This window comes from Peromyscus eremicus, chromosome 3, assembly GCF_949786415.1.
Source record: "Peromyscus eremicus chromosome 3, PerEre_H2_v1, whole genome shotgun sequence".
Taxonomy (NCBI): Eukaryota; Metazoa; Chordata; class Mammalia; order Rodentia; family Cricetidae; genus Peromyscus; species Peromyscus eremicus.
The window spans coordinates 48001036-48145214 of record NC_081418.1 but is presented as its reverse complement, the minus strand read 5'-3'; the positions used below and the strand labels follow the sequence as shown (position 1 = coordinate 48145214).

The 144179-nt window shown below is 40.5% G+C and overlaps 1 protein-coding gene across 1 annotated transcript; it reads left to right on the top strand.

The window, feature by feature from the left end:
• Positions 1–43411: 43411 nt before the first annotated feature.
• Positions 43412–132106, top strand: Ptn (pleiotrophin). The gene is made up of 5 exons (XM_059256554.1): positions 43412–43727; positions 110621–110737; positions 111648–111821; positions 114478–114639; positions 131414–132106. The coding sequence occupies exons 2-5, from the start codon at positions 110623–110625 to the stop codon at positions 131467–131469; spliced, it is 507 nt and encodes a 168-aa protein (XP_059112537.1). The 5' UTR covers positions 43412–43727; positions 110621–110622; the 3' UTR covers positions 131470–132106.
• The last annotated feature ends 12073 nt before the right edge of the window (positions 132107–144179 follow it).

The window sequence follows — 144179 nt, the reverse complement described above, 5'->3', positions numbered from 1 at the left end:
TACCCAGTCAGATTTGTCTGGGTACTGAGATGCTCAACAGGGCGTTTCTTTCTACTGGGACCTAGTAGAGATTCCTTTGCCTAATAGATCTCTGAAATGTATTTGATAGAGTCCCTAGGATATTTATGTCTAAGAAAATGAGAGGTGGTGGTTTCATTTAATCACATGGCAATTATATGAACATACATTTTAGTTATGGAAGTAGCACATGCATTGAATAAAAGTTCTAACTCCATGGGAAGTACCACATGCAGCAGAAAGGCATCCTCTGTGCTGGTGTGTCTCAGTACCCAGCAAGAAACACTGTCAATGTGGACAAACATGATTGCTTGTATGTTATGTCAGAAATATATTGCTCATATACACACATCCCTGTACATGTACACACATATCCATCCATCCACAAATAGAAATGTATTTATTTGTATACATATGGACATATATGCCATATACATATATTACATATGTTTAGAAGAAAAGACATTTTAAAAGCATGCAAACCGTCTTTATGTGTATAGTTAACACTACTAGGTGATGATCAGTACAGTAACAGAATTTTCATCTAATTGTTATTTCATCCATCGCTGCCCTTACTTCTATCCCTGCATCACTGTAGCTGCACACAGCATTGGTGATTGTCAGAATCATAAATTCCATGACCAATGAGTCTTCTGATTATTTATATGTTGCCTTCCATGATGCATGAAACCAACATTAGCCCTGTGGCTTGTCTGCTTTTGGAAATCAAGGGAGTAAAGGAGAATTCTTTCTTCTCTGATCCCCTCCCTGCTTAAGCTGAGTTGATAAGATCAACACCCAGACTTTCTGATGCTGTTTAACTAGGGCAAGCTATTGTCAGGAAGGGGTAGATACTTGGGTGTGGTCTGGGGGTTGGAGCAGCTTGTCTTCCAGTAGGAGAAGCTAATTAAATCATTGAGCACAGCATGGTGTTTTATTCAGTTATGCTCTTGAAAAGTAAAAATAGATCTTTGTTAAAATGGCTCATCATAACCACCAACTAAGACTGCTAATTGTTCTATGCAACTAAATTATGTACGTGTTAGGAAAAGAAAGACCATGTATTAAATTAGCTATCTGAACACACTGTAATATGTATTTAGTATAAATTCCCTTCTGCCCACATCTCAAAAACACTGCCTTTCAATCTCTTGGTGCTTCTCAGCACTGAGCTCCACAATCAGCAGATACAATGTTCTTTTTCTATGCTCCAGCCATCGCCCATTTTCTGTCCCCCGGTTCTCTGGCTGTGCCAACATTTCTGGCACTATTGTCTATCACTTTGTTTCAGAGCTGCCTAAATTTTCCCCAGATGTTGTGATTGAAATATATCAACATAAAATTTCCCTCTGGGGCATGTTGCCCAAAGGAACGTATATGCCTAGTGACCTCAGCCGTCTTATAGAATTATGACAAGTTGATTCTTAGAAGCAGTCTTTGAGGTTTAGTTTATTTTTTGTTCTAGTCACTTGAGAGGTCACAATTATAGATATTTCTTCCATTTCAAATGGTGTAAGTGACATGTACTTTTAACATCACCCAAAGAACAAGATGATATATGGGTTATACTCTTGAGGGCTGTTTTTTTTGTTGTTGTTTTTGTTTTTGTTTTTTAGGCTGTTAATGCAGCTTAATGAGAAACCTAAAAACAGAAATAAGCAAAGGTACCACACTGGATAATCGACTCACCCAGAACATTGAAATTCATTATTCTGGTCCCAAAGAGGAAACAGAATAATCATAAAGCTATTAAAACAATTACTTGACAGTAGAAATTTAGATATTGGTTGATGTGTTCCTCCAGGAAGTAATATATACACACACACTCAATCAGCCTCATCCAATAATATATTCAAAAACCCATTGTATTTGCAAGTATTTCAACATTTCTTTCAAAATATCTATCACTCACTGTGATACAGACACCTCAGTAAGAATATGATTGCAAAGGATATGAAGCTATCTATGATTGCAAAGGATAAATGATTTCAAGGAAGTGGCAGACAAGGAACCAGAGACAAGCTTGAGTAGTTGACGTTATGTAAATTGCATATGTTTGGACTTGAGGGAACCTCAGCATGCCCTGAAAGTTCAGCAGGATCTTTGTTATTTTTATTACTCTTTGGCTAGCACATTTTAGTTCTGTGCAAGCAAATGCAATAGTATTATTTTGTATTTCCATTTCCCTGGAATCTTGGTAATGTTCTTAAAAATATATTTGAAACTTTGGCTTTAAGATGAAACTTAGAAACCCTACTTAAGTAAAGGCTAAGATTTATTTATACCAGCCCTCAAGAGCTGAACCAGGAATAATAAGCAGAATTTTCAGTGGGTTTTGATTAAATATAAAGAAGATGAAGTATGAGTTGCCAAATAGTTCAGTGGGCATCTGTACAGAGTTACAAACTTTCAACATCTGGAAACACTTAAATGAAGGGTATTTGACCATCTTTAGGCATGTCACAAGCAGGGATTTGTGATCTGAAGGGGCTGGAAATTAGATTGTTATTTTCTTTACATCACTTTGAAGATGGCTTTGTCTGATGGCAACATTTGATCTTAAAAATTAATGAGGACCTTGATTTCTTAATTAAAACATTTTATACATGAGGAACTTTAAAACCTTGGAGGGGATGGTCTTTAGTTCTCATTTTTAAAAAAATTAAAAATTAAAACTAACTGAGCACAGATACAAGAACTCAAAAAAAAAAAGGAGATAAAAATTCAAAATTCTTCTGAAAACATCTTAGGTGTTGATTAATATTTTTGGACATTCTCAAGTAAAGCCTTATTGGAAATCTGCCATTCTTCCAATATAAGAAAGCACTGTGATTTGAGATTCGTAGAGTTAACTGTAACCTAATCAGAAGGGAATTCTGCCCCAGGGACATTTAGGAGCTAAGTAAATGTACATGAAAGGCATCATGGAGAATCCCTTGGCCTCTGGTACCAACCTGGTAATTGCAAGGGAGGAAATACAGAACAAAATGGTGGGACAGGTTTTCTCTCTGCTTCCAGTGTTCCAGTATCTGGAGGCCAATGGTGTCTAAGTTGTCTGCCTTTGGTAGTGCAAACAACTGGGACTCTCTTGTTTCTCAGCTCTTTACTGAGACACACATGTGGTTTACAGTATAAAGTAATTTAAACAACAATTCAAATATTGTTTACTAACAACTTCCATAAGATTTTTTTAAGTCAATGCTTTGATAGTTGATGCATTTTGACACTTCTGAGCTTTGGTATCTAATACAATTCTATGAGGAAGATAATGCAGGTAAGATGTTCTAAACTAGGTTCCAGCATAGTAATCCACCTGCACACAGTGACAGGGTTCCCACCAGATAAGGGATCTGTTGAACTTACATACCAACATACCCTAAATAGATGCTTTTTAAGAAAATAGTTTTGCACCATTGCCTTCAGTGGAGTTTTACATCTGTTGTTCAGATTTCCGTGATACAAAGGTTTGTCCATTGAAAAAGAAAAAATTCTACCTAAGATTCTACAGCCAAGTTGAATAGAACCAAGAAAGATCTTGAAATTAGAATTCTAGAGTTTTTGTTATCAAGAGGCATGCAAATGTGGACATATTTCAAACATAAAAGATTTGGAAACTGTGGTAAACCATGCAAAGAAGCTAGAGGTGAGGGTTGATGACTTATTGATTTGTGATTCTCATTCTCTCTGTCTTTACTATTTCTGTCTCTGTCTCTGTGTGTGTGTGCCTGTGTGTAAATGAAAGTGCTATTTTACCTCCTTTGAAGGCTGATATTGTTTCAGAATGCTGTACCAAAAGGTGTTGAAATGGCTCTATCATTCAAGGCATAATTGATCTGTTTATGGGAGGGTGTAGGTGCAAAATTCATCCTACACAACCACATCTATAGACATTCTGACACATATGGGAAACTATGCTGTGCTTGAACTGGAAAGAATAGATAATGTTCTCCCATTCTGATCTCATATTCTCCAAGGATTGCCTATGGGCAGACTGGTGAATTTGTAGTAGGGTATTTGATCCAAAAAAAAAAAGGCAATGTTAGGTTAGGGGAAAAAAATGTCCAAAGGAGACTAGTTGCTTGGTGATATCAGATCCAAGTTCTAAGGGACAAACATTGTGTAGACTCTAAACCAAGTACAGAACAGATCAAAAAAGGCATGAAGCACTGGTAGCTGTATGATGTAAGGCTTTTCATTTCTAAACATTGCATCTAGAAAAATCAGTTGGGCTTCCTCGAGAAACAATGTGTTTTTCAACTGTTTCTTCTAGTACTTATGTGAAGACTAAAAGTCAGCTTAGGGATCATAGGAAAGTCAATTCTTAATTGTGAGGGAACTTGGAGAAAAAGAACATGTAATATTTCCCAGGCTTAGTTTCTGTTATTTTAGGCTGAAGTAAAACTTAGAGCCCATTTGCTCCAAGGTTCCTGACAATTAGATGGCAACTTCTTAGGGGAATCAAAGGCATTATTGAAAAATATGACAGATATAGCCCAAATCCATTAGAAGCAGAAATTTTGTGACTTTAAATATTTGTACAATCTCTCTCTCTCTCTCTCTCTCTCTCTCTCTCTCTCTCTCTCTCTCTCTCTCTCTCTCTCTCACACACACACACACACACACACACACACATATATGTGTACACACACACATATATGTTTGTATATATGTTTTTTTTTCTCCTTGCCCTTTTATTTGGGACTGGGGCTTTGAGAAAGGGCTGAAGATGCCTGTGTGTTTCTGGCCATAAAGAGACAGGGAAGCTTTTCTATACCTCTCTGTGACCAAATAAGACATATACTCACATCAATAGGCTAGTATTTCCATACTGTTTTTATTGAAGGAGATTATAGTCTTGATTGACCATCTTCCCTTTGCCCATAAAGTTAATGCCTGAGTCCTAGCTTCCGGGTTTTCTGGCTGGGGTAGGGTGGGATGTCAGTGCTCAGATAATTAGGGGATGTATAGTATCCAGAGTTCTCTGAAGGAGCTTATACAACCCCATTCTCTCTTCTCTCCTGCCCCACTCCTTGTCCTTGGGAAGGAAAAACAAGAGCAGAGTTATAAGAAGAGACAAAAATAATTTTGAAACAGATTCCCAGGTATAGCACAATAAGATGACGCTGGTATTAGTACAGGCTCTCCTGGCAACTCACAGGTAACATACATACTCAACAAATATTATCCTCATGAAAACCAGTGTAGAAACAAACTTGTACAGAGTGGCTTCAAGGAGTCTTAGCTGGGAGTTTCAGTTCATGCAACTCAGTAGAATTGAATTGAATGTGGCATTTAGTGAGGAAATGGGGAAAGCTAATGGAAGATCTTTGTAGTAGAACTCCCAAAGGAATGGATATTGTTTAAGACTTGACTTCAACTGCCCATAGTTTAGACTCCTTCACAGATGTGTGTTGGCCCATAATAAAAGTTGAGAAGAAAGAGATCAGCCTGAAGAATTTCATCCACAAACTTAAATGTACTTTCATCTTAACTACTCAGATAGTAGACCTTGTTATTTGGGGATATAAACCTAGCCTTTTTCTCTTAAAAATGAAAGATATGAGCTGTTTACAAGTAATCTCCTCTTAAATGAAAGCAAAACAAAATTGCAAAACCCAAAGATATGACAGCCCTACATTGACTTGGTCTTTTGTTTAAACTCATGAGCAATTTTCACAAATGTATTCTTCACATTTATAGTGTTTAAAACATTTTATCATCTGATACATGCTGTACCTTGTATAATGCATCCACTTGCCTCCTACCTTTGGGTTTTATTAGTTACCAGTGACATTTTTCCTTCCCCACCCTGCCCCCACACTTCTCACTTGTTGGACTGAGGCATTAACCCATGCACATATCTGCCCCCACACTTCTCACTGGTTTGACTGAGGCATTAACCCATGCACATATATGCTGAATTTGTGGTGCAGCTAGGGTTGCTGACATCCTGATTGTGAGTTGGGGAAGAGTGAGCTTCCGCCCCAGGGAATGAATCTAGGGGCTTTTAAAAGCCAAATGTTACAATGAAGTAGGATATTCTGAGAACCATTTATTGAAAAGATAGGGTCCAAATCAGCTACATATTTGTTAGCTCAGCTGTATTTTTCAAATTGCCGATGGTTAAGTGGACAACCAGGAGTGCTCTGTGGCCCAAGGCTGTTTGAAAGTGAGGAAGTGATTCTGTGAAGCATTAAGTGGCTAATATTGCCAGCAGAGTGGAAGTGTTTGATGGAACTTGATTTTCTGGAGTGACAAGGCTCCTTGGGCATGCTGAGGAGCATCCTGGCTGTGGGTGGGTCACTCACAGAGGCTACATGTATTATGAAGAGTTGCAATCATGTTATAAAGGGCTCGTTCATGCTTTCTGATTCCGTCTGATTACATCCCAGAGCCATGCCACTGCGAAGCTGGCAGCTGCAGGGTGGGATCCCCCCGGTAGTAGCAGCTATGGCAGTAGAGGAGGAAATTTTATTTCCAGGTCAAGTGGGATCCAGATACTATGAAGTGGAGGGAGGGTGGGAGGGAAGGGTGGGTTGGGGAGAGGGAAGAATGGAGTTTTTTTGTAATAAAGTCATAAAGTATTTTTCCCTAATTTTCTCGCATTTCCTATTTATATAAAGAATCTTGATCACTGTGTTGCTCTACAGAGATTTTCAATGGAATTAATTTGGGAGACGAATTAATCTCTGAAAAAGAAATTGACTAGTTATACTTACTTTTTGGACACTTTTTCTGTATTGTGAATTGTGTGGAAATGTACAGAATAAAAAATGAAATATAACTGATTTGTTTCTTTTCTTTCTAGTGCGCAATACAACAGATGAGAATAGTAACTTTAACTTTAGTTTAATCAGATTTTTTTTTAGCTCAAAGGGTAAATGAAGAGTTGGCAAAAAGGATCCTAAATAAGGCAGAAATATTTTGACAAATTAAACTTCTGCTTTTACAATGAACTAATGTCAGGTTTACCTTCCAGCCTCAATAAAAACGTATTATAGAAGAATCATTGTTAAAATGTTGAACCCCAGCTATTGATGACATGGGTCCCTGAAAGATGAGAACCAAATGACACAGTTTCTAATCACCCCCACCTTACACACTGAAGTAATTCAGAGAGCACAGCTCTGGCACAGCCTGGCGGGCTGCAGAGACCGGGATGAGAGTTCAGAATATAAAGGAAGCCAGATCTTGGATAGAGGAGTTTTCGAAAAGAAAGAATACGACAGAGAGCTCCATAGACCTGCAGAAGCTCCCCTTTAAGTTTCCCTAGAGGGCTGCGGTACATATGTGTGTGAGGAACCTGCCTAAGCTTGAGAAATCTGAGAGGATTCAAAGAAATTGTCAGCAGTCTTCACATTAGACCGAGAGTATGCCAGTTGTCACTAGTCATGGTGGCAAATCTGACAACTCTAGGAACGGGGGAGATAGCTCATCAGGTAAAAGTGCTTGTTGAACAAGCTTGAAGTCTGAGTTCAAATCCCCTGTATCTAAAAAAACAACTCCTCCCATACCCCACACCCCCCCAAAAAAAACCCTGGTGCGGTGCCCGGTCCCGCGGGCCAGGTTATTTGATGAGACCCGAGGAGGCACCTCCTGAAAGATCAATGGGGGTGAGAGAGAAAGGAGACCAGGCGCGTAAAGGAAGACAAAGTCAGTCTGAGTTGCGTCGAGGTCTCCGTTTATTGACTGGGTGTTGAAGCTTATAAACAGGGCTTCAGGCAGGGAGGGGGAACAGGGGAAGCACGGAGAGAAGGATGGAAAATTCCTAAGGGAGGGTGAGGTCACTTTGGTCCCAGGCCCCTGCAGCTGGCTGATTAGCAGGTACTCCAGGAAGTTGTACAGCCCGCGGTTAGGCCAGGAACTTCCTGCTTTTGTAAGGTTTGATAAAGTAAGGACACTGCTGTCCGGAATCGGTCCCCAACAGTTCCCCCTCTTTTCTCAAAAATGGACCAAGTCCATGTGATCGGGGTGGTCCGAGAGAGTCCCTGTCTTAGGCTACACAGGGGGCTTCCCACGCTCGGCAGCATGCCGTGTTGAGCCGGTCTCGGGTGACCTCTGTATGCTGTTGTCTCCGGCGTGGGCCCTGTACTATTCCCGTCATTGAGTACCCTCTAGCAGGACCGTGGGGACGTTAGGGCCTTAGGACACTGAATCTGAGTCCTTGATGGGGCTCCTGGCTGGCCTCCTCGGAATCTACTCTGTGATAATGAATCGAGATGTGTTGTGGTAAGGCCGAATCAATCTGATTTTTGATAAACTGAGTCAACCGCTGAAAGACCCAGGGACCAAAGGTCAAACTACCCGTGCTGATTTTCAAACTCCCTTTTTCTTTGAGCCAGCCTTTCCCTTAATTTTTCCATCGATTCCCTGACAATACCAGTATGGTCGGCATAAAAGCAGCATTATCCCTTCAAGGCTGCACTTAATCCCCCCTCCTTTAAAAATAGTAAATCCAGACCTCTTATGAGCGAGGTTAAAGATTTCTCCAGAGCAGAAATGGATCTTTCTATGGCCTCTAGGTCAGTAGTCATAGCCATTTGTGACTGCATAAGGTGGTTGCTCTGCAGGAGAGCAGTAGTTCCTGTACCAATTCCTGCGGTGATGCCCCAATACCTAACAAGAGGGCAATAGTCATAGACACAGGTTCTCGAGTGTATCTGCCTCTCTGCTCAAAGAATTCCATATCAGAGACTAATTGGACCAGAACATAAGAGTTTTCCCATTATCAATGGCAAAGCGAGCTTCCCCTTATTTAGTTTTTGCCATCTGCAAGTGTGTCATGGGTTCAGAGGTGGATATTGGAATTCTAGCATCCTCAGTTTAGTGGTACCCAGACATGAATCATCATTTAGTTAAGACATCAGTGATATAAGAGCCAACAGTAATTAGCAGAAGCACAAGGCCAAAAGCCTTGTGATGGCTGACAGAGTTCCTTATCCTCAAGCAACTTGGAACTTTATCTCAGGTTCCCTATGACAAGAAATTCCCTTTTGATCTAACATTCTGGGGTGGGGGGGAAACAGGGGCGATGTTTTCTCTCTTCTATAATTACTTCCTGCTGACATTGGGACGTTGTTGTCAAGGCCCTGGAAAGCCAGAATGTTAGTCAAAGACAAGAGGGAATGTTTTATTGACCAGCTGAAGAGATGGTATGCATATCGGCTGAATTGGTCCATATCAGCTTTCAGCAAGTTCAGGGCTCATAGTCATTTGCAGTAGGTTGTCACCAGCAAATGATGCTTGGATGTATCTGTCAGCCAAGTGGAAACCTGTTGAGACAGATATAAACTAGGAACAGGAGTTAAAACTTATGAACTTATTTGGAACTTTTAGACCCATAGTCTTAGTAATCGTAGTATTATCAATTTGCCCTGAAATCCATAGTGTCTTTTTTATCTAGAGAACCAAGTATAGATTGGACTGAAATTTCCTTGGCCCAATGAAAAGCATCTGTAAGTCTATATTTAAAATCTGTTTATCTTTTTTAAAGAGACTTATTAGCTTTAATTAATTAATTCATTGATCAATCAATTACTAAGCTGAGAAAGCTATAGCTAGTCCAGTCATCAATGTCATCAAAGATCTGAGAAGGATAAACTTTACCTGAGTGCAGACTTTTAAGTCTATTTAAAAAACAACATAGACTATCCATTACCCAGACTGCCATCATCCCAGGCTCCTATAGTCTTCATAGTGTTGGCAGGACAGGTGTCAGGACAGCATTGTCCACAATTCAGGTGGCATCTTCTTGTCGTTGTTCCATATCTTTTTTGGAGACCTTGGGAGTCATTGCTAGGAGCTGGGGAGCTCAGAGTCTCTGTTTGCTATAGTAAGCTTTTTATCAAATAATGTAAATGCCATATTCATCAGATCTTTCACAGGTTTGAGGACCATTATCTATTAAATGTATCTGAGCCAAACAAATCTAGGCCTAATCTTGAAAATGTCTCTAAGTTTGGTAACAATAACCAGGGCAATTTGTTCTCCTATAGATATATTAGTCAAATATACCTCTCAGTTTTTTTTATATTAAAATAAAACAGTTTATGCTTTAAACTAGTATCTGAATAGCCAGATGACTAGTATTAACTTGCATTTCTTAACACAAAGGACATGCAAACTCAGACATTCAAAACCAAACATACATGTGGCCACATTTTTCATTCATACCTGTAGAGTAGACAGACATTTTACAACTATGACCCTTTGGAGTCTCAATGTAACAGCAGAATAGCAAGACAAAGAAATCTGAAACATGTTTTTTTATATATATATATATATCTCAAGTCATTTTTTATAAAAACATTATATTTTATCTTAACCAACAATAATTTGAAACCAAGTCTCTTAAATGATGGCAAGTATTTGTAACCCACTGAACTCAAATGACCAAAACCCATGTAAATTTTTATTTTTCCTGTGGAAACAAAAGCATAATTTTCCCAGTATCTTGAACTGGTAATTTAACATTTCTTTTTAAGCAATATCAGGACAGAGAAGGGTTAACAAGAGAAGCTGCTGGCCAGCAGAAGAGACCTTGAAGTTATCACAGTAAAGGAAGGGAGGGTCAGATTCTCTCTTTAGTGTTCACACAGTTTTTGTCAGTTGCAGGCAGTCCCCATTGCCCTGTCCAGAGCTCCCGTCTTTGCCCACCTGTATGGAGAGCACGCACCCCCACCCTCGTGAGAGCAGCCAGCTGGCTGCAGTCCTGATAGCAAGAGAGCTAGGGAGGGACGGAGGTGGCCTTTGTTATGCCTCTCTCTCCTCCTCTTCCTCTAGGAAAATAAGGGAGGTTAGTAGACAGAAACAAGTAACATTTACACAGACAATCCAAGAACCGGAACATCAGCACTGAGACGACGGCCTCATTCACAGCTAGTGAGCCCCTCCTGCAGTATGCAAGCCCCACCTGGCAGGAGCTACCTGTTTATCTCAGTTCAATCAGGGAGTGGGGCTGGGGAACCCAGTTCCCTCTATTGTGGCTCACACATCCTTCCAGTGGGCTAGGCAAAGATCTAGTAGAGAAGAAGGGAACTGTCCCAGCGTCCGTCACAGTCAAGTCAGCAATGAGAGCAATTAATACATTACACACAAGACCAAGGGCACACAAAAAAACTTTGCCCCAACAAGACAACCAACAAAGCTCCAAGAACAATGACAGCCTGACGTGCTCTGGGGGGGGGGGGTAACCCTCCAGGCTCAATCACATCAAAAACAATCCAGACTCGAGGATCTCTGTCTTTGATCAAACAGACATCAGGGGCTTCCACATCCCTGTCAGTCAGACATGCACCTTTTTTTTGTTGTTGTTGTTTTGTTTTGTTCATACACTTTATTATTCTGTGACAGTTCTCTCTCTACATAGCTTCTATTCTGCTCTCATGTCTAGCTCCTTTCTTGACTGATTTCTCTATATTTATCTACCTCTAGATCTACCTCTAGGTTCTATCTTAATTCCTTCATATAGTTCTGACCCTTCTAGGTTCTCATCTATCTAGTTCTTTCCCCTCTCAGCTCCTCTCCCGTCTCCTTCTCTCTCATCTGGCTCTTCCTCATCTTGTTCTTCTCCATCTGGCTCTTCCTCATCTCCCATCTCGTTCCTCTAGTCCTCTCTTCTAGCCCTTCAATCTAGTTCTTCCCCATCTCAGTTTGTTCCTCTCAAGTTCTTACCCATCTAGTTCTTCCATTCTCTTTTTTCTTTTCCTTTCTGTGCCCTGGAAGTCCCGGTATATAAAAGGGAGGGTCCAAGCTAAACTGTGTAAAGCTATTACTTAACATCCACCTCTCCTAGGCGGTGTCTCCTTGTGGAATTTACCTTAAGTCAGGAGACTTGTATGTGGGCTCTTATCACTGTTAGTCCTCGGAAATTGGGTGACCACCTGGGTGGTGTTTCCTTGTGTCCTTGAAAATGGCTAGGGGAGATATCTGATTCCAGAGAAAGCCTTTCCTGGGGCTGTTCTCCAAATGCCTGGAATGTGTATGTCTAGAGAGTCATCAGTGCACATTGTTAGCCCTTCTTAGGGAAAAATCAATTGGGAAATCTATGAAGGCACACATGATTTTTATAACAGAATACAGCTGATATATAACAAGCCAAGTAACACCAAAAACTCCTTAGGATTTGGCTTCCTCTGGAGGAATTCCCTGATTCCTCCAGGTAGTGACTTTGCCATAACCAGCTGAGTTTTTAAGATATATTCCTGCGGCCTGCAGCAGTTCCCCTTTTTTCGTTTAGTTAAACAATTTTTTTTTTCTTTGAAGAGAAGGAGAGAGTAAAGTAACAATGATCACAACAAAACATATAAAAAAACCCACAAAATGGCTCTGACAAATTCCCGGGACAAAATACAAAGTGGCACTTCCTCCCATTGTGGGGGAAGATACCCAAAGATGCTCCTAAACCAAATCGTCACCTCTGAGGTGGCCTTAGGGCTCTGGGACGTCTCCCTTCGCCGCCAGGTTCACTGTCTGGACACGTCTGCCCCAGTGAGAGCCTGCAAAGTACAAATCGATCGATCGACCGGTACAAAACAAAAGTCCATAAAAACTAAAAAAGGCATCGGGGACATTTTCCCCATCTCTGATTAATTTGTTAATATCTTTTTCAACCTTGTTCCAAGTCAGAGGGTGAATTCCTGGTCCATTAATCACTAACCAGGGACATTTCTCCTCCACATATTGGAAGAATTTTATCAAATCCTTTTTCTTAACTCTTATTCCTCTCTCCCTAAGATTACCTTTTCATCTCCTTTAGAAAAACAGCCTCTTTAGATAAATTTTTGCCCATGATCGATGGGACGACATACTTACCTCAAGACTCTCCCGCGTTGCACGAGTGATGCAGTCCGGGCGTCTCTACCCTGATCCTCTCCGGGGCCCCTTCCGTTGTCCGTCGTCCGGCAGGTCACCGTGCCTCGAGCCCCACGTTCGGGCGCCACTTGACCCGGTCCCGCGGGCCAGGTTATTTGATGAGACCCGAGGAGGCACCTCCTGAAAGATCAATGGGGGTGAGAGAGAAAGGAGACCAGGCGCGTAAAGGAAGACAAAGTCAGTCTGAGTTGCGTCGAGGTCTCCGTTTATTGACTGGGTGTTGAAGCTTATAAACAGGGCTTCAGGCAGGGAGGGGGAACAGGGGAAGCACGGAGAGAAGGATGGAAAATTCCTAAGGGAGGGTGAGGTCACTTTGGTCCCAGGCCCCTGCAGCTGGCTGATTAGCAGGTACTCCAGGAAGTTGTACAGCCCGCGGTTAGGCCAGGAACTTCCTGCTTTTGTAAGGTTTGATAAAGTAAGGACACTGCTGTCCGGAATCGGTCCCCAACAGTGCGGCTATACATAAACGTATGTTCTCTGCTATGTGGGGTAGGAGACTTACTGGAGCTTGCTGGCCACCAGCCTAGCTCCAGGTTTAGTGAGAGACCCTATCTCCAGAGAAGGAGGCAGGAAGTGATAGAGCAGAATGCCCAGCAGCCTCCTCTAGCCTTCACATGTACATGTAGGAGCATGCACTCTGCTCCAACACTTGCACATGTACCCTTACAGCATTTTCATATTGTTTTCCGGTAACTAAAATTTGCACCAGTTTGGAGATGGTTACAATTAGGCACTTATTTCACTCTTCAATGTCATGTTTTCCTGCTTCTGGCAACCTGTGTTTTAGATGCTAGATGTATGTTAGATTTTCTTCCACGATAATGAAGTTCAATCATTCAAAACAAGTTTTTCATCTTTTTAGATGTTGTTTTCATGACAGATTAAGCAGTGTTAAAACAATGGAAAGTCTAAGATACTTTCTTAAGGTGTAAAGCAAATAAAACAAACAGGACAATATTCAAATCCTCATGAATTTTGATATTTCTCTAAATTTAACAAATGTTCGCAGGAATGCTATGCAGCCACCTTAAGGTTTTCTTTTCTTGCCAGTTTAACTCTCTCTTTTTCTTAGTTTTTGGTTTTCTAGAGTCTACCCACAAATTCCTTTCTTAAACTAAGGTCTAGTGATATGGTTTGTCTTCTTATATGTCTAAAAATGTCTGCTCTCTCCTTTCCTTGGGGTTTATCTGTCTTTGAAATTCTGGATCCGGCATCATTTATGACTGAGATGTCCAGAGAACTGGACTAAGGAAAAGAAGGTCCTGTGTGCTTTGTGAAAAGTTGAAGCTAATGGAAAAACATAACAGACCGAAATTAGAGTCTGCTAACACCCCAGGCCAAACAACTTCATGTTTACAGAAAACTGTGCTACAGAGTTTAAAATGTTCTCAAGATGACACATGTACCAAGTGACAGGAAGATGTCCCCAAAGCCCAGGGAATCACCAGCAATTGCATCACAATGCCAGGCACACAGGCATTGGATTCCCCTGCAGGAACCGCAAGAGGAAACCGGAAGGGATGTATGGCAGGCAGGGTAGGTTGTTCTAGTGCAGAGCAGCCTGGAGACCAGCCTCCATGCAAAGGACCCAGGATTGCTCATTGCTTTCCACATCTGCAGAGAAAGACTATAGGGGTGTGAGACAGTCTCAGGAACCCTGCTCAAAGGGCATCTCTGAACATGATGATTTAGATGAAGATAGGATTCAAAATGCTTACACTGAAAGCCCTCGGTTTGGAAGTCTCTACTAACCCCATCTAAAGTACACTTTGTGAGTGGTATATGTATATAGTGTTCATAATTGGTTGGTGTTTTTTAAAATACTAATGCCATTTGAACAAGATGTCTATGGAATGAAGCCATGAAGCCTGGCTTTTTGTTGACTGCAAAATCCTTGAGGGTTTTTTTTTTTTTTTTTAAATGTGTGCTCATTTCCAGGGCCAAATGTTGCTGGGTTATTGGCACTACAAGCTATCAGTTCAAAGGCATGAAGATAATTTGCTTCGGCATATACAGATGGAAAGGACCGGAACTTACATAGAGCACAGATGTTCAATGGCTGTTATGTCTCACAACTACATTAAGGATATGATAATGATACAAGGAAGGATGTTTCTCCTTCAAGGATCAATCTAATTACATAGTGGGGTTTCTTCTCAGCTTGGCATTGAATGAATCAATATGGACAGCTCTGGGGTTAGCCCTTATGTTGCTGACTGCAAACTGAGTGAACTTTGGCACACAACTCTGCTTTCTGAGCCTCAGTTTCCTTGTTTGGAAGTAGGGAAAAAATCAATTAAATTAAGTTGGTGTGCTCATTACATGATATTGGGTGAAAGAAAAATTAGAATATAGTTTTGCCTTAACTCTGTGTAGGGTAACTCTAATTAAACCACATATATATGTAGTATATATACACATATAGTATGTGTGTGTGTGTGTGTGTGTGTGTGTGTGTTTATAAAAACAGGTTTCCATATGGCTTTTCAAACATTCTCACTTTTGGTCACCCCCTTACCTCCTCATCCTACCCTACCCTTAAGCCCCTGATCCATTATTCACCTTTCCTTTTTCATATTATCAGTGTCCTACTATTATAGGTTGCCAAATTAAAAACAAACAACAACAACAAAACAGTGCCCTGTTCGGGATATGTCCCCTTAAGTTGTTCATGAGAAGTGTTCTGGTGATCCTCCAAATAATACATACTATGCCAGTGTTCTTTACTGCCAACCAGGGCTTGATGGTAAGACCCTATTGCTGAAGACACCACACACATCCGTCACAGGACATGGACATGGGAAAATCAAGTCTGTACTGACTAGGAAGTTTCCTCCTTACTGGTTAGTTCTCACAGTGCTAGAAGTTACTATGTAGGTTCCGGGGGTGTTGAGGAGGGAATTATCAACAGTTTTACCCAGCTCCGAACATTGTGATTTATGATAATAGCTGGCTTGGCAAGATATGCCCATGGGTGGCACATAATGACACGAATGTCACATAATGACACAAATGTTAGGTGGTAACCCGCTACTTTCTGATTGGATTTTAATGCATGCTTTGCCAGAAGAAAAGCATGCCTAATACTGTAAATCTGACCAAGAAGTGCTACTTGGGGGGCTCATGGACATCTAACTGTCCTCTAAATTCATACCCATAAGTGATGAAGCTCTCGGACCTCATCAGAGAAGTTTCTCTGTGAAGTAGACTGTAGTTAATGTGGAAAATCACAACTGGTCGAAGTGCAGAGAGTAAGTATATGTGAAATGCTCAGCCATAAATATCTAAATCATACCCCTTTTCCCTCAAGGCTCAGGGACCACTTTAGAAAAGGGAGTAGAAAAATTATAAGAGCCAGAAGTCAAAGATGACTGCGGCCAAACAGTGTCTTCTGGACTTGACAGGAGCCCTGCACTCATGAACTCCCTGCAGCTGTGGTTGCATGCACAAGACCTGTATATCTAAGCCAGTCAACATCCCAGGATGGAGGTAGAGCAGGCTCATGAGTCCCCATCCCTGGGTGAGGAGCTCTTGACAGTTGGTGGCCTCTGGGGGAAGGAAGAGTTAATTTTCTTTTCAGAGTATGATCCCTGGTAGGTTGCCATACTCTAGTGGATATTCCCACAACACTGAGTATCTGAGATGCAGAAACTGGATTTGATGAGAGAGAGAGACAGAGACAGAGGTAGAGACATGGAGATGAGAGAGAGACAGAGAGAGAGGACATGAAATTGAGAGGGCTGGGCATGGTGATGAATATGTGAAGAGTTAGGAGAAGGAACAGGAGGTGCAAACTTTGGCAGCACCAAATAAGGTTACAGTTCAGAAGATAGTGAGAGAAAATGTGGAATACACATCCTCCTAGTTTTGAAAAGTAAATGGAAAATTATTAGCTCCTTCCAAATCTATGTTCCTATGACATCAGTATGTGGGCACAGTGAATTTGAAGGGAAACCACTCTGTGCTAGCTTCTGGGGAATGAACACACACACAAAGTGCACATTAGCAATTTAAAGTCTCTGGATATGTTTATTTTAAAGTCCTCTTTTGTTAAAACTATGGCCATATTTCTAACTTCAAAGAACATCAAGCTAAAGTTGCCACGCTTCTCTCACAGTGTTGAAGTGCCTATCCTTGCTGGAGTGACACTCACCACTGGTCCTGCTGGTCCTGCTCAGTGCTGGTTCAGGTCCCTGCCTTGTCCTGTTGTACAAATTCTCTCTTCCCACATGCTTAGCTCAGAGTGACTCTGAGTGAGGTCTGACTCCTCTGGATTTACAATTTTGTGTGCTTTTACAGAAATAGTGGGAAAAGAGCTCCTTCAACTCAAATCTAAGGTTTACCATGAGGACCATGGTATACCTATATGAAGTAAGTCCTTTGGATGCCACCACTGCTTGGTCTGAAAAACAGCTCATGGCTGGTTTCAATTATCTTCATAGCAGTTTGTTCTGGCTCAGCAAGCTGTTGGCTCACTATGGGGAGAGGTGTCAGCCATTCTTTCTTCCAATGATATACTTTCCTCTGACACAGGCAATCAGGATAGAGGGCTGTAGCAACTCTCAGTACCGCTGGTAAGAACTACATACTTAATCATCAAATGCAAAATGCCCATTTAAGTCACCAGCAGAATAGTAATACTGGAAGAATGGAATTTTCTAACTTTGACCCAAGTTAGACTCATATTTTCCATTCTGTTTTTCTTATCCAAAAAGAAGTAGAGAGTAAATGCTGAATGAACAATTAATTATCATCTGTGAGTGTCTCAGTAGAAGAGTGTATTAGTCATTTGATTTAATAGGTACACTCAAGGAAAGGGATTTCTCAGGAATTTATTCTGTATCCTATAGTTTTGTCTGTATTCAAAAGAAGCAGTTGCTGTAGAAGTCTATCGTATAAACTGGAGGAGGGTAGGTACTTACTGGCACAACAGGAGTCTTCAATTCCACATGAGTGTTTCTGGTTGATGGTAGTTTTGTGTTTCTGTTGCATGACTTTCCTGGGAAGATGTTAAAAAAAATCTATCCACCTCTAACAGGGCACCAATGGCAAAGCAAAGGATTCCACTCAAGTGCAGCTTTATGAACAATGGATTGACTGGAGTTACTTATAGGAGTATGGGCACAGCCTTACTTAGAGGACCATGGGTGTCTTAGTCTCTTTTCCTGGTGCTGTGATAAAATATTCTGACAAAAGCAAGTTAAGGGCAAGAGTGGGAAGGCAAAGCATCTGTTCAAATTGCATCAAGAGCCTTGGATGTCCAAAGTGCTCACTGCTCACCTCCTTCTCTTCACTCACATAGTCCGGAACGGCATTATCCACAGTGGGTAGCTCTTCTCTCCTCAACTGCGATCAAGACAATTCCCAACAGGTATGTCCAGAGTCCTATCTCCAAGATGATTCTAGATTCTATCAAGTTGACAACACTAAATATCATGGTGGGTGACTCCATCACCTTCAAAGTCCCATCCTGGCAGAGGTGACCGCCTCACAAAAGCTCAAAAATGGGAGTTCTATTGTTGCGTAACCTTCTACCTCCCATATACTCTAGCATCTTCTAAGACTACATGCAGGATGGGGCAAGAGGAATCAATAGCTGGAATTCTCTGTGAGATTTAAGTGACTCTCTCCTGTTCTACAAGGCAGTATTAACAGCCCCACTTACCATTATCATTGATTTAACTAGAACTGCAGTTTGGAACTTGAGCTGGTATAAAGCTACTGATGAATCCTTTTGATATCATCCATTTTGGAGCCCAGTGTCACTGGGAGAAAGTTTAAGCCAGCCTCATAGAGAGATGCAGAGAAAGATGCCTGGCCAGCCTGTGTGTATTCTTGCCATCCTAGCTTCAATCACATGAGTGATTGAAGACGCCATATGGACTGTTCAGGTTCTATCATACAGCAGCATGGAGTAGTTTTCAATGAGCCTTGTTCACGATGCACAATCACAAATAGATCATTTTTTTTCTCTTTTCACACTCTTGCTATTTGAAACAAGGCGTCACTGTGTAGTCTAGGTTGGCCTTAAAGTCATTATCCTTCTACTCTAGCCTCCTGGGTGATGGATTACCATGATTCCTGATTTGTAAAGCCATCAAGTTAGTCATCTAGCAATAGTTAATGGATCAGCACCTCAGTGTCTGAAAGGAGATAGTCCAACTGAGTTGACAATTTGTGATTCATTCCTTTATGTTAATGTTAAAGGTGTATTGCATTCTTTAACTCCACCAATAATTTAGTCTGTGGTGTTGGAGGGGCTCCAACGATGCTGTGTAGTCATAGAATGACTGAACTGGAAAGTCCTTACACAGCACTTATTCTGATTTCAAACTCCCTAGTTTGAAAAGTGAGGAGAAACAAAACGATCTCCTAAAACCCCTTAAATTCTAGAAAGGCAAACGTAGGTACATGAGTCACGTTCTGTGGGTCTCTCCAGTACCCGCCATGTTGACGTTAGTGGTTTTTAGCACTGCTATGGAGGAAGATCACTCTTAGCAACATGTGGACTATAGAGCCTCCTAAATCAACATGAATTGGTTGGACTCTTTCTACCAACGTTAATCTAAACTTCTAGATCTGTAGTTCTTGTTCTGATAACCAAGGTTTTGAGAGGAAAGGGGTGAAGTGAAGGGGGATTTTTCAATAGCATATATATTTTCTCTCCTCATCAAAGTAGTAGCTATGTTGGTAGTTGCTTCCCAGAACTTCAGCAATCTCTAATTTGAAGGCTCTGTTAATGTCATGGCGATATAGAGAACTGCTCTTAAGTTTTTCAGAGAACTCTCTCTCTCTCTCTCTCTCTCTCTCTCTCTCTCTCTCTCTCTCTCTCTCTCTGTCTTCTCTGTCTCTGTCTGTCTGTCTGTCTCTCTCTCTCTCTCTCTGTGTGTGTGTGTGTGTGTGTGTGTCTGTATCTGTCTTTTTTCATATTTCCCCTCTATTTCCTTCCCTCTCTCACCTAGGACCACTTCTATGATATACTGTTGAAGTTTAAAAATGCAGTTTAATGTATGTTTCATCAAAATGACTACAAACTTGAGGCAATCGGCCAGTAATACTGTAAGGCAACATTATACAAGTCCATGTATTCGCAAACAGGCATAGAAGTCAGAAGGAAAGTTGCCATGGCACAGAACCATCCATATTTTAATATATCACTAATCCAATTAGTTTCCATCCAGACCACTTCCTGTCTCTGACACTACCATCTGTCTTCACTCTCTCATCCAGGTCTGTTGGCCAGTCCATCACAGCTATTTTTTCAGTGTGCTATTATCCTACCAATGTTATGTAATATGAGGAAACTAAATTATGGAAATAAATTACAGACTTTTTAAAGACAGAGGATCATGACAAGATACTCTCTGTGATGAGAATGATTTTAATAACAATGACTAAGAAATACGTTTGAAATTTGACTAGTGGTTCATGTATTGTAAATATAACGATGCAGAATCAAAATGTGAGATGGGGCATATTATCTTTTCTTATAAAATTTTGTGGACTGAACTAAAAGTAAAATGTAAAATATAGATTCACATTTAATTTTCATTTAGGTTAATAATCAGGATATATTTGCAATTAAAATCTAAATTTATTTAGCAACATAAAATATTTTAGTTTTATCCTCCAATATAAATACCACCATTTGCTATGAAAGCTTAATTTCCTTTACAAATATGTTTAGGAATATTTTGCGGGGCGGGGGTGTTGAGACAAGGTTTCTCTGAAAAGCCTTCGCTGTCCTGGAACTCACTCTGTATACCAGACTGGTCTTGAACTCACAGAGATCTAGCTGCCCCTACCTCCCGAGTGAGTGCTGGGATTAAAGATGTGCACCATCACCACCCAGCTTATTTTTTAGTTCTATTTATCCTTAGACGATGAAACCTTCCTCTTCATATTAGTTGCATTATGTCTTACATTTAGATCTTTGTACAAAAGACAGAAAGAGGAAGCCACTTACCGGACATCCTTTAAATCCTATGTTTTTGACTAGGTATACATTATGTTTATTTAATTTAATTAATTTACTATTTATTTATTTCTCTCTGTGTGTACCTGTTCATATGTGTCATCACATGTATGTCATAGGAGGTCAGAGGACAATCTTGGGGGCCTGTTCTTGCCTTCCACATCGATGGGATCTCTTGTTTGCTGCTGCGTATGTCAGACTGGCTGGTCCATGAGCTTCTGATAATTCTGGCTCTGCCTGCTGTCTCACTGTAGGAGGGCAGGGCTCACAGATATGAACTACTGTGCCTGAATTTACATGGGTTCTGGTGGTCTGAACTCAAGTCCTCAAACTTGTGTGGCAAACAGTTTACCAATGAGCCTTCACCCTTGCACCTGTTTATTTTCTTATTATAAATTCTCTTCACAATGTTCTAAATGGTTGTCAGTAGTTTCTTGGTATGTAAGATGAAGCCACTAAAAGTTAAGTAACTTGGATGAAGTCAGTCAGCTATTGTGTAGAAGAGAAGGGATTATAATCCTAAATTGTTTATTGATGAGGTTTGAGCATAACCTAGGGAATAATCTATCACTTTTTACCCCAATTTTCAGCTGATTAAAAAGTTAAAGTTTATAACCAGGGCTCACAGGGGCTCACAGAGACTGAACCGACAACCAGGGAGCCTGCATGGGACCTACCTCTGTTGTCACAGCTGCTTACTAAGTCTCTTGAAGTTAAAAGAAATAAAAAATGTAGCTAAGCATTTTTGAGCTCAGCATTAGAAAGAATAAACCTTAGGTAGAGAAAATTTGTTTGGTCTTTGAGAAGAGATTGCATAATTAGCACACAGTCATAGTTTTGCAGGGGAAAGCACACATGTGTCATGCACCAGTTGTAGCAGATGTAGAGTTTGGGCCACATCAAAGCCTTTAGCACACATGTCATCTGCCCACTTTTCATTACAGAGACTTCAAAAATTCATCTTTAATGTACTCAGTATCCTTGAAGGCAAGAACACATATAATCCTGTTGTTGCTGTATACCACACATGGATGGATCTTCCAGAAAGTTCTAGAAAGATTCCTTCTTTTATCTTGAAAGGGGGACCTTGAAGGATAAACCTTCCACCCTTGCCCCTGCCCCAGACATCTCACAACTACACAGAATAACAAACACGTCCTTGAGAAAAAGAAACCAATGTGAGAAACCCCTTGTTATATGAGGCATTGTTAGTCAGGTTATGCCAGACATTATAGAGCTAAAGCATTTCTAAATATCTGTAAAAATGGAAGCCATACTTGGGGTATGCATCTATCATCTAAAGTCCATCATGGTTTTTTTTTTTTAAGGTATCAATCATTGTGTTTTTATCCAAACCACTCTGTTGCTCCTCCCATCCAGTTACCCAAATGCGCCTCACTGAGTCTTCCTCTCAATTTCACGTCTTCTTTATTTTAAACCACTGACTCTAACTGGTGCTGCTGATAGGTGTATGGGTACAGGCCTCTCCACCACTGGAGCATAGGTTACATGTTCAGGGCTATCTCCCCGAAGAAAGCAGAAGCTCCCTCTCTATCAGCCTTCAACTGCCAATCACTCCTCAGCTAGGAAGATTCACTGGCTTGGTCTTCTGCAGGTCTCATGTATGCAGGCACAGCTACTATGAATTCATATGTACATTGGCTCTGTTATGTCTGGAAGATCATTTTCCGGCCTTCTTCTACTGCTCTGGCTCTTACAGTCTTTCCGCTTCCTCTTCTAAATTGATCCCTGAGCCTTGAGGGGCGTGGGTGTGATAAAGATGTCCCATTTAGAGCTGAGCATCCCTCAGTCTCTTATTCTCTGCACATTGGCCAGCTATGGGTCTCTAGATTAAGCCACCTCCTTAAAAAAAAAAAAAAAAAAAAAAAAAAAAGCTACTTTGATGAGGACTGAGAGACGAAGTAATCTATGGGTATAAAGATAAGCATTTGGAGAGAACGTTGCTATTATGTCCGTTTATCAACAAAAGAGTAGTAGTTTCTTCCCTAGTAGGTGATCTTTATGATCAAAATGTTACATGCAAAATGTTACATGGCAAGGCAAAAATGTAATGAAAAATTTGAGAACGAATACATAAAAGGGGCCAAAGTGCTTTCTTGATCAAGTCTGGTTCAGATCCCAATTTGACCTCTTGGAGGTTTGAGACTCAATCTAAAAACCTAGGTCTATAAGGTCATTTACTTTGTAGGCCTGTTGTGAAGGTAGCATGAGGCATATGTAAATTGGCTCCTCAGTTCCTGAACAATTAGGATAATTTCAACTTTTTGTTATTTATATCCTTGAGCTTATTTATAAAAATAAACATTCAATTTTAGAGTAATCTTGACATTAAGTTGCAGTTTCAAGTTTTTCTGGATGTTTTTTAGATTTATTTATTTTATTTTATTTGTATGAGTGGTTTTGCATTTGTGCATGTGTGTGTGTGTGTTTGTGTGTGTGCACGTGTGGTATGACCAGTAAGGCCAAAAGCGGGGCACCAGATCTCTTAAAGGTGGAATTAATGATTGCGAGCTTCCGTGGGTGTTGGGAACAGAACCTATCTCCTCTTGAAGAGTAGCTAGTGTTCTTAATCACTGAGCCATCTCTGTAGCTCTAACTTTCAAATGTTTCAACAGACTTTGCTTGCATTTGCCTTACAGATACATGAATCTGTTCCTTTTTTTAGCATAACTTTGATTGGTGCTTTTTTTCTGACTTCTTATTTAAATTAGGCAGAGAATATGTCCAAATTCTCATTATACTATTCTCTGAAGATGAAATAAAAATTAGTACACACAAGGAAATTTGGGGGCAAAGGCTACAGGATGGGAGTGTAAAATTAGAGGCAGATACCCAGTGATCCACATGTAAAAACAACGCCAGAATAATTGCAAATCACTGGAGGTAGAGGATCAATTAAGATGCTACTGACCCTCTGTTGCTGTGAAGACACACCATGATCACAGCGACTCTTATAAAAGAAATCATTTAATTGGGATTTGCTATGGTTTCAGAGGTTTAGTCCAGTTTCATCAAGGTAGGAAGCATGATGGCACACAAACAGACATGGTGCTGGAGAGGTAACTGAGAATTCTACAGCTGGATCTGCAGGCCAGAGACAAGAAAGAGACTCTGGGTCTAGCTTGGGCTTTTGAAACCCCAAAGCCCATCCCTCTGTGGCACACTTCCTTCGACAAGGCTACACCTACTCCAACAAGGCCATACCTCCTAATTCCTCTCTAGTAGGACCACTTCTTAATGACCAAGCAGTCAAATATGTGAGCTTATGGGGGCCATTCCTGCTCAAACCACCACGCCTTCTTACCCATATAAACAGAGAGCCAAACTCAAGCAAGAACAGGAAAGAATATTGCCAATGGATTAAAACAAAACCCCAGCAAAATTAAAGACATCAAAACTCCAGCTCTTGAACATAGAAACACATCTCTCTGAAAGTCCCTGTTTATGATAAATATTATTAAAAGAAGTACATGTGCAATGAGAGAGAGAATGCAGGGCAATTAGTATGAAAACCAAAGGGAATCTATCAACTCAACGTTGAGCCTGAACTAGAAGATAACCAAAATAATTTGGTGAACACACACATGGTTTCTCTCTCTCTTTTTTTTTTCCAGTTCACTTAGATATGAAGGATCACCAAAGAATAGCTACCTCCTTAAGTTGGTGTGCTGGCTAGTTTTTTGTTCTTTTGTTTTTTGTTTTTGTTTTTGTTTTTTGTTAATTTGATGGAAGCTAGAATCATTTGGGAAGATGGAACCTTGACTGAGAAAATACCACCATCATTTTGACCTGTAAGCCAGGCTGTGGGGCATTTTTTTGATTAATGATTGATGTGGGTGGTGCTACCCCTGGGCTGGTGGTCCTGGGTTGTATAAGAAAGCAGGCTGATCAAGCCACGGGGAGCAACCAGCAAGCAGTGTTCCTCTGTGGCTTCTGTATCCGTTCCTCCGCCAGGATTCCCGCCCCGATTTCCCTTCATGATTGACAACAAACCATAAGCTGACATAAATCCTTTCCTGCCTTGAGTTGCTTTTGGTCAGTCTTATTTCACAGCAGCAGAAAGTCAACTAGGACAATGGAGAGGTAATTAAAAGTCAGCCCTTAGCAAAGTTTATTTTTACTCCATTTAAAAGAGTGAACAGCAGTTTGAAGATGTTTTTATTACACTGTTGAGAACTTCTCACAGCAGCTGATTTAGAAACATTGCGAGTGGACTACTAATTGGCTCATAGTTTTTGAAGCATTCAGTTAATTTATGTGTAAAGTGGAGTTTTTAGTTGCCAATTTGTGCTGTGGTATATAGTTCTGCTAACTGTTGCTGAACAATACATTCTCCACCACGGGGATCTTTCACAGACCTCCAAACTGAAGGGTGGGCTTGTTTCTAATAGTCCACTTCTGCTCCTTAACTCAAAGACCAGTGTTCTCATCTATGAAGCTTGAGAGTTATGGGCTATTCTTGATCGTTTTTTCACTTTTCCAGTCATAGCAAACTGACCATTGCTACTAATAAGTTCTGTGGTCCCCAATCTGCTGTCCCTTAGCTCTTGTTTACTTATTTAGACTGCCATTATTTCCCACAGGAATTATCTCAACTGGTACATACTGCATCTTTTATTGTAAGCACAGCACAAGAGTAGGGCTTTTTAAAATGTTGGTGTGTGCACATGCAGCAGTGATTAGAGGACAATATGCTGATTAGAGGACAGCTTGATGGAGTTCTTTCTTTCCTTTCACCGTGTGGGTCCCTGATGGGGAACTCAGGTCATGCGTCTTGGCAGCATGTTTCTTTACCCCTCGAGCCACCTTACTAGCTCAGGGTGGAAGTTTTTAAAAAAGAAAATCTGGGGCCTGGAGAGGTGGCTCAGCAGTTAAGAGCACTGGCTGCTCTTTCAGAGGACCCTGGTTCAATTCCCAGCACCCACATGGTAGCTCACAACTGTCTGTAACTCCAGTTACCTTCACATGAGTGTGCACAAAATAAAAAGGTTTGTAGTTGGAAGTGTTTTCTGGGTCCCACCAAGCCCCCACAGTCCCTCGGCCTACTTATAAAATAATCACTCAGAAACTTGTATTAATTATAACTTCTCAGCCATTGGCTCAGGCTTATTAATAACTAGCTTTTACACTTAAATTAACCCATAATTCTTATCTATGTTTAGCCACATGGCTTGGTACCTTTTCTCAGTTCTGTATTGTCGTCTTGCTTCCTCTGTGTCTGGTTGGTGACTCCTGACTCAGCCTTCCTCTTCCTAGAATTTTCCTTCTCGGCTTATCCCACCTATACTTCCTGCCTGGCTACTGGCCAATCAGCATTTTATTTATCAACCAATCAGAGCAACCCACATTCACAGCATACAGAATGGTATTCCACAGCACTTCCCCTTTTCTGTCTAATCAAAAAGGAAGGCTTTAACTTTAACATAGTAAAATTAAATAGAACATTTATAAAGCAAGAGTTACAGTTACAATAGCTAGTCTATTTGTATTTGGCAAAATTAAAGAAAATATTCTATCTATACTAAATTTTTGAGTCTAAAGTTTCATATCTAATTTATCTTTTATCATAACCAAGGAAAATTATAACTATCTAGTCTTCAACTATATCAAAGACCCCAGAAGGATATATTATTACCTAAGTAAACAGGAAGGCATTGTAAGCAACTTCCAAAAATCTAGAATGACAGAGACAGCTGGCTGCCTGGACAGTCATCTAAAGTTTCTCTGCAATGTTGGGGCATCCGTCTTTATCCTATAGACCTAGAGTCTCTCAATAGCTTCTCTCTGTGTCCTGTAGAATTCTGGCAGTTTTTTTCTGTGAAGCAGGTACCTGAAGGACCATCTTGCCTTGTAAAGTTCAGTGGATGCCTTCCTATGGGTCCTGCATGTCCAGTTTATACAACATTTTGTTAAGCAGTACAAGCAAGAACAGTTTCTTGCCCATATGGCTATTTTTGCCAAGAAGATAAACCCCATATGGAGTGTCTTCGATGCCCACCTTCCTCTTTGAACTAAATCAGTGCTGCCAGGAGCAGATGTGTCTCATTGTTCAGTAAAGTCTAAATTTTTAAAATATTTTAAATGCCATATTCTGTGGGTCTTTGAAGTGTTTGAAGATTACCTACCTAATTGAAATATATGTATGTAACCTAGAAAACTTAAGAAACAAGACCATAAGTTTGATTATCACAGATGACTAATTATTAATCTGTATTTCTCAACTACATACTACAATTTCAAATGAGTTGCACAAACAGAATACTTTAGGAAGAGTAGAAATATACATACAGTATAACAAAATTAACTTTAAATTTGAATCAATAAACTTCTTTAAAATTATAATTGCCAGCATTTTTTATCAACCAATCAGAGCAGCACACATTCACAGCATACACAATGACATTCCGCAGCAAAAATTAAATAATTACACTTTTAAAAAAAGAAGAAAATCTGATATATGGTACTTCATAGCTTAAAACTTGTCATGACTATAACCATACAGTAGAGACTAGGTTCCTCAATGATGGTGGCAAGGGCACAGATCTGACCCGTGTTCATCTATTCAAATCCACCCCCTACAATATCTTTTTAAGAATGCTATGCAAATAATGGAACATCTGTACAGATAGGCCTGGTGCATTTTTTCAGTTTTGATTTATCTTTTGCATCTATGCTGAGGAAGAAAAAGATCTATTTAGACATTATATGTACACACACACACACACACACACACACACACACACACACACATATTCCTTCATCCCAACCTGTTTTTTTTATTTTTTTATTATTTATTTCATGTTTTCAAAGTATTATATAATTGCATCATTTCCCCCTTCCTTTTCCTCTCTCCAGTCCTTCCCATATACCAGCTCCCCTGGTTCCCTCTTAAAATCATGGCCTATTTTTCTTTCTTTCTTTGTTTTGTTTTCTGAGACAGGGTTTCTCTGTGTAACAGCCCTGGCTGTCCTAGAACTCACTCTATAGACCAGGCTGACCTCAGACTCACAGAGAGCCAACTGTTGGGACTAAAGGCATGTGCTACCACCACCCAGCTTCTTTAGTTGCATACACACACATACTTAATGTTACTTAATGTATAAATATAACATGCTCAGTCTATTTAGTGTCATTTATATGTATATGATTTCAGGCGTGACCACTTGGTATTAAAAAACCAATTAGGAGGACTCATCCCTGGGGAAGACTTTTTCTCCTGCTCTGTTCACAGCATTCCTTAGTTGAGTTCTTTATGCGTGTGTGAGGACCCTTGAGATTTCCATGTTAGCATATCTTTTGATTGATTTCTTCAGGTCTTATTTAGATAGTTATACTGTTCAGCTATCATGGGTGAAGCTTCCCAGTCATTTCTAGAAGACACACTCTCACAGCAAATTTTCTGGTTCTGTGGCTTTTGAAATCTTTCTCCCCACTTCTTCTAATGATGTTCCCCGAGTCTCAGGTACTGGATTTGTGCTTGAGATGGATTGGTTGGGATTGAGTACTCTGCAATCACTTCTTCTCTGCATTTTGACCAGTTATGGTTTTCTCTAATGGTCTCCATCTGTTGCAAAGAGAAGTTTGCTCGATGAGAGGTGAGAGCTATACATGCTTGTGTGTGTGTGTGTGTGTGTGTGTGTGTGTGTGTGTGTGTGTGTGAGTGTGTGTGTAAGGATAAATATTTATAGTGCAGTTAGGAATTTGTAACATGAAGTTTTAAAGGTCTTGTTAGATTAAAAAATATAGAGCCAAATATAGGGGTGAAAGCCTTAGATCAGGGAAATAGGGAAAGCCACCAGCCAACCTTATCTCACCAACTCTGCAGCTTCCAAATGTGGGCTACTTCCTGTCTACCCAGGCTTTATATGACTTGCTTTTCTGCCCTCTCATTGGCTCTCTTAGCCCAGCTACCTCACTTCCTCTTCCTACACAGCTCTGTCACTTTCTGTCTGTCTATACAGACCTCCAGATATGGTTGGTACTGGGATTAAAAGTGTGTGTCACCATGCGTGGCTCTGTTCCCTTGTGTGGCCTTGAGCACACAGAGACCTCCTGCCTGACCTGCCTGCAAAGGAATTAAGGGCGTGTGCTGCCTGACTTTTGTGTTTACAATAGTGGCTGACTTTCCTCCAATCTCCAGGCAATCTTTATTTTATTAAAGCACAAATAAAATATCACCACATTTCAGCACAAATAAAACATCACCACAGGAGTTACGCTTGTTTAGTAAAGTGTTGGCTGTAGCTTCTCTAAGATCCATGACCTCACTAGTCCTGGGTAGCTGTCTAGGTTTCTAGTACTAGGCAGGATTTCTCTCCTGTTGAGCTGGTCTTAAGACCAATTAGGGAGCTGATATGAGTGCCACTATTGTACCTTAGAGCTCTTGGGCCATGCCGTTTGTCATTGTAGTTCATAGGTATTACAACTGGGTAGGACTACTGGTTGCTTCCCTGCCTTGGAAGCTTGCCTAGCACCTCCTTGTATGATGAAAAGTGAAAGGTCTGGTACTATGAAAACTAATCTTCAAGAAGGAGGCTTCATCTTGAGTCAAAAGTACCTATTTCTTCAGAAATAGGCATTGACCTTCCATCTCTGGGAGGCAACCAGGAGCAATAGTAATAGCCTACATTGTTTGTGGAGTTTCTTGGTTATGGGGTTTTTGTTAGATTGTCTTTGACTCTTGGTGCAGCAATGTCAGCCTGAGTGTCATAACTCCATTTAATCTGTATATGTTTATACACACACATATTATATATAATACAATTAAGTTATATACTACTTAATTTTAAGTAAATAATGAATCCTTGGGCTTCTCTAGACATCCATAGTTTTATTTTACCCTCCTTCATCTCCTGCTGCACTCATCTCCCTTCTCCCTCCCCAATTAAAACCCCCCATTTTACCCATTTCCCCCTGCAAATCACTTGTACCCTGCTATTTCCCTGTCTAGTGCTCCCCCTCAAGATCCCCCGGTTTACTTCTCTGATTTCTGTTGCATGTAGAGTTGTAATGACTCTGATCCACAATGACAGCCAACACAGCACAAGAGCAGTAAGGAACAACAGTGGCACTCACCCATACCAGCTCTCTGATTGGTCTAAAGGCCAGCTCAACAAGAGAGGAATTGTGCCTCTACCAGGTTGGGTACTCACACCTGACGATTCAGAGTGAGAAAAAGGACATGGTCTGGGCTACCTCACTCAGTATAATATTCCACTATAGTTACCTTCAGCGTTAGTCAAAGACTGGTATACTAGTTCATTAGCAAACTGACAGAAGTGTTAGAAATCTGAGTTCTAAAAGTGATTAATATCCATTCATAGTTTTAAAGAAGCAAAATCCGAAAACCATTTGCCAGATTACATCATGACAAGATCTGAAATCAAAGAAGGTTGTGATTAGATGAGTCCCTCACAGTTCTTTAATTTTCAGTACTCTAAGGTTGTGTGCTGTATCCAACCTAATTCTTGGAAAGTAAGCCCCTCTCCAAACTCTTCTAAACCAAAGTTAACAACTTATAAGTTATGTCTGCTCTGTTTTAAGAGAAGAATCTGAATGGACACAAGAAGCAACCATTCAGCAGATAGCTGATCTGGGCTCTTGTTCCTACTAAATAATTCAGTGTCTCTAATGGAAGTCAGATCCAATGTCTTCCCAGTGGATGAGCATTACCCAATATTCAGCTAGCTGCTCAAGGCTTGTAGAAAACAACAGAAAAGCATAAGGTTAAAAAAATTAATGGTGTTCATATTCTCCTGGGTGCCTTCTTGACATGAAGTTTGTAGCTTCCTGGGCATCTGTCCCCATTGTGAAGGGATAGGGAGAATGAGAGGACAAATGAAAATCAATATTTAAATGTGAAGTAGCCAGAAAGCTCCACAAGGGCCACCAGTATTAACAGGTTTGTGTATGTGTTTAGCCTTTCAAAAGTCCCTGGTCTTAAGAGGACAGAAGATGTCTTAAGTAAACAACTCATTAGGAATCAAACAGCCAGGTTTGCCGAGCTCAAAGGGAGCTCACTCAATCTAAGGAAAGAATATTCATGTGAGACCGTGTCTAGAGATTTCGGCAGTAGAATGAACTGTTGCATAAAGTGGAGTGCTGTTCTCTCCCATTCTCTCTTTCATTCAAAACAGGAAGAGAATATTGATTTCCTAGTCTTGGCCACCAGCCCCACCTCTTCTCACTATAAGTACTGAGATGAATGAGATTGAGTCTCTCAAAGCACTAAGCAGTCTTCAAGAGAGTACCGCTTTATAAATTACAAAGGAAAAAAAGAAAGAAAGAAAAGCTGTATTATTATGGGGTAGAAATGTTAGAGAGAAAGTTGGAGCTCTTATCAAAGGCTGTTGGTGCCCCAACATTTGCTGTCAGCTCTGAAAAGGTGGCTGTGAAACTCATTGTATCCAGTCCTGGTTGGCTGGGGGCCCAGCATACAGTGGGATTTCTGGCCAATGGCCCCGTACAGTGGAAAGGCTGGCGCCCGGCCCAGGGATTAGAGAACTTTCATTTCTTTGTCTCATTGATATTAGTCACAGAATCTCCCTTTTCATGCACTACCCAAACCCATGTCGGGTGGGGGATAGAAGTAGAAATTGCTGCAAACTCTGAGCTCTTGAGCTCCCTGGGACTAAGGAAATTGTCCATTTCTAACTCACTTATACAACATCTGTATCTATTTTGTTATGAACATTTGTCAGGAAATGGATAGTATGAGGTGTCCTTGAAAAAAAATTGTTTTATAGATATAAGAAACTATAAGTTATCCTTGAATGAACAAAGAAGTCAATATATTTGGCCTTCTCCACACCCCTTTCCAATTTCCTTTCCTTCTTTAATGAATTAATAACTATCCTGAAATTTCATCTCAAAGAATAATTTGGTGAACATAATTTGTGGGCATATTTCCTTCAGTCCCTGTGCATGCATGTGTGTGTGTGTGCGCGCGCGCGTGTTTGCAGCTTTTTCAAAAGGCCACATGTAATACATTTGTTGAGAGAGTTCTTGATTCCTTGTATTGCAGAATCCACCCATGTAATAATATCCTAGAGCCATATTCTGGTCAAATCTTGGAGAATGCTGTGCTGAGTATTATAGGCTACAGTTTGGTTTCAAATAATAATATGGTCTTAAATAATCATATCTAGTAGAAATTGGAAATTGTATCCAAAATCAAACTGGGACAATGAATCACTAGCCAGCAACTGATTTGAAAAACCACAGAGTGCTAGCATGCTATAACCAAAGGACTAAGCTTTTCATTTCTTTGTCTGATTCTCTTAAACATGTTTGGGTACAAGAAAAAAGATTAATTACTTAAAGAAGATCAAAGTTCAGTACATATCATATTTTTTCCTGTTTTTATTATGTTGCAAAATTGCCATTAGTGTGTAAAATCCATTAATTCAGGGCATGACATTTTCTGGCACCAGTGGAGAGAGAGAGGAAGTCAAATAAGAACCCACAGATAAAAATCAGTTGTCTCAATGGTAAGCTACCACTTGTCCTCATTAGAAGATTCCACCTCAGCTTCCTTTGAAGTGGGAACAATGATGACCATCCTCATAGGAGTCATGATGTGTTCTATGCTAAATAACACATATATGGGGCAAGCTTTTCAGATTCACATGATTCTGGTAAACAGTGTTGCTGCTACACTTGATCTGACATGTAAGGGGTGACAATAAAAGGAAAATGTGGTGGTATTGTGTTCCCCAAAATATTGTGCACACTAATAAACTTATCTGGGGTCAGAGAACAGGACAGCCACAATATTAAACATAGAGGATAGGCAGTGGTAGCACACACCTTTAATCCTAGCATTCCAGAGGCAGAAATCCCTCTGGATCTCTGTGAGTTCAAGGCCACATTGGAAACAGCCAGGCATGGTGACACACGCCTTTAATCTCAAGAAGTGAGCCTTTATTCCCAGGGAGTGATGACAGAAGGCAGAAAGATATATAAGGCGTGAAGACCAGAAACTAGAAGCTTTTAGCTGTTAAGCTTTCAGGCTTTGGAGCAGCACAGTTCAGCTGAGTTTCACTCTGGATGAGGACTCAGAGGTTTCCAATCTGAGGAAACAGGATCAGCTGAGGAATCGGCAAGGTGAGGTAGCTGTGGCTTGTTCTGCTTCTCTGATCTTCCAGCATTCACCTGAATAACTGGCCTCAGGTTTGATTTTTATTAATAAGACCTTCTAAGATTCCTGCTAAAGGAAAATGTATTCTTGTGGATACATCTTCTTTAAAGACTTCTAAATCCCTACAGTTATGAAATCTCCAAGCCCCATATTCAGAAGAAAGGTAAAGATTGCTAGTCTCACATGTCAGATAAAAATGAAGGCCAAGAACCATTGGTTTTCTACCCAGTGCTGGAATGTGTTACAGCTGTAGAGCAAGGGGACTTTCCTGCTCGTGTTTGACCCCTTATGACCCCTTATTTCCCTGTCTGCACTCCTTCCAACTGACAGCTGTTTGTTTGAGTCAACAAATGCTGATCTCGAGGAGAAGCGGTACTGGTACTGAGGCAGCTCTCTGGGGCTGGGTCATCCTAGAAACTTGCCATGGTGAGTGAGGAACTTGTCTGAAGGCAACGTTTAGGTAAATGTAGGTCCAGAAAGACCTATGACTGTAGAAAACAGCAAGAACCTGGGAGGCCTGAAAAAGCCTGCTGTGTTCCCAGGCACAGGGAAGTGTTACCAGCTTTGACAGAAAGAATATACGAGGGGCTGGAAAGAAATACGTACGTTAGGAAGGACCAAAGTTTAGATGATGCTTTCTGAGTACATTTTCTTGATGCTACTGAAGTTTAGATTCACAAACGGAAGTCTGACAGGATAGCGGCCACTTCTTGCATTTTCATCCTTTTAGGCTGCCTCCATGTTTTATACATATGACAAATCTGCCTTTCTAAATATGATTTGCATTAAGTCAATCTGGAGTTTGGAGTACTCCTAGGTCTTTATGGTATCAATTTTAGGACCCACTGCAAAGTGGGCTCCATGATAACCCGAGTCTGCACCTCCATCTGCACTCTTTGTTTAGGTGAAACAAGTCTCCTTTCGTTTTTCCTAAGCTCCCATGTGGATGGTTTGTTTCCCCCCTTAACTGATAAAGCATTCTTTTGCTTAAACTCATAAGCATTTGTTAGTAATGCTACTTGTATAATCTTGTAGCAAACAGGGCCTGTCACTCAGGATAAGCTGGTCCTGGGACACGGTCTTAGAAGTCTGACACAGTCAGATACCTGTACCCTTGATATCTGTGCCAATTGCTTTTATGTCAAGCCAACTTAAGTCAGGACCATTTTGGAGGGGAAGACTTCCATTGAGAAAAGGCCTCCATCTGATTGGCCTGTGGCAATTCTGTCGAGCATTTTCTTGATTAATGGTTGATGTGAGCGTGCTCAGCCCACTGCAGTCATTGCTACCCCTGGGTAGGTGGTGGTAAGCAGTGTAAGAATGCAGATTGGGTAAGCTGCGTTCCTCTATGGCCTCTGGTTCACGGTCAAGCATTCCTCTGCTTCAGTTCCTGACTCCTTCAGTTCCTGTGTGGCTTCCCTCAGTGAAGGACTATATTACATACACTGAAACAAACCCTTTCCTCCTCCAAGTTGATTTTGGTAAGCATTTTATCACAGAAACAAACAACAAACAAGGGTAACATTCTTCCTGCTTGACTATCAATTCACTAGCTGTTAATGTTAGACGTTAAAATATAGTTTCTGAAAGGAATAAATAAAAGTGAATTGTTAGCTACTTCTGAAAGTCATAGAACATAGTTTTTAGAAAGGAAAATGTATGTCCCTAAAATGATTTAACCTCAAAGCATAAAGAATGAAAGAACTCCAACACTTAGCACATGCAATGTGACATGAATGTTTGCTTGGGCCTGCCAGCTGGGACTGAGGAGAAATGATTCAGAATTAGCAAAAAGTCCATTAAAGTGGTGGCTACATAGGACATTTGTCAAAAGTCATCAAGCTGTGAAGTTGAAATAGAATCATTTGAATCTTAAAGGACGTGTTACTTGATAATGTGTATCTTTTTTTCTACATGCAGTCCCCGCTTAATACAATGTTTGGTCAGGAATTTAATGTGCTAATTGAAAAGCAAAACAAACAAAAAAACAAAAAAAGAAAAGAAAAACAACTGCTCCATTATACTCAACCATGTACAATCAAATGAATCTATTTTAACTTTTCAGCTTGAAGACATTTTGACAAATGTCCTATGTAGCCACCACATCAATAGACTATTTGCTATTCTGATCATTTCTTCTCCGTTCCAATTGCCAGGCCCAAGCAAACACTTATGTCTCTTTTAGCCACATGGGTTGGAATTTCTTTGTAGACTATCAGACATTAGGGTCACATTGCACATGTTAAGTGTTGAAATTCTTTCAACCGTTGTGTTCTTAAAATTAATTCATTTTGTTGCACGTGACAGCTGTTTATTGTGGAGTAATATTTAATGGATCTACTACATTTTAATGATACATTCATCAGCTTCTTGTTTTGAGCTCTGATGAATAAAGATGCTATGGACATTTATACACAAATCTTTCCATGGGACATATTTTTCTCTTGAGCAGCTACCTAACAACGTAAAGTCTAATGTGTCTAGAAAAGCCTGATTACATGCTAGATTCATGCTTAATTTATGAGAAGCTGCTACACCGTCTCTCAGAGTTGGTTATGCTGTCTTCCATTCCCATCAACTCTGAGGGTTGACAGTCTTTTAAATTTTAGCTCTTTGCTGGTGAGGTTTTAGTTTGCATTTCTGAAACAGATCAAATAAAATTAAGATTTGGGGGGGCACTTGTGGGCATTCATCTATTTTCCTTTTAAAAGTGCCCAAATCTTTTGCTCAGTTTTTATAGCATTGAATGGCTTATGGCTATCAAGTTTTATGAGATATTTTTAAAATCTCAGGTTATAATTGTTGTCACACAACAATTTTAAGATTTTACATATACTTCCAGCATTGCTTTGTTATTTTTAATGGCAGTTTTTAATGTGTAAGGATGTTTGGCCTGTATGTATATCCATGCATTACATACAGGTGTGATGCCTTTGATGTCAGAAGACATCAGATCCACTGGAATTGGAGTTAGAGATGGGTCTGAGCTACCATGTAGGTGCTGGGAAGTGAACCTGGGTCCTCTGAAAGAGCAGCATGTGCTATTAACCACTCAGCCCTCTCCCTAGCACTCCTCATGGTCTATTTTGAACAAATTTTTCTCTCTGGTATCAAATCATCCTTCTTCCAAGATGTGTATCCAGTTTTTTGCAACAATTTGTTGCAAATATTCTCCCTTTGCCATCAAACTGATTATATTTGTGCATTGATTATTTTTTCTTCATTGATCTACTCTTATACTAATGATTATTTCAACTTTGCAGCAAGACCAAGGAGTGTGAGTCTTTCAATCTTGTTTTAATTAAAAAAAATGTTTATTCTATATTCTTTGTCCTTCCATGTACATTTTGGTATTAGGTTATCATTTTCTATTAAAACATACATGGGGGAGCTAAGAACATAGCTCAGTTGGAGAAGTGATTTCCACACAAGTATGAAGACTTAAGTTCGGTTTCTAGTACCCATATGGAAGCTAGTCATGGTGGCTAGCACTTGTCATCCCAGCGCTCAGGAGGTAGAAGTAGGAGAACTTCTGTATTCATTGGCCAAGCTGTTTAGCTGAACTGAAAAGCCCTAAGTCTCAGTGAAAGATCCTGTCTCCAGAACCACAGTGGATGGCTATTGAGGAACAGCATCTGAGGTTGACTTCTGGCTTCCACCATTATGTATATACATGCGCCTGCACACAAACACAAACACAAACCACACACACATAATACATTTGAATTTTGTTTTGATTGTCTTGAATCTAAGTATGGAAAGATTTTATATTTATATTTTTGCAATCCTAACTTTTTATTTCTAAGCATGGGGAATCTCTTTTTTCTTTAGATGTGCTAAAACTTTTCTTGTAAGTTTTGGGCCTTTGTGGTGTATAAGATTTGGGTATATTTCACTAAATTTAGTCCTAAGTATTTAATAGTTTTGTTGCACATATTTAAATACTTTCTATATGATATAGAAGAAAATTAGTTTTGTGTTATCTTTTTATTTTTTTAGTCGTACAGTAGATCAAGCCCAGGGCATCATACATACTATGGCAAGCAAGATGACATGGAGCTGTGACTCCCACCACATCACACACACTATTATTCTTTACCTTTTTCTTTTAAAATTTGTTTTTGTTATTGAGAATTTCATACATGCATACAATGGACAATCATATATACTCTCCATTTACCCCATCCAATTTCTCCCATATCCCTTCCAACACATTCCCCTATCAATTTCATATGTATATATATGTATATATATGTATATATATATATATGCGGATATGTATCTATCTGTCTATCTATCTGTTTGTCTGTCTGTCTGTCTAATCCACTAATTCCAGTTGGTGCTATCCAAATGTGCATGGATATGGAGTCATCCACCCGAGCATGGAATCCAATCGGCAGCCACATCCTTTAAAGAAGACTGATGCTTTCTTTCCCAGGAACTACCAATTGCTACTAGTTTCTCAGAGATTATCCACCCCACCTGTGTCAGAATTTTGCCTGGTTTGGTCCTGTGCAGATAATCATAGCTTCTGTGAGTTTGGGAGCAATGGCCACGCTGTGTCCAGAAGACAGCATTCCACAGCACTCTTACCCATTTTCCTCCTCTTACATCTTACTGCACCTCCTCTTCCACGATGTTACTTGAACTTTGGTTGGGTATTTGATACAGATGTCTTGTTTAGGGCTGATTACCCAGTCCAGTGTTCTCAGCACTTTGACTATGTCTCTTTGTTGATTGCTGCCCACTGCAAAAAGATGCTTCTCTGGCCAAGGCTCAGAGCAGCCCAGGTCTGTGGGTATCCAAATGTTTAGATGGGATTTTGACAGTATCGTCTATCAAAATAACAGCAGCAGGTTCTACCTTACAGTCTATGACCTCTGAAGCTATGGATTTTTGACTAGGTTTAATTACCAGGCATGAAATTCCCTACTGTGTATCAGGCCACAAAACCAATCAGAAGACAGTTAGTGATCCTATAATAAATAGTTCTACTGTTATTGCACCTGTGGGCATAACTTGCCTGATAGGCTGATATGACATATGTATGATCCCGAACTGTGTAAGATCCTTGATGTATTTTCTCCTCCAGTAACTTGCATAGCACTTCTGGGCACTATGAAAGCTAGTCAGTGGGGAGGAAGTTTCCTGGTTGTTTTAAGGCTGGTTTCTCTAAGTCCTGTAGCCAGAGCATGGGACATCTTCAGCAATGGTGTTTTACTGTGTAGCCATGGTGGGTAACCAAAGGTAAAGGCAATAGCTTTGATTGTTTTAGAGATCTCTGGGGCCTTGCTGACCAATAACTCCTAGAGAGGTGTTCCATGTCTTGGATGACACCGCATCAGTAGAAAATGCTGCACCCTGAACATTTTCTGCTTCTGCCTACCATGAAATGTGGTGACAGATGTCTTACATTCCTGGTGACACAGACTGAACCGCTCTGCCATGCCTTCCCTGCCATGATGGACTAAAGTCCCCAGAGCCATAGGCCAGATGGACTTCTCCTCCCTCACTTCAGTTGCCTCTGTCAAGTGCTCTGCCTCGCTGATAAGAAAGGTCAGTGCTCCAGCTCACTTAGTCTGTGGGGTTAGACTCTCTGTGCACTCCTGATAGACTTCATACACACCCCCAGTCTGAGATCAAAGCAAGTCTACTTCCTTTAATCCTTTTTGTTCTTTATAAGGCTTCGTTGGTAGAGTTATTAGTACAACATTATATGAAAATAGTTAAAAGTGGTTTTCTCCTCAATTTTAGATGGAAAACACCCACTTTCACTATTAATAAACATTGCATTTGTTGGGAGGTTTCTATAGCTTAGCAATATAAGCATATTAGTTTATATTCTAAAGTTATTGAGACTTGCACATTGAATGAGTGTTGAATTTTGTCATATTTGTCCAACATGTAATTATCTATTCATTTTCTTGTTGATCTTTTAATATGGCAAATTGTATTTGAATTTACATAAAATCAAATTTTGATATATATTTTTATATGCTTTATAAATTGTTGACATTGATCTGATGATATTTATTTTGACCGTCATGTCCATGTTCATGAGGGATGTTGCTCTGTGGATTTTGTTGTCTTACAATGTGGGCTCTGGGGCCTGGAGAGGTGACCTGTTTGGTAAAGTGCCTTCCTCAAAAGCACAAGGATGTTAGCTTGAACCCCTCAGAACCCACAGGGAAGCTGAGAGTGGTAGCGCATTCCTAAAGCCCACACTGGATGAGAAGATGAGGAAAGTTGAATCTGTGGTGCTCATTGGCCAGAGAACCTAGCTGAACTGACGGACTTCAGGTCCGATGGGAGACCTTGTTTCTAAAAGTAAAGGTAGAACACAAGCAAGAACAGACACCAGCAGTGACCTCGGACCCTTACAGAAAAGCACATCACATTCCTATGTACATACCCCACTGACAAGAACGTACACCACTCACACATACACGCACATGTGTGCATGTGCATGCACGCACATGTATACACACATAAACACACACATACACACACACACACACACACACACACACACACACACACATGCTCATGCACACACTGGGTATTTGGGGCCTGATTTTTTTTCTATATGTCTGAGTGTTGCCCCTGACAACATCCTGTCCTTCTATGTTGCTTTGACAATCTGGAACCTTGTGTTCACAGTTTTTGTCAAGAAGGACAGGCTGGAGGGGCATGAACTCAAGCTACTTAGATTCAGCAGAGACTTGTATGCTTTAAATATATGAAATAGAGACTAAATCTAATCTTTCTTTTTCTTTTTCTCTCTCTTTTCTTCTTATCTTCCTCCTCTTTTCTCTCTCTGTCTCTCTCTCTGTCTCTCTCTCTGTCTCTGTCTCTCTGTCTCTCTCTCTCTTTCTCAAGTAGTTAGTCCCAGATATTCTGTCACAGGGCAAAACTCTGATCCATACAATCTACTTACCTGGTCATCTAGCCACATGGACAATGCCAGCGAAAAGAAGAGGCAGAATTTGGGAAGGAACTAACCATACTGTCTCGAATATAATTTTCTAGATGTGTTACTGGGATTGCCTCCCAGCTGTGATAGCTTGATGAATTGTTCTTTGCATTCCTGGGAGATGGGAAAACTGGAGAGTGGTGACCAAGAATCCAGACACCCTGCCAAGTAGACAGTAGGAGATGGGTTGCCCAATTTTTCATCTGCTTCCTTCACATTATCAAAGATCCTGCTGGTGATCCACCGCTTTGGATTTGTCACCACGGAATCAGTGGCCTCATTTTCAAAATGGCTGTAGACCATGTTATAGTTTCCCTGATTTCAAATCATCTTGCATCAATTACATATTAGCCTTGTAACATACATGCCAGGGGTCGTTAATTTCATCTGGAGAGGCTGAACAGGGGCAGAGAAATCCCTGATAGCAACTGCTGACGGGAGCTTTCGAGAGCAGAAGCATTTGGAGTTAGTTATTCTCCTAGCAATGAGGGCGGGAGGTCGGGGAGCAGACATTCAGTCAGTGAGTAATTGCAGAACCTTTTACTGGGGACTCTGGGTCTACTCCTGCTTTCCTGTGGTGGCTGCACCTCAGCTGAGGGACCTTGTGAAACCAGTCAGGGTTTGTCATTCTCGGTGGTCCATGTGTAGTTTGGAGTAAACTGTGGTTGCTTGTGGTGGACATAGGCTGCCATGAGCTGATCCGAATACCCAAGCCCCTTGCTGGGAGTTCCTACCACTCAGCCCCCATCTTACTGTTTAAGCTCCAGCCAGCTCAGAGGGTGCCCTTTCTGCGTTTGCTTCAGGTCCTTCTCTTCAGTGTTCACATGACAGTTTCCTTCATTGTCCTTTAGGTCATCATTGCTCCAATTGTAATCTCTGAAGTTTTCTTCCCAAATCAGCATATTTTTTTCATGTCACTAGTCTAATCATTCTCCCCCCATTTTAATTTGTTAATTAAGAACAAATATATAAGCTTTCTGGATGCCAAAGTTTTAACATTTTTGTTTAGGATCCTATCCAGTCAAATACTTAAAGGCTCACCAATGATAGTAAACTGAGTAAAATGACTAGAAATCTGGGGTCAATCTGCCTATGACATGTGGATTTGAGGTCGGGCATCTCAGATGCATTAATAGTGTTTTACTTCGGTTTTAGTAAAAATATTGGTTGAATTAAAATATAACTTATTGCATTTTTATAGATTGTCACTTCTAGAAAAAGGCATAGTCTTTACTCTTTTACATTTTCAAAATATCATGGTAAATAATGTCATTAGCATTTCTCAGTTTTGACCCTATTTTCATTTTGGGTCAACTAATTTGTGTGTATATATGTGTGTGTGTGTGTGTGTGTGTGTGTTGTTCATATGTTAACACATGCTTACGTGTGTGTAAACCCACACATACGCCAGTATGCATGCATATGTGTGTGTATGCTTGCGGGGGCTTCACTCAACTCCCCATTTTATTTACTAAGACAGGGTGTCTTGCTGAACCCAGAGCTTACTGATTTGGCTAGTCTAGCTAATCACTTTGTTCCAAGACTCCCCTGTTTCTGCTTCCCAAGTGCTGGGATTATAGGCTACAAATGGGCCAACGACTTTTATGTGGGTACTAGGGATTCAAACTCCAGACCTGTATTTGCACAGAGAGCACTCTTTTCACTAGGCCATGGAGACAGGCCCGTAGGATGTTTAAGTAGCATTCCTGACCTCTACTCAGTAGAGGACAGATGGAATACGTCATATCTTCCCCCAAGTTGTGATAACTGAAAATGTCTCCAGACATCACCAAGTGTCTCCTAGAGGATAAAATTGCTCCGGTTTGAGAACCACAGATGTAACCAATTTTCTCATGGACCTCTCTAATACAAGGTTCTATTTTGAAGTGGTAAATGAAATAGAGTTGACATCATGGGAATCTCATGGTTGCTTGACCAATGCCATCAACAAGCACTGTAATTAATCCAGCATGGTCCACTGAACAGACAGCAGCATATGCTAAATATAAAAATAAAATCGAGAGGCAATAAGGAGAGGGTCTATCTTCCCGCAATATTCTTAGAACTCCATCACTCTAGAACAGCAGGAAGTGTTGAGGTGTTTCTTATGGTAAAGGGGCTGGCAAGAACAAACCTTCTGAGTAGTGAAGATACAGGTGAAGCCCGGCGAAAGCAGATTGACTGTTCCATGGTGAAAAGGAAGGTTAGAAAAGGAAACTGAGTCACGTGGAGTCTGACTTGAGGGAGATGTGGGTAGTTTGCAAAGGTAGTTGGAGAATAGTCTGCTAGGGAGACAGGCTTAGGTGTGCAAATGAACTTCTGTTGCTTCCTCCTCTGGAAAAAAAAAAAAAAAAAACAAGGCTTATGCACTAAAAGCTCTGCTCCTGCAGGGTCACCTCTTCTGTCCCCAGGTGACTCTCGGGCATGGGTACAGTGACAGTCAACAGAAGAGCCCCAGTCCTTAAAACAACTTGCCATAAACAAATGGCTCTAATTTTAGGCCAGGAGTGGTCCTAAGACATGAGGGTTCAAAGGTCATGGGAATCCGTAAGACTTACTAATTGAGTTGGGCTGAAGAGGTGTGATGTCAGAATGGTGAGGAAAGAGGAGTCCATTTTATAATTTGAGCATGTTTGGGTAAATTCGAGTTCTACTCCTTCATCGTTTTGCATTAAGCTTCTATGCGAGACTCAACACTGGTCTGTCGCTTTATCCTCTTCGTGGTTAAAAGAGCCGGAGATCTCAGAAAGCTGGGATGTCCACCCTCAGAGTATTACAACCCCAGAGTTTGAGCCACACTGGTTATTCCCCCATGTTCTCGCCAAAAGCGTGTCACGGAATAGGTCTCTAGAGGCACCAAAGAAGCCAAAAAAAGGGAAAATCTCCTAAAGGAAAATGACATTTAATTGGGAATTTTCAGAGATCTGTCACTCCCAGTGACAACCCAGGAAAAGTGCTTCGCAGGTTTGTGACTGCAGGTGGGCTGCCACTAGCATCTGAAGTTAGCTGGACTCCCTGCAGGGAAGGCCTTTGGGGACGGAGAGCAAGGGGCAGCTGCATTTGCACACAGCTCCCCCTACCCTCCGAATATCACATTAAAAAGAAAAAAAAAAAAAAAAAAAAAAAAGCGTCGGCCCCAAACTGTAGTCTAAAATGCCATCAGTTTTCCAATTAAGATATCTGACTTGATAAGCCGAGGTATGGACTCATGCGAGGAAAAAATGATGGTGCTTGGGAGTTTGTGAAAGAAATACTGTGCTGGGTGGATGCTAAGAACAAACAGTTTTATATCCCCTCGTCTTTCCGTGCAAATCCGTTTGGGGAAAGACTGCCCCCAGAGTAGCCTGCTTTTCATAAGCTTCCCAATCAGATTTCGGGGGCAAAGCACTCCCCCTCCCTCGCACAGCCTGCTTCTTCTCCCTGCCTGCTCCTCTCAACCCTCCCATTCTCCATTTCCCTCCCTGGCAGGGTGTAATTGAGTCAGGGCAGGATCAGGTTCCCCGCCTTCCCGTCCAAAAATCCCGCCAAGGAAGCCCCAGAGCATAAGAAAATACAAAGTAGAGAGAGGAGGAGAAAGAAAGCACCGAGTCATCCATCCAGAAGGGGGGAGAGCGCAGCCGCCCAGGCAGAAGCAGCATCCAGCAGTACCTGGAGTCCGCTGCAGAAACCTCGCCCGCACCGTGCAACAAAGGCAGCCTGCTACTCAGCGAGGACCTCGGCAAGCCAAAGTAAGTGCAAAGCACCCCGTGGACTTCTCCAATGGGTCTCTGGTGAAGTGTGCCTACCCCTAGGCCACTTTCCTGGCAGTCTGCGGTCTATGCGGGTTGGAGCAGGAGAGAAGCTGCCTGGAGTCAGCTAGTAGGGCTGATTTTCAAAACGGACTTGCTCCCGAAGGCAAACCAACCCAGGGAAAATTGGGGGGACGAGTTCGGGTCAGTTAGGGTGTGCTCGGATGAGAAGAAGGGAGGCAGCTTTTGTTTTGTGGAGAGTGCATGGGGACGGCATTCCTGCTACCTGCTGGAGCATGCAAAGCGCGGGAGAGGACACATTTGTGCTCTTTGTAAAACCAGGAGCTCTGGTGGGTGTGTCTGGCCCAGCAGGCAAGAGAGAGAGAGAGAGAGAGAGAGAGAGAGAGAGAGAGAGAGAGAGAGAGAGAGAGAGAGAGAGAGAGAGAGAGAGAGAGAGAGAGAGAGAGAGAGGCTGCAGCATCATGCAGGTCTCATTTTCCTACCTCCACTTCTCAGGTGGCCCCAGAGCTTGCCAACTGCCAGCTGCTGCAGCTCTAGGTGTGGTACATGCTTAGCGGCCTGCCCCTCCTGCCTGCCTGTAGAAAAGCTTCTCTCCAGGATATACTCCCTATCCTGCCTGCCAGCTCAGGAATGGTTCTAGGCACAGTTCCTGCCAAAGTTTCAAAGACATGCTTTGAATTTTACCTTTTCTTGGGGAGCCAATTATTCTAACGGACTGGCACATAAGCACTTACATTTTCAATTTCATCCAAATAAACCAGGGATGTGGTAAAGACTAATTTGGCAAATACCCAGAATTTCTGAGGTGATACTTCAATTAAGTTATCATAATATGTTTTGAGAAGAATGTATTCACTTCCTTTGTGCACAAAACACGGCCTTTCCTCTCCTCTTACACACGCGTGTGTGTGCGCACACACTTCTAGGGACTCTGATGTGGCACGTAAATTTAAGGGCACACTTTTGGTTTACATAGAGAGCTAACTCATTCCTGTCTCCCCTTTTACAGGGACTTTAGAGGTGTCTGGGCAGAGTGAGGCTGTGGAAACAGAGTGGGTGGTTCCTGAAAGCAGGCGGTGCACACTTTGGGGGAGAAGGAAGTAAGAAAGTTCTCGCTTTGTTCAGCATCTTTTCTCCTGGGACTGCCAGAAGTTTTCTTTCTCCAGTAGTTTAAGAAAGTGTGTGCATGTGCGTGTGTGTGTGTGTGTGTGTGTGTGTGTGTGTGTGTGTGTGCAAGCACGCGCACGCGTTGGAGGAAAGGGAAGGGCCTGGGAGGCACTTCAGGAACTACCAAAGAAAAGCTTTTGAACTAACAACATAATGGAGCAATTTCATGATCCCAGGCAAATGTGGGACTGATGAAACAGCGGAGCCTGCTTAGCCCTTTCATCGTCTGGGAATGAATTGTTCTGTGGGAATATTAAAAGGTAATGAGAATGAAACAGAAGAGAAGTCGGCCAACACAGAACAGAAGGCTGGTGCTTTCCGGATTCATTACGTCCCCTTTAAAGTAAATTATGTGCCTTCCAGGCCAAGTCATTAGAAACACTTACAGTCCGGTTAAACTCAGGGAAGTCAGGGTGAGTATTGTCCCCCGCTCCTCTTTGAGTTGTTTCAGACTGGCAACAGTGGTTGTTTGCCATGGAAATTAGAGGATGAGATTTTCAAATCGTTTTCTTTTAAAACCACAACACCATTCTTTTGAACTATAAGAAACTTCAAAATTTAAATTTTCTGACTAGAATTGAAGTCTTTAGAAGAAGACAATCTTTCTCCAGTTGCTCACACACCCAGGTCAAGACAGCTTTCTCAGTTGGTGAACTGCCTGTATACACACACACACACACACACACACACACACACACACACACACACACTTTTCTTGCCCCCACCCCTCCCGTATACAAACTGTAGCCCCTCTAGGTTCTGGATTCTAGCTGTTTGTGGCTCAAACACTTTATGCCCTCAAAGGCAGAGTTGTGAGAGAGACAGACCTACTGTTTACATGATGTTTTAACCCTCTGACTCCTAGGTGATATCCCATAGGGATGAGAATAGAATATATTTGACTGCATATTATATTGTGTTGTGTATACTATATAATATAAAACTGTCTTCCTGGACCACTTTCTGTAACACCAGGAACCAAAAACAAACTCATTTAGTCAAAGTTTTAATTTTCATGGTTTTTTTTTCCTTCTCTCTCTCTCTCTCTCTCTCTTTTTTTTTTTTTTTTTTTTTGAGACAAGGTTTCTCTGTATAGCCTTCACTATCCTGGAACTTGCTCTGTAGAGGTCTCAAACTTACAGAGGTCTATCAGCCTGCCTCTGCCTCAGAGGGCTAGGATTAAAGGCATGGACTACCACTGCCTGGCAGTTTTCATGTTTCTTGTTTGGTCTTTACAAACAGCAATATGTAACAATATCTGATTTTTTTCCTTAAAAGTTTTTTTTTTTTCAATGCAATGATTTGGTTTGCATTTTCACAAAACCTGGTCACTGAAAATAACACAAGACCCCTGAATAATTTGCAAAGTTAATCTCTTAGAGATGAAATATTTTAGGTTTAAAGTTTCTATTTTTTTTTCTTGGAAATGCTCTTGATTCCTCATTTTAGTGGCATTCCCGCTCAGCATTTGTGGTGTGGGGACTTTATAATTCCTCAATGTGTTCCCTGGAACACACTGATTTTTTTTTGCCTGATTTGTATGAAATGGTGTGATGTTAACAGTCGTTGAAGCCAGAATTATGGTTATAAATGGCAGTTTACAAACGCTTATGTTCTTAATATGGCAGCATGGTAACAAGGGACTTGTCCTTGACCCTTATACTGATGACAAGGCCCAGTTGAGACTACTCAGAACAGTGGGCCCACGAGTGTGCTCCACGCCCGAGTTCCCCTGACTTACCTTGAAGCCTGGTTTACACTGGATCATCCAACATGGCAGAGCCCTGTGCTGCTTCTAACCCAGGCCTTGTAGGTAAAGCTGAGCTGGATGAGGAATGTTTTCTCCTCTGAGGTCTGTCTAAGGAACAAATGGAAGAGCTTTTGTGTCCTCTGGCACAGGCCACACTTTCTTCCTGGGAGGGAGGGTGAAGGAACACGTCAATATGGGCCTTTTCTTTGGGAGCTGCGCCTGATTTTTCCATCCAGGGAAAATTAAGGAGAATTTGGGCCTTGGCTTTTCGTTGGCAAGTCTTTCCATTCTTGGTGTTTATGGCCTGTCCAAGTTACCATTTGCTGGGCCTTTTTTTTTTCTAGGTGCTGCAAGCCAGACTTATAGATAGTAGTCTGCATGCTGTTGTTACGATCTTTCTAAACCAATAACTATAACACGCCTTTTATGACAATGTAAGTACTTTTGGTTAAAAGGGTAGCTGTGAACAAGCACTATTCGAGGAGATTGAGATTATGGTAGTACTTGTGGATTTGATCGTGCAGCGCACACTCACTATAATTCCCCAAGGATTAAGTATAGGTAGGAATAATGTAACATAGTCAATAGTTCATGCCTGAGACATTTTGAGTAATAGAATTTAATTTTTCTTAGTGTTCTTTGTGTTTAAAGTCATTTTATTATAGGAAACTTAAATAAAGTCCCATCTCAAATAGAAAAAGAAAATACAGGTTTTCTAAGAGTAAAATTCTTAGACTCCTAAGCTCCACAAATACAGCAATAACAACAAAAATTGACTACTTTGTATTAATTTTGAACAACACGAGTTCTGGTCACTGACCATCAGGGTCTAGTTTTGAGACTTTCTGGTAGTAAACATCAAATCAAATTCGTATGCTCTAGCCTTCTGTTCACACACCCGTTTGCTAAGCAGTGTTAACTGGTGAGACGCTTTATTAGAAATTCATGTAAAACAGATTCCAAGCAACCACAGTCCATTGTCCTCCCACCTGACTCTGGAGAAAACAATGCTTTCAGAGCCATAGGTGATTTCATCCGGTGGCAACTGGCCTTTCTTCCTTTGCTAAGCACACACCAGCTTTACCTGCTAGCTCTGCCCTCTTCTGCTCATGCACCCTTGCAATCCCCATGATGTGTCCATATCCAACTTCTCCCCTAACCTCTTTGGATACTTGGCTTTTCTTTGATCTCTCCCCCTCAGTTTCCAAATACGGACATTTGCTTTCAAATTTTCTCTCTTCTCTCCTTTGCTCTTTTTTCCATTCCTGCTTCTGAATGCCCCAATGCTGATCCAGTCCCACAACGTCCTTTACTCATTCCCCCTGCCTCACAACAGACATCATGTGTTGCTCCTGATGCCCTCAGGCTTCCAGAGGAACCGTCCCCAAATCTCATTTACTGCTTTTATTTCAGGGGTTCTGTAGACCTGCTGGTCCAGTCCTCATCACACTCCACCCTCCTTCTTCCTTTACATTGCCATGGTTTCTGACTCTTGATGACTTCTAGCACGGAGAGAGAATTCCTGCTCTTCTATAACAAACTCAATGTATTATTTTCATCACAACTCTAGTCTAACTGTGAGGCTTTTGCCTCTCAGAGTTTCAAAAATTTATTTTCTCACTATATTTCTGTAACAATTTATTCGTGTAGGCTGAATAGGGTATTCTTAGAGAAAGCAATGTGGCTCCTTTCAAGAATGTACCTGCAATAGAACAAATATCTCCAACTCCCTAGTTTAGATTTTTTTCTGTATCACATGTGACCATCTCTCTTTTTGTTTAATTAATTGAATTTATTTCCCATTAGCCTCTCAAACCCAAAGTCCAATATATGTATATATATATTCGATATGTATCATATTTGTGAATATATAATCTATATATCCTATATATGTGACATATTATATGATGTATATATATATATATATATATATATATATATATGTGTGTGTGTGTGTGTGTGTGTGTGTGAAGTCAAATAACCCAGAATAGTCCTTGTTTTCAGTTTTCATTGGATTAACTTGATGTGCGAGCATCCTGATGCCTGGGGCACACCTCCAGAGTTTCTGACTTAAGAAGCAGATTCATACAACCAGGGTATATGATAAGGAGTCTGGAAATGGACAGCGTCAGATGAAGGTCCCCCTTCTGTTGACTCCTTCCCTCTTCTCATCTTTCATATTCTGTTCTCCAACACACCCTACATGACACTTCCTGCTTCTTCAAAGAATACTCCCTTTTATTTTCCTAGATCATTGCCTTTTCTCACTAAATGCTGTTCAAAAATTCAGCATGCTCAATGCATGGGAGATTTGGCAACAGAGATCTCCAAAGATACTGGCTTTTCCCATCAAGTTTTGGAGAACATTTTTCCTACAGGGGACTCCCAGTTGCAAGTAGAGCCTCCAATGGTTGGCATTAACCATGGGCATAACCCAATGCAGGTCCTTTCTGGGGCCCTGCTGTGGAAGGATTCAGTACAGTGAGGGAATAAAGGAGTGGATTCAGAGGCCAGTAGTTCACCACTGTCCTGGACGTTGCCCAGTGTATGCTGATGGATGTGTTACCAGGTTTTTTGAGATTTGGGGATTTTTTTTTTTAAGCTCAGGGGTGGGAATGCTGATGACACACTCTGCTTTCTCAGTGAGTGTAACACTCACAAGCTGTAAATCATCCTACTAAACACAAGCTCATATTACTAAAGCCCACATAAGCAAACCCTGTCTTTCCCATGTCCCGCTTGGACGCCCTCACTGTCATTTTTGTAGGATACCTAGAGAATGCTAAAGATGCCAGAAGGTAAGTTTGACCCAGTGAAGCGAGGAGGAGGAGAGGAGTGTGACAGAAACAGGAAAAGGAAATCTGAGTCACAGTTTTTCAAAAAAGTGGGAAGACAATTCCCAAAAGACTCAACTGAAACAGCATGGCGTCTTTTATTAAATGGAAGGGTTCTAGCTCCTTCTTACGAGTCCGGAAGGATATGCACTACATTTTCAATTGGTTATTTTCATCACATTTAGGTCTTTAGAGTTCTCGGCACAGTACATGCACTCTGACTTCCATGTTCAGGCCATTTGCCCAAGGATTTCTCCAGAATGAAGGTTCGGATGCCCTAAATCTCCTTAGGGACCGTACATGTCCAGCGACTTCTGGGTGAAGGCTGTTCTTTGGCCTGGGGAACTCACTTTGAGTAACAAGACATCTCATTTCATGTGAGACAAACTGTTCTTCTGTTGTAACTTTCTACACATGATATCGATAGCTTAATAAAAATCATGAGGATCCTTGGTGAAAACCTTCTTGCTAGATGCAAAATGTGTTTGTGCCTGTCTCTTCATGTCCAAATATTCCAGTGTTTGACTGCTCCTCAAAAGCTATTGCATGGTCTGCTATTGACTTGGCTGAAGCTACTGTATGTTCCAAGTAGCCTGACCCCATGCACAGGGGTTCTCCTGCCCGCTGCTTCTGTTGGAGTCTTCCTCTGTAGAGAAAGAAAAAAGTCCAAGTGTTGTCTCCCAGATTGTCCTTCAAAACTTACTACAAGTGTTTGGTAGACTTTGCCCTTACTATTGAAAGTATAGAGAAGAGCAGACTTTCTTGGTCCTATTCTCACCTGGACTTGGACACCTATCATACATTCTCCTGTTCTCTTCTGTGTCATAACAGAGGAAGGGCAGAAATCATCCTTCTATGTGACATCCTAAGAGACTTCAGAATGCCCAGACAAAAGGCAGCCCAGATTTAAATCAACAGTAAATGTAATCTTGTAATAATCCCAGGAAACTGAGAAAATATTTTAGGATAAAACAAATGGAAATTATCCAAAGATTTAGAACAATGTTTTCATAATAGCCTACCTCAGGTGCTGAGAATTTGGACATTGCTATGTCCTAGTCACAGTGCTTTGCTTCTGGTTGCAAAAATGCTCTGTTAACATATAGTTTAACACACAGTGTCTGTATGTGAGCATAGTGGACAGCTGACCAAGTGTGCCCTGTACACCATTATTAGAATTTTTGGCTTAAAAATAAAAAACACCCTAAAACTCTGGGGAACCTGATTTAAATATTCACATTCTGTCTGAAAGAAAAAAAGAAAAAAGAAACCCTACCATAAAACAAACAACTCAAACTCTGCTTTCTATGGGCACTGTATTTCTTTAGAAGCACTTTGTATGAGGAAGCCTGATGGTTCTGTAGGAAAGAGGGTAGGTAATTCACTAATTTCAAATCAAAATGCATGTTTAAATTTTGGAAGGATACCATAAATGCTGTCTTCCCTTCCTCTTTTCTCTCCCAGTTTGCCCCAGATATTTAATTATTGAACAGTGTCTGAGAATATGTGAGACACCAAGTAGGCTCCATGTAGGTCAAACTTGTAAGCTGATTCATTTAAATCATAGGAAAGAGTTTTTTTTACTATATTTATATTAGGAAAACAGATATACCTGAAGAAACATTTTTGTTCTACTCTAGAAAATCATGTTCATGCTACAGTTTAATCAAATTTTATGAGAAAAACTTATGTTCTTTGGCTAAATAACATATATTACCACTCTGCTAAACTTTTACAGTTTTTCTGGTATAACTTAAAAATAGTTATATTTATAATTATGTGCCCTTTATTTCTTTCAACACTGTAACTGATTCATGCAATATTTTAATAGGGATATATACCCATTAACATGTACATTTGTTTCCACCAAATGAGCTAATTAAGATGAAAATTCAATTTGTTTAGCTTGATATGGGTAAATTGGAATCGCAAAAATGCTTAAGAAGTTACGGATTTTTATTAAAATGATGGAAATAGAAAAATGCAAGCCAACATCCCATGCAGTAAACAAGAAGAGTCTCTGTCTCAGCAAAGGATGGCTTGTTTAGATGGGAACAAATGATCTTGAAGAATTAGCATGTACCAGTTCAAGGTCAAGCTGCTTAAGCAGTGTGTTCCATTTTTGCCGGAAGGACCCTTTCCATGGAGTCAAGAGAGAAAGTCTCCCTAGGGAGGACAAAGCTGCATGGTCCCTCCCAGGACTCATCCAATTCCTCAGCTGGTCCCTGGAGCCTGGGAAACTTCTGAGCTGCTCCACGGTTCCAGGGTGGGTCTAGCTCACTGCAGGTGGGTAAGCTCCAAGGCCAGCAGCTCTCTTTGATGCTTGTCGCTCCAGGGCTTGGCAGCCTTCAGGGGAGTTATTTATTTGCTCTGTTATTATTTGGAGTGAGTAATGTACAATTGGCTCTAGTTGAAAGTGAGTTGGATCAAATTGGGATTTGACAACCACATTGTTGATCACAGACGAGGGCTGAAAGAGGGCTGAAAGTCAAATGCCTTTCTTGTCTCTGCCAGTACTAGGGTTCCCACCAACTTTAGCCCCAAGTGCTTTTCGCTCTTTTTAAGTAGAGTGTTGTTCTGAGGGCGAGGAAATGATGGTGTCTCTTCTGATATGTGATATCTGAGGATTTGAAGATGGACTTCAAGGCTGTCATGAATGAATTTGGTTTGGAGATGTAGATCAAAAACAGTTTAGCAGAATAAACGGGTAGATGTGGATTTCTACCAATTTCTTCTTAAACAGACATTTCCCAAGTGTAGGCTGGCTCTGTGGGTTTCTAATGATTCATCCTCTTGCAAGAGGCTAAATGGGAGCCATTGACTTCAAAGGCTGCACAAAAGAAGACAAAAAGAGAAAAAGGAAAAAAAAAAAAAAGGAAAAAAAAGGGAATTTGAGCAGAGGTCTAAGGGGAACGCGCAAGAATGGGAGAGAGCGCAGCTGTAAGCCCGTAGAAAGGAACTTCAGAACTCAGAAAAATTCCATTTCTACAGTGTTGAAGGTTCTTCCACATCAGACAAATGACCTGGAGCATGTCATTGTGTCCTCTGGGTCTGTCTGCTGTGGTGGTGTTTGTTGGGAAATTTCTCTGGGGCTGACTTGTTTTGCTCACTTTTCCAATCTCCTGGCTCCAGGTACCTCTAGCTACGACAATCCCATGAAGTGAGGCTCACACTGGAGAGCAGCCCGGTCCTTTCCTTGATCTTCCCAGAGGGAGTTTTTGAAGACAAAGTAGTGTTAGCTTTGTAAAGACTCCTGCCTTAACCAGGATACGTCCTAGGTGCAGGACTCACAGCTGAAGACCGTGGTTCTCGAAACTGCTCCCCCTCTATTCCTTTCTTTCATCTGTGTACCCCCAGACACTCACTAATGGATAATTAAGTGAGAGAAGAGTAGGGGTCTCCTTCCCTGAGCTGGAGCACAGAGGGGTCCCCTTCAGTCCAGGGCTCAGATGTAAATTGATCTATCATCTTTCTGGCTTTGTTTTATGCCTTGACTTGTATGCACCAAATGGAGTGCATAATGCTATTTTCTTTCTACTCAGAAATTTATGCTGGGAAGTTTATCAAAAATTCAAATATAAGTATGAAAAGCAAATATGGCTCTTTTATCTTCCTATTTCAAATTGTCTCCTTTCTCATTTGATATCCAAAATCTATACCAAGGCATAACAACTTTCATGATTATCATCCACTGGACCTTGGGCACCAGTAACTGGAAAGGGGTTCAGGAAAGGTGTGAGTTTTCCTCTTTAGCAAGAAATGTCAGCCTAAGAATTAGAGGCTGTTTATCTCAAACAGGAATGGATTTTATTGCCCTTGAAACTTGATGTGGGATGGCTTGTCTTGACCCTTGGTACCATTTAAACAAAATCACACTTTGTTGAGAATGTTAGAACATTTGTACATAGTCTGCATCATAACATGGCAGTTGTATTGGAGAATCTTTTAGACCTGAAATGAGGCCAGAATCCTTGGGATCGGAGACTTAGAGAAGCATATACATCTGGGAGGTTTTAAAGGCCAGTAGTAAAGTTCTCTCAAAGTGTATGTGGAGAAAGGATGAAACTGGTTTATCAGGTACATTTGACTCTTACTGAAATGGAGATGACAGAAAACCTAGGGAGGAGAGCCATGTGCAACTGAGAGTCGATCAAGGTGTACACTAGAAAGACAGTACATACAAATATGACTCGGTGTGTGCTAAAGCAAACTCACAGATCTTGAAATATAGTATTTGTATTTAAGGGAGTCACTCTACTAAGCACGAGTCCCAGTGCCTACGTATTTTAAAGCTACATTTCATTATGTCTACCACATAGTTAGCAACATGTGTGGACTACTTTCAGTATATCACTGCCTGAACTAGAATATTGACACTCAGCCCATGCTTGCTAGTGGAAGGAATAACATCAACCCCTTAATGTAGCTTCTGTCTCCTCCATTCACTCACCTCTGGCTGCTCAAGCTGAAAATCATGTCAAGAGTACTTATTTTCTTGGCCTCTAGATTTTTTTTCTCTCCTGATTTATCCTTTGTGCTTAAAGGACCGTTCTAGTATCATTCACCCAGAGCCCAGCCTCCTACTACTGAATAAAGACAATTGTATCTGGCCTTCACTCTGGCCATTGCCACATCTACTTTCCTTGCTGTTCTCAAAGACATGTGGTAATAAGTAGAGGTGTAGGGTCCACCACTACCTTTGAGGCCTTGCTCCTCGACACTGCTAGGGCAGGAGTGGGTTTTGTCCCTTACCACCAGATAATCCTTACCACCTTCACCTTTTTTTCTTATTGCTTTCTATCTTTGTTCTTTTTAGAGCCCTGTTTAGCAGGAGCAATAACAGGTAGTATTTACTGATTGATTTCTCTATAGTGTTTGGCATGTTATTAGATCTTTGCATTAAGTTCTGGGCTAAATTCTTCCAATAACTCTGTGGGATAAATACACCCTCCCCCTTAAATAAAGGAGCTGAATCTCAGGTTGGCCATTCAATAGAAGGTGGTAGGACAGGGAATTGACATTATAGTCTAGGTTAATCTAACACAAAGACATTCAATACCACACTCTTTCTGCTTCCACCTCCCATTCAATGACAGATATTTGAAGTATTTTTAGTTCAATATTCCCTTCTCTTTCATAGCCAGCTCCAATAACAGGCTCTCACACTGTTAATTTATTTCTAACTCATTAAGATTTGTAGAACACAGTGCTGGATAATGAATGTTGCTGTTAGCTGAGACCTCCCTAATTGCATATTATTGCATACGGTTTCATTTCTAGTTGTTTTCACAAGCATCCATTTGCCTGGCATGGTGGTTTCAACATGACTGTGTTGAAGAGAGGGCTCATCTGGGGCTGGCTGCAGGAGCATGTCTAGGAGCTGCTGTTTGATCCTCTGGCCTGCTATCACCTGACTCAATTGTTGGACTGCTGTATTCTAGCCCTGGGGGAGGCCACAATGCTGTGTTTGTTTGTGTATGAGAATCCCTGGCTTTGATTAGCAGCAAGCTACAGTGCAGCTGAACACACAATAGGGACCAAAGGATGGGAAAAAAAATCCTGCTACAGTTTCCCATTGGAAAGCGTTCACTGTCAAGCTTGGACATCCAACAGTGTGGCACAGAGGAACAGAGGCTGGGAAAGGTTAGGTGATGGATTCTCCACGCCCTACAGCCTGTGGTGTGCAACAAAGTCACTCTATTACAGGAAGCATTGGGCCTCTGTCCTTCAAAATATCTTTTATGGTTTGGGTTGGAGACTATTATTAATGAGGTTTGAAGAGGGGCAAAGCATGGAGGGCTGGCGACTGTGAGGAAACCCCAGGATGACAGGAAAGAGGGCAAAGGCATTGAAAATGATGTACCCACCACAAAGGGCAGGACTATGCAGTTAATGGCATCGTTAATCTGGCTGCATGCAAGAGCTGAAAATAGCTAGAGACTTATTTCAATCAATAGAACAAGGAAGTAGGAAGTATCTGTAAACTGAAATTTACTTTTTGACTGAAACATAAAAGTTACATACACACATTATATATATGTGTGTGTACATATATATGTATATATATGTATATATGTATATATGTATATATGTATATATGTATATATATATATGTGGCTCCATGTGGTATTTTGATACACAGATGCATTGTGTAATATTGAAATTAGGTTAAACACACTTAGCTCTTCAAATACCCCTTCTTTTTTTTTTAAATTTTTTTTTGGTTTTTCGAGACAGGGTTTCTCTGTGTAGCTTTGTGCCTTTCCTGGAACTCACTTGGTAGCCCAGGCTGGCCTCGAACTCACAGAGATCCACCTGGCTCTGCCTCCCGAGTGCTGGGATTAAAGGCGTGCGCCACCACCGCCCGGCTCAAATACCCCTTCTTTATGGTGGAAACATTCAAATTCCTTTATCTTCAATTTTTGAAATGTATAGCACTTTGTTGTATTCAATCCTCACGTCATTGGGCAGGAGTACATCAGAATGGACGGGGGGGGGGGGTTTAATTTCACATCATAGATAAAGTCAGTGGTTTCTAGATCCAAATGACAATTGCATTTTTGCTCCTGTCATGGAATTAAATCTTAAATCTACCATGAGCCACTCCTTTCTTCTTGAAGCTGTATAACAGAGTATCTGCTTGGAGAACAAAACTCCGAGGTTATCCTGAGAGGAATGATCCAGTAAAAAAGATTTTCAGCATACAGAGTATTTGTCTAATCTGTTGTCCCTGTTACAACAAGACCTCACCTATAGTTGTACATTGTGGGTTCCTAGTGGAGACCTCATAAGAGAAAAAGAACATTTGTAAATAGAAAATAAAATCATAGAGCCATTCAACTAAGGTTTTCAGAAGAGAAAGACCTACCTTCTCTGGGAGAAAGGAGAAGCTGAAGCAGGGGTAATATTTAAAAGGAAAACCAGAATTGAATTGCACATGACAGAAAGGCAGGGCAGAAGATGGAAATCACACCAAGTGTTACGATTTGGATGTGAAATGTCCCCTGCAGGCTTGTATGTTTGAACGCTCGGTCCTCGGCTGGCAGTACTGTTTGGAGAGGTTGTGGGACCTTTGGCATAAGGCCTAGCTTGAGGACACAGGCCACTAGAAGTGGGCTTTTGAGAGTTAGGGGGAGTGGGAGGAAAATGTTGAAAATAATAGTATGGCCTTTCAAGTGCTGGCTAAGCTGCCTTGGTTAGATATCAAGAAACCACTGAATGTTCTTTAAAAAAGAGAAGAACTTGGTAAAAGTATTATGTAGGGAAGATTGTTCCTGGAGAAGGTACAGCTGAGGTAGAAAAGGTCAGGTGGGTTACAAAAGGGAATTCTTTGTGCATCTCCCTCCCTCCAAATCTTTGATCTTTGCAAATTTTGGAAATACTGCTCATGCTTCAGTTCCTTGCCTAATTGCCATCTTTTCCATGAAAACTGTCTTTATTGACCCGGTGAAAAGGATTATTGCTATTTTTTTTTCCAAAACTTACTTTGGTTTTATGTTTTCTATTTAATATTACCTCCCTCCATCCCTCCATGACCCTTTTTCTGCCCCTCCCTCCTTCCCTTCCTCCCTCTCTCCCTTCCTGCCTCCCTCCCTCCCTCCCTCCCTGCCTCCCACCCTGCCTCCCTCCCTCCCTTCTTTCCTATATATGAAGCATATAACCAGGCTATATGTTAATATCAGGAATACTGATATAAATATGTTTATTTCTAGTCCCCAGATTATACAATCTAGTCACAGGGCAGCAGATCAACATATCAATAACTCATCACTGCTGTGGTCAAGATATGCATCCTGAAGGCATATAGGAAAGACATTTAAGTTAGCAGTATGGATCAAAGAAGGCTTCCAGAAGAGAGTGCCTTTTGACTTGTGATTAAAGAATGTTGAGGTGAGCATGCTTAAGGTAGAAATGATGCTGTGAATGCTTAATTCATTCTTTTGTGGAAACAATTACTTTAATTGATCCTCCCTACTTAACTTGTCTTGTGAAGTTAGTGTTTTTCAAGACCACAATTGGATGAATGAGTGAATGAACAACGGAATGCATTGCCAGGGCCTGGGTATAAGTGGGGAGTTTGGAAGGATCCTTTCACTGGGCACTGTAAAACAGAAGAAAAAATCTGGAATGCAAGTACTCTGAAGGAATGTTAGCGAGTGAAAGGTGAATCAAAATGAGATGCTGAAATCAATCAACTTGGAAATTCTAGTGCCATCATTAAGAAGAGGGAATCTGTAGCGAGAGTTCATTTGGAAAAGAAATGAATATTCCTGGTCTAAGGCAGTTATGAAAGGCAGGATTGTTGTTAGAACTGAGCAGGAGCTGGACACAGGCTTTCCAAGTGTTTCTGAGCATCCTTGGCATCCTTGATGCCTGGGAGTTTGGGGAGGAACTAGCCTCAGACTTGTGACCCCTGGTTGGTGGTAACCTGGTTGCCAACTACACTCTAACTTCCTGGTGTCATAGCTGCATCTTCTTCCTTAGAAGCTCTTGTAACACATTCTCTCAGAAATGTTATGAGAGCATGCTAATGATTTTTACTCTGGAAGATGTATTGTACGATATTGCTCCTCTTGTAGGGGTGCCCTGGATCCTTGGACTTTTTAAGAAAACCCTAAAGTCAAGTCTAGATGCCAGATGAACATGAAATCTTCTAGAAGAGACCAGGTGACAGAGGAGAGTCATCTATCAATCCAGTGACTGCACTTCGTGTGCTCACTGAATCACTCACGGAGGTGTCCATCTCCTCCAACACTTCATTCTCCTGTGTCAGATGAATGTTCTTCTGCTGGTCGTGTGTAGAGTCATCACTTCAGCAGTCAGTATGGGAAAGAGGATAGCTCAGGAAATTCTGCCCTGAAATGACGGTGAAAGCCAGACTTAGGATCAGTAAGCACTGACTACAGTGTGTGGGATAAGCAAAGTCTGGGGCTCTAGTGAAAGGCAGAAGCAGCCCTGATGCTCTTGGTTAAAGGGCTCCCATCCTGGGAGGGTTTCCAGCAGCACTGTCCTTGTTTTGTGATGGACTTTGGCTCTCCACATGCTCTGTGGGGAACCAAAGATGTCCCTTCCTTTCTCCCACTTTCTTCTTCCCCGTTCTTCCCTCTCCCTCCCCGTGAGAGCAGGAAGACAGGGGCACGGATCAATTTTATTTTTCTTCCTTCAGATGTATTTGTCCAGCTTGGTTAAATGAAAAGAAAGCTCAGGAAGTAAAAATTGTCTGGGTTCCAAGCCTCAGTTTAATCGTGATTCAGGAGGGGCAGGAAGTGTCCTGGGGACCAGATTAGGCAAGGCATTTTGTAAGACAGCCAGTTAGCTTGGAATCTGTTATATTTAGTGTGATTACAGATGAAAGCCTTCAGTCAACAATTTCTGGTCCAGGAGGGTAAAATAATAGATTTCATTGAAGGTTTGCCTCTTGGTTCCTTTGAATAGGCAACTTCCACCAGGGCGAGTCCACTAGAACCTAATTATGAAGCTTCTATCTGTAGTGAGCCCCCTTGATATTTTAAAAAGAAACTTACACTTTATTTAGACTTGTCTTTGATGACATTCATAGCTAATAACAATACAGGATGTTGCTATTGGGAAAATTGTCTTCCTACATCTTATCTCATTATCATCCATCAAAACAGTTTCTATGAATCTAGTTGGATTATGGTTGTTGTCTCTACACATTAGAATAGTGAGGTTCTGAGAGTGCAAGAAGTCCAAGCCGAGCTACTGTAAGAAAAGGAGTGTAGCAGTTACCTTGCCTGCTTCACAGGCTCTCCTGGGAGTAATTGTGATGGTCTATAGAGAGGGTGTGGCTTAAAATGTGGCTGACATAGTTCATTACCATTCTTACTTTTTAAAATGTATTATTTATACGTGTGTGTGTGTGTGTGTGTGTGTGTGTGCGTGTGCGTGTGTGTGTGTGTGTGTGTGTGTGTGTGTGTGTGTGTGTGTGTGTGTAGGTCAGAAGAGAACTCGGTGGAGTTAGTTTTCTCTTTCTACCTTTACTTGGGTTCCAAGGACTGAACTTGGATCATCCAGTTTACATTCCCGGGTAGCAAGCACCTTTAATCACTGAGCCACCTTACTTGTCCCCAAAGCACTGCTTTTTAAAGAACAGTTTAGCTGGGCATGGTGGCATAAACCTTTGATCCCAGGCCACAGGAGACAGAGGAAAAGGCAGACAGACCTCTGTGAGCTGGAGGCTAGCCTGGGCTACATAATGAGGCCCAGGATAGCCAGGGCTATCTAGAGAGACCCTGTCTCCAAAACAAAATAAACAAACAAACAAACAAAAACCCAGCTACAACAACAACAACAACAACAAAATCACCACAAACTCTAAAATAAATAAATAAACAAACAAACAAAGAACATTTTGCCTACATTAAGATCCCTGAGGATATATCACTATGAAATCATTTTTTCTAAAGATGAGGGCTTAGAAATACTCATTTAAAAATGATTTCTTAGTTTTGAGATCATAATATAATTACATCCTTTCTTTTTCCTTTCTTCCCTCCAAACCTTCTCATATAATCCGTCTTCACTCTCTTTCAAATTCATGGCTTCTTTTCTTTATTAATTGTTGTTACACGCGGATACTTGTTTTTAGTGCTAAAAGATGATTCATCAACAATAAGGTCTGAGAGCCTCTTGTAGGTACGTACATTATATATTCAGCATATATTTGTATCTAAAATAGGGCTTATTACAATATGAGCAGTGTTCCAGAACGACGGGAAGTAGGCCACAGGTCTAGATTACATGTCATCCGGTATGAACTTTTCAAGCCTCCCTGTCTTCTCTCATGGAATTATGGACCCAGGTGAAAAGACCACCAGGTCCCTTGAGGCCCTTTGATTTCCAGACCAAGCTGCTGCTTCAGTCACTCTGATTTTCTCTTCTTCCTGCCCCCTCTAGAGTTACTCTCTATGTCTAAAACAGAGGGTCTCAACTGTGGCACCTGGTCTGATGTTAGGTCACCTAGAAGCTCATTAGAAATTCAGACTCTCAATAACATCCCAATCTCTGAAAGCCATGTTTTGGTTAGTCCTCATGGTGTTATTTGTGAGAAAGTTAGAGAACTAGTGATTGAAACATTGGATCCTGTTCCATCAATGCCAGCATGCTATCCATAACTGTCCAGCTAGCTGTCCGAATCTAAGCTACAGCAATGAGTGAAGGTCTGTTGTTGTGTATCTTAGGGGAAGGCATTAAGAAAGTTTACCTTTCCTAAAAGTCACTTCCAAGCCTCAGAACCAATTTCCCTTGTTTCTAAAGTAGCTTATTCCACATATAAAGGGATAGAAATCACTTGGAAACTTTGGCAGAATTAAAATTTCTAGTTACTGGAAATCTTCACTTTGCTTGGATTAGTTGACACTAACTGTCTCACACATCATTCATACTTTAGTGTCTGAACTAAAAGTAACACGCACATTTTCCTGAGACACACTCTGCAGTCCCTGGCCAATCGCATCCTTTCAGTATCCATTCAGAGTTGGCCACTGTGCATTCACCTTAGGCACAGAACACAAAGCGTGTGGTATGCTTGTCTTCTTACCTCTCAGTGACAAACTTATAAGACATCTTTTCAGAAACGGATAATCCAAAGAAATCGGCCAACAGAAATACGAGTGCAGACAAGAAAGGGGAAGGAATTCAACAGGAGGCAGAACTCGAATAGTAAATAGAGTACGATTAAGTGTCAGAACATGGGCACTGTGTCCGTCTGAGAGATCCTCTGTGTGCAGCAAGCACACTTCACAAAGACAGAAGACAAATGAACTCATGTAAATGGGGACACAGGCCTGACAAAAAGAGGAGGAGCCGTTCCCAATGGAACCGAAGCTAGCAACAAAAATCACTTTAATGGGACTTTAGGTATTTTGCAACATTGAGAGAGTGAAGAGTGAAATGTTGGAAGCTAATCCAAACCTAGAAAGTTTTCCAAGGAAGGAAACAGCAACGCTTAAGTGCTAAGATTTTTTTCCACAAGAGCAAGAAAGTAATCTACTCAGATCAATCTTGTTAGGTTTTCCCAAACCTTCAAATCTCACTGTTTTTGTCTTATGACAGCAGAGTAAATAAATACTAGTTTTTCTATATCGTAGTTTCTCTATTCCTTTACAAATAGAAGTAAGACAGATTTTAGTGATAGTGACTGAACACCGTTTTTAATAGATCACAGATCAGTTGTAATTTCCCCATTGATTATTAGAGTTGCATTCCATGGTGTCTGATTGATCATTTCTGCTGTCCCACATAACCATGCACATCAACAACTTCCTGTGGTGAATTTGTCCATATGTCACTCCTGAAAAGAAACAGATCAAGTTAGATTTTTTATAGTTTCCAATTAGAGTTCAGAGACCACCAGCAGAACATGTCCATCCATTTATCTACCCATAAACTGTTTATGGAATGCACTTCCAAGCCTCAGGGACACAGGTGTAGGAAGATGGAAGGTACCTGCCTTCCTTCATTCTTTGTAGATGAAAGGCAACCACACACATGACTGGTCAGCAGGAATGACTGTGGAGAGAATAAAGAGAGAAAAGAGACAGAGGGCCCGTGGATGTGAGTGAAAGGAGAGGGCAAGGAATGGGCATGTGGAGAGGCTTCTCAGTCCCAGTCCAACATGTTTCCATTTCTGGGATGAAGTAAAAAACAAAACAAAACAAACTAACCTACAAGTGTTAATCTCATATTATTTCAACACGGGAGCTTAAACTTCTTATTTTGGATTTTTATTAAAATGTTTTTATAACCAATATATATCTGTTAATATTTAACACATCATTTGATTTATTCTGCTCACCTATGTCTTATTTTGAGTAAAAATTTAAAAAACAACTAATTTATCAATAGAACTTTAAGACTACAGTAACATTTTCATAATTTAAACATTAAAGCAGTCTTTTATTATTGCTGTTTTCACATATTTAAATCTGGATTCCCATGTTTTTGTACCAAAAGCCATGGTTATAGTTCCACTAAGATGTGAATATTAGACAGAATTAAGATGAGAAGAGAACTGTGTTTTAATTTTGATAAAATCCACAAAGGCCACTTATCCAGTAGTCGGTGTGCAAGAAAACAGTATCGGTGCAGATAAATTATAAATTTACCTACAGAATATCCCTTATCCCTAACTATGCGAGAAGTTGGTATCCATGATGAACACTAGCAGTGTCTGCAGAAATCTCACCCTGTGAGTCACTAGTTCCTTTTATAATTAGCAGCTGGATATGAGCAAAGACAATGATTTACCACTTAGGGAGATTATATATGGAGGAGGACCTCCGAGGAAGTAAAATACATGCATTTTGCTGAAAAAAAAGAAACCCAACAAAAACAGTTTTAAAGCCACAGAGGAATCCAATCCACATTTGATTGAGAAGATGTTATTCTTATAAAGCAAACATCTCCTTGACTCCTAGCCAAGCTGTGGGCAGGTAGAAAGCCTGGCCTTAAGAGGGTTTGATAAATGGTATTAGCCTCCAAGTTTGGGGCTGACAGCAGGAGGTGACCTCCAAGCTTCTTTGCTTGTTTAGCTGTGCTTAGCTGTGCCCGGGTTATATAATTCACTACCACTGAGAGCAGGAGAGCGTCATCGACAGCATAGCAAGCCGGTCCTAACAGCTGTCATGTCATTGCCTTAACTGTCCATTAGCCTGGGTGCTCTGAACAGGACACCTGTGGGCACAAAATGTATTGTGGGCATACTCATTAGAGCCCCAGCACATGCACTCCTCCTCCTCAAAGCTCACTTTGAGTCTGTGAAAAACACAGCCAGAACTCACAGCAGAGAGCATTCCCCCAAGCCCAGCTTGCTCTGCAAGAAGGACCACATCAGGGTATGTGGGGAGGATAACAAGGTAGCCGGTGGGCTGGCTCCACAGTGAGCTGCGTGACCAGAGAAAGCAGAGGGCTGGTTTGTGAAAGGCAACTACTGTTAGGATTGCAATTCGATTGACAAGTGACGGTCAGAAAACCAATAGAAAGTGTATGCGAAGTTGAAAATAAAAGGAAGCCTAGAGAGAAGTTTGCTTACTTTTCTCTATGCAGTGTCCAGAGTCATATTTCTCAACAATGTTAGCCCTCTTCTATCCAAACACCTTTGAAGATGCCCCCTACCTTTAAAGGCCTCCCTCAGCAATTGATTTAAGTTTGATACCAAGTACACATTCCTAATCTCTGTAAAAATACAATGCATGGAGGCTGGAGAGATGGCTCGGGGGTTAAGAGCACTGGCTGCTCTTCCAGAGGTTCTGAGTTCAATTCCCAGCAACCACATGGTGGCTCACAACCATCTGTAGTGGGATCAGATGTCCTCTTCTAGTGTGCAAGTATACACGCAGGAAAAAAAAGATATATATGTAAACTATAAATAAATGAAATAAAAAAATACGTGTTAGGCAATAGCTGTGCAAAGGCAGGTATGGAACTTCAGGAGAAAGCGATCAGTGCTCAATTCCATAGGAGTATGAGAGGATGCAGTTACAGCTGCAATGTGGCAGGTTGGGTAGTTAGAGAACATACTGTAGTGCTCATTCATGACATGACACCCAACTGTGCTGTTTCGTCCTAAGATGTCAGAGCCACCCTCCGCCTCCCGGGACCTTTTATTGTTTCTAAATGGTAAGTGAGAAGCATGTTTCTTAGGGGAAGGAGTTCATTGTCATGTGTGGGCGAATGTCAGTGAAAGATGAGAAAAAGAAAAGGTAAGACTGTTTCATATCGTGTGGTCCCCTTATGGGATAAATCCCAGCAGCACAATCGAAGCTACTGAGAGTTTGGTTAAATATGGCTGTATTACATGTATGTTTTCCAAAGTAGCTGGAACATCATGAGCACATGAACATGTGGAGATGGCTCTTACAGCTAGCAAAGCTGGAGGCCATTGGTTTTTGTTTTTTAAGTGTTGCAGGACACAGACATGAGGACTCTTAGGTAGTAGAATGTGTTTAGATGGTGTAGACCAGGGAAGTCAGTAGTTCAGAAGGTGGAGGGCCTTGACCACTTCACATTCCATGTGACCCTTGGACGGCACAAAATCCACTATTTAAATGCTGCTGTGAATGTCAGCAGAGCAGGTGTCCTCACAGCTGGAGAGCAGGCCACATGCCTGGCCTGTTTCAACAAACGGGCATGGGTCTTGTCTGCAGCCTCCCCCTTCCCATGTCCCAATCGCCAGCTCTTGGCAACGTGTCCTTATTCTCATCCGTACAGGTTTGCATACCCTTTGTGGACACCAAGAGACAGTGTGAGAATCACTCAGATTCTGATGAAAAGACAAAGCAAAACCCCTCAGGGGAGAAGTCCTGGGTTTCCTAATTCAGTTGCTACAACCAGAAGATAGAAAAGACAAATATATAACCCATACATGTATATATACACACATATATGTGTATATATGTACATATATTATATATATATGTATGTATGTATGTGTACACACACACACACACACACACACACACACACGTGGCAAGCTGAACAGGGGGCAAGCACAGAGGCCTTGGGAAAATGACAGACATCTGCTTCCAGCTTTTCAAACTACCCTGATTCAATGTCAAATTTTAAGCACTTCCTCCAAAGATCTAAGCAATGCAGTCTCTGGAGTCTTAAGATTCTTGACAACCAATGGAAGGGGATCAAGGCCTCTTTTTGTAATAGTGAACATCTGGGGCAGAAACTCTGATAAATGTTTCATATACATGATTCAGTTATTCCCTACAGGAACTTAGGAAAGCATGGATAATGAATCCCATGTCAGCGATGAGGACATTGACACTTAAGGGTGTTAAAGAAACTGTAGGTCTTAAAATACACAGCCTACACTCAGAAAATACTTATGCTACTCTAGATCTCGTGTAGTAGCCCATTGCATGAAGTCAGAAGGAACAGAGAGCTTAGCTGTTATTGGGTTGAACTGGTGAGTGAAAAAATAGTGGCCAGGTTGTATAAGAGCAATTCTAAAGGAATATCAAAAGGGGAGACACGACATCTGTGGTTAAAATGCCAGACAGCAACCAAGGAAACCTGGGTGCTCATGGGGCAGGGGATAATTTTCTTTGTTATCATATTGATTGATTTTATGATGTTGTACTTTATTTTGCTTGAAACATGACTCCTCTGTTTTACAAGAAATTCAAAGGTTTTGCTTCGCTTTGTTTTATTTAAGTTAAATTAATTTCTCAAAATCTTCAGCCAGTAACTAGCAACGGCTAAAGTTGAATTCAAATTGTCTGTCTCTAAAATCCATGATACTAATAACTTCATGACAAAAGAAAGTCAACACCCCTGGGCAGGGACAAGTTCCTGCCATCCAGAAAAGCCTGTGGTCATTTGTCCAATTACTTGTTAACTCGCTACATATGCATTTACATGTTCCATCTCTGAAAAGCCTAGGGATACAAAGTCAAAAGGAGATCTAGAGTCCATCATTTGTTTCTGAGAGAGGGAGAGAGAGAGAGAGAGAGAGAGAGAGAGAGAGAGAGAGAGAGAGCTTGAACTACTTACACATGTCCATATCTGTAGCCACAGAGATAAAATACTGCATGAAAGACGACCCTGGAGAATTCTATCTGATTTCCCTGTTTTTAGAACTGTCTGGAACCACTGACTTACCATTAGGAGTAAAAGAAGGATATGTTCCTCAAACACTTGGCCCTTTTCTCACTTCCTCTGCCATGAACCTTTAGCCGCCCACTGGCGTCCTGTAGGGAGGGGTCCATCTCATCAGGAATACCTTTATGTACTGCAGTTCCCTTCATCACCACTGCTTGAGTTCCCAGGGCACTGATTCATGCTCACCTTGTGCACATGTTCTGTGCTAACCAGGATCTCACTTCATTCATTTTCTTTCAGCAAGGGTTGTAATTTATTTGATGCAAGGACTTTATTTCTTAAAAAAAATTTTAGAAATTGTACTTTAAAAACCTTGCAAATAAAATAAACATCACACACCAAAGTTAACCAGAGCTAAATTCTATATATATCTCAATGCCCTTCTGTATAGTTAGGTTAGCCGTTCTGAAACTGTGGAGCTTCACAGTGGATTTTATACTCTCAGGAATTTATTTACTTTCCCCGTAGCACCCTTCACAACTGCCTTGTTGACGTATTGAATGTCCTACATGTAATTATCTTTACTGTATTTAATTAAGATTTTCTTTCATGAAGATTCTGTGAAATCTACAGACAAAGAGAGAAGAAAAAAACCTGATCATGCCTATATTGATGTGGGACTGGACTATTTTGTGGTTTCTAAAATGAAAAGCAAGTGAGTAAAGTTTCTAAGTTTCCAGGATTTCCCCAATAGGGGTCCCTAGGTATGTGTGTAGATGAGCTGAGGTATAGAGAATACTATACTGAGGCCTCTGAGATTCCCATACTACCCACATGATCACACCCACTGCCCAGCTAGGACAGTTTAAAAAGGAAATTTGGACTTAGAAGTACCTGGACATATAAAAATTCTTGTTCAAATTTAACTCACAGAGCACATGGAGAGAAACAAAGAGTCATCTTCTGATTCCAGTACTTACTGAGGAGATCAAGGGACAGAATGATGTCTGTCTGGAGGCTAGAAGTGGAGGGGAAGCAGAACCAGAACTTGTGCACCCAGCTCCTGCTCTCTCCTGCTTCCCTAGGTCTCTGCTCACCACGCCTCTCAGCCCTAGTGGATTTACCGACATGCTTAGAACGGCTGTAGGTGAGGAATGTGCTTCTGATTAAGATTGCTGTACATGTATAGAAATGGGGGTGGAGGGAAAGAGAGAGACCGTCAACCTGAGAACAGCCCCACATCCAACAGAGAGGCTGGGCTTGGGGACAGACAAAGCAGCTAATTGTGAGCAGTTCCACTAAGGGGCCTGGGAAACTCAAGCACAGAGGGGTGGCTGTGACCCATTTGGCACTAGCAGGGCTGGCCCTGCATATTTCAGCACCCTAGATGGTCAAACACCTGGGGTTTCTCATGAGTGCAGCCCTGTTCTTGGAGATTTATGACGTTTACCAGATTTGGCAGCTGGCTAATCTGCAGGAAAGGTAATTCTTTAAGGGGCCCAGTGTGCAAGGCGGGGCTCCCCAGGAGGGCTCTGGTCCTCTCCTTAGTTCCATTCAAAGCTTGGACAGTTTGGCCACAATGGAAGTGCTGTCTGAGGCTGCGGAGTTGGCTCTGTGGGTTTAGCGCTTGCTATGCAAGCATGAGGACCTGAGTTTGAAATGCCAGCTTCTCAGTATAAAGACCACTGCTGTGATCCCAGCACCGCGATGCGGATACAGGAGGGTCCCTGGGGCTTGCTGGCCTGCCAGTCCAGCTGAAATGACAAGTGACAGATCTAATGAAAGACCCTGTCTCAACAAAGAGTAAGGTAGAAGAAGACATCTGCTGTCTGACTCTGGCCTCTACACATGCATGGGCAAGTTCGTCTGCACATACACACATCCACAAAACACATAGGCATCACACACACACACACACACACACACACACACAGAGAGAGAGAGAGAGAGAGAGAGAGAGAGAGAGAGAGAGAGAGAGAGAGACAGACAGACAGACAGACAGACAGACAGACAGACAGTAAGTGTTGTCGCTGTCCTCTGATCCCTTACCTTGGTCATTTCTAAACCCACCCTCTGAAAGGAGACCTTGATTTGTGTTAGTAACATCCTCTTCAGTGGCATCATGTAACAAATGTGATCATGGAAAATGCTTTGCTGAATTTCTTATGCACAGGCATTTGTCCTCCAATGGGGTTTTTTTAGATTTGTGTTCTCTTAATATTTAGGATTGCCCTGTATTCCAAATTATAGTGTAGAAATGGAAGTGTGGGGGGTAAGCTCGAGTTCTGGGTTGACACACAGTGGTTAGAGAGATAGAGTTGAGCTGAGACAGTCTGAACTCAGAGCTTCAGAAAGTGCAGCTTTCTAGGGGACAGAGACACAAGTATGTGAGGCATGGAATGAGAAAGTCAGAATTAACTTTGAAAACATGAAGGATTGTAAGTGATTGTTTAACGTGGAGATCACTGACTCCGTTCTGTAGACTCCTCTGTTCTTAAGAGGTCTCCTGGGGGATATAGTAATGAGGGGAGGTCCTCCAAGTGTTTTCTTTGTCACCTGGCTGTGATAGGCTGTCAATAAAGGGAACCAAAAGGAAATTCAAAGGGACTTACAGGTTTCACACCTCTATCTTTGTCTGGATCCAGCTAGCCTGGCCTTTCCAAGCATCAAGATCTTTCCACCTCACACAGATGAAATTCCTACCCTGCACATGAAAATTTGCTGAAATTAAATTTACTTTACTGCTTATACTTACAATTTTGCAACACACACACACACACACACACACACACACACACACACACACACACACTCACTCACTCATTCCCTCCTAAACATTGCACTCGATTTTTGGCATTCTTAGCCTGAAGTTACAAGCTGTGGAGAGTCCTCTATGGTGACTGTCTCGGTTTTCTTCTGTGGCTTCAGAGGCATTTAGCTTGGGCTTCTCACTCTCTTCTGTAAGGGTTCCATTGTTCAACTACCTGTCACTCCCTCCATGTTGGCCAAGGACAGCTGCCATCTATTCTCAAAGCATGTTCTTCCTTAGGCTGCTTAGCACAGCTCCTCACAGGTGTGCATCTCTCTGACAGTGATGTCATTTCCTTGCACAGTTGTTACATAGTTGTGAGCACCCTCTTTTCCATTGGCAGATGGTCCTTCACTAGGTTTTCAAATCAAAAGGACAGCAGAACCTATCACTAACTCTCCTCTCTGGGGGTCTGATTCCTGATCCATGCTACCAAGGTTTCTATCAGTGCCAGCCAAGAAATAAGTGCTATCATTCTAACAGAGGATGAACATACATTATAGTTAGCAATGTGCAAAGTTTTCAGTTACATATAGGATAAACATTGCCACCACCACTGAGGAAGAATCACAAAGTAACATAGAGTAGCATGGGTTTGGACCTGAGAGTTTGCTTTGGCTTTTAAGGCTATTTAGTATCCTAAGACAGAGACCATTCTTAAAGCAATTTTAATTTACAATGTACGCTTCCAATTGTGCTACATTCTGTTGAATATAGGCATGGCACTGGAGACTCCTGTTCACCTCTGCCAGGTGTCCTAGGGCCTATCAAAAAGTACCATAATACACACAGAACACAGTAATGAGCCACGATATATTGCTGAATCTGCTTTAGTTAACAGAATACTTATGCACAGTCTGCTCCAGGAAAGCTGGTCTTGGGATTGTATCATTTAAGGCATTATGTGGCCTCCTGAACGGTTTGGTTATGATTCACAGCTTAAAGCTGAGCTTCCATAGATAGTTTCTTTCTTCTTCTCTAATGAGATTTCTCCATCCTGTTCAGACTGTGGAATAACACGACACTAGATAAAAATAAAGTAACAGCTAAAATAAGCGATAATTCCCCCCCTCCCGCCCTGCTTTCCAAATGTGATTCCTCAGCCTCTGCTCATAATCCAGCAGCCAACTGAAAGGGGCTGAGTAATAGGCAGAGGCCCAGGCTCAGCCCCAGGTGACTGTACAGAGGACAGGTTCTACTCCAAGAGGGTGTAGGTTCCTCCTGGGTTCCCAGTGGGCTGACCAAAGCCTTCATCCCAGCAAACAGGCCATCAGATCTTATAACTTTTCTGGACATAGAGAAAATCTTGTCTCACTAATGATCAAAATTGTTAATGCAGATAGGAGCTGCAATTTATTTCACCCTTTGACAGTTATGAGAAATTTGGCCGAGAGCAGAATTTTATAAGGGGAAGAGTGAGTACAGACCAACTTTTAAAACCTGCACACAGAAAAGTCCCATGTAGACAGTCCCATCCTTGAGGAACTGATGGAATGGTTCCTAGAATTCTTGGGAAAGTTGAAGAAATGTATTCTAGCCTGGATGTCTGGAACAGTTCAAAGGGAGCGCATTGAGGAGCTGGGTCACACAGGAATGACTGCCTGTGCCGTAGTCAGAAAGACAGACACGGGGCTGCTGGCTCAAGTGAGGTGACATTTTGTCAAGCACAGGAAGGAAGGATCTCTGGGTGAATTACAAGGCTGTGGACAGAAATGCTACCTACAAACTAGGTGACCCCGACACAGCTCCCATTAGCTGTCTTTGTCCCCTCAGCACCGGGTTCTCCAAGGTACAGGTACTTCTGACTGGATGTTGTTACCACAGTCTCCTTCCAGGTAGTCTGGGAAATATGGTCATATGCTAAAGTATAGTCATATGCTGAAAGATGGTCATATACTGAAAGATGGTCATATGCTTAAATATGATCATATGCTGAAATATGGTCATATGCAGAAATATGGTCATATGTGGAAATATGGTTATATGCTGAAATATGGTCATATGTGGAAATATGGTCATATGATCATTACATTTTTTTTTCCTGATGCACTTTACTTTTCATCGTCTGCTTTCTGGAAGAGAGCTGGAATGTCTGAGCAGCCACTGCCAGGCATGAATTCCTTACTGCTAGGACGCTACCTTACAAAAGCAACCTTAGAAATTGGCTCACAATTAAAGGGTACAGTTCACCATGATGAGGAAGTCATGGCAGCAAGAGCTTGAGGTGGCTGGTCACATTCCATCTGCAGTGTTCAGGAAGTAGAGAGCAGTGGATGCTCTTCTTTAGCTCTCCTTTTTACAGAATCCTGTGCCCGCATTTATTTTGCATCTCTCCACCTCAGTTAACTAGATAATTTATCCAGTGGCTCAGTTCCTAGGTGAGTTTAGATCCAGCCAAATTGGCTGACAATATTAACCATCATACCATGTTGACTTCAGAAGGCAGAAGTCTGAAGGTTATCAGGGAAAAATACATTTTTGTAGACATGTTGGGACTGCGCCTGCCAAGATTGTTTGGTGTCTGCAAGATGGGTGAGGAAATGGGAGTCAAATGAAATAAAAAAGAGAGGTTTTCCAAAGTGAATTTCTATGGTACACAACATATTAAATATCAATGTAAAATGATTTTCCATAGCAACCCCATGTAAGAAGTTAAAAGGTCATTCATCTATTTTAGTGGTAATATCAACTAATTCTTTTTCTATCTATTTCATACATTTTATACATTTGTCTTAAGTTGTTTTAAACTAGAAAAAAGCTATTACAAAGTCAAGATTGATTTTTTTATTAAATAAAATGGAAATTTCTAGCCTTCTGCTTGAATTATTTGGTTTTCAGTTAGACTGGATGTTAAAAATGTATCCAGTGATTCATAGCTTCTATTTTTTTTATTAAATATATAGGTGGGAGTGGTTGGAGAAAAGATAAAAAATAAACAGTAACTAATTTCCAAAAGGTTGTTATTTAAACTGGATTTGAGATAAGGAAGCTTGGCTCAGGAACTTAACCACCACTAAGCCTCAGGCAGAGGAGGCAAAGGGAGGCACAAGCCACCCAGGAAAACATCAGCACAGCATTCTCATGGTGGTAAACTTCCCATCTGTTTATCCCTATCTTTTAACCTTGCTCTTTGTCCTAGATAGAAAAGCAAGTGAGGAACCTTCAAACAAAACTAGAAGCCACATGTGCTGTAGAGACTCCCTAATAAAGGGGGACAGAGTTATTTAGCTACACACCTTAATTTGCAGATATTTTCATTGGAGAACGATTCAAATTGTTGACCAACAAAGGAACAACATCTTACTCTATGAAGCAAACATTTCCCATGTTTGATGTCTGGCAGGGTTTATAGATCCCGTAGCTCTTTATCACTGTTACTTGTTCCTTTTATTTTTTTAATGAGGGGCGTAGTTATAAACTTAAATATTTAGGAGTCAGTTTGACTGTACGGCCATTTAGTAAACAGCAATAGTAGATTTCCCCCTGGGGTCCATAGTCTCCTTAGTCATGGAATTCTGACCAGTTTACAGTACCAGGCATAAATCCCTTCCTTGGAGTAAGCCTCCTTTACAATCAGAAAACAGTTGGCTACCTTCATAACCATTGTGACACTATTCCACCAGTGGGCATATCTTGCCTGGTCTTGCATGCAGGATCTTGCACTGGATAAGACCATTGAAGTTTTTCTTCCTCAGCAGCAGTGCTATTTTAAACCAAGACCTCTTTCTCTTGTGTAATAATGACATAAAACACAATCCCCCAGCATCCTAGCCCTCCAGGATGCACAAAACTGTATAGCATCTTCATTTTGTTCTCTGCTCCTGGCTCCATTTCAGTGTCTATTTTTGACTCATCCTTTTTTCTCCTTCAGTCCCAACTACATGTGGCTTTTTAATGGACATAATAAGGAAACTTCTTGGTCTAGCATTAACATGATCTTCTTTTGAGCCAATCAGGTGTCAAAATACTGATGTCAGGATGAGGCATTGCATTTAGAGCCCTTCAATGGGTTAAGACATTACATCTTCTTGTGCTTCAAGTTCTGAGAGTCACTGTGTTGGAGAGAGATAAGAGATGAACATGAGACATCCTATACTTGGTCATCATCTGCCTTCTACACAAGGCCTCAAGGTCACCTTATCTTAGTGTGGGAGACTCCAATTGTGCCTAGATCAACCCAATGTGGTACATACTATGCTCTGTCTATAAATTATTATTATTTTTTTACCTTACTGATCTTCAAATCCCAGCACCTGAGGCAGCCTGTATAAGCTGTCATGAAAAGGGAATGAAACAGATGATCAGTCCTTTGAGATGTTCTGGTGTGTCTAGGTCAGGTGATTTGAAAAAGTCCTCACTCCTGGTAGGATGGATGCATGGATATCTATATGTTTTGGTTTATGTATTCATGAGTCTGTGATATGATCATGTGACATAGCAAGATTGGTTCTGGGCTGTGTTTTCTTTTTCTTCTTTGTCAATAGTTTCTTTCACTTTTCTTCTTTTGAGCAGCTAGGAGAAAAGATAATATGACCTTGAAAAGAGAGTGGTTATTGCTGAATGAGAATGAAATTCATGACTTTTAAATAGCAATAAATTTTGGAGCTTCCAAAGCTATGAGGACTCAGGGCATAAAATTCATGACAATAAACAATGAATTGACTCAGTAAGAGGTAGCTCTTCCTCCCGGTGGATGAGATAAAATTTTATAGGCTGTAAGAAAAGCAGGTCAAAAGGAGAAAAAAATTACAAAGGCATTGCTGAGTCCCAGAGTAAGGACCCTGCAACACTCTTGGGATAAAAGGGAAGAGACTGTATAATACTAGCGATTTTCGTTTCAGTGGTCAGGTGAAGCTGTTTCTTGCTGCCAAGATCACAGATCAGCCTCCCACTCCAGGACACAGCCATCCTCATAGAGCAGGGAATTATGTAGGGGATCAGGGAGAGAAGTTTAGGGGCATGTTCTGTTCCTTGTTCTGCTGTCAGTCAATAGTGTTGGGCTCTTCTTATTGGGAAATATTGCCATGCCTGGGACATATCAGTGTATACTCTAAGGACTAATGGCAGAATGGCAAGCCTTGTCACACACAGAAAACACCAATATTAAGCCACCTATATTAAGTGTATTTAGTCTGGGTTCTTAATCAGGCATGAATGCATTTTAATTTGTTGCTTCTAGTCAGAAATGAAAAGAAAAGGAAAAACTTTTGAAAGAAAATTATGACCAGTCTAATTAAGTCAGCTTGCCATCCAGGCATTCCTGGAAAGGTTTTCCCTATGTTTGTTTGGTGATTTATTGGAACACAAAAGTACTCAATGAGCCAAGTACCTAGTTTGAGAATCTAACCAATGATGCATTTATTGCTACATTATGAATAAATACCCTTACTGTTCCCCAGAGAAACTTATATTTGAGGGATTAAGAGGCTCTCAGAAGCTGTACCCTAGAGGCTCAGTATGAGACCATGTCAACAAGGAGGGATAAGATCAGGAATGAACTCTTCATGGGACTGAGACCCTCCACAAGGAAAATATTGAAAACATGAAACTCCATCAAAGCTCAACATTTAAATTTGACATTCAAAATTGCTGGCTCATGTGCCATTAATACTTAGACTGAATTTCAGGTTGTCATCTGAGGGCTGACTGCTTGTGACATGTATGGAAAACTAGAACCAGTCCTTGTGGGGGTTTGTTACTAGTGTTAGTCAAATCTGTGTTTTCATAGGAGGAATTTAAGGCTCCAGAAAGCAAGACTCCTATCTAAGACTTCATGCTAGTGACTGGCAGGGCTGAACTAACGGTGGGTCATCCCACTTCTCAGTTTCGTAACTTTTCCCTGTCATGTTCCTGGCTACCCCAAAACTGCTTATTATTGGGACATCCTGTTCATGAATATGGTCTTGTGAAACCATAAACCAGATTTCATTTTGAGGAGGTATTGAGGTATCTGAACAGTCCAGGAATTGTGGAGCCAAGGAAAGCTCAGTATACACCAAGAAAGAGGTAAATAAATTGTGCATGGATATCCAAATCTTCTGGAAGACAAAAAGTCAGCTACTTTTGTTATCCTTGGTCCAGATTTTCCTGCTTCTATTAAAAAAAAAAAAGGCAAGCTAAGCTGTATTGGCTTTGGCATTGTTTTCAAAGGACCTCTTTCATTTCCTAGAAGACCTCATTTATTCCTAGCTCTCCCTGCTCCCAGGGGATGGGGAACTCAGCCAGGGCATCTGATTTATGTAATTAGCCTTTCCTGAGTACGGATGGCCTCTCACTCCCACATGAAGTGAGGTGAATTTGAGGAAAAACACTCTTCCTTTATTTTGCAACCTGCCCCCACCCCCCACCCCCAACTCCAGCTCTCCTTCTGAAGCAGAATTGCCATGGAAAGCAATGATTCTGAAACCCCAGTGTGCTCTCACCCTGTCAGAGCTTTCAGGGGGGAAGACTTAGAACCCATCCATTTCATAATAATGAACAGCGAGAGTGCCTTTGGTAGAGCTCTCACCCAAATCCCCATTGAATACTGCAGGGGAGGGACAAAGCCTAGTGTTTCAGGAAGGGCAGATTTAGGCTAGATCAGCTACGGAAATCAGCACTGGCTCACACGTCCGGGACCTAATGAGAGTCTGGCGGAGGTCCAAAAGGAATTGAGTCTACTTGGCTGTGCATTTGAGTCCCCATTTTGATGTTTTTCATGGGAATCTTTAGAGCAGAAGGAAGGAGCCGAGGAAGCAGTACAGGAAGGGGTAATCACAAGTCTTGGCTATATGTTCATCTCAGTCTCCTTCTTAGTGTGGAACAAAGGGCAGAGCCTCTCACGGCTCCTTCTATGGTGGATTCTCCCACACTTACGGCTCTGTCCCGTTTTGGGATGTTTGGGGTGTCCAATTTCCCTGCCCATGACAGAGATAAGCATATGTGTACCCTAGAATTCAGTGAGGTCTCTACTTGAGTTCCGCTTTTGTGAATTTGCAAAGTCGATTTTCAGCCTCTTTATTTTTTTTTCCCTTCCATCAGAATCCATCACCTCCTTCATCTGTATTCCTATGCTTGAAATCTGACAGTTCTAGAAAATGCAGTCAGAAAAGTGTCAAGAGAGATGAAGGGGCGGTGGTGGTGGGGGGCAGGGGGAGTGCAAACAGACATTTAGGACCAGGGCCAAATTTCTTGCTAAATGATTTTAGAGTTCTATATGAATGTGACTGGAATCTGTCAGTGAAGAAGAGGGAGGACATGTTTCTTGCAAGCATAATCCCTACCCACCCATCATGATGTAAGTGTGTCTTTTTGGTGTAGGAGAAATAGACTGAGAGGTGGTAAAAATACCTTCTTGCTGTATCATATTTTATCTGGAGCCTGTGGCAATTACATTGACTTACAAAGAAGAAAAAACTCTTGACAGTATTTAAGGTTTTAGAGGTAGCGTTCATATGATAAACAAAACAAAGCAAAACAAAACAGAAACGGGCTTTAAGATGCATAATCAATGTGTTAGGGGATGTGTATATTTGCGGAGGCAGAGGAATTATTGTCATAACCGAACAGTTACTGGACTCTCCCTAGATTTGAGTGAGATCCGGTTGAATGCTGGAGTCTTCACCACATTTCTGACACTCTTCCACTGAAATGTGATGCTTTGTTTGTCTGTCAGACCCTCTGCTGTCAGCAAGTCGTTTATCTGGACAGCCAGATCTGGGTGACTTTCTTCTCTTCTCTTCCGGTTCAAGGCATATGGAAACGTTCAGCCGTGCTGGTGGTAGTCAGATTGCTCTAGCTACTCTAACTGGCTCTTGGGTATTGTAGAAGTGTTTCTTTGTAGCAGTGTTGGACTTTCTCAGCTTCCAGCCTTGGCTCTCTCAGCAGGTACCTCTGTCCAGTATCAGCCAGCTCCTACTGTATCCCTGCTTTTTCCTTCAGTGGCTCCTTGAAAAAAAAATTTTTTTTTTTTTTAAAGAAGGGGTGCACGGAGTCACAAACCTTCACGTCTGAAGCTGCCATCTCCTTGCAGATACTCCTGTCGGGGAAATCTGTGATACAGCTTTTTATCCGGAGTTTTTGCTTTTGAGAGTTTGTAACCTGCACTCCCCACTAGCCTCCTTAAAGCCCCTGCCTCTCTTCCCCTGACATTCCTTCTCTTTTTACCCTTCTTGAGCTTGCTTTTCAGCCAATAGGCCATTCTTCTTCATCGCCTGCTTATTGATGAATGAGATTCATTCATCTTTCTCTCACTCTCCTTGGGGGTGGGGTGGGGTGAGGTGGTGCGTGAATAGCTGTAGACTCTGCCTGCTCCCATTTTTTCCCCTTCGCTATTCACTTCCATGGAGACAGAACTGCCGGGTGGGAGGCACCGGGGTCAAAGGTCAAGAGTGATCGCCTTTTGAATTCAAGCCTCTGATTTCCACTAGGGATAACATATTGTAACCCAAAGAAACTGGGCAAATACTTGTCCCTTCGAAGGCAAACTACAAAGGGAGGGAGGGGAAAAAGGAGGAGACGATCAGAGAAAAGGGGAGGAATGCAAACGCCAGGGTCAGGTCCCATTCTCTGCCGGGGTTTCAGATGGTCCCTGGTGACTTTATATGGGAGGCGTTGTGCTCGAAAGCACCCTGTATCTTCTCAAGGGTTTGGCACGTATGGTGCAGTCCATGCACACAAGTAAAGCCGTCCCTCTAGAGACAACTTCATTTAAAGCAATGTACGGGTAAACTGTTGTTCAGTATTAAAGCTGTCTGATGAGGCAGGCTTATGCTGTATGAGAGTCTTCATCGCTTCTGAGTGATTTTATAAGACTCAGCGGGATGTGTCCCCTGGGTAAAACATATTTGCATTTCAGCTTACTGGTTTTGTGTCTCCTGGTTAAAATGCAAGAAATTCTATCAAAATAATCAGAGAACAGAACGTACTTGCTTTGGACTCGTACGTGTTATTTTAATATAATTTTGGCAAGGAACGAATTAACATCAAGATCAAATATAGTTTTTCTAAAGAATTTTTAAATACTTGGCCTCCATTTTATTTTTCTTTCTATCCACAGCACAATGCTTTGCAGTGTCCCACAAGTGCATGTAGAAAGGATGAATGATGAATGAGATACATGTAAAACTTTTTTTTTCTAGGCATCTTAAGTTCTATTTCTATTTTCAGGAGTTATTTGATTCCTTACAAATAATCCCGCCTCAAATTATTTGTTACTGTAGTTACAGTTAAAGATAACCCAAGTAATTTTTGTACACTCCAGAATCGTACTGTAGCATTTTCATGGGACTTCTTATTTTATTTGGGGAGATAACAATCTGATTCCTTCCTTAAAATTCAAGGTCCAACCTGAGTTTATAATGAAATAGAAGGACAATACACAAGCAGTCATTTTAAAGTCAAGTAGCTCATTAGAATTACCCCGGAAACAGAATTTTCCCTTCATGGACTCTGCCATAGCAAACCTCAATATGAGTTATTTAAAAAAAAAAAAAAACTACAGCTACAGGACAGGCAGAGTAAAGAGGGAATAAATCTTGTAAATACACTCTTCAAGTCAAAAGCGTTTGGTAGAACCAGAGCCACGTACAAAATACCACCATAGCAAAACAACATCATACAGTGTGGGTGTTATGAAACAAAGCCATTTCCATGCCCCATGCAGCTGGCCCATAGAAACACTGCCTTATTGACATTATTACAATAAACACAACGCAATGAATAGGCCCAGACATCAAGCACTTTTTCACTGACGCCGTGCAAGCAATAGCTATTGTTTCATGAAGGACCTAAGCTGTATAGTTTTGTTTAAAAAGTAGGGAAAGCAGAGCAGAGTGGATACAATTTGAGCTATTCTGGGCTATTTCTGCAAGTGTAGGCCACCATTAAATAACAACGTATCTATCCTAAGGCCCTCCAAACAATACAATGAGATCATTATAACTGGAGTCCCTTAGAATTATAGAGGCACCAACTAGGTTAAGTACAAATTGGAGACCAATATTATATTCTGCTTTCCCAGAGTCCTGATAATGTCAGCAACAACATTGTTGGACATGTCTTTAAGCAATGCTAACCTAGTCTAGGCAGGAGGGTGCTGATGGTCCAGGCAGGCATCTGCAGGTGCTCCGAGTGAGTTAGTGTCAAGTTCAGTTCCTTGGCCTCCACTTCTGATTGTCCTGCTTCCATTCATCCACTCTACCTTCCTGACTCTTTCTCCCATTGAATTGCACCTGACTGTTAAACCTGCTCATTTTGACTTGAAAAGCAACAGATGTTTTCCTCTTTTTAGCAGTTAAATACCATGTTTCCACATAGCAATCTGGCAACTAAGAATCAGAAGACATGGTCTGTTGCCCTCATGGTTTCTCATTATGTATGTCAACTTCATGATGACATTCAGCTTCTTTGAGGATTAGATTTTACCTCTATGAAATGGGAATAATAAAAATCAGCCTACTTGTGTCATAGAATGGCGGGGGTCAAATATGAAAATGTGCACGATTTCTGGTTGTCTATGTAAACCACAAAGTATAATTTCTTATACTGAGTTCTCCTATGTCTCCAAGACATTTTTATTTTACAAACAAAATGGTAACTCTTTTAAAGCTAAGTGTAGTGCTACGTGCCTGTAGCACAAAAGGACCAGTAGTTTATGGCCAGACTCAGCCATGTAGTGAACGCAAGGCCAGCTTGGCTTATATGACTCCTTGTCTCAAAACCCAAAACAGAAAAAGAAAACAACAAAAACAATATAATTCATTTCTTTAAAAGAACGGTTTAAAGAGTAATTAAAAATGGAAACCACAACACAGCTAGCAAACTACTAGAACACACACACACACACACACACACACACACACACACACACACAAGCATTATAACTATTTTCATGAATTACCTTCAATTTGTACATATAGGAGTAAAGACGTCTGAGGCTAGCTCCACCTTGTTAGATCTTAGTTCTCAACTATCAGCATATATTTGTTCATTACAACATGAAGTTTAAAACAAAGCTGAGCAAAGCATACCTCTGTTGAGTTTGAACGACAAATCTCTTAGCATCCTTCCTGTTTGTCTGAACTGAACTTCTAGAGCACCTCACTGGTACTTCGCTGTGGAAATCTAACATGGGCATGTCCATTACACATGGTGCTTGGCATCATATAGGCTGTCTGTCTTTATACATACAATTCTCAGCCTGCTGTGACAATCCTTGAGGGGGAATGTGACTGCTTGATTTGTTAATTCTTTATCTGAATTAGTGAATATGTACAGTGCTTATTTTCTTTTAAGCATCTACTCCAGGCTTCACAAATTGGTTTACCCCCTACAGCCTGACCGTGCTCACTACTGCCTGTCTGCTGGGAGGTTTTTGGTACTTACAGAAGGTCTGGGGCCAGCCTCTCCTAGCTGTCATTGTGCATGTGTGTAGGGGATCCTCTGAGGAACTTGGGTCTTCTATTCCTGCATTCTTCCCTGCCACTGTCTCTTTCTGAAGACACAGTTTCTCCAACATTACCCTGGTTCTTTTCTGTCTCTGACAAATATGCAAATCTCAAGATACTGTCAGAAGACTATGGCATATGAAGATAATTTACAGTGACCGTATCTTGGTAATTACTGTACCTTGCCCTTTGCACTTTTTCTGTCTGGAATTCAAGCCTGACTTTTTTCTTGTAATTAACCCAATTGTCTTTTTAGAGTCTCTTTGCATGACATTAGAAGTGGAGGAATGAGCAAGAATTCAGCTGAGGGTGTAGATAGAAGAAATAAACATCAAAGGGGGAATTCCTCCTAAGATGGTGCAGATAAGTGAAACAAAGTCTGTGCCATGCCCAGAGTGAAATTTTCAGAGCAAGTTTCTTATCTGGTCAAGGTGGTGTTCAGGGATTGGAGACCTGATTCTGTGGAACTGCATTGGGATGCAATGAGAAAACAGCCAGATCAGATGCACAAAGAAGATCTATTTTCACACTTTGATTGCAACTCTAGTCTCCGCTGTATTCCTCCTCCCTGATTAGGAGACCCCTGTGCTGAGCAGATGTAGGCCCATGCTTTGCCACCACAGCAGCAAATGCTTGCTCTCCCTTTTCAGGTCCCACCAGGCTTTGAAAAGCCTTCCATACCTCACCTTGATTCCCAAGAAGAGCTAGGCCCTTTTTGTATGTGTCCTGGTATCTTCTGGTGTATGGTCAACTCATTTCTCAGTTTCATCTCTCAGGGAGGCCTTCTTGAAGACTGGTACCACACTGTCTTTTCTGTTTCTGCTGTCTAAAGTAGGAAGTAAATATTCACAAAAAAAAAACTGCATGAAGAAATAAGGGATACATTATTGTATTCTTCTGAGAGAGCTGAAGATTCTTAGGATTTTAAAATTATTCTCTGTGTGTGGGTCAATCACCTGTGCTTTAGGCCTTAAGTCTAGTTTAATGAATGTAAAATTCTGGACCTAACACAGCAAATTATAAAAAACCTTTAAATTCTGAGTTTTAATGGAATTATCTGTCTCTACATCTGCCTATTTATTTACCTATCTTTGATCTACTGAGAAGACAGGGTCTCATTGCTCACATGGAGCTGGCAGTCACCTCATCTCTAACATTCGTTTTGGGGCATGTAATCTAGAAGCCTTGTGACAAAAAGCCATGGGTGCTCCATGACAGGATCTTCAAACTTAGATTCACTGGAGGGGGTGGTGGAAATGTGTGTATGGGGTTTTGTTTATGGGACACTAACTTGGGGCTTTCATGGTCTACTTAATAGGCAGTACTCTTTACTCAAGGGCCTAGAGATGATGCCTTTCATCATCTCTAGGAAATGTCAGCTGATCATTTCTGAGGGCTGATTCTCAAGCAGAGAGTGTATCACAGAAGTGTGCTCCTGTGATTCCTCTTCCCTCCTGAGGAGTAGCCATGGAAACCAGGAGTCAGAGCAGATTCTCCACTGATGATAAAGGTTGCAGATGTGATGGGTTATGTCTACACACCAGGGCATAGCTGTGGTCATACTGACAAATTTCTGCTTCCACTTTGGAGATAATTTCTTACCATGTCTGGTGATCTTTTCAGGGACAGTATGTGCTCATGTGTGCGTGCGTGTGTGCATGCGTACGTGCGTGCGTGCGTGCGTGCGTGCGTGCGTGCGTGTGTGTGTGTGTATTCTAATAGTTTGCTAGCTGTGTTATGCTTTACATTTTTATCTTTAAAGCCTTCTTTGCATGCATATGGAGAACACAGGTTGACTAACTGACAACCTTTGCTGTGCTCCCCTTTTATCCTTGACAGAACCTCCCCATTCATCTGGAGACCACCAGCCTGGCTAGCCAGGAAGCTCCGGGGATGAGTTTGCATCTGCCCACTCTCAGCCCTGCTACAGAGTTATAGATGTGTGACAGGGCACCAGCCTTTATGTGAGTGCTGGGGATCTGAACTCAGGTCTCCAGGCTTGCACTGCAGGCACTTTACTGTCTGGGCATCTACCCAGTTCAGGAGTACTCCCCTTTATCCAGCACACTGCCCTTTGACGACCTATGTGTGACAGCCCACAGTGTAACGTACATGGACAATTCTCATGCTGTTGCTTACAACTCTTCTATGATAAGACGATCTCTTAAAAACTCAGCTCCTCTGTTTGTGACTGAGCTTTAACATTTACCTCCTAATGGGCTTCTGATAAAGATTAGATAAAGCACAGACATACAAACAAATCGTTTAGTATTATGACAGCACCAAGAGAAAAAGAAAACCAAAAATAACAACCAAAATTCATCAAAATGGAAGCTAATATTAAAAATGTAGTTAAAGGTTTTGTTACAGTTTAAAGGCATGTAGGGTGGGTACTGAATGCCTACACCAAATGGTCTGGGGGCTACTAAAGAATGGAGACAGCTGTATCTACAGCTGATGAACAGTGTTGTGGCTGGGGGCCCTTTCAAGAAGGCAGCACAGACCCCTTGAGGAAGCATGTAAGAGGTCCCTAGAAATCCACAAAGATACCTCCACTGTAGACTACTGACAATGGTCGAGAGAGTGCCTGAGCTGACCTGCTCTGGTGATTGGATGGCCGAACACCCTGGCTGTCATGATAGAACTCTCATCTAGTGTCTGATGGAAACAGATGCAGAGACCCATGGTGGAGCCCCAGGTGGAGCTCCGGGAGTCCAATCAGCGAGAGAGGGGAGGGATTGTATGAGTGAGAGATATTGATTGGAAAAAGCACAGGGACAAATAGCCAAACTAGTGGAAACACATGAACTGTGAACCAATGGCTGAGGAGCCCCCATGAAACTGGACTAGGCCCTCTGGATAAGTGAGACAGTTGATTATCTTGAAGTGTTTGGGAGCCCCCCCCCCCCCCAGGCAGTGGAGCTGGGACCTGTCCTTGATGCATGGGCTGACTTTTTGGAGCCTGGGGCCTATGCTGGGACACTTTGCTCAGCCTTGGTGTAGGGAGGAGGGAACTGGACCTGCCTTGGCTGAGTCTACCAGGCTGGGCTGACTCCCCAGGGGAGACCTTGCCTTGGAGGAGGTGGGAATGGGAGAGGGCTGGGGGGTGGGAGGAGGGAGGACGGGGGAATCTGTGGCTGATATGTGAAATTAAGTTAAATATATATCCCAAAGAACTTTTCATTAACCCCAGGGCCAGGGAGTTCCCCTTTTTGTCATTAGAGTTTAGGAAGACACCCTTTAGAGTTCCCTCATTTCTTCTAAGCAGTCTGAAGCTCAAGCCTTCCCTAGAGTTAGAGCCTAGGAGACTGTGCAGGAGAGGCAGAGCTGCTATCTTGCCCGAGCCTGGTGCTCCTAACTGGGCTTGGAGCCTGGTCACTTCCCTGATTCCCAGGATATAGTACTAACCCTGCCTCCTTTCTTTGCTCACCAGCTGAGTTCTAGATAACAAGCAATAAAACAAGTGTTGTTTTGTCTTGTGCTTTTTCAAATTTCTTCCAGAGAACGCAAGTGCCTGAAGGGAGCTGAAGGAGTTGGAAGGGAATTGGAGGAGTTGGGTACTTCCTACTAAGCTAGGCAGGAACGCAGGAAATAGTGGGCAATGGTCTTCTTTCACAGTTGAAAGCCACTGGGCCAGGAAAGATGCAGGGAAACTGTGGTAACAACCTGTGCTCATTAGGATGTGCTGAGTCACCCACAGGCTGTTCCGAATTCCTTGGGGTGCGGGGAACTCAAGGGGTTTTTAAAACTTTAGTTACAGCAAAAAGTGTATTATTATTCTTTAATTACCAATATTTTTTCATATCCAAACCTCTGGAGGAATCAGAAAATTTTGGGGAAAAATTCTCACATTTAAGAAACTTATAGTAAGTGGCTGGGACATATTCTTCTGATTAATGGCTAATCAGACTCGGTAAGCTTTTGAATAGTTCAGGTTAGTACATGTCTAAGTCAGAAAAAGAAAATTTAATGCCTTTTTTGCTCATCTAATGAATATATAGTTGAGGATTAGTTCAACCAAAATTAATCAAAAATTGCATTAGCCCAAATCCCAGGACTTTGGAAATGAACAGTTAGTTACAAACAACGGTGTTTTTCTGTTGCTGAATTCTTATGTACTCTTAAAGCTGCCCGTGGACTTGTGTCTTCCTTATCTCTGTTGCTAGTCCTTGCTTTGGGCATTTCTTGCTGCAATTCACCAGTGCGGATGCTTGAAACAGTTCTATCCTTTACAGTGTGAACTTTTCATATGGAGGCAATGGGAAACAGAGTCTGAAAGAAAGCTGGTGAAGGGCACAGGCAGTATTTATCCTCTCCTTCCCCTTCTAGTCTGTAGGTCGCCTTTCCATAGAGCTTAGCTTTACTAGGTGAATGCTGATGCATACCAGCTTCACCTTCTCTGTTCCACTCTGAGTACCAGAAGGTTGACATTTACTAAAAATGTGAACAGTTTCCTTTGCCATCTGGCTTCTGTTTGGCCTTGGCCAGAGGAGGCACTGCCAGGGGATAACAGAAGTTGGAAATAGGTAACTCTGAGTGATTTGCTTTGTCAACATTTATAAGTTTCCAAGGTTGTTCTGCAGGCTGTTTCTCGTTATGCCTCTTCTGCCTAGCTTCTAACAATGCACCCTTCTGCTTCCACCTTAGATTTAAAGGCCATCAGACCTTCCCCTCTTGCTCCACTCAGTCTGCTCACACATCTCTTCCCAGTGGCACTTCCTTCTTTCCACACGGTTTTGAACAATACATCAACCAAATGCTCATCAATGAATCCCCTGGCATGCACCGTCTGCTCTCTGCCAAGACTTTTCTCCCTGAGCTACTATCATCCGGGACACTTTCAGCCAATTCAGACCAGTGTTCATTCACTGCTCTTAGAATCTCTTGTGCTTTGGTCACCTCCGCCTGTGAAACACTCATGACATTGCATCCCACAAGCCTCAGCAAAGCCAAGCCTAACTATGTTCACTGAGGGAGGTGACGGTGCATTCGTGGGGTGTGGGGCACTGGAACATCACTGTTTTGTAACACATTTCATTTCAACAAATGATTTTGCTGTTGAACACTTTTCTATATGGCTGTATCTTATGGCAGCTCCTTGAAGCTGATCAACTTCTTGCCACTCTGTGTACTTTCCTGAGGTATGAACCTCTTTTTACATTGGAAAATGTCTGAGTTGATAGAAATGAGTGCTGCTTTGGGACACTTTTGGTTTGCACATTTTAGACAGTGAAGACACTGCTCAGCTTTCCACGCTAGAGCAACCATCCTACAGGATGACTGGAAGAACAAAAGTGGGATGTCCAAGGGTCTCTGATCTGCCTCGATTTTCAGTGTGGGATGGAGGCAGCAATGTTGGGAACCAGCTCAGATACTTGGGAGAATAATCATGTCTCTATGTTTCCATGGCGTGTCATTATGGGCTCAGTGGTGTGGTGCCTGGTATTGCCCAGCCAAAGGCTACACAGAGTCCCTCTGTTCAAAATCTACAACATCCCCTCCCACTCACTGCCACCATAGAAACACCGAAACAATCAGCTGCAGCACAAGCCAGGTGAGGGCTTGGTTTTTAATCACTGGTGTTTTAATGGCTCTTGTAACAGATTGTTCGTTGGAAAAACAGGTGATATCAAAATAATCCCCCAGTGTCAGACAACTGAGATGTGAAGTGGCAAACCAAATTGTCCTCACTCTTATATATATTTATACTGCATGTGAAGCTGTCTAGAACTTTCTTTGTTAACTTTCTTCTTTCTTTGTCAGCCTTCTGGCTGTTTTCATTAGTGTTAAATTTCTCTTTGAGCTATTGTTGGTTTAAAATCTCCCCCAGATTATGGAATTTTGATAATTTTCACCCTTTTTGTTTGCCTAGAGAAGTAGTTATCATGATGATTGTATGTATGATAATGGCAAAAAGGTTCACAGTATGCCAGGGTGGCACATATTGGCCTCCATGCTACAGGACTATCTGAAACAGAGGGTACAGACCAACAGATCACTTTGACATTTACATCTAAGGAGACAGCGATTCTGCAGGTTGTTCCCCCCCCCCACCCCCCGCCCCGCCATGTTTCAATAAGTGAGGACTCTGTGACCAGAGGGATCTGGCTTTCTGGTTAACCTTTGCCACCACTCTGTAGCATCACATTACATATGCTTGTAGCTCAAGATACAAGTGACTCCTCTAGAACAAAAAAGAGATATGAGAGGGGCTGAGGTATCTTGTACTTTCCAAGTCCTTTCATCCATTTTCTCCACAATTTTTTTTTCTGAGCAGGCAAATCCCCCCTCAGTGTGGTTAAACACCAGTTGAATAGAAGACAGTTACACATACAACATAATTCCCATGTGTGATCGTGTTTTTTCTTGTAACCATACTCAAAAAGAACAGGTAAAGTTAATTTTAATAATATGTTGTAATGATGTATGTATTTCACCCTGAGTTCAATATATAAAATAAAGTATTTAAGATACCACTTTAGTGTTAGACATTATTACTCCAGACAACACCAATACTTATAATCCAGTGATATCATGTAACTGTTTCATCTTTGATTCTAATTCAGGCATTCAGAATTGTACTGATTGGCTCATTTCATGATCTTTTTCAAGTTTAAACTTCTTAAAACGTAAATGAATACAAATGAGATAATAAGCAATCATTTGTATTACAGTATCTTTGGAATTCGGGTTGATTACCACATGTCCTGGTTTGGCCTTGGCACATTTCAAGTGTTGACAGGCTAACAGGACCAGTGGCTATTTTATTACACAGTGAGTCTCTAAGCAATGAACCAGGCTCCTAGCTCATGTCACCCTGCCTGGGATACTGTCGTGACTGTGTGCTTTGAGAAAAAAAATACATACATACATACATACATACAAACATACATACATACATATATATATATATAATATATTATATATTCATAGTACTTGTGTGAAAGACCAAGTTATATGGAGGAAGATAAATTTGAATATTATCTATTTGTATTTAAGCTCCATTGAAGTGAAAACTGAATGTACTCAACTCTTCACTACAGCTGACCCTTGAATGAGTGAGTCCATTATTAATTGAATAAGTAACTATATTTGGGTATTTTCTACATTCACTTTTGCTCGTACTGTCTTTACAGCTGATGTTTTCTTCACTGCAGTTTTCACTACTCACTTCTGTGTACTTAATAGCTACAAGTGGCCGGTAACTACCATGTGAGACAAGAGTTATCTAGACTGTTAGGCTACATGGCTAACATAAACAGCAACATACACCACCAGGTAATGTCCTGGGGAAATATTTTTTTAATTGCTTACCAAATTCTCTAGAAGATGTTGTAAATATGTATTTTTATTTGTCGCATATGCAAATGAACAGTCTTATACCTAGAAGCACTAAGAAGAGAAAGTCAAACACAATCAATAATGGACTTTTCAGTAATTACAACTTGGCCAGCTTTCTGATGACTGGGGTAGGTGACAGGGAAACTCACAAATAGGCCAAATTCTCTTGGTGGGACATGAAATGTCCCAGTGGGAAACAAGAGATTCTAAGTTGGCATTTGATGAAATACTTGACTGCCAAGCAAAGTAGCCAGCTATTAACTTTACAAAGGGAAGTCATCCTCAGGAACAAGCCTGGCGGACACTGTGATCCCAAAGGCACCATACCCAAGCCAACAGGACAGGGCAAAGAAAATGGCACAGCCAGTGGACCTGAAAATAGGCTTGGATTCACTTGGAGCAATGGTTCTTAATCTTCGCAATGCAATCCTTTAATACAGTTTCTTTAATACAGTTATTCTTCATGTTGTGGTGACCCCCAACCAAAAATTATTTTCATTGCTGCTTCACCACTGTGATTTTGCTACTGTTATGAATCGTAATGTAAATATCTGTGTTTTTTAATGGTCTTAGGTGGCCCCTGTGAAAAGGTCATTTGACTTGAAAAGGGGTCATGACCCACAGGTTGAGAAATGCTGGCTTGGAGGAAGAGCTACCACCTTAAATTTTATACAGGACATCTTCATAGACTCAACAGTTCTCCCTAGAACCTAAGCAGATTGAGCTAAATTCCTCAGCTAAAGCGAACACAAACTCCCTTCACTTAGCTATGGAATCCAAACCATCCACAATGAAAAGAAAGATGTGCAGCTAATCCAAGAAGCCTTCATATGCCTCCATTAATCTCTGCCTGCATTTGGCTTCTTCTTAGGAAGTTAAAAAACAGCCAAACAAACAAAAATGGAAGTTAGTAGTACCTGTAAATGTGAAAGTATGTATGCAGGAACAGGATCATGGAGTATGTGGAAGTTGGTTGATATACCTTACATGGTATGTCAAACCTTTTCCTTTGGTATTTTAGAGCAAGCTCTAGGCATTTTATTATTTCACTTGGCAATGCTATAAGCTTTTGAACAATTATAGTCATAAGTAACATTGTTAGAATTAATTCAATAAGATTCAATGTTTTACCCTTTCTCATCTTTGTCTCATATCTGTAATAAATTGTTCTTAACAATAACAAGTCAGATTAGACAGAACACAAAAGATCTTTAGGGTAGTGAAACCATGCCATGTGATAATATAATGGTGGATACATGTTACCACGAATTTGTCCATATCTTTATATGGTACAACACCAAGAGTGAATTTCAATGTAAACTATGAGTTCTGAGTAATAATCCTGTGTGTATGTAGGCTCATGGTTTGCAACAAATGAACCTCTGTAGCGAGGGATGTGGAAAATGGAGGAGGCTATGCATGGGGAGGGGGTGAGGTGTATGTGGAATTCCTCTGCTTTCTTGTGACAGTGAACCTGAGCTTGTCCTAAGGAAGTCCATTAAAAGAACAAGCAAGGACAGGCTATCACTCCACCATATGCCTGATCCTCTATTTGGGAGGAAACCCTTACCTCCCAAGATAACATATGTCTTTCTTAGCACCCCTCCATAACAATTTTCATCCAAATATACTGGCATTTTAAACATGCCTCTTGGGAAACTTTATTAGTTATATGATGCTGGCTTGTAAATGTACTTAGGGATGATTACTCTCTTACTCCACTTCAGTAGTCACTCGTGTGTGAGGGGATGATGCTCACACCAGCCCAAACTCATACAAATTCCCTCTTTCCACTCCATCTATTCATAGGTACTTTCTTTCTCACATGTCCCTCAACTCTATTCCTCTGCTGGGTCCATCACAGCATGTGTATGTGTTTAACTATTTACAAGCCCAGACAGAGCTCACAGAAAGGAAAGCAGCCTTTCACCTTCACACGAGGTGAAACAGCTCTGGACATACTGATAAAGACAGCAAGGTTGCTGGTATGGGGTTGCCACTGACAGGCTAAAATATCTCTTTTCAGAAGTTGGTGCAATGGGGGAAGACATAACTGACCTATAGAAATCGGATGTATCTACTTGGTAGGAATGTTCTAGAGTATCAGCCTGACCATTCAGCCCAAGCAGTATTACAATTCATAATGTCCTCTTAACTTACTGATTGCTAGTCCTCTGAATTGTAGATGTTTGTGCTGGTGTGTTTTGTGCGAATTTCTCCCTCGCTCCTCATTTTTCTTTCTCAAGGGCATTTGCATATGCATTTTTGCATATGTATTTTCTGTCTCAAGGATATTTGCCTGCATATTTTTTGTTGAATACTATTATCACTTTGCTTCAATTACTGTTGTTTCACCTTCCTGCTTTTTTGGCTTCTTGAAATTCCATGTACATGTTAGAATCATCTTATCATATTCCCAAACAACTGAGAATGACATACAATTACTAAGCAGTTTTGAGAGGACTGTCATCCACAGTATTGAGCATGGTGACCTACAGATATGAACAGGGGTAAGGATGACATTTGTACTTCCCTTGATTTTTTTCAATAATACTTCATTTATTTCTTTATAGAATGTTTGAATGATATCCATTAATTTTATACTAATGTATTGAATTTTCTGATAAACGGCTTCAGGAATTAATTTCTTTTTCATTATTTGAAAATGGAATATTAAACTACCTTATATGTTATTATCTTATTCAGCACACTTCAGATGCTGTTACTGGTTCTAACAGGATTTTGGCAAGGTCTTGATATTTTTACTTAGAATGTCTTAAGTCTCCAAAAAACCTGCTACTTTATTTCTTCTCTTATTGTTGTTTGTCATTTTTAATATTATTGAATTCAGTGTAAATTAGTGTTTCAAATTAAATCTATGTAACTGAACATTTATTTTTTCCTTCCTAGGACTTGGAAAAAAGCTATTTTATTTTATAGCTATGTTGGTTAAGTAAAACTCCAAAATCCTCCAGCTTGTCCATCTATATATAGACCTTCTCCTGTATATTTTATCAGACACTAATCCTGTGTAAAGCTTAATATTACAGTAGATACTAGTCATTAAGGGCTATTAAAAATTTTCACATGATTTTAGTTTTTCCATTTTCTATCAGTGCAGTAAAATAAATGTTTTTTAATCTTTGCACTATTGAAAACAACCTCACTTGGTTATAAAAAGAGAAACATAAATTAAGACACTAAAAGGAAGTGTGGGAAGATATTTCACGGTTTGTTACATTTTGAGAAGAAGAATGCAAAATGGAATTATAAATGGCAGCTTTGTCAAAATGAGTAAGTGTGCATGTAAGTTAAAGACTAAAATAATTGAATTATTTTGACAGGATTAGACCAAAAGACTCTTTTCTTTTTTAAAGTTTAAACGAACTGTGTTACTTCACATTTTGACGAATAGTTTTTGTTGTTTTGGAAGATCATTACACTGTATCAAAATCACCACCCACGGGCTCTAAATAGAACAGTTTCCATCCATGACAACAGACAGAAGTAATAACATTCATATTCACTGTAACTGTTCAGGGCAGACCAAGGTTGCTCCGGCTTGTTGGAAATCCTAGTTTTGGTCTTTAGACCTGAAGGAATGAAGAAGTGAATGACAAAGAGGAAGGTGCTTCAACACATGACCCAAGTAAAGTAGCTAAATCTGTAAGTATGTCAAAGGAATCTAAGCGTTTTTATTTCACTACCTTTGGCTAGAAATTTAAAGGTGTCAAGGACTGATGGAAAAGTCTGGTGTTTTCACAGCCCTCAAGAGAAAATGAAGAGCAATCTGTCTCAGCTTTCTTCAGTTGGAGTTTTAACGTAGAGAAGACAAGGGCTTTTTGGGTTTTTCTTCAGCCCACATAATACCTGATTAAGTCTGGGTGCTGTTAGGGACATTAATTAGCACTGCCTACTGAAGTCAAAACAGGTGGTCAGGAACACTGAGAGAGCTGTGGCTTTGGCTGATGAACTGAAGATGTGTAGAATGAATGAATATAGAATGCAGAGGTGCCCAGCTGTGCTAGTGAGGACAAAGAGTGATTTGACAATGAGATCCTTACAGTGTAGTTAATCCTCAACCTTCACAGAGACTCTTAGATATTCAATAGCAGCCCTGTTTCTCTGATATAGGACCTAAGGACACTTCAGCCAGGCTATTGTACAAAATAAAATCAAATTCAGTGTTTTTGGTAATAAATGCTTTATATTAAAAAACAAAATGTAGACTAGAGAGACGAATCAGTGGTTAAGTACACTTGCTGCTCTTCCAGAGGACCTGGGTTCGAATCCCAGCACCCACATGGCAGCTCACAACTATTTGTAACTTTATTTCCAGGAGATCTTACACCATTTTCTGGTCTCTGTGGGCACCAGGCACGTACCATATGGTATACAGACATACGCGTAAAATTTAATGGAATTCCATTTTACAGATGTTTTAACCAATTCCTCACTGGCAGTAGGAAAATTTTCATGATATTCCTTCAGTCATTTCAGATCTTGTTTCAGACTTTTACAACACCTGTTCAATATTTTTTAAGGAATCTTTAAAGTGTTCTATATTTTGTAAGTGGTAGTAATGTTTGACATGGGAAGAAAATAATTATTCCAAGTATTTTAATTACAAGATCTGTTACAGCATATATATCACTTTCTAATAAATAGTTATTCATTTATTTATTGAAATAAGAAGAGAGAAAGAAAGAGGAACATAATTCCATGTATTGTTAAAGTATTGTTGGCTTTGAAAGTAAAATGAGATTTTTAAGAGAAATTAAAAGATCTTAATTGTCATCCTCTGCTCACTCCATCTCACTGCAAATCCTTGTGGCTGTTCTGAGCCATTCATGGGCTCTCCCTACTCAGGTCTTATACTAGTGGTTCTCAACTTGTGGGTAGCGACCTCTTTAAGGGGTTACATATCAGATATCCTGCATATCAGATATTCACATTATGATTCATAACAGTAGCAAAATCATAGTTATGAAGTAGCAATGAAAATAATTTTATGGTTGGAGGTGACCACAACATGAGGAGCTGCATTGAAAGGTTGCAGCATTAGGAAGGTTGAGAACCACTGTCTTCCGCTGTCAGGAAAGATAATAATAGTTGCTTTTTCTACTGAATTGAGTCATAACAAGTCTCAAGTGATAAACAAATGTAGAAGTACATTGAACACACTAAGGCAATTTATCATTATTAACCAGATTATCATTATTTTCCTAGAAGTTCACATGATCAGATGACCAGAGCAATTTAATGGACCTGCCGTGGGTTTATACCTCATTAACATCTTCTAGCAGTCTGCTTGCAGAAACTTCATTAAATCCTAATCTTGGTTTGACAGTGCTGCTCTGTGAATATATTTTGAAACTCTCCCTTTCTGCTATTACTGTGTAATCAGTTACTATAAGAGTTGGTTGCTTTAAGCAATATGCCTTTATTAGCTTACATAAATTAGAAGTTTGGTCAAGGGTTGATTAGGTTCTTGGCTGGGGTTTGGTTGCTGTGGTTTCTCAAGATTATACAGAATAATCTTTTCCTACATGGATTAGTTCTTGCCACCATAATAAAACATCTGAGAAAGACAACTTAAGGGGAAAATGGTTGATTTTGATGCAGTCTTTCAGAGTTTTTAGTCCGCAGTGAGCTAGGTCTTATGCTGTGGGTCTGTGAAGAGGTTGAACATCACTGCAGTAGGATCACATGACAGAGGAGGCTGTTCATCTTAGGGACAAAGAAAAAGTAAGGTAGAGATGAAGAAAACAGAGGAAGATACACCTTTCAAAGACTGATCTCATGACTTACTTCCTTAAAGTAGGCTCCACCTCCCAATAGACCATTCTGGATAGAGGAAATGAATTAGTCTTTTGATAAAGTTAGCACCATCAGGCCCCAGTCACTGGTCACTAGTGCCCACTGCTGGACCCAGGCCTGCAGCACGAGCCTATGGAGACTTGTCACATTGAAACAATAATGCCAATGCCTCAGATCAGCTGGTACTGAGTTTCTTGAAGTTGTTGGTTCAGGTCCTTTCTTTCTCACTGACTCTTATCTGGAGGACCTCAACAGAGATAGGTAGGTAAATAGATAGATAGATAGATAGATAGATAGATAGATAGATAGATAGATAGATAAGTAGATAGATAGAGGACATTTCTTGACACCCCCCCCCCATATCAAACCCTTGACCAAATGCCTCTCACATTTCAATTTTTTTTTTTTTTTTTTTTTTCGAGACAGGGTTTCTCTGTGTAGCTTTGCGCCTTTCCTGGAACTCACTTGGTAGCCCAGGCTGGTCTCGAACTCACAGAGATCCGCCTGCCTCTGCCTCCACCGCCCAGCTTCACATTTCAAATTTTGAGTTACCGTGTGGTTGGTCACAAGACTCGGATTTAAAGGCTTCTTGAGGTTGAGTCAGGTCCACTCAGATCTTCTTATCTATTTTTAAATTGAAAGATTTGTGACCTTGACTGCAACTGTGAATAACCCATAGCAGCTCTTATGTTAGTGGTTTACTAAATAATGGGGAGAAGTTTAAGTGTTTTGAAAGACAGAATTCTGTGTACTATGTGCCTGGAAGTCAGAATGCTTCACTTTCCATGATTCATAGTCCTACTTTTTTTTTTCCTCCTGGAAGAAAAGAGATCTTGTATAAAAGTCATCCAGATACATTTCAACTCCAAAATTCTAATTCTGTTATAATCACTCTGTCCCCTCCCCTTATTAGTCTTCAGAGTACAGGCTTAGAAACAGCTAAACCAGCTTCAGACCTCGATTTTACCGCCTCATGTATGTATGAGCTGAGCAATAAGTGTAACTTGCTTGCATCTTTTCTTTCTACAAAAAGGTGATAATATTACCTGCCTTGTAAGCTTTTTGTAGCTGTTAAAAAACTTTATATACACTCAGTCCTAGAGTGTATGTAACACCTGGTTATACTGCAAAAGTAAATAGTAATCTTTCTATTGTTGTCATGGGGATGCATACTTTTATGTGCCATGGGGAGGCTCATGTTATTATCAGATTTACCTTATTTTCTTCTATTGGCCTTTTAAATAACTCACAACCTAGGTGACAGGCTCACTTTGCTTTTAGTACCTTGCTGAAAATGACATTAAAGATTATATTATACATTGTTTTATTTTTCTTCATTATTGATGGGTCTAAAGTTCCCAAACTCTACAGGTAGACTTTGCTTCCTCAAAATAATCAGCATTTCCATCCTAGTGCAGATACATATTTTTGATTGTTACATCTCAGCACTAAATTTTAAAAAGTTTCTGGCTTTAGATAAAATTAAAAGAATATATTTGACAAGGAAGGTGTGTGCTTTTGGAAACTGCATGCTCCTAGAACATGGTCAGAAATCTTTTAAGGCAGTAACAGTAATTACAGATCATGTTTTAACAACACAAAAGAACTTGGTAGTACCACCATGTTCCACGTCACCTGCAACACACAGAACAAAAATGAATTTGAGGCCCAACAGGGGTCCTCAGTTTCTTCTAGGAAATAGTCAGCTGGGAAGATAGGGCATTAAGGTTTGTTTTTTCACAAGATTGCTGAAAGCCAATACATCTAACATTATAACAATCCATTTCTTAGTTATTAAATGACCACCCAGTTATCAAGACACATTTCAAAGCCTTCTGCTCAATCTACCATTATGTTCTGAATTTCACCAAGCTCTAATCTCTGTCCTGCCTTAAAAGATTCAATTTACACTACTGAGGTGAGACTCTCCAACTTTGTAAATGTCCTCTAATGTATTCCTGACATGACAGCCAGGGAGGTCAGACTCTTAATAGCTTCACATAATCAACCTAACCATCTAAAAAGGATCAACAGTTGACATCAGTTGTCATCTGTGCCTTTAATAATATGGAAAATATTTAAAAAGAGTAGCAATCTGATAGACCTTGTCTTTAAAATGAACTGCATTGTAAACATTTTGTGAATACGTATCATGTAAAGTTTTTAATTCAGTGTAGTATTTTATCCCACATACCACAGTTGCCTTTACAAGTTAGTATAAAATATTTGTGTGTTGCATAAAACTTTAATATGTCTGTAGTGCCATTTGGCACTACATCATGAAACAACTCTAATGGGTTAGAAGCTTAAGGATCAAGTTATGGTCACTTTTCTTTCTAAAATCTTTTGGGAGAAAAGTATACATTCTGCTTGTTCTTAGATCAAATCTCAAATGATCCTAGGAAAGAAGGTTCATATCCATGTCCTCCCAATAATAATTGTAAGGTTTATATTAGTAATTAAACTTCGGCTATGGGATATATGGCCTATGAGGCTATTTATAGATCACTATGTACAAGTCATCTAGAAAAAGCCAGTTCAAAGAAGCACTGTTAGTGGAGGGAATTCTGTATGTGTAATTCCAAGATGGCAGGCAGAAAAATTTTACCAGCAAAGCAACAAATTTTGCTCACCATTCAGGGGCAAAATACAACTTATTCAATATATTGTTTTGTAAATACATTACCAGATTAGGATAAATAATAATTGTTAGTTAGGACTCTAGTAAAGCTAATCCCTGTCTATCTTCACTATTCACTAGCTGTGTATGGTTTGAGTCTTTCAATCTATTATGTCTTCAATCGCATAGTTAGCTGACTGATTAGCAATGCCTGCCATGTTTATCTCAGTATTGGGAATTGAGCAGGGTAAAATAAGGCCATTTTGTGAATAGAAATAGCTATTGATCATTTTGTTCTATAAAATATGGAAACACAATTTTAAAAAGAAAATCAAATCATATGTATAGTATTTAAGACACATCAAATCTTCCAATTTTTAACACATTAGGAAACCATTCCTTCAAATTCTTATGTCTATATTTTTCTTAAAAGGGTCACAATAGATCTATATTTTCATTACCCAATGCACTAGTTTATATTTACACTAGGGATTTCCTCATTATAAATGGCTTTGTGAAAAAACAAGACTTGTGTTTGAAGGGTAGATGGCCCCCTTTTGCTTCTTTTGTGTTAATTTAATTTACTTATTTATAAATTGATATGTTATCATGCTATCACTCTGAGTTGTCATGATCACTGAGGTGAGAATGAGAATCTTCCTAAAGAAGACCTCAATGTAGGCTGCTGTCAGAAACCCCAGAACTGCAATGGAACTGAGGCTTCAGGAATCGTAGATACCGGGGCTGGTGTAGTGAGCAGAGAGCTTATGTTGTTGATTACTAAGTCTTCCATCAATTTTGTTGTAGGTTTGGTTTTATAAATGCAGAGTGTGCATACTTTCTTGTCTTGCTAATTATACAATGGCTTGTGAAGTGTGTTTCTTGATGATCTCAGCTGACATAAAGAATGCCAGTACTGTGAAGGCAGTAGATGCTCCCTTCAGGACAAATGGGGTTAATGAGAGTTATGTGTCTATCAGTTTCAAAAATAATTTCCCTTTAATTTTATGTAGATACCAACATACTTGGGTATGATATCTATTTTTCTTTAAATTTATACATATTTGAAAACTGGATAGTCAAATTCCAGAATTTGCACATGTGTTCAAAAGACAATGAATAAGAGTAAGGGTATCAGCCATGTGCTATTGCTGTATTGGGTTTGGCCAGTCAGTCCTTCAAATTTCATTCACTCATCTATTCAGTGTTTGTCAATTGTATAGGTGCTTTCCTGGCAATAGGATTAGAAAGATGATATAGAATGTTGCTTCTTACCTTCATGTCCTTGCTAGGTTATTAGATCCCATTTAAAAGCATTATTATCTTATGCTTGTAAGAACCAGGATAGCAACTGTTACACCTTTGAACTGAGTTAGAATTAGCACCTGCAGGTGATAATCTCTAACCTATTAGCAGGTGGTTCCCTGCTGTCCCAGTCACATCAGACATGTTAGAACCAGGGACTGGATTGTTCATTTGTTTTGCTTTCCACTCACATTTCCATTTGTACACATTAAGCATGTGCTCAAGAAAACCCGTCCCTGCTCCTTGTGAGTTGCCATAAAAAAGTTGATTAGATTTATCAATTTAAAAGTGTTCAGTTGCAGCATTTTATAGTTACCTTGTTAGCTTCTGATTGATTTATTTCAGGTCAATGTTGTATGCCATTTGGAATATTATTACTCTTGACTCTATTGCCAATGTGATTCCAGATTGATCCCAATATCGATTACCTGCAAATTGAACCAGAACTCTTCTCATGTTGTTATTCCAATTATTAATAGCATTTTTTTACAGAACAGATTAATTTCTATTAATCTCCTCAAGTTTATTTCTGTAGACTGTAGTCATCTAGGCTCAATCATTTTATATTACAACTGTAAAATATAGACTTAACTGTTATCCTCAAATGTATATGTTGATAACTCTCGTCCAGTAATTTTCCAAAACCAAGATACCCAGAAGCAATGATGTCATTGTTATTTAGACATTTTCTCACAAAACTAAGGTTTGTTTGGTATGAAGGAACTATTTTGACCATTCTTCATTAATTTTCAATGGTAATTTTAGCCCTAAGCTTGATTATTTCTAGGGAGGATGGGAGGTCAGTGAATGGGAACATTTGATGCTTCCAAAGTAAGAATGAAAAAGACTCACCTCCCACTTTTTTTAAATGTGGAAACTACCCTTCTTCAGAGTCTGCAAGGGTCAGGAAGCAGCTGACTCTCCCAAACTACATGAGACCTGATGTTAATACTCAAATTGGTTCACCAGCTCTGCGCACAGCAGATCCTTTGGTGAAAGGAGACTGAGCGTGGCTGTGTATGGGAGAGAGGAGGGTGGTGGAAATGAGGCCCATGCGATGTACGCAGAAAGCAGTAATCTTGTTTCTAGAGAATTGGACCAGTAATTCAACTCATCATCCTTAATTGTCATGTGTCTAATGTCTAATGCATCTCATTTCTATTCAGCATACCTTTTTAAGTAGTCACTCTTCTCTGCCATTGCCAAAAGCACAAGGAGGAATCTAGAGAATGTGGTTGAGACAGTGGATGGGGATCCAGCACCCCTACCAAACAACTGGGACAATCCCAGTTCTAAACTGCCCATTCCACACTCTGACTACAGATGTCAGTAGGTCCCTAATGAAGTAAGTTTGCCAGGTTTCTAACAAGATTTTTCCCCTTTCCCAAAGCAGCACTGCATAATCAATGAAGCCTTTCCTTGCGCTCTGGCCTTCCTCTCTAGGTCTTTATTTTTTGTAGTCAATGAGCTCTGCCTTAAATGAAAGCTAGAGTTGGATGAACTGAATCAACTGGAAATAGCCACTGAAAGGCATGCAAATCAAGAATGGCAAGGTCCAGCTCTTCCGTTCTTGGAGCAAAGGCTCGCTTCAGGCCAAGTGGCTCCCTGGGCAACTGTTCATTTGTTCTAAGATTTGGTTCCTGGTATGGAACCAGGCATTCATAAACCAGTATTTGCCAGCTAAACCAAGGAAATACACATCTTATCCTTACCTTGAAGTGCCTTAGTGTCCATCTGAAACTTTCTGAGTGCTGTGGGAACTGTGTGGGAAGGAGTTTACAGCACTTGTGTGTGTGGGAGGGAGCAGGATAGAGACTCTGATATTTTCTGCTTTACTTAACTAAGCATAGGTCAACTACTAGAAGTGATTTTAGGCAGTACGGACAACAAGCATCCACTTCGGTACCTATGATAAAAGTCTTCACAGATAGTGCAAATATAAATCTCTCTCTCTCTCTCTCTCTCTCTCTCTCTCTCTCTCTCTCTCTCTCTCTCCCCCCCTCCCTCCCTCCCTTCCTCCCTCCCTCTCTCTGTTCTTCACACACACAAATAAGTACTTGGGGGTTATAAAATTATTTGCAATTTTTAAGACATCATTGGTCTTATGTAGAAAAGATTTAGTCGAGTTGTGAAGCTTGAAGAGTTAATATCTGTTTAATGAACAACCATTAATTTAAGATAGTATCTGTTTAGACAGCGTTTCTTGATTTCTGGGTACTGTATGTGACACAGCTGAGTTACAGTAGTAGAAGAACCTAAAACATAGACAAAGTGGAAACTGGGAGGTCTGAGAACTGAAAAGTCTGCCTAGGAGTCAAGGGGACCAAGTGCCAACTAAATGAGCTCCTGTCACTAGAAGTAAAAGAAAACTTCAAGCTGGTCTTCTAGGATGCATTGAGGAAAGACATAAGGCTTTTACTATAATGAATGAGAAGGAAGTGTCTCACTGTTTCTGTCAATGATTCAAAGAGGTCTATTGGAGATCTCTCTCTCTCTCTCTCATCTATCTATCTATCTATCATCTATCTATCTATCTATCATCTATCTATCTGTCTGTCTATCTATCTATCTATCTATCTATCTATCTATCTATCTATCTATCTATCTATCATCTAATCTGTTTAGAGGTCTACAGATGGCTCAGTAGATAGAGGTGCTTGCATGCAATCCCAATAACCTCAGTTCGAATCCTGAATCTTACAAAATGGCTAGAGAAAACCAGTTCCCAAGAATTGTCCTCTGACCTCTACATGCTCACCTTGGCATTCATGCATTTGCATTCATGTGACTGTACATGCAAACAGACACAAACACACACACACACACACACACACACACACACACACACACACACACAAATACAATAAATAAGTACTTGAAGGAAGTTTTGTTCAAAGTTTTCAGTCAAATAAAACAAACTACTAGGAACATTCCTGTCCAAGTCTTGGTGTAGACTTGTTTGTATTTTTTTATAGGGAAATATCAAGTTATTAGGGTGATTTATTAATTGTATTGTAGATGTGTTTTTATATTATAAGGAAAACTTTCTTTGCTAGCCTGAATAATAACTGTGAATCAAGTTTATCATGCATCTGTCTACATTCTAGAAGACTCTAAATATATCACCTGTGTACTTCAGTATCAAGCAGCATGCTCCAGGTAGAACATCTGCATGAGTTACAAAGAGCAACTTTCTTACTCACAGATGGGCACCAAAGGATAGCAGAGGCTTAGAATCCATGACAAGCCAGTCCCACAAAGCTTGTGTCACTTGTCTAGGATAGACACAGTCTTGTCTATGTGCATTCCACACTGCACTGCATGTGGGGGTCCCCTTAAGCTCACTCTACTCCGGGTCTCATAGACAACTGGACTGTCTAGGCTAATGCACTGCAGGGCCTTATGTTCTAGGAGGGATAGGACCAGAGTCTGTCTTCTTTTGATCAGTTCTTCCTTGTCTCAGGAAGTAATATTAGTAGCACATTCAACACCTACTCTAGAATGATGAATAAGAAAGAATAAGTGGCTTCCAAAGCCATCCAGGGTCTTACCTTGTTATACTTATTTACCTTTCTGATTAATGAAATACTTCATATCATTCAATCAGCACACTTGGACTCCTTTGTAAAAATTCTTCTCACATGGATGATTTGTAGTAGTTATTGATCTGGTAGCAGATGCATAGAAGCTTTCCCTCGCCATTGGAGATAGACGCTGCCTTGAGAACTCCCTGCCTCACACACATCACTGAGATCAGATCCACAATTTATGTTCTTAATCTTTTTCCAAATGCAGGATGGTGTCTGGTGCTGTTTCTTTGCTTAGTGGCATGCCAGTGAACTTGAAAATCTGCATGCTGTTTTGTTAATTATGTTTTTAATTGAGTCACTTCGCCTGAATGAGCAAAGTCACCAGCTATTAGAAGTGTTGCCTGAACACAGTAGTTCGTAAAGCCACGCTGATTGTTTTAGAATAACATGAAAGCAGAGTAACACTCCTGACAGTAATCCTTTCCTTGTGTAGCTGAGGTTACATAGTTTGGGACACGCTCTTTTACTGAGCTGGGCTGCGTGAGTACAGAGCCTGGTTTTCAACCAACCTAAGACATTTATTCATGACTTGTTACTAATAGGGGTTCTTACATCCAGATAATGATTCAGCTTGTCAATACTTTCCTTTGCTTTTTAATGCCCCAAATAAGAAAGGTCATTCCAATTTCTCACGATGAGACATTGCCAAGAATATCAAACTATATTTTTAAAGTCATAAACACTTGATTTTTTAAAGCACTTTTATATCTCACAAAGGATATCAGTTTTAGTCATTGCTGCAGTCTCCTTTGGGTGGTTTATTCTCTGCTGTGTGCTGCTGTATACTTTACATGGCTGAATACCTTGCAAGTGCTACCTCTAAACACTGGTTTCATGGCCCTTCTGCCTCAAGTTCCCTCATTTCCCTTCTTCTTCCAAAATAAATATGTAAGTAAACATGTACATCGATAACTAAAACATGTGCCAACTCTCTAGCACCCTCCATCCTATCAAGCAATGTGACTACTTGGGCCTGTGTACTCAGAGAGGACTGTTCGTACATTTACCACAGGGAGCATCATACTTGTTCAATTCTCCTTTATGCCCACCTTGCAGGACTACTTTGGAGAAATGTGTCTCACATTCACTGTTCATATCTCACATAGCACACACTCACTTCATATACAGGCCATGAGAACTGGGGACCAAGTGCTCATGAATGTATCCTAAACTGTCACACTCTCTAGCAGGTGCAATTCTACCATTGAAATGCTTCATCTGAGAGGTTCCTGTTTTTAGGATATGGGTCATATAAAATTAAATGAATGCACTATTTTTATCAGTCTAATTGATATGTACATAATTGCAGTAGGCATGGACTGTTGGGCTCATCTCTATGCGGGTGTTTTGGGCTCAGACTTGGGACACTTTCTTTTAAGACTTATTGTTTGGCTATGTAAGTCCAAGAAGGTTAGAGTAAGTGAAGACTTAGCAATATCATAAGTCAGATACGTGGCTTTAAGAGATGGTATGATTCTAAGGAAATGGTCAGATCTTTTTACAATAGACCAGTGTGAAGTTAATACAAATGTAGGAAGAAAAGTGACCAAAGAATAAGGAAAATGCAACCTAAACTATAAAAATCTCCTTTAGGATTTTACATATGAGATTTTACAATTCTCATATGTAAAATAGGAAGCAACAAAATCACTATCAACAGGACGTGAGGGGGTGTAATGAAAGGGCAAGGGTCGAGGGAAAGAGAGTTTAGGGGAGCAGGAGATCCCAGCTGGATCAAGAACAGAGAGGGAGAACAAGCAAAAAGAGACCATGATAAATGAAGACCCCATGGGAATAGGAAGAAGCAAAGTGCTAGAGAGGTCCCCAGAAATCCACAAAGATACCTCCACAATAGACTATTGGCAATGGTCGAGAGAAAGCCCGAACTGACCTACTCTGGTGATAGGATGGCCAAACACCCTAACTGTCATGCTAGGAATCTCACCCAATGACTGATGGAAGAGATCCACAGCCAGGCCCCAGGTGGAGCTCCAGGAGTCCAATCAGTGAGAAAGAGGAGGGATTATATGAGCGAGAATTGTTGAGACCAAGATTGGAAAAAGCACAGGGACAAATAGCCAAATGAGTGGAAACACATGAACTATGAACCAATAGCTGAGGAGCCCTCAACCTGATCAGGCCCTCTGGATAAGTGAGACAGTTGATTAGCTTGAACTGTTTGGGAGGCACCCAGGCAGTGGGACCAGGACCTGTCCTTAGTGCATGAGCTGGCTGTTTGGAACCTGGGGCTTATGCAGGGACTCTTTGCTCAGCCTGGGAGGAGGGGACTGGACCTGCCTTGATTGAATCTATCAGGTTGAACTCAATCCCCAGGGGAGTTTTTGCCCTGGAGGAGATGAGAATGGGGGGAGGCCTGGGGGGAGGGCGGGGGGTGGGGTGGCGGGAGGAGGGAGGACAGGGGAATCTGTGGCTGATATATAAAATTAAATCAAATTATAAAATAAAAAAATTAATTATCATTCAGTAAATTTGTAAAGTATAAAGATAAAAGAAGGGTGTTGTATTTGTTAAACAGATCTTCAACTTAGAATAATCTAGTCCCAACAAGATTCCCAAGCACAGTGGAGAAAATGGGTTTAATTTTGTTTTTTAAAAGTACAGGTTCTTTGGCGTTTAAAAAAAAGGCAAAAATATATCTCAAATAAGATATATTTTAGCTCTGCTGGCAGAAAAATGCTGTCCTCTACATATTCCCTGGGATGTGTTCTTATGTGTCTGCATACTCCCACCTCCAGACTTCAGTGTGACTTCTATGGCCAGCATGTGTTATAATTCTACAAAGCATGGCCTCTGTATATAGACATACAATTAGCAAACAAGAATAAAGCTTTAGTACAACCAAAAAGTTTATTTCTGTACTGTAGGAAAACAAATCCAGGTGAGGAAACATATGAGCGTGTGTGTGTGTGTGTGTGTGTGTGTGTGTGTCTGTGTTGCTTTAGATGCACGATCAGTTGCCACAGTGGATAGCAGGTTGTTTTTCCACATTATTTATTTTACTTATAAGCTATATTTTGTTCGCCTAAATGTGTTTCTTTCTAAATCTAATGGTCATGAGAGCTTGCAGCATTTTCTTTCCAATTTTTCCTGTTTCATTTCACAGAATTTATAACACTTGACTATGGCATTCAGGAGTTGTTTGTGGTCAGAGTTTCTGACCAGAGACTGGGCATGGGCCAGTGTGCTCCATAGAGAAAGAACATAAGATGATCTTGTCAAAGGCTCCAGAGAGGGTAAAATCGTTGGACCCAACCATCCAAGTTGATCAAATTTAGCCAAGTAGAGAGATTTGGGGAAGAATTTCTTATCACATGGAACATCACAAACACACATAGGGTGATTAAAACATTTCAGGGTTAAAGAAGTATAATACTTCTTTGGGGCTAAAGATACATAGGTTGATAAGGGGAGAGAGGACGATCTGAGAGGGGAGCTTAATAGAGAAGAAACTTTTGAGCTGGCCTGGGAAGGCTTCAGAGGAGGACAAAGTAAAAGAAAACCCGAGAGACAGGAGGGTGATTCAGGAGACAGGATAAAGGATTGTGCATTGCTGTCCTGGCCAGGCAATATTCCGTGTCCATTACAGGAGATCTCTGCTGGCAGAGAAAGTTAAACACAAACTTGTAAGAGGACTGCAGTGTAACACAGAAGAATAGAGAAAAGAAAGATAATGTGGCTGCTGTGTGCTAAGTGTTGTGTGACACTGTCTCTGGGGAGACGTGAACGAATGTCTGCTGACCCAGATAGAGAACCAACAACAGATCCAAGTAAGAATACTAGCAATGCCAACTTGGTGAACCAGTTAGTTTCACTTGGGATTACTTACAGGAATATGGGTGAGCTGTTACTAACAGGAGCAAAAATCGATTCAGTGACAGTGCATGACCAAAAACCTTCCCCCATGAAAATGGAAAACCTATACTGCATTGCACAACCTTGCAGGCAGCTCAACAGGCTTGGGAGTGTCAAATTATTTAGGTTGGTCTGAGCCTCTTCTAAGCAGCTTGGCTGATTTACCTCATCCAGGCTGCTCAGCTTGTCAGAAAGCTCTGCTGATCTCTGTCTCTTTCAGATAGCTTCGCTGGTCTCACACACAGTGTGTCTCAGCAGTCTTTACTGCTTATAATGACTTGGTGAGGGTGGAGCCTAGTATGTCTTGTCAGTTTCAGGGACTTCCTGAAATCTTTGAGTTGTTTACTTTCTGAGCTTAAGGGTTTTCTCTCCAGAATGGACTGTTTCTCTTCCCTTTAGAACAGCAGGTCTCAACCTATGGGTCGTGAGTCCTTTGCGGGATCACATATCAGATATCCTGTGCATTAGATATTTATATTACTATTCATAATGTCAGCAAAATTACAGTTATGAAATAGCAACGAAATAATTTTATGATTCGGGATCACCACAGCATGAGGAACTGTATTAAAGGGTTGCAGCATTAGGAAGCTTGAGAACCACTGCTCTACACTCTTAATTGTTCCTCTCCCTAATTACAGTAGATAAACATTAAAATGCTCGTAAAGAAACCAAAAAATTATAAAAACTTAAAATTAAATCTCTAATTTACTTTGATTATATAAATCAAAGCCATAAAGAAATAATGCAGATAATTTAAGCCATTTGACTAGTTTGATCCACCACATAATTAACAAACACATCTAGGTACCAGTTATATTATAAAGGGAATATCAAGTATCAAATATACTCCTTTCTCTAGAGTTCTTGTTGTAGTCGACTTGTTTTCCCTTCCTTATTATTGCATGCTTCTGTGTACTTAGAGCTAAATTTGACAGAGACAGCAATTTTCAAGACACTTACACACTTTGTAGAGATTGATAGGGGCCAGAACTGGAAGGCTACACGTTTTTAGTCAAAGTGGATTTCTTAGTATATTACCAAGCCAGAACACATGAGAGAAATCCCTGGGGTATTTTGTCTAAATAAATACATGGTTGTCCTCATTTTTTTCTTTAGAAAGGTAAATATTACGTAAATGTATAATATATTTGGTTTGTTTAAATTTTGAACTGTTAAGTCTTTTATGTTTGATTAGTTGTCTTAGTGAACTAACAAGTAGATGATGTTAAACTTATTGAGTTTAGGGAAACTGATTGAGAGATTTCAGTAGAGTCAGAACAAGGTCAAACAGGAGACATAAATGGCCAATTATTGAATTCTAGAAGTCATTCTGGGAAGGTTTCTTTATCCATTGCTAATTTTAAGCTGAACACAGGAATACTGAATTTAACTAAATGTATAATTATCAAAATCCAGAATGTGGGATATATTGACTAAATGGTCTATATTTTGTCAGAATGTAAAAAGCAAGAACTGGAAGTCAGAGGATGGCTATCATGTATATTAAAAGCAAGTTAAAAGGCATTCAGATTTTTTTATTAGGTAAATCCAAAACATTTAAATAAAGCCCTCAAACAATACAAGGAAAGAATTTCTTTGTTAATTACTTGTTGAGGGATGAGCTGTAGTTGGGACAAGGAATGTGCTAAGTCTCTTGATGAGCGTGAAAAGTGCTCTGTTATAAAAATTCACTCAGTCTGTGTCTTTGCATGATTTTCAATGTCTTATGTTTCATTTTTACAATTTACAAGGTTAACAAATACTACTTCATAAAAGTTAAAGCAAGTAGAGCACAAAATATCTAGTATATTCTAGTTGTGAATGGATACAGATGCATCTCCAGTTGCTTGCTGATCATTTTTACTTACAATACACTTCTGGAGAGACCAATGGTTGTTTCCAGCCCAGAGTCAATGTGTTGTATATCCTGTGGTCCAGATGGCTAAGATATCATTTTAGCTTAGAAGTTCACTCTTCTGTTTTAAGTTATATTTCTGTGACTTTTTCAAGATCAAAGTTTTAGGAGCAACTTCTAAGAACTGGGGCTCTCTTGGTCTTAGCCAAATAAAAAGATGGAAAAGAAATGTTTTTCCATGTGGAAGGGCATAGAATATAACTGTAAACTGAGGGGGTTTTCCTTACTTCACACCTGTGGAATTGCACTGACATCATCACTAATTTTCAACTCTGGGCTTAGGACTCAAAGGATACATCATGAGTTGTTTCTTGAATTTGTATTATGCTTCCAAAAAATAAAGGCAGAATGAATTTGTGTCCTGTGAAGGCTGAAGGAGACTTTAGCTGATTTTAATTAAATCAATTCTCTGTCTTGTGACATTTTTGCTTTTATATAATACAAAAATGCCAAGTTTGATGTTTGCTATTTTTTTTCAGTAAAAAAGAGCATTTTTGTATTAGTCAGAGTTTTGAACACTGAAAAACAGTCAAAATAATTTAAAGAAGGAAGTATTTCTATTACTCACAGGTTTGAATATTTTAATGTGTGTTGGCTGACTTCATTTTGGGGGGCCAAGGTGATACAAAATATTGGAGGAGCATGTCTGTCTGTTCATTTCACGGAGGTGGGGAAACAGAGAGAAGTAACTGAAAGGGGGTGAGGTGAGATATGGCCTTCAAAGACATGTCCCGATGACCGACTATCTCCACCTTCTACAGTTCTACTGTCTCTTAGTACTCTACTCATATTTTTTTAACACATCCATGGATTGAATCATGGATAGAGACAGACTCCTTTTAACAGTCCACTCATTTCCTCAAAGCCCTAATTGCTAGATTTGGGGACCAAGCTTCTAATTCGCAAAGGACACTTTATATGCAAACCACAGAGCTGTAGAGGTAAGCCAAGCTGATAATGTAATTCCTAATATTCCATATTGTCTCTCTGTCTGTATCCTGTAGCTTTCATGAGAAGTGTCTCCAGCAGTTAATTTATTATCGGCCCTACAACTTACTCCCACTCTTTTGATATCAAAACCTATTCAATTAGTTGTGACATTCTGAGTTTGTTCAAAGACAAAAGTAAAGTCAGTTGTGGAATTAAAGTTTGAATAATAAGTTCTGTCTCCAGATAGTGTATTAGTCTTTCTAAACAGGGCAAGCAGGGACAGTTTCCAGTATCCTTGTATATATTTACATCAGGTGTTGCAATTTTCAAAATCTTAGACCCCACTACAATGCTTTAGGGAGGAGGAGTTCCCTGCATTCTAATCAGCCCTGTCTCAGAGGAGGCCGAAGTGTAACAAGTGAATCTTTTCTCCAGTGAGTTCCTTTATTTGTCATCGGGTTTCAGGCTTCATTGAGATAACTCAACAGTATATACTATGTCCCAGCATCCATTTATGGTAGTCTCCAATTTGTTAAACCTAGTGAATTACGGCTGTCAGGTCAAATATAATAACGATGGCAGAAGGTGGGAAGACATAAAGAAGTTTCTCAAAAGAACTCAGCCAATTTAGTAAGTTTTATCCTTTCATTGTTTCTTTTTCTCAGTGTGAAAAATAATTAGCTGCTTCCCTAATTGCTGTGTGTGTCTGAGGGGGGCTTGTTCTTATTTCTATGTTCATCTGGTACCCAGCATGTTGAAGAACAAGTAAAGTGAAGCTATGTGCAGGGAAAGGTTTTGCTTTTATTTGATGCTGAGAATAAATAGTCAGCTATTCAGATACAACATGCAAGCTGCTATCTGCACATATACTAATTACTACATATTTATTGCCAGGAAGTTAACTGAGTGGTTTTTTTTGAGCACTCAAATAGTATTAAATACTGTTTGATGCACTTGGGTAATTTTATTCATTCCGTTTCTTTGCCTCTTCTTTTAAACCTTTATTCTTTTTATATTCCTATAAAAACTGAGATATTAAGATATTGGTTTAATCAGAATGACTTCTGATCCCTTCATTGACTACATTTATTAAGACCGGGGGATCATCACCCCATTGCTTAGTCAGGAAGTTTTCTTCAGGGTTGTGCTTTCTCAGTGGGAATGTTCAGATTCCCACAATAATCTATATCATAATAATATAGTTAAAGTACTTTACAGGTAATTTTTACATATGAAAGCAAAATCTAAGTTGAAATCTATGTTGAAAAGTCCTGGATGAAAGAGTTAATTTGCCATTTATGAATTCTCAAAAGTTTCACTATAGTTCTTAGGCACTGAAAGAAGGTGCTTAGGCAGCCTTTGGGGAAAGCAAGGACTCTGGCTCACTTTATGCCTAACCATTTTAAATGGTGCTGGAATGTCCTAGGAAAAAGTGCATCATATAAATACACAGGGACCTCATCTTTGAGAACTCTGACAAGCTTGCAAATCAGGGAGTCAAGGCTGGCTTTCTACATCTCCTCATGAGATGAGGCCTCGCCTCAGATTTGCTAGGGACATTTTAGTGAGAGCATCATAAGAATGCAGCATTAGGAAAGGCAAAGCTGCCAATCCTGGATTGTAGATGGGGATGGAAATGGTGTGTGAGTAGCAAAGCAGGTTCATGTTTTAAAGGGCTAAGTGATCAAAAAGTGCATTTTAGTTTGTAGTCAGATTATGCTTATTCATACTATCGAATCCAGTCATTGATAGCAAAACAAAATACTACTCTAATAAGTGACAATTCTAATGTCATAGAAATTGCTACAGGCTTAGTAACCATGGTATTGTTTTTCAGATATTTATGAATTAGAAAACCAAGCTACAGAATAGAGTGATCATCAACACACACATGTGCACACACACACACATTATATACATACACACACATGAGTGTGCACACACAAGAGTAGTCTATTATTCACTAAGGAGATTGTAAAATTATTAAAAACTAATCTATTGCCAGTTTTGGAAAAAAGAAAACAGCCACACTAACAATAACTGAAGATTACTTGTACACTTTCGTGTGATCTACACAACACCATTAACACAGCTGATGGAGGTAAATGACTATCAAGTAAGTTTGTAGTCAGTGGCTTCCTCGGGGGTGTTTAGGCAAGGCAAACATTTTGGCAGAGAGTTATCACAAGTATCTTTAAATAAAGCAGGGATCTTTCTAGTGTTATCTAGGGATTTTTATTTATGTCTGATGAGAAGCATTTTGATTTCTGAGCAAGTATAATCACCATTCCCCAAATCTGAGGATTTAGTGGTTCTAGAGTAAAATCAGTTTATAAATTGTTAGTATCATAGCATGCCAGCTCTATTTCTGTGTTTCACGCTAATAAATAATGGGATGATACTGTGTTTAAGTGAACATGGGATAGATAGAAATCAGAGACACTGCTCACCAGCAAATGTACCTAAACATAAAAAACAGTCAGTACATGTTACAGTACACCATCACTTGCCATGGCCATAGCAAAGAGTCCTGTGATTGCAACGCCGTTAATGTTTCCAGGAACTTCCAGGCACCCTGAAGATAAGTGTAGTTGTCATTACCAAGTGAAGCAAGCAACAAGACTGATTGTAGGAATCTGCTTGAAATTCCCTTGCTTTCACAACCCCAGAGGCATACATACATAACAAATGGATGTGGAGTCTGATATGAAGAATGGTTGAATATTGTCAACGACCATGTAACTTACTGCTTTTTGCAGCTGTTGGGCAGAAATGATAAAATTCTACTTGCGATAATTGATACAATTTTCATAAAACCCAGTGTTCCAGAAGCTTCTGGTAGGGTGCTTCATCAGAGGGTTGAATCTTCGTTCCGACTTAGGTTGAAGTCACTTTTTCTCCCTCTCTTCCCTCCCAGACATGTCATCCCAACAGCACCAGCAGCAACGCCGAAAATTTGCAGCTGCCTTCTTGGCATTCATTTTCATCTTGGCAGCTGTGGACATCGCTGAGGCTGGGAAGAAAGAGAAGCCGGGTAAGCAGTTGAGTCACAGAGGGATACTTCCTTGGATGGTACCCAAGCAGCCCAGCTCCCTGCTTCTAGTCCCTTCCACCATCTCTAACTTCCTTTTAATGACTTAGGGAAACCCTAAGTGAGACTTGTCTCATGTTGTCCCATTTTACTCCTGAATGAATATGCCCTTGAATAGTCGTGAGTGGGCTGTGGTTTTGGGGGTCTCTTTTAGTCCGTGACCTATACCACATTTCTGTTATGGCTTTTATCTATAGAAAAAAAATCAGACCATCAATTTTCAATGAAATTGTCAATCTGGCCACTATTACTTCTAATAGACATTTCTTCCTCATTTTTCAAGCTTTTTATAAGCTATGTAGACTTGTTTATTTTTACAAAAATATTTCCTTCTTTTTATAAAATTTAATATACAAATCTCCAGATTCCATCTGGTGCATGTGTGTTAGTTAGCTGTTTGTTGCTGCATTCAAACACCTGAGGAGTGAACTTAAGAAGAAGACAGCTTTATTTCACTTAGGGTTCTAGAGGTGTAAGTCATCACAGCTTGCATGGCAGAACAGCTGACATCGTGGTGGTCAGGAAGCAGGCAGAGAGGCAATGCCTTCACTCAGAAATATTTGTTTCTAAAAGGAAATGTTAGTGATTCACTTAAAACAGTCTCTATCACACACATGATTTAGTAGTATTCATTCTGCTCCCCACCCCCATGTTTTCTTTCTCTCTCCTCTTAACCGTGCGTTGACTTGATCATTGAGAACACATCTGGCATATTCCTATTGTCTTCCTGGACAAAGCAGGTAGAGATAAAAGTCATAGACTCCACAGTTGAGATGCTGAGGAGTGAACTTAGCCATATCTAGAAGTTCAGGACAGTTCTGGATGGTGATTGCTTTTGCTTCCTTCCTTGCAGAAAAAAAGGTGAAAAAATCTGACTGTGGAGAATGGCAGTGGAGTGTGTGCGTGCCCACCAGTGGTGACTGTGGACTGGGCACCCGGGAGGGCACACGCACTGGCGCTGAATGCAAGCAAACCATGAAGACCCAGAGATGTAAGATCCCTTGCAACTGGAAGAAGCAGTTTGGAGGTCAGTTTCATCCTGTGTCCTATAGCTTTCATCCACTACATGAAATACTTTTGGAATATTTCTATCATTCATTTTCGAGGCCAACTCATGTTTATATTCAATTAAATAAGTGAATTTTCTTAGACACAGGATGACCAGAGAGCTTGCCTCTCAGATTCAGCACTAGTGATATCAGGGGCTGGATTCTTATTGTCTTCGTTTGTTTTTTTCTTGTACATTATAAGGTATTTAGCAACATCCTTATTATCTAATTTTTTAAAACCATAATACAACCTGCTCTACCAGCCAGGAAAACTGGCCAAATGTCATTTGGAAGTAAAAAATGTTTGTAGTTAAGCATCATTTCTTATACAGGCATAGAATATGCACTGGTGCCCTCCCAATAATCTTTCTGTTCCATCTTCTCCTCCACTTCACTTTCTAGTTTCCCCTTTTGTACTTATTCTCCTTCTTCATGTCCCTTGCTATTACTCTTTCTTTTGACTCCTTCCCATCCTCCAGATATGTTTATAGATTCGCTCACTGACTCTACCAGGCATGGTCATAGCCCATGTGTGTAGACTTTTGTCTCACTAACTCTAGTCAGTTCCAGGCTGTTCTGATATATCTACTTGAGACAAGTTCTCTCAACACTTCCAACTTTAATTCAATATTCAGCATTTTCATCTTTAACCCATTAATCAACATTTCCATCTTTAACCATATACATTCATCTACATGCATGTGTGTGTGTTTTTTATTGTGTAATATTGTTCATGTGCATTTGTGTGATTGTGAGTGCATATATATTCAGGTCACATGTGTGTGGATACCAGAGGTTGGTGTTGATATCTCTCTCTGTTGCTCTCCTCTTCATTTTCTGAGGCTGGGTCTCTTATTGAATCTGGAACCCAGTGATTCTACTAGTCAAGGTAGCCAGTTTGCTACAGGGATCCCTGTCTCTGATTCCAGAACACTAGAATTACAGGTGGGTTACCACATCTGCCCGGCTTTTTATGTGGGTTCTGGTCACCAAGACTCTGATCCTCATGTGTATTTGAGGCAAATCTTTTATCCACAGAGTCATCTCCATAGTGCTCCTATCCCAATTTAAAAATCCCAAATAGCTTTTTCTTCTACATCACACACTTTGTGTTTTTCCTGACCATCACTGGGCATAATGACCACAGTGTCTGACTTGTGCCATACAGAAACACACTGTGTCCTAAATATGAGTAAAGATGGAGAATGAACATGCGCACATGTAGTCTTGACTTCCTCTATAACTTTGGAGTATATTTTTATGAATGGCAGTAACTGCCATAATGGCAATAGAGTTCATATAAATTAGACTTCAAATAGTATGGATCACTGTTAAGACTCACTTGTAAAAAGTTTGTGGGATGTATCTTAAAGGACTCATGTCTTGAACATCTATAAAAATCTCAAAAAATCAATACAGAATTAAAACAAACAACCTTAACTATCCAGGAAGAGAGTTAGTAAATATCAACAGCCATGTTTCCTGAGGAGAATATATAGTAATGAATAAATAACTGGAAAGATATTGAATTTCTCTGTCCCATTAAGGGGAGAGATTGAAACCCTGGTGACGTATTACTATGTGCCCATCAGAATGACTGGAATAAAAACATTATGATATTGAATAATAGTGAAGGTACAAAAATGCTAGGTCATGTATTTACTGTCAGTGGAAATATAAAATGGCACAGCCATACTAAAAAAGAATATTACTTTTCAGAAGGCATGCTTGTTTTGTGTTTGTATGAAATTAAATATGAGTTGAGCTTACCATGTAACTCAGCAGTTTCTTGGGCTTTTTTTTTCCTCAGAGAAAATAGATTTTTTTCACAAACCCCTTATATGAATATATAGTATTTGCATATGTATATATTTTAGCCAAAATATAGAAGCAATATAGGCATCTTTAAGCTGGTGAATAGATAAATAAATTTTGGTATATCTATATCATGGAAGGTTACTTAGTTGTATAAATGCATACACTATTGATTGACAAAGCTTCAGCTGATTGCCAGAAATTTATGCTAAGTAAAGAAATAGCCAGTCTCAGAGCCAGAGAGATGGCTCAGTTGTTAGGAGCACATGTATTTGCAGTGGACTTGGGTTTGATTCCCACCGCCCCCATATAGTAACTCACAACCATCAGTATTTCCAGTTCAAGAGGATAATACACCATCTTCTAAAGTCTGTGGGCACCAGAGTAGCCATTCACAAAAGTTTACATTTATAGAATGAAATGAGCTGGAGAAGAGATTTGTGGTTGTAAGGAATTTAAGAGGCTGTGACTATACAGAAGGTGACAGTGGGTCCCTTGCACTGGGATTATATGTACATTGATGGTGCTGATCTCATGCATTTACACTGATGGAATTATACATGTTCATGCACGTAAGACTGATGAAATATGACTACACTCTTGGATGCATCAATTTTTACACAGGCCCACCATCATTCAAGATGCCAAACCTGGGAGAAATTGGGTGAAGAGTTATGGAATATCCCTTTGTTATTTCTTATAACTGCATAAGAATGTACAATGGCTTAAATACAAAAAGTTAACATCAAAATTGTGCCCTTATTATCACCATAATAAGCTCTCTAAAGAATTTTTCTTTCATCCTATTATGCTTTTTAGCTGAATGCAAATACCAGTTCCAGGCTTGGGGAGAATGTGACCTGAATACTGCCTTGAAGACCAGGACTGGAAGTCTGAAGCGAGCTCTTCACAATGCTGACTGCCAGAAGACAGTTACCATCTCCAAGCCCTGTGGCAAACTCACCAAGCCCAAGCCTCAAGGTAAGAAGCTGTCACTCTGGCAGCTTTAATAGACTGGAAGACTCAGGCGAAACCCAATTATTCCAGGAGAGAATGTTAAATGAGTTACTGTAGGACAGTGACTAAAAAATGCCCACTTGCAAGCGCCACAGCGTACTTTCTGTAGGCAGTCTCTGACTTCAAGTTGAAGTTCTCTGCACCTTGGGGGTTAGGAACTAAATAGGAATACAGCCTCAGCAAATCATGCTAGTTAAGATGGCTGTTGCATGGGTAACATCTGTCTCAAAATTCAAATTGGACAAGATAAATAAACTTATAGAACTCATAATGCAGAAAATTTAAATCAAACCTCTCTCAGATTATCTACAATATAATTTTCACAGGATCGGGAAAGATATTCTATTTATTCCTTTCCTCTACTACATGAGATGATAGACTTTATATGTTTTGTACTTATTTTACATGCTTAAAGTGTTTCAGTTTTCCAAGCCCATTTATCTCAGAATTTTAAAACTATGCAGAGTACTTGTTCCCAGAATGCCAGGCTCAGCATTCATGCTGAAGATGGTAAAGCAGGTAGCCGCGGTTTCACGCAGGTGGGATGCCAGCTGGAGGAGGCCAAAGAGGTGGTAAATCCTTTCATTTCATGGGTAGGTGGATTGAATTCTGTCTACTCCAAATCTGTATTTTCAAGTCTTACCCACCCCCAGTATCTCAGAATGTGAATATATCTAGAAGCATGGACTTTCAAGAGGTAACTAAGTTCAAATGAGGTCATAGGAATGGGACCCAATTCGATATGGTCGATGCTCTTATAAGAGGAGATTAGAAAACAGACACACACAGAGGGAGAGCCATGTGAGGACACAGGGGGAGAAGTGCCAGCCACAGAGAGAAGTCTCACTGGAAATCAGGTCAGTCCAACACTTTGATCTCAGACTTACAGTTCCCAGAATGGTGAGAGAGTGCATGTCTATTCTCTAAGCTGCCTGTGCTATGGGGCTTCATGTGGCTCCCACAGACGATTCACGCCCATAAGCTTCAATGAAATCCAAAGTAAAATACCCCCTTGACCTCTCCTTGTACCTGACTCTCAAAATAAAATTGAAAATTCATCCTGCCAGACTCATTTTGAGGAGAAATTCAGATAAATGCTGATGATTAGCCAAAATAAGAGAAAGAAATCCTCCAGAAACTGAGGACTGCTGGTGCTTTATACTGATGACAGAGAGAGAGTTCTTTCTACATGCCAAGTTTTCCATCTTCTGATGCAGTTGGCAATGGAAAGGGCTACCTCCATCTTCAGGACAGCTGGGTAGTGTGGGACCTCAGATGTTGGGTCTGAGATTTTGGCTGCCCTCCAGGGCAGTTTTTAACCAACTTTCAACGTGTTGCTTATCTAGACAAGACCAGCTAAAGAGCAGGAAGTATTTTCAGAAATGAAGTTCAGTGATTCAGTGTTCAGATTGACTAATTTCAAAGCAGTAATTGAACCAAAATGCAGAAAACTCAAGGTGTCCCCTGTGCTCCAGCATTGAGATTCTCTGCCTGAGCTGTATGCAAGAGTTTTCCACAGGAACCTAGAAAATTCCCACTGCCCCAACTTTATCAGACTCACCAGATCACCACTAGTAGTTCTAACAGGATGAATGATCCTTAGAGGATTGTGTTACACTTCCCAAACTGAAAATTAGTCCTGTTTCAGTATGAAATCCGGTGACCAGGGAAGATGTGCATACACACATCATCCCTGAGGTGGTGGAAGAGGGGACAGGAAGTTTGATGAAAAGGGAGGAAAAATAAGGAGTCCAGGGTGATGGTGGAGTTGGTGAATATAAAAACTGTCAAAAAACTTAGTAGTCCACAACTGAAAAAGATCCTTAAGGGTATTCAGTAAACACAATACAAGAAGCCTTCCTTTTAGTTGGACTGTTGAATATTTCAGCTAGTTTCCTTTTGTTACTTAGTGACAGTTGATGACTAGATGGGTTTCTCACATTCAGTTTTCAATATGGTGGTTAGAAATAGTTCAAGCGGATAGACATTCTATCGTGTTGATTCATATTAAATAATGCAGGTATGTAATTTATTTAAAATGGACTAGCCTCATGCTTCAGAATACTTTTTAGGTATTTTGTAGACCATAAGTTATTCAAATCTAATCTTCCCCTTACACCTAATAGCCCTTAGTTAAAAGTAATCAATCTCTCCCATCTAAAACAGGAAAAGATTTTCTAAATATCCTTTTTGGCACTACACATTTTTCTGCACAAAGAATCAATGTTACTGTAGAAGATGAGTCAGGAAGATGTGTCAGACTGGAGGTATTTGGTTTTTTTTTAATGGTATACACAAACACATTCTGTGATGTGTCTTTCTTTGTTTAAATAAAATGCAACTAGTGACACTTGGGAGTTACATATATTTCCATACTGTTTCTCAAATAACGCTGCATAGAGACTGCAGCTTCCTTCTGTGCATCGTAGCTCATTTTCTTCAGATCGGTGGAAAAGCAGGTGATACTAAGTCAGAACCTCCATGGTGATTATCATGATTGTTTTCCCTCCACACATTGCTCTATGTACTGTACAGACACTACATTGTAAGGTCCCATGCAGCATTATTAGAGAGGAGACAAACCCTGCCTAATGCACTTGGCCAGTGCCGTATCTGCTAGGAATGACAGAGTCAGGGTTTGGCAAGCTCTGCATTCACACCCCCTTTCTACCTGTTTATACATTACTGAAATCACATTAATATGAACTAAGCTCTGATGTTTTATTTTCCTTTGATCTAAGAGAAAGTGATCTTTGTAAAGCCCTATGCCAGTGGGCTGAATGGGATATGGTACTTGCCCCTCCACACACAGACATTGTTTCTAAGAGTTCTGGAAGAACAGACTCAGAGAGGTTCAGTGATAATGCCAGAGGCTCTCTAGCTCATAAACCACAGAGCAGGAAATCAGATGGACACAGGGATGCCTTGCCTTTTCAGTTGTACTTGTCAGCTCATGAAACTTTTATCATGTGAGGTATTTTGTTTTTCTGTCTAGACGCATTAAATGGCAGAGCTTCTGGGAAGTTGCCTATTATCTGATCTAGCCTTCATGTAACCAGCGAAAACCTGATGGCTCAGCCACAGCCATCTTGCCTGGTGCCTATCAGCAGAGCTAGAGTTCTAAGTTTTGTTCTTGTTTGTCTTCTAGGTACATTTTTTATTTTTTTCTTTCATACATGAGACCTACCTGACAGGGACTCTCTATTAACTTTCAGACTTTCCAAAATAAATAACATGTGATACTGTGGTCTTGAGGAAAACCAATAATCATTAAAACATGTTTACTTATTTCAAATACTCGAATCTCTGAGGTTATGGCCCAATTCTCCATTCTCCCAGTCATTAGTTTTGTTGTCAATCACACAGCCAGGCTCAGTTTTACATTGTTTTATTTGCTTGTTTAGTGATCTCCTTTTTTCCTTCCTTCCTTCCTTCTTTCTTTCTTTCTTTCTTTCTTTCTTTCTTTCTTTCTTTCTTTCTTTCTTTCTTTCTTCTTCTTCTTTCTTTCTTGCAGTTTAGTTCAGAAAATTCTCTTGGGTTAATATGAAGACTGTGTAATTAGATATCAGAATGCAGCATGGTTGTTGGTAGAACTTTCAATACTCACTACTAAGTTAAAGAAAACTGGAAAATATCTTTGAGACTTGACTGTTGCTAATAAGGTAAAAATATAGAATAGATGATTGGAAAGTAAAGAGACCTATAGTGTCTAGAGTTCCCATCTAAACAATTGGAAAACTGCTAACTAGCCCACTCGGGCAAAAATTGCCTTGAAATCCATTCCAGCACATTCAGGCAACACAGCCTCTAAAATGTAGAATGGGTACTCGTTGCTGCTTTGTCAATATTGTGCAAATTCAGCCTTTCAGGCTCAGCCCCCGATCTCAAGGGCATAGAATATCTTCTTAAATCTCCTTAAATTTGCATGTGGGAAACACTCATAACCCAAAGAGAACTTCAACATTGTCTACCCAGAAGAAGAGAGGGGTAACAAGAAGAGAGGGATATACTTGGTACATTAAATGAGTCTAGCTTTCCTAGGGTTCCAGCCAGGCAGTGTTGCTCTGAGCACTGGCAGATGTAATCAGAACTTACTTAATTATTGCCAGCCTAGCAGTGATGACTGAGAGAATAAATGTGTTGGAGACTACAGCTTGTATTTGCTTAGGAAACAAAAGAGTTTTAATTAATCAAGTTTACTTTAATCAGGAAAACTCTGTATTGGCCAGTGATTTTAGGTGCATCAAGATCCATACCAGTTGGCTAAGCAGAAGGGAGTTTATTCAAGGGTATTACATAGTTCAAAGACTCTCCAGGAGCCCAGTGGATCTGGCTTGGATAGTGCAAGGTCAGTAACAATACAGCCAAAGGCAACAGATCCGCAGAAAATATCTAACTACCCAACGTGGGATTATTCTTGCAAAAACCTTTCTGCTGAAATTACCTTACTCAGCGCATACAATGCAATGACTGAAAGCCTGAAAAGCTTCATAGCTTGCTCACCAAATCAGACTCTTCTGTCTCCCAGATCCTTCTACCTCCCCCACCCTCTTGTGTGTATGTGTGTGTGTGTGGGGGTATCCAATATCTCCAAATTTGGTCCCTGTTGTGTGTTACTCACATATCATATGTACCTTCATATCTCATTTAAATATATTTGCTTGATAAATATTAGATCTAACTCAGAATCTTGCTGCAAGGGAGTTTGGGAAATATAATTGGCTTTTTTAGATTCTACCTATAAGCACAGGATGGCCTGCTACAAGAGTCTTGAATTAGTACTTAGTGGACTGATCTTTCAGAGTGGGCAAGAGTGTTAAATGTGTTGGACTCTATATCATTAACTAGCACCCTTCTCTTCTTGGAGTAGAGGAAGTATTGCTGCCATTCCATGGCTACAGCATTGCCTACAGAGATTCTATTCAAGACAATGAACATATTTAAAACAGTTGGGTCTCTTCTTCTTGAAACAACCATTATTTTCCTCGCATGGAGCTAATTGAGCTGTATTAACAGTGAAGAAAATTATAGTTGTCCTATTCAGATGGTTCTGTAGAAAGAACCACAGCAAAGAACTCAGGAGATTTCCTGAATCTTGTGTTTCAAGGGTCCCCTTAAATGATTGGATCACTTAGAAATCAGAAAATGACTGGGACAAGCAAGAGTCCTGGGAGGGACCCCTCTGTGGGGAAACAGGGTCCTACGACCAGTGTCATCTTTGTGAGTGCTGCAGCCCATAGAACAAACATCATCCTCTAGCTAGCACAGGCATGTGGGGCCTGGAACTGGGACTGATGTGGAAACTTCAGTGAGCTATGGATTTTTCTGTGGGTTGCAAATGATATTGCTTAACCAGTCTGGACTATTCAAGGATTTTGGATATGGCAGTTGCTTTTTACATTAGAAGCATTAGTGGTATCTTGAAGTTAATTTAGGGCTTACTTAGTTGGGAGGGTGGTCATTGGCTTTTAAGTTGTCTGGCACCCGAGGCTTGTCCAAAATGTTCCTGGGATGGTCCATGGTGCAAGCTCAAAGTGAGATGTCTGTCCTGCAGGTGATTGAGGAAATGAATGGAAGTTGGTCAGCCAGCTCCGTTACAATCCACAATCTGCTACCAGGTGCTCGTTGAATTTCTCCACTCATGATAATGCCCATTCTTTTTTTTTTTTTCTCCAGCTATTTCTAAAAGTTTTCCATCTCATTGCTCTGTCTGGGACAGCTGCCTAGCTTTCTCTTAGGTTTGATGATTCATCTTTACAGATCAAAAGAAAGGCCACTGTCTCAGAGCCAGGCTCCGCTGTGTGCAGCGCACAGCTTTTGGCAGCTGACTATTGAATGGGAAAATGGGTCAGTAAAGTGATATTCCCAGCATTCTCCATTCTCTCTCCACCAAATAGATTTCTGTTGTTTGTTCTTTTGAAGATAAAAGAAGTTCCTCAACATTTTTTTTTCCCATTTTGGGAGGCTCTGTCATCCAGCAGAAAGAGGCATAGCTGTGCTGTGCATACAGACTTTTCTAGGCTCTGGGACTTTTAGCTGTGTGGAGAGAGTATATGGTGTAGAATCTCCATGCAGGATGGCTCAGGATCTGCCTCCACTGCTGAGATTCTTCGGCTGGAAAAAGGGTTGCTGAGTACCTTTGTCCTTCCATTTGGACAGCAGGAGAGGCAGCATGGGGTACATTGTAGGGCTTCCGTGCTTCTTGGTCAGAGAGAAGCCCTCTTCAGTTTGGGCTCAGATTTTCATTTTGTGGCTATTCTGCTTGTGGAAATGTTCGACAGCACCTATGTTTTTGTTTCCTATTTATAATATTATATCCAAAGCAAGATCTGATTCTGTTCCTTTCATGTCAAAGTGATGTGTTTTATCTTCCAAACTGCAGACAGTAAATACAACATAGCATTGTTGTTAAGATGAAATGAAGATATATATATATATATATATATGAAACTCCCCCAAAATAAATGAAGAATATTATTAAGGAAAAATGAAAATGAGGACCATAAGTAATGTGCTTGATAAATGTGCAGTAATTTTGACACTACTTTCCTGTTTTCTACATCCTGTTGATGTAGGCATTTTCAGTGGGTTTTCTTTGTTTTCCTTTTTCTCTCTCTCTTTCTCTGTCTCTGTCTGTCTCTCTGTCTCTCTGTCTTTGTCTGTCTCTGTGTGTCTCTATCTCTGTCTCTCTGTCTCTCTGTCTCTCTGTCTCTCTGTCTCTCTCTCTCTCTCTCTCTCTCTCTCTCTCTCTCCTTCTCTCTCTTTTAAGCAAGGCTGGTCTCACAATGAGGTCAGGCTGGCCTAGAAGTCACTGTATAGCTCAGGTTGATCCTGAATTCACAATTCTCCTGCCTCACCTTCCTTAGTAGTAGTATTGCATGGTAGTGCACCACCATGGCCAGTGTTGAAATGGGTATTTACACCTCTGATGGAAGAAGACCTGTGGTGATTGCAGTAGTAACTGGCCATGAGTTTCTCGTGCAGTTCACAGCTTAGTGTAGTGTGTACCTGCTGCTACTGAATAGGCACAAAATGCTGAAGTACATCCTGCAACTTCCGGTTTCACAGTCGAGGAAGCTGAAGCTGTAGGGAAGCCAGGCACTTAGAGCAGGATCCCATCCTAACAAGCAGAGTTGTGGACTTAGACACACGGCAGTTTGAGTAGGGATCTCCTGTATCACATACAGCTTCTCCCTGTGTAATTCAGTATAGATGTCATGACTCCTACGTAAAAAAGGTCATGAATTCAAGACTCATCCTAAATCTTTACCAACCTTCATGAGAATCATCCTGCTTGGACTTTCCCTGATCTTTGCTCCACACATTGTCTATGTGCTTTGCGCCAGTCAAGCCAAAGGTCCAAACTTCAGGAGATAGATGGATGGGACATGACTGGGGTGGATGGGTGAAAGAATGGATGGTATATCCACCTGTACTATCTTACCTGGCTCACTGGGGCATGCTGTTCACACACTGGTTTCCTGCATCTGCTGAGGAATCACTGCTAAAAGCTCACCAGGAGGAAGACTCTCTTGGGTGTTTAGATCTTGTCCTTAAGTCAAGAACTTTTGTTCCTACTTGCCAAGGCAGACATAAGAACGAAGAACTATAAATATTTGTAGGGTTTACTTCACTCTATGTCTGCTTTCATCTCCCTGGGTAAATTCCACACTTTGGAGGCTCATTAGTTGTGCACACAGAACGCAGCTCTATAATAATTAGTACTAAAGAAGGCAGCATAATCGAACAACGTTCACACTAATTACTTTTTGGGCTGAAGATCTTGGGTTTTCCCTCTCCAGAAGCTTTTGTATTTCTGCCTTCTAATTTCTGAATCAAGAATTACTTCTTGTGTTCTCTGTAGTTTATTGTCGTTTCTTTTCTTGAGCATCATAAAAGTAGTTTATTTATTGAATATTTGTTATATGGCAAGCCTTATGCTAATTTATTGGTGTGGCGTGTCTCCCTTAATCCTCATAACAACTTATAGGAGTTTTACCACATTTTATAGTCTAGGAATTATAATTTGTATAAGTTGACCCTCCCAGTAAGTGGCCAATCTTGAAACAGAAGTTGAGATTTCTATACCAAGGACTCCTAGAAGAATTTATAAAAGTAAAATTGATAATTTGTTTTTGTTTTCTTTTGTGATGATTTAAAACAGCCAGCCATATAAATACATTTGGGGCCATTTATGATTGAATCCATTCAGACAATTCCTGGATTAAGTTTCTCTTTGTATAGTAATTGCATTGAAACCAGAGGACAACTTTTAGTACTGTATTCATCCAACAGAGGCCCGACAAGAAGGATGTAGTTTTTTAAAATGAGGAATAGTACATCAAGCCATCCTGCCATACTAGTGGCCTCCTAGACAGAACCAGATAGTCTCGATTCTGCTGTGAGCTTCGTGGAGGATCTGGTACCTCTCTCTATCTGAGGCATATCTGTCCTGGTAACAAGGGCTGTCAGGAGGGACTCATCCACACTCCCAGCAGTCCTACTCAGCTCTGCACTGATACAGAGCTGGCGGGAGCCCACAGGGAAATCAAAGCAGACTGGCTGGTGCTCAGGACGCAGAGGCAGTGAAAGGAAAGAAAATAAACAAAGGCTTTTTCTAGAAGAGTAAGCAATATTCATAGGAAAATTCATCAGAAATCCAAAGGCTGGGAGCAGGTAAAAGTGTTCCTGGGCTCCTGCTTAGACACACAGGGTAAGTCTGGAGATATTTTTCATTGATTAAAGTGTTCATAGTATTCACTCTTAGGAGACTTTCAAAACCTATCTTTATTCTAGAAAAAATCGAAACTCATTATTTTCTGACTTTCATCCAGACACACAAGAATAATAAGTTCAGCTGCTACAAAAGCTACTGTCGAGAGTGTGAAAGATTCAGAGACAGCGATGAAGATCTAGTCTTGACTGTGTAACAGATGGGTACTGGGGTCTCATCCACTTGGAAACAGGAGTACCTGTGTGGAGATGTGAGAACAGGACTAATGTTGTGTGTGTTTGTGTGACCATTATCAAACATAAACTCTGACATAAATTTTCTAGTGTTAATATTTATAATTAAATAATGGATTTGACTGTGACACTTTCATACATATATGAAATTGTAGCTAAAGTTTTCCTGCCTGGCCCACAGTCAGGACAAATCTTTGTCACCTGCCAGTCCCACAGCCACTCAGACCCAACCAAGTAAACACAGAGACTTATATTGGTTACAAACTGTATGGTCGTGGCAGGCTTCTTGCTAACTGTTCTTATAGCTTAAATTAATCCATTTCTATTAATCTATACCTTGCCACATGGCTTGTGGCTTACCGGCATCTTCACATGCTGTTTGTCATCGTGGCAGCTGGCAGTGTCTCTCTGCCTCAGCCTTCCACTTCCCAGCTTTATTCTCCTCCTTGTCCTGCCTATACTTCCTGCCTGGCCACTGGCCAATCAGTGATTTATTTATTGACCAATCAGTAACACATTTGCCATACAGAACATCCCACAGCATGAAATGTCACGTGCTTTGCTCACTTCACCTCCCATTACTTCCCATGTCACCTTTCCACCTCTTTCTGGTCACCTCCCTCTCTCGGATAGTCTCTCCATTTTGCTTTTATGTCATATGTTACACACCTACATATATAGTCTGGATTCTAAATATGACAGAAAACACACAGTGGTTCTTACTCTCCCTCCTCTACAAGCCTCTTTACATTTTAATGTGTGTATGTGTGCATGTGCTAGGTGGGGGTTGAAGGTAGCTGTCTTCTTCATTAGCTTCTCCACCCTGTCTGTTGAGACAAAATCTCTTACTGAACCAGGATCACCAATTTGGTTAGGCTGCCAGGCCAATGACCCTCTATGTTTTACCTGTCTCTCTCTCATTACCTATGCTGGGTTACAGACACACACTGCAGAGACCGTCATGGCAAAGCTTGTCCTTGTACGTATACTCTTGCAACAAGCACCTTGCCTGCTGGTCCACCTTCCTAGCCCCAGCCTCTTTTGTCCTCAACACCAATACAATACAATTGCAGCATAGTCTTTTCTTCCGTAGGCCAAATGAAAAAAGCAAGAGACATATATTTTGACCTTCTATAGTGGGTCTTAAGGATATACATACATGAGCTGCTTTGGTAATAATTAAGCAATGTATTAGTTTACTAGATCTGCTGTAACAAAGCATCCCAGACTCAGTACCCTAAACAACACATTTACATTTCCTCATGATTCTAGAAGCTACAAGTAAGAGAGCAAGATCTGTATAGGTTGGTATCTTCTGACATCTCTCTATTTGGCTTGGAAATGGCTGATTTCTTCCAGTGTCCTCACTGTGTGTGAATTGTCTCTTCTGAGGACATCAGTCACCAGATTAAGACTTCATTTTGACTGACTTACTCCTGCAAAGGTTCTATCTCCAGATATATTGGCTCTATGAGATACATGGATCAAAATTTTAGCATGGACTTTGGGTAACACATTTAACCCATAAAAACCTCATTTAATCCATGCCTATAATTTTTTGAACCCCCCCCCCCAAATTCATATGGAAGCAAACAAGGAACAATTCATAGGGTTATACTTTAGGATGCAAAAATCTTCACATCCTGAAGTTCAAGCTTCTCCTCATTTTGTGAATCATAATTTGGTTTTTTTTTTATTGGTGCTGATCTTATATTAAAGTATTTATCAGTTATGGTGGTGGAAAACAATAATGTGCTAAGTGGAAATGTGACATTTCTAACAGATCCCATCAATATAATTTCTTATCATCTATAATATGGCAAATTTTCTACCTGAGTTCTCATTTGAGAAATAATATATTAAATATTTAGATGTCTTCCTTGTTGCCTCAGGGTGGAAGAAGTCAGTAGGGAAGCCATTGCTGAGTGCAAGGTCATGGCAGTGGTTCACCAACTCTGGAAAGAGAAGAGATTTTTGCAGAAATATCTATGTGTGTGAATAGGTAGTTAAAATATGAGGATTATGTAATTACATTAGTGAAATAATAATAAAAATTGTCCATTTTCTATCTGATATATTCAATTGTCAAGCCAGTCAGTGACTCCGACACATGAACACATGGCTGGCTTTTCTCTTGTGTCAGCTGTACATAGAAAGTACATTATAAAATTACTGAGAAAGCAATGAAGACATCATATGCCCTTCCCCTCACCTCACACATAAAGAATGTGGTAAGTTGGCAAGGAAAGGAGACTGGGATACTTGTAGAAAGGAAAATAAACTTGGCTTACATTATTTTATTTGTCATTATTACCTATTCACATTATTTATTGATATTTGTTTATTTATTTATAACAGTTTATTGATAGGTGTGTGAATTCCTTTAGAAAATACTTAACTTCTTTAGGGACTTTTATTAACTTGGCTCTATTTGGTTGAAATAAATAATCTTCCTGTACTGTACAACTATATATAATATATAATATATAATATATTATTAATCATATTAGCAGCATATATGACTAAATGACTTTATAATGATTTAATATCAATGTTTTTAATATTTAACAATATTTGTAGATGATTTTTCCTGTCCCAACTGCCTACTCCCAAATAATCGCTCAGAGGCTTAATATAAATTACAAATGCTTGGCCAATAGCTCAGGCTTGTTACTAACTAGCTCTTACTAGCTCTATTAACCTATGTGCTACCCTGAGGCTCATGGCTTTTGCTTCTGTTCCATTTTGTATGTCTGACTCATTCTCCATCAGGCTGGTGATTCTCTCATCCTGTCCTTTCTCATGTTATCTTTCTCAGTTTGGCTGTCCCGCCTAACTTTATCCTGTTCAGGTACTGGCCAGTCATCTTGTTTATTAAACCAATCACAGTGACATATATTCACACAGTGTATAGAAGGATTATTCCACAGCAAATATTTATGATATATTATATATATAATATATCATAAATATTTCAAGTGGAACTCAGTGAGTATTTAATGAAAGTCAGCATTTTGGAGAGCTCAGGCAACTAGAACCTGGATCGAGGTAAAGAAAAGAGTCATGCATTTATGAGTCCACAAAGCTCATTGTCAGTTTCAAGGTGCAGTGTGAGAAATCATACATTTCTTGTGAACAATGTAGCTCATTCTTAAGTGCCAGTGAGTCACTTTAAATAGGTCTACCAAGCATAGAAACTATTTTGATGATATCCAGGCTTCAGGATGTGTTTACACTATGATTTTTCTATATGGTAGTGATAGGTTCCTATTCATTTGGTAGGTTACTGTAATTTATTGACCCAAACAAACTCATGGTAGACTCCTGAGCTCTGAAAGCACAGCATGCACTTTCGAGTCTTTTATTTTACCCACTAGGATAGAATGACTTATTTCTGTTGTTGTCATTGATTTCTCCCATTGCTTTACTGAACCAAAGCTACTTAGCTCAAGCCAATAGCAAACAAGGGCTGATATTTGACATCATCTCCCTCATAATTTCCTTGTTACTGTTCTGTACATTTAATAGCCATATGAGATACAAGAACCACATAGTATGGCTCATATTAATCCCTCTTCATTCTTCTTATACTGTCTTAGCCAGTGTTCTATTGCTGGGAAGAGATACCATGACCATGGCAACTCTTATAAAGAAAAGCATTTAACTGGGCCTGGCTTACAGTTTCAGAGGTTTAGTCCATTATTATCATGGACAGAACATAGCTACATGCAGGCAGACATTGTGCTGGAGGAGCTGCAAGTTCTACATCTGGATCCACAGGTAGAAGGAAAAAAGAGACCCTGGGTTTGATTTGAGCATTTAAAACCTCAAAGCCCACCCCCAGTACCACACTTCCTCCAGCAAGGCCACATCTCCTAATCCTTGTCTAGTAGTGTGACTCACTAATGACCAAGCATTCCATTCAAACGTAAGAGGCTATGGGGTCATTCCTATTCAAACCACCACATGACCTTTCTTCCCTGTCATTTTTAATATATATGGCATAGCAAAAATGTCAGGGAAGAAGAACTGAGATAAATCTGACCCAGAATACTCAACTCTTCAATTTAATGCGAAAGCATTGGTCCTTAAAGTGTTTAAATGGCTGTCACTCTCTCAGGGCTGCCTTCTGACACCATTTCTCTCATTTTCCTAATATGGAGAATGGTTTAGAAGCTACTCTGTCAACTGCATAGCAGTTGTTACTAAAGGACGGTGGAGAGAGGAAGAAGAGATGACTCATGTTCTTTGATTATTCAGTTTTGTGGAACAAATTGACTGTGATAAGATTCCATAGAAACTGCTGATAAATAATTAGGTTAGAACTCACAAGAAGTGAAGTTGTGATACAGATCTGGAGCTTCAAAATGCTCTATTCTTCTATCCAGAAAATCATCTCCTTATTATCTATACTCAGACAAAAATTTCAAAGCTTCTTGGTTTGTGAGCAAAAACAACAAAAAGTGATGACAGCAATCCAAATGAACTACAAAAGAACTGTTAAAAACAAATAGGATACTTTATTTTATGTCAGGGAATTCTACTTGGTCATGTTTCAAGGTTTAAACAGGTATTACAGAAAGTCGATTCAACAGATTTTTAAAGATTTATTTTTATTTTATGTGTATGAGTGTTTTGTCTACACATATGTCTGTGAACCAAGTATGTGCCTGGTGCCCACGGAGGTCAGAAGAGGGCATCAGATTTCCTGGAACTGGAGTTCTATGTGAGCACTGGGACCATAACCCAGGTCCAAAGCTAGAGCAGCAAATACTTTAACCACTGAGCCTTCTCTCTAGGACTCAGCAGTACATTACTAATAAAACAACAGGAAGAAATACAAGTAGAATTTACCAATAATCGTTTTGTTTCCATATTGGGAAATGATGGACAACTCTTGTTAACATGTAAATGTTTCTGTATTGTCTACATGAGCTCATGCTACATTTAAAAACAGGAAAGTTACTAATATTTCTAAGAACGATGAAGTAACTCAGAGGGGAGAAATGATCTTTTTTTTTTTTCTTTTGTTTTTTCGAGACAGGGTTTCTCTGTGTAGCTTTGCGCCTTTCCTGGGACTCACTTGGTAGCCCAGGCTGGCCTCGAACTCACAGAGATCCGCCTGGCTCTGCCTCCCGAGTGCTGGGATTAAAGGCGTGCGCCACCACCGCCCGGCTGATCTTTTTTTCATACTGCCTAGTATTCACAAACATTTTTCTTCTTAGTAATTCATTTTCCGCATGGATGCTCTCTATTTTATGTCACAGGAATCTGCAATGTATTTGCAGTAAATTAGCAAGAAAAATTGGCCGCAAACCCTGGCATGATCTTTAACATAAGCGTGGCCTTTAAAATACTTTAAAAATTTATAGAAATATATATGTAGAACAATCTTGAAAACATTTCTCTTTGGATTTTTTGTGATGCCAGCTCTTTGAAGACGCAGTTTGTTCCTTTCACCTTTCACTTTTATGTAGGAGAATCTCAAGCTGCATCTGATCTATAGTGGAGATGGCATGCATATTTAATTCTCACTGAATAAATGGATGTTTGGGAGGCAGTTGTAGTGAAGCGGGATCTCAGAGGCCATCATCTCACAAGGTACTCCCTCTATTCCTCCATGAGGATGCAGGCTTTATTCTTACCAATGGGCAGAAAACAAATGCAGACTGACTGATTTCCCCAACACAGGGCTTATTTATGTCAGGCAGTGACAGGAAGCAATACTGCAAGTTGGCACTTGCTTTTTAGTATGTTCTTAATACAAGTCTCAATGTTTCTGCATGAAGAAAATGGGCCCAGGATGGATTGTTATACAGCTCATATAATTCCTCCCCATTCTTATTTCCTTTGTCTTTCTTACTGGTAGCTGTAGTTTGGCTTTTTTTTTTTTTCAGACCACCAACTCACAAATAGCGACAAGGAGATTTATTATTAATTATGAAAGCTTGGCATTTAGCTAAACTTGGTTTTAACTAGCTCTTATGACTTAATTAACCCATATTTTTCAATCCATGTTTGGCCACGTGACTTCTTGCCTCATCTCTGTACTGCACATCCTGCTTTCCTCTGCATCTCCATGGTGAATTGCTCATGCCTGGATTCCTCCTCCTCTTCCTTTCTTTCCCATAAAATCCCACCTATCCTCTCCTGTCTAGCTAATGGCCATTCAGCACTTTATTACACCAATCACAGCAATACATCTTCACACAGTGGACAACATCAGGTAGTTGCTATTCTTTACAATAATTCCCTTGGTTCTTGGAGACCATAATAATGATGATGCTTATATTCATGATTTATAGCAATAGGAGGCATTTGGAATTTTACTGTTTGCTTAGAAGGTCTCAGGACTTTAGAAACACTTTCCAACATATTGCAAATACAATAGCATCTCTAATGTAATAGTGCTAAATTCTACAGAACTACAACCGTCTTGTGTCTGCGTCCCAACTATGAGCATTATCCTCTATGAACTTAGTCATTGGCTAAGGAAAGGATGAGAGTTTACAAACCCAGGGAGCTAAAATATCAGTGTGTAGCCATGATGTATGCATGTCTCCATATTGTCTACATGAGCCCATAATATATTTAAAATGTCTGGAGCAGGGATGTCCCTTAGGTATCACTGAAGGGACAGAGCAGACATTCTTCCAGGAGGTAGCCCTTCCTCTCACATGTCTCATAGTTGCTCATTTCCTGGCAAGCATGTCTGCTTCACAGTCTCAGTGCAGGATGGAGAAAGTGATGGGGAGCCTGGGGATTGAGTTAACACTTGGCATGTCATACCACTTGGTTCTGTTCAATGTGAACTAAGGTACCCTATTGTTACACATCAGTGTGTGGATCCTCCTGGCTTTTAATGCTTTGCAGAGTGGCCACTGCATGACCATTATAAAGCACTTGGCTTTACCAGGTGAAGTTCTGCCCTAGATCAAGCGGGGACCCTCATGATCATACCAAAGCTTTGTCTTATGGTCACTTTGAAAGACTACTGAAATGAAACTGACTTTATCCACAGAGTTAATTCAGGTCTCATTCTTAAAAATAAGAAAGCAATGTTAACCTTCCAAATGTGACGCACTATGTTCTCATATCAGTAAAAGAGAGATAGTAAGAAGATTGAAAAGAAAAGGATGGAGTCATTTGGTGTAATTCCTAATGGGTTTATGAGTGGATCTAGTATAAAGGGGGTTGATACCCTCTGTTTGATTTATTCAACTCTGTATGATCCTTTAGACAAAGCTCCCTTGGACTATATACTATATGATCCATAGTTTTAATATAAAGAGCTGTCTTAATATGTTAGCAGCTGTCAAGATCCAGACTAGATGCATGTTGGAACTGTTTGCTTAGAAGGAAAAAAAAAAAGTGAATGCTAATGAACATTTCCAGTTGAAGGGACTGTGAAAGCATTGGAACTAAGCAAGGCTACTAAAGCCTTCCATCAAGAAGAGGCCTGGTTTATTCCTAAGAGAGGCCAGCCTGCTACATATGTTTTCTAAGCAGGATCCTCAAACATGTTTGACATTCCAAATGGAGGCAACCAACACGGCAACAAGCACGTTTAACTATTCACATAGATAGGCTGTGTTCTTCTTGCCTATCCTTATAGATACTCCCCCAACTCTTGTTTGTACACATGCACACATACTGGCAACTTCACAGGAGCAAACATCTTGTGTGTTGATCTTGGCCAGTTATAAGAAAATTGGCGTCCTTTTCATAGATTAGTACCTTGATGCTATTTTCTTTTTCTTTTAAATTGCAGCAGAATCAAAGAAGAAGAAAAAGGAAGGCAAGAAGCAGGAGAAGATGCTGGATTAAAAGATACCACCTTCCGTGGATCAGGAAAAGAACATCAGCAAGCAGGATAGTTAACTATTACATTTATACCTACTGTAGGCTTTTTATTCAACCGTTATCTGTAGCTTAAGTATGTGACAGGAAAAAAAAACCGAGAAAAGAAATTTTTTTGTAGTAGCGTTTTTTTTTTTTTAAATGTATACCATAGACCCAATAGGGGCTTATAATAAAGGACTGTAATACTTTTTAGGAAGTTGAGCTGTAGTATGTGATAAGTGGTAGGCAACTGAGGTAAGTTTGTTTGAAGTTATGTGATGTTTCACATTTAAATCATTTTTTCTTTAATTTTTTTTTTTTACATTTTCCCCCCCTTGGGCAGCAATTTAAATGTTACAACAATGTAAACTACTTCTCTTGCTAGATAGATTTTCACCTAGACTTTTTCTTCCCAATTGAGAAAAATATATACTAAACAAAGCAGCAATAAAATATAATCATTCTATTGGAGAGAAATACATTGTTTTCTGCTGGTGGATGTTTTCTTTAAAAATTAGCAAATCAAGAGAAGGAGAAAGGCAAAACAATGATGTAGTGCAATGTTGATGTTTGTTTTATAAGAAAAACATTAAAATATGACACTCTTTCACTTTGGCAGAAACTTTGGTTTCTTGATGAAATCATTTTTCCATCCGAGGGAAAAAAAATCTAGGAAAATAAATCAAATTGATGCTGAATAAAAGGTGCTTTGTGTGCAGTAATTTCATATTGTAATTCTCCTTTTGTCAGCCATGCTGTGAAAGTCCATCATGCAAGCTAGTTAAATTCCTCATGGGCACAAACGTTACTCAAGTGTTTTCCTTCTTTTTTCTTTTCTTTTGTGTTTGGGTAAATTGTACAGACTGAGCACCCCTAAGCACCAAATCTGACGTGCACCAGAGCCCCAACACTTTTGTGCACAGACCTGACCTCACACATGGAAACTTCCACCCATGGCTCTGGGGAAGACTCAGAGCAGAAATGCAGGCACACGGAAGTATTGCATACACTTACCTGGGATTATGTGTACAAGGTGTATAAGAAACAAATCAATGTTTAGTGGCAGATCCCATTCCTGAGACATCTCATCCAAATTATGAAGTTAAAAAAAAATCAAATCTGGTACACCTCATTCCAAACACTTTAGATAAAAGATTCTTGATTTGTATCAGTATTGAGTAATTCATTAAGGAATTCAACAAATTTCAATAAGGCTTCAATTAGTCTAGTGTTTAATGCAAGAGAAGAAGGTTCATCCATTAAATGAGTTTGGGCTAGCTTGATAGCCAAACGAACGGAAACACACGAAATATGAACCAATGGCTGAGGGGTCACCAACTGGATCAGGCCCTCTGAGTGGGTGAGACAGTTGATTGGCCTGATCTGTTTGGGAGGCATCCAGGCAGTGGGACTGGGTCCTGTGCTCATTGCATGAGTTGGCTGTTTGAAACCTGGGGCCTATGCAGGGTCCCTTGGCTCGGTCTGGGAGGAGGGGACTGGACCTACCTGGACTGAGTCTACCAGGTTGATCTCAGTCTGTGGGGAAGGCTTTGCCCTGGAGGAGATGGGAATGGGGAGCAGGCTGGGGGGAAGGTGAGGGGGGCGGGAGGGGGGAGAACAAGGGAATCTGTGGCTGATATGTAGAACTGAATTGTATCGCAAAATAAAAATTAAAAAAAAAAAAAGATCAAGGCCATAGGGACAAAATGTAAACTGAGAGTTTCCAGAAACCAAGAATTTGCACTCTGTTATATACCACAAATCCCGAAGAGTTTGAGGGCTCCCTCCTTTGCTGACATCAAAGTGCAGTCTTGAGTAAACAAGTCCAAGCTTCTGCCTTTCAGGAAACAAAGTCTCCAGAAAGTTGCTGAGTGTGGTACGAAGTCTTGACATAATCAGATTTGATAAGCAGATACCTGTCTAACAAGATGATTACAAACCCATTTTCAGAGATGGTAGCTCTGCATATCCTGGGATAGCCACAAAACAGCTAATTACATGTGGCTGTGATGTGCAGCCAAAGGTATCAGCAGCTAAACTATGCAGGTCATCTTGTCCAAGACTCTACCTGAGCTGGAAATGTAGTTGGAAGATTTCTCTGGTCCTGCCCCAGCCCTGTGGTTGGGATGAATCTCTTGCACCCATGTCCGCAGCTGCTTGGTCCCAAATAAACACACAGAGGCTTATATTATTTACAAACTGTATAGTCTATGGCATGCCTCTTGCTAGCTAGCTCTTATATCTTAAATTAACCCATAACTATTCATCTATGTATTGCCACATGTTCTGTGGCTTTACCTGCGTCCCATTACATGCTGCTCCCTGTATGATGAGATGGTGTCTCTTTGCCTCTCCTTTCTTTTCCTGTCTGTCTGTTTGGATTTTCCACCTGCCTCAAAGCTGCCTTGCCACAGGCCAAACAGCTTTATTTATCAACCAATCAGAGCAACACATATTCACAGCATACAGGAAGACATCCACAGCATAGGATTGCTGAAAAGTCTATTTCAGCACCAAGTCAAAGCCAGCTGCCAGTGGAGAACTTAAAAAAGATAAACTTGTAGGCATCTTAGGTATTGGTGCTTAATAAAATCAGAGTACCCTGTAAAGTGCAACTGACAGAAACATGAATAGTAAATGTAGTCCTTTTATGTGTTGGCCTTAATAGGAAAAGGTATTCATGGGGATGGATGGAAAAGAGGATAGAAAGGCAGTGTCTCAAGTGGGGTTTTGACAGCATATTACAAAAGGGTGGGATGATGAAAGAGTCTGCGGTAAATTTTGTTAGACTCCAGATTAACTCTGTCAGTCATCATCATGTAAGAAAAGCAATAGGCCATGAATCAATAATGAATTAAGGTGAACTTGAACAGAGTCTCCCAAGAGAAAGGCAGCCCTGAAAATAACCATTGACGTGCTCCTTTAGTCACAGGACAAGGCAGGAATCCAAGCAGGCAGGGTTCTCTTCCATGTCAACCAGGACTCTCAGGATACTATATAACAACTCCCTGATTCACTGTAAAGAAAAAGAAAAAAGGAATGGCAGTCCTAATCCTCACACCCTCACCAAACACACATTCAACTCTTCATAGGTGCTGAGAACTTCTAACATCTTGTTAAGATGTTAAGTGCACAGAAGCACTGAACTGGTATAAGAAACTGTTCACCAAATCAATGGTGCTCACAAATAGGAAAATAACAGACTGCCACTCACTGTATATAGTGCCAAGAAAGTGCCCTCTCCTTAAGTGTCCCCATTTTTTATCAATGATATTTCAAAGTTCATTGTTACTGAAAGATGGGAAGAGAAATGTAAGGAAGCCAACTTCATTTCCTCAAACTCTTAAAGAAGAGATTTCCATCCTTTATTTGGGAAGATGCAAAGCAGCCTTGCTTGTACCCTGATAAAAATACAACTTCCCATGGAACAGAGAGGTTCTTTGCTCAGCATATTGTGCAGATCCCCCAAATTTCCAAGTGATCCTGAAGGTTTGATACTGTTATCCTCAGGTGTGAAGAGAGTTGTAAAAACAGTGGGACTACACCGTCCCAAAATGACTTCACGTCTTGTTAGCTCTGTTGGAGAGGAACATAACAGAGAATTTATTTCTGAGCATTTCCCAAGGAAAGATCAGTAAAATAGGTAGATGGAGAGAGGCTTAGGCCTCAGCTGTATCCTTAGAATTTAATTCTTGGCATCTATTAGGTTCTCTCCGTCTCTGTCTGTCTGTCTGTCTCTGTGTATGTGCGTAGTTAGTATTTGTGTCTCTCTCTGTGCTTTATCAATGCCTCCTTCCCTTCCTCCCTATTTCTTCATGCATAGGAGAAACAAAGATTGTCTTTGGTTACAGTCTGACCCCTTGTGAAACGTCCTCTTGATACACTGCTCCTCTGAGTATGTCAACTGTTGTGTGGTAAGCCTGTAGCTGAAACAGAGACTCAAAAACATTACTTTGAATCTTCTGTTGGGGCTTCCTTAAATTCCCACAATAATCTTTCTGGCACTTGAATCTCCAAACATCACTGGATTTGCCTACTTGTGACAAGTATGAAATCTAGTTATAGTGTGCAAGGCTCCACCTTTTCATGAGAAAATTATTTGAACCTTCATTGAAGATGCAGGTATATAGGGAAGACGGGGATCTCCAAGTGCTGTACATGTTGACATTAAAACACAAATGAGCTTGTAATATGTCAAGCTACCTTTCTAGTGTCAGGTTTATAAAATACCTAATTTATTATTTACTATAGGGGGAATGTTGTCACAAATCCCAGGTCTTGAGGGATCAGGAAAATTAACTGTGAAAAATGAACACAAACTTGAATATAAGAACATAAGAACAATTGCTCATATATTGTCAGTTTCACATAAGAACTGTATTACCAGAAGATATGTAGACATTATTCTTATTTTCAGGGGCTCAGAATTATTGGGCCTATCTTTAAAATTGCCAGCATCACAAATTGAGTATTATGTCTAAATGCGTAGTACTGGACATCATTTCAGAGGGAAGGAAAAACCTTACAACAATCAATAAAGGGGACAGATAGATGTCCTCACTCTCCCTCTATCTGTCTGTCATCTATCAATCACCTATTTAATCTATCTATCTATCTATCTATCTATCTATCTATCTATCTATCTATCATCTATCATGGTGCTCACCAAGTCAAGTAAGATCTATCTAATGACAATGAATTAGTATTATTCAAAAACACTCTTTGGAAAGAATACAGGCAGTTTGTGTATAGGAGGACATATCAGTGACACATTGAGAGTTCATATAGTAAGCAGTAAAGATTTACAAAAAGTTATCTAATTTGTCTTACAGAGGAAAACTCTTTAGATCTCCTAACTGTGGGCACATGTGATAGTTAAGGTCTATTGAGTGCTGTCAGGCTGCCTTCATTTCTCACAAACGTCTTTAGATTTGCACATTTATCTCCCATGGTGTACCATATGCCAGGAATACATGTTCTTTCCAAACTGTGAACTCATATCAGCTTGATTTTTATAAATGTTTTAGACAATTACAGTATGTAGTGGTTGAGGGCATCGATAACCTCGTGAATTACACTGTGGCACAATCACAGTGTTGACTTTCCCTATGCCCTGTGTAATGAAATGCTACTTTTAACAAGTAAAAAGAAACTTTCATTGCGTGGTCTCTTTTCTTGGGTTAACAGGTGAGGTAGCTCAGTGAACAGCTTGCCTGTCCTCGGCCTGAGAAATGGATTTTCTTTTCCTGCCAAGGTGAAGAGGCTTGCTTCAATCAAAGCCTCGGTTGCGTTTCCAGCATTCTAGATTCCAAGTATTCTAGATGAAGAAAGCAAAGCCTACAGCTGAATTTCTTACTAGTTTATATTAGAAGTTTACCAATCTTATAGCCAGGATCAAAGGAGAAATAATAAATATCTATTTTGAGGTATTGGAAGGAAAGAGGGCTGGATTCATGCTGTTGCCCTACTGTGTCCTCTAATGTCTGAACTTTTTGAGACTTTCCCTCTATATTAAGATGTCTAATAAGCTAAATATATTGCTTTGAGTAGCATTTGACCAGACTTTCCAACCATTTAATAAAGAAACTTAACCTAAGGTGGGAAATCGAATTCACACTTTCTGATTAAGTACACCCCAATCAAGAAATCTAACCATATCCAAAATGAGATTATTTTCTTTTAAGAAGTGTACTTCCAAAATCTTTTTTTGAACAAATAAGAATCTTGGTTAATTATACATATTAATTCCTGAAAATCTTCTTGGGTGTGTTTCTGCTTCTAAGCATGGATCATACATTTCTTTCCATAGGCTATCCTAACTTAAATTCATTAACAATTCATGCATTCACTTGTTTTGCATCTTTTTTACATGTTCAACACTGTTACAGATGTTGGAAGTTCAGCAAAGAACAAAATGACAAACATCTTGGTATTGATGTTACTATGGAGAAAAGACACACTGAATGATGTTGCAGTTTATTGCCTCACAACATAAAATTGATGTGTTAAAGTGTGGTCATGTCATCTCATATCATGCTATGTGTGTCCCCATTGTTCCATGAGTCTTTTGTCCCATATTATGCTAATTTTAGGAACTTAATGTCCATTATGGCTCACACAACAGACTTCTTACAGAAGTAGGCAAAGACTAATTAAGTCAGATTGAATGTGTAGGTGGTCTCAGTACTTCATATTTTCCATACATCATTTTTCCCAGAAAGTATATCCATCAAGATAACCAGTCTTTTCACAAGGCCTCACAGGGCACTCCAAAGTTCAGAAATAAAAACCACCAAGCCTTCCTAGGGCTCAACCTAGGATCTGGCCACCTCTTTAGCCAAAATCTAATGGTTAAATGAAAGAAGGACTCAGAAGGGAAGCCCATATTTTAAGGACAGAATTAAATAACAAAGTTAACCCTGAGTCATAGGCTATTGGGAGCAAATTCAGAGATGAGTTGGAAATATATATAAAACACAAGTACAATAGAGAAAAAGAAGGCAGTCAAGAGCAATCCACAGTGTTGGAGCAGGGTAGTCACGTTTGATGACCAAAGAAAACCTTCTAGAGATAAGACATGCTAGTCAAGTGAACAGCTTGGATAGGTGAGCAAATCTACCATGACCTTGGGAAAGAATTGAACAAATATAGAGGACAATCAGTGCAAAAGCTCTTGGATGGAAGTTTCTAGAAAATTCCGGGAGTACAGAGGAATCAGTGGATTAAGCAATACAAGCAAAAGGAGAAGTTCCAAGAGGTTAGGAAATAATGATAATGAGCTGTGTAGCAATGAGGTCCAGGAGCTGAAAGGTTTCTCTTGTGAAGGACCCCACTTCCCCAAGCAAGGGAAACAAGGTGAACATGGGCAAGAGTGTTGGGGACCGATTCCGGACAGTGGTGTCCTTACTTTATCAAACCTTACAAAGGCAGGAAGTTCCTGGCCTAACCTCGGGCTGTACAACTTTCTGGAGTACCTGCTAATCAGCCAGCTGCAGGGGCCTGGGACCAAAGTGACCTCACCCTCCCTTAGGAATTTTCCATCCTTCTCTCTGTGCTTCCCCTGTTCCCCCCTCCCTGCCTGAAGCCCTGTTTATAAGCCTCAACACCCAGTCAATAAACGGAGACCTCGACGCAACTCAGAATGTCTCTGTCTTCCTTTACGCGCCTGGTCTCCTTTCTCTCTCGCCCCCATTGATCTTTCAGGAGGTGCCTCCTCGGGTCTCATCAAATAACCTGGCCCGTGGGACCGGGTCAAGTGGCGCCCGAACGTGAGGCTCGAGGCACGGTGACCTGCCGGACGACGGACAACGGAAGGGGCCCCCCGAGAGGATCAGGGTAGAGACGCCCGGACCGCATCACTCGTGCAACGCGGGAGAGTCTTGAGGTAAGTATGTCGTCCCATCGATCATGGGCAAAAATATATCTAAAGAGGCTGTTTTTCTAAAGGAGATGAAAAGGTAATCTTAGGGAGAGAGAAATAAGAGTTAAGAAAAAGGATTTGATAAAATTTTTCTAATATGCAGAGGAGAAATGTCCCTGGTTAGTGATTAATGGACCAGGAATTCACCCTCTGACTTGGAACAAGGTTGAAAAAGATATTAACAAATTAATCAGAGATGGGGAAAATGTCCCCGATGCCTTTTTTAATTTTTATGGACTTTTGTTTTGTACCGGTCGATCGATCGATTTGTACTTTGCAGGCTCTCACTGGGGCAGACGTGTCCGGACAGTGAACCTGGCGGCGAAGGGAGACGTCCCAGAGCCCTAAGGCCACCTCAGAGGTGACGATTTGGTTTAGGAGCATCTTTGGGTATCTTCCCCCACAATGGGAGGAAGTGCCACTTTGTATTTTGTCCCGGGAATTTGTCAGAGCCATTTTGTGGGTTTTTTTATATGTTTTGTTGTGATCATTGTTACTTTACTCTCTCCTTCTCTTCAAAGAAAAAAAAATTGTTTAACTAAACGAAAAAAGGGGAACTGCTGCAGGCCGCAGGAATATATCTTAAAAACTCAGCTGGTTATGGCAAAGTCACTACCTGGAGGAATCAGGGAATTCCTCCAGAGGAAGCCAAATCCTAAGGAGTTTTTGGTGTTACTTGGCTTGTTATATATCAGCTGTATTCTGTTATAAAAATCATGTGTGGCTTCATAGTTTTCCCAATTGATTTTTCCCTAAGAAGGGCTAACAATGTGCACTGATCACTCTCTAGACACACACATTCCAGGCATTTGGAGAACAGCCCCAGGAAAGGCTTTCTCTGGAATCAGATATCTCCCCTAGCCATTTTCAAGGACTAAAGGAGACACCACCCAGGTGGTCACCCAACTTCCGAGGATTAACAGTGATAACCACCCACAGGCGAGTCTCCTAAATTCCACAAGGAGACACCGCCCAGGTGGTCACCCAATTTCCGAGGACTTACAGTGATAACCACCCACATACAAGTCTCCTGACTTAAGGTAAATTCCACAAGGAGACACCGCCTAGGAGAGGTGGATGTTAAGTAATAGCTTTACACAGTTTAGCTTGGACCCTCCCTTTTATATACTGGGACTTCCAGGGCACAGAAAGGAAAAGAAAAAAGAGAATGGAAGAACTAGATGGGTAAGAACTTGAGAGGAACAAACTGAGATGGGGAAGAACTAGATTGAAGGGCTAGAAGAGAGGACTAGAGGAACGAGATGGGAGATGAGGAAGAGCCAGATGGAGAAGAACAAGATGAGGAAGAGCCAGATGAGAGAGAAGGAGACGGGAGAGGAGCTGAGAGGGGAAAGAACTAGATAGATGAGAACCTAGAAGGGTCAGAACTATATGAAGGAATTAAGATAGAACCTAGAGGTAGATAAATATAGAGAAATCAGTCAAGAAAGGAGCTAGACATGAGAGCAGAATAGAAGCTGTGTAGAGAGAGAACTGTCACAGAATAATAAAGTGTATGAACAAAACAAAACAAAACAAAAAAAAAGGTGCATGTCTGACTGACAGGGATGTGGAAGGCCCTGATGTCTGTTTGATCAAGGACAGAGGTCCTCGAGTCTGGATTGTTTTTGGTGTGATTGAGCCTGGAGAGTCCCCCCCCAGAGCACATCAGGCTGTCATTGTTCTTGGACTAACCTCCCTTATTTTCCTAGAGGAAGAGGAGGAAAGAGAGGCATAACAAAGGCCATCTCCGTCCCTCCCTAGCTCTCTTGCTATCAGGACTGCAGCCAGCCGGCTGCTCTCAGGAGGGTGGGGTGTGTGCTCTCCATACAGGCAGGCAAAGATGGGAGCTTTGGACAGGGCAATGGGGACTGCCTGCAATTGACAAAAACTGTGTGAACACTAAAGAGAGAATCTGACCCTCCCTTCCTTTACTGTGATAACTTCAAGGTCTCTTCTGCCGGCCAGCAGCTTCTCTTGTTAACCCTTCTCTGTCCTGGTATTGCTTGAAAAGAAATGTTAAATTACCAGTTCAAGATACTGGGAAAATTATGCTTTTGTTTCCACAGGAAAAATAAAAATTTACATGGGTTTTGGGCATTTGAGTTCAGTGGGTTTCAAATACTTGCCATCATTTAAGAGAATTGGTTTCAAATTATTGTTGGTTAAGATAAAAAATAATGTTTTTATAAAAAATGACTTGAGATATATATATAAGAAAGAATGAAACATGTTTCATATTTCTTTGTCTTGCTATTCTGCTGTTACATTGAGACTCCAAAGGGTCATAGTTGTAAAAATGTCTGTCTACAGGTATGAATGAAAAATTCATTCATGGTTTTGAATGTCTGAGTTTGCGTGTCCTTTATGTTAAGAAATGCAAGTTAATACTAGTCATCTGGCTATTCAGATACTAGTTTAAAACATAAACTGTTCTATGTAAATAAAAAACTGAGAGGTATATTTGACTAATATATCTATAGGAGAACAAATTGGCCTGGTTATTGTTACCAAACAGAGATATTTTCAAGATTAGGCCTAGATTTGTTTGGCTCAGATACATTTAATAGATAATGGTCCTCAAACCTGTGAAAGATCTGATGAATATGGCATTTACATTATTTGATAAAAAGCTTACTATAGCAAACAGAGACTCTGAGCTCCCTAGCTCCTAGCAATGACTCCCAAGGTCTCCAAAGAAGAAATGGAACAATGACAAGAAGATGCCACCTGAATTGTGGACAATGCTGTCCTGACACCTGTCCTGCCAACACTATGAAGACTATAGGAGCCTGGGATGATGGCAGTCTGGGTAATGGATAATCTATGTTGTTTTTTTAAAAATAGACTTAAAAGTCTGGACTCAGGTAAAGTTTATCCTTCTCAGATCTTTGATGACATTTATGACTGGACTAGCTATAGCTTTCTCAGCTTAGTAATTGATTGATCAATGGATTAATTAATTAAAGTTAATAAGTCTCTTTAAAAAAGATAAACAGGTTCTAAATATAGACTTACAGATGTTTTTCATTGGGCCAAGGAAATTTCAGTCCAATCTATATTTGGTTCTCTAGATAGAAAAGACACTATGGATTTCAGGGCAAATTGATAATACTACAATTACTAAGACTATGGGTCTAAAAGTTCCAAATGAGTTCATAAGTTTTAACTCCTGTTCCTAGTTTATATCTGTCTCAACAGGTTTCCACTTGGCTGACAGATACATCCAAGCATCATTTGCTGGTGACAACCTACTGCAAATGACTATGAGCCCTGAACTTGCTGAAAGCTGATATGGACCAATTCAGCCGATATGCATACCATCTCTTCAGCTGGTCAATAAAACGTTCCCTCTTGTCTTTGGCTAACATTCTGGCTTTCCAGGGCCTTGACGACAACGTCCCAATGTCAGCAGGAAGTAATTACAGAAGAGAGAAAACATCGCCCCTGTTTCCCCCCCACTCCAGAATGTTAGCTCAAAAGGGAATTTCTTGTCATAGGGAACCTGAGATAAAGTTCCAAGTTGCTTGAGGATAAGGAACTCTGTCAGCCATCACAAGGCTTTTGGCCTTGTGCTTCTGCTAATTACTGTTGGCTCTTATATCACTGATGTCTTAACTAAATGATGATTCATGTCTGGGTACCACTAAAACTGAGGATGCTAGAATTCCAATATCCACCTCTGAACCCATGACACACTTGCAGATGGCAAAAACTAAATAAGGGGAAGCTCGCTTTGCCATTGATAATGGGAAAACTCTTATGCTCTGGTCCAATTAGTCTCTGATATGGAATTCTTTGAGCAGAGAGGCAGATACACTCGAGAACCTGTGTCTATGACTATTGCCCTCTTGTTAGGTATTGGGGCATCACTGCAGGAATTGGTACAGGAACTACTGCTCTCGTGCAGAGCAACCACCTTATGCAGTTACAAGTGGCTATGACTACTGACCTAGAGGCCATAGAAAGATCCATTTCTGCTCTGGAGAAATCTTTAACCTCGCTCTTTGAGGTTGTGTTACAAAACATAAGAGGTCTGGATTTACTATTTTTAAAGGAGGGGGGAATAAGTGCAGCCTTGAAGGGAGAATGCTGCTTTTATGCCGACCACACTGGTATTGTCAGGGAATCGATGGAAAAATTAAGGGAAAGGCTGGCTCAAAGCAAAAGGGAGATTGAAAATCAGCATGGGTGGTTTGACCTTTGGTCCCTGGGCCTTTCAGCGGTTGACTCAGTTTATCAAAAATCAGATTGATTCGGCCTTACCACGACACATCTCGATTCATTATCACAGAGTAGATTCCGAGGAGGCCAGCCAGGAGCCCCATCAAGGACTCAGATTCAGTGTCCTAAGGCCCTAACGTCCCCACGGTCCTGCTAGAGGGTACTCAATGACGGGAATAGTACAGGGCCCACGCCGGAGACAACAGCATACAGAGGTCACCCGAGACCGGCTCAACATGGCATGCTGCCGAGCGTGGGAAGCCCCCTGTGTAGCCTAAGACAGGGACTCTCTCGGACCTTAGCCACCCCGATCACATGGACTTGATCCATTTTTGAGAAAAGAGGGAGAACTGTTGGGGACCGATTCCGGACAGTGGTGTCCTTACTTTATCAAACCTTACAAAGGCAGGAAGTTCCTGGCCTAACCTCGGGCTGTACAACTTCCTGGAGTACCTGCTAATCAGCCAGCTGCAGGGGCCTGGGACCAAAGTGACCTCACCCTCCCTTAGGAATTTTCCATCCTTCTCTCTGTGCTTCCCCTGTTCCCCCTCCCTGCCTGAAGCCCTGTTTATAAGCCTCAACACCCAGTCAATAAACGGAGACCTCGACGCAACTCAGAATGTCTCTGTCTTCCTTTACGCGCCTGGTCTCCTTTCTCTCTCGCCCCCATTGATCTTTCAGGAGGTGCCTCCTCGGGTCTCATCAAATAACCTGGCCCGTGGGACCGGGTCACAAGAGACTTTGACGTTGGAATTTGTTCGAGGATTTCAAATGCTCAATTATGAAACAGGTAAGTATCTCATGCCCTATTATTTTCCTCAAAATTCATATGAGATAGGTGGAAAACACCCTCAGTTGACCTACTCTAGTTTAATAAGCTGCATGATACATGATACACTTCTCAATTTAATTCAATAATCAATGTCATATGGCAACCTATCAAAAGAGATCCTTAGTGTACGGTCACAGGAAGGTTCTGGAGGCAAAACTCTAGCACTAAACACATCATCGTCCCATATTCTTATGATTTTCATTCTCAGTATCTCAGTCA

What these genes read in the sequence shown, in the direction of transcription:
- Ptn (XM_059256554.1), top strand. Translation starts at nt 110,623, where the DNA reads ATGTCATCCCAACAGCACCAGCAGCAACGCCGAAAATTTGCAGCTGCC. An exon ending in TGGGAAGAAAGAGAAGCCGG is followed by an intron (nt 110,738 to 111,647) that starts GTAAGCAGTTGA and finishes CCTTCCTTGCAG; the next exon opens with AAAAAAAGGTGAAAAAATCT. An exon ending in CACCAAGCCCAAGCCTCAAG is followed by an intron (nt 114,640 to 131,413) that starts GTAAGAAGCTGT and finishes TTTAAATTGCAG; the next exon opens with CAGAATCAAAGAAGAAGAAA.